We start from the raw sequence: 111,443 nt of genomic DNA on the forward strand, positions 1-111,443 counted from the left end.
CCAGGCTATAGAACTTGGGAAGTGAGGCCACCGCAACATCCTGGAGACACCTCAAGGATTGTTCCAGAAGGATCCAAGTGATTTGTCCTACTGCATTCTACAGATGCCTTTTAATGTTTGAATATTGCTTTTTTAAGGATTGTTGCCCTTGGGGGAGGAAGCAAAGGCTGAAAGTAACATATTTAAAGTGGGCTTTGTCTCATCTAAACCCAATCAGATTGAGCACAAAGTGAAACCTGAGTTATGTGCCTGTGGATCAATTGAGGACCTACTTTATTGTGTTTACATGTTGGCTGATTCGATCAGTTTCACAAGCAGCAAATATACTTGGGGGAAGGCAGAGAACAGTGCTGCCTGCAGAAATAATCAGAGATGGAGCTGAGTTACGAATTATTTTCTGGGACAACTGTCTGCTCTCCTGCTGCAGTCCCAGCTTCCTTCAAAAGGCATTTCTCTGTATTTGTTAAGCAAGAAGTCATCCCAGTATCCAGCTTTCCTACTTGTCTGGAACAAGTAGTCTACCAGAAGGGAGAAGCTATGACTCACTGGCAGAGTAACAGAAGTTCAATCCCCAGAATCCCCTGTTAAAAATAATTGGGTAAGAGGTGACATGAAATTCTTTTAGGAGACTCTAGATACAACTAGGGGAAGGCACTGGCAAACCACCCCGTATTGAGTCTGCCATGAAAACGCTAGAGGGCGTCACCCCAAGGGTCAGACATGACTCGGTGCTTGCACAGGGGATACCTTTACCTTTAGATACAACTGGTCTTCAACTGAAGACTTGGCAACCCTCGTTCCACCTACCCAAAGAAGTGAGTGGTGACTGAAAAAAAGAACATATTGAAATAAATGTCACGAGCCCTTAAGGAGCCACTGCCTTTTTGTATTGCAACAAACTCTGGCTCATTTTAATGTTGTATTGATTTAAACTGTTGTATACCGCCAAGAGCTGGCCGAGCCAAAAGCGGTAGCATATAACTGCAAGAAATAAAACAAAAAATAAAGCAGCAAGTTGGGGTGGGTGGGGGGGGGGTCGGAGTGAGGAAGTCTCCAAATCTTCTCAAGCTTTAATCCTTGGGAACTCCCCGCATGGGGAAGCGGATTCTCTACATGCAGTTCCCCTCCACATCGCTAGAGGAAGGGTCACTCAAACCTAGAGACCATACAAGGCGCCTCTATGGTCCCGCGCGCGATGGAGGAGCGCATGCGCGGCCCCTCGCCCCACCTCTCCGCTCCTCATTCTCTTTCTCTCTCTCTCTCTCCGGCCTTTTCAACTCCCCCTCCCTTTTCCCGCCCGCTTCGCTCTCCTCGCGGGCGGCCTCCCGGCTGGCGATGGCGACCTTGCAGGGCGAGCTGGCCGAGGCTGTGGCCGCCGCGCGGCTGTTGGTGGTGGGCGCCGGAGGCATCGGCTGCGAGCTCCTCAAGGACCTCGTCCTCACCGGCTTCGTCAACATCGACGTGGTGAGGCGCGCGCGGGGCTGCGCCGAGGGGGGGCTCGCTCGCTCGCTCTCCCTCCCCCCTCCCCGGCGGGGTGGGCGGGGCCTGTGACGTCGCCGCGGGAAAAAGGCGCGAAGTCTCGGGCGGCCGCGCGGAGCCTCCACGTGCAGGGGCAGTCCACCCGGGAGGTCAGGCTGGCCGCAGAAGGCTGCCTTCTGCTCTTAGGCGCTTACGCAGGCTGACCGCTGATGGGTGTCGCCGGGCAAGGCTTACTTTTTTGATTGATTGGATTTCTATACCGCCTTTCCCTCGTGGGCGCAGGGCGGTTTATAACATGCATATTAAAATCACAGTCACAATCATAAAGCAGTTGGTGGGAATTATTAAAGTTATAGCCATAAAAATGTATAATATCATAATTTGCATTCCTCGCGATAGATTCAAGTGGGTAGCCGTGTTGGTCTGAAGTAGCACAACAGAAATTGAGTCCAATAGCGCCTTTAAAACTTCGTTGGTTTTGTTTCTTTGTTTGGATTTTTATACCGCCCAATCTTTACGGCTCTGGGCAGTTTAAAGGTGCTATTGGACTCCCATTTTTGTTATTCCTGGCAATGGTTCATAATCCCTTAGGAGCTTACTTGCGATATGAAATGGAACCTCTGTGTGCAAGGAGCAGTCCATCTGGAGGCTAGGCTTGCTGCTGGGTTCGGCCGTTCCCCTTCTGGTTGTCTGCCGGCAGGGGCAGGGTAGTGGCCAGGTGGATGCTTGTGCACCATTGTCTCTTTCTAGTGTTGTCTTATGTCAATGGTCATTTCTTTTTTTGATGATGTGTATTATACTTGTTTTTATTTTGGGAGCTTGCCTTTGGAAAGGCGGTGTGCAAGCTCTCAACATAAATCAGGTAATTAGCCATATTTTTACAAGTGATGTGAAACTCAGCTTCTGGATGCAGGAAAATGTTGATAAGCAGAAGCTTGTTCTGAGCCTGAAGGGCAGCCCCTGTCAAGCACTGCATTCATGATGATGGGCACACTTGTTCAGAGTGGAACCTGCATGAGCAGATTGTTTTGAAGCAGTAACTCAGACACTGTAGTCATAGTTGGGGGCCCAGGTTCAAATACCTACTCCGCCATGGAAGGTTGCTGGATGTCCTTGTGACACACTCTGCCTAACCTACACTTGTAGGGTTGTTGCAAGCATGGGTAGTCAACCTGTGGTCCTTCAGATGTTCATGGACTACAATTCCCATGAGCCCCCACCAGCGTTTGTAGTCCATGAACATCTGGAGGACCACAGGTTGACTACCCCTGCTTGCAAGGACTAAATAGAGGAAATGATAACTGTTTTGAGTCCCTGTTAGAAAGTTGGCACAAAAAGGAAGTAAATAAATAGTCATTTGGAATATCTGGTGTTGATTACATTCTTCAGAAGATACACATCACTTTAACTATGAGATGATCAGAGGCAGCTACTCAGCTACACTTAAACACTAGACTGGGGAGCCTGATCCCGCAGGGTAATTTTTATGTATGTTTGGAGTCAAATGCCCATTCTTGGGATGCATCTCCTATTTAATCTTTTTTAACTGTTCAGCATCTTGGCCATTGCACTGCAAAAACTCAGGGTGGGTAACCAGATACTTAGAAACACAAAATCTTCTTGGGCTGCCTTCTTGGCCATCAAAATGGCAACAAACTGGTGGGGGGTGCATGTTATTTCTGGGAAAAGATCACAGCTGCGTTCCAGTGCCTGCAGAGGAAGGGAAAGTTATTTAGCAGCTGATGGGCAGTTCTATGTGTTGCCTTGGCTAAAACGACATCGAGTTTCAGCTGTAAACTTCAGTTGTTTCAGTGTTTGGAGGCCATAGTGGGATGTGGATGTCATCTCTCAGGTATGTCTGGTTGAGCAGTTCAGGGTTTGATACTGGAAATACAGCCAGTTGAAGAGCCTATGGGAGGTACTATGAAGTCAGTGTAGATTCTTAAACCCTAGTGATTTGAGTAACTGATGGCTGATCCGCATGAGCTGTATGTACCTTTTGAAGCTTCCAAGGCACCTTTTAGGATATCCCCATGTATAGACCTTCTAGTCCAGCCTTTCTCAACTTTTTAACCATTAAGAAACCCTGAAAGATTCCATAGGCTTCAAGAAACCTCAGAAGTGATGCAGTGGTGAAGAATATGGTTGGGAAGCATAGTTATGCACATGCCCACCCGGGGCCCTTCCTCACCCTCACCAGGCCCATTATTGGCCATTTTGGGAGGGGTGGTGTGGTTTAAAATATATACAAATTTAATTAACGCCTACTCACTCAGGAAACCCTTCCAGGGCTGTCAAGAAACCCCAGGGTTTAATGAAACCCTGGTTGAGAAAGCCTGATCTATCTAGTCTGTATATTATGAAAGGAGCTTCTTGTGGCGCAGAATGGTAAGCGGCAGAAATGCTGTCTGAAGCTGTCCGTCCATGAGGTTGGGAGTTCGATCCCAGCAGCCGGCTCAAGGTTGACTCAGCCTTCCATCCTCCCGAGGTCAATAAAATGAGTACCCAGCTTGCTGCTGGGGGGCAAAACGGTAATGACTGGGGAAGGCACTGGCAAGGCCACCCTGTATTGAGTCTGCCATGAAAACGCTAGAGGGCGTCACCCCAAGGGTCAGACATGACTCGGTGCTTGCACAGGGGATACCTTTACCTTTATATTATGAAAGCATGAATTGAGACAGGTAGTCAAAATGATAGGATGGCCGTTATTTCCATGAGTATATATGGGCATTGTGTGTGTGTGTGAAAGCATTTCTTGAGAGAAATCATAGAATCTGAAGTTCATAATTTTCTGATTGCTGTGCCTCTTTATTTTGCTGAAAATATTGCCAAGGGTGAAGAATTCTTTCTACAGTGGTTTCAGGCACACATGTTTCCGCAACAGGTGCAAAACATTTTCTTTTAACACTCAATTTTTTATTAGAATTCATCCAAACATGGCTCAGTAGACTGGGATGTACTAGTTCAGCACTGCCATCTACTTCAGATTATCATGTCTGTACATGACTAATTTATTTTTGTTATGCAAATAAAACCAGTCAGATTGCTCGCTACTTGTGAGATAAAAGGTCAGAAAAAAAATCATAGGCTAGCAGCTGTTGCATGAATACTAGATTTCTTTCTGTTTTTGAATTGTCACTGCTGTTATGTCCTGACTTCCTGTGTATATATCAGATAGTACTGAGACTGTTGGAATGGGAACTTTATGTTGGTAATCTGAAATTCTGGGTTATGCTTCAATATTCTTTATCCTGCAGAGACTTCTATAGGTACAGAAGCAGTTAATCTCAGCTTGATCTGAATGTGGTTCTGATACTATAGCATGCTTTTTTGGAGTAAATGTCTTAATTGTTTGGTTGACTCCTTAAGTCAGTTTAGACCAGGGTTTTGTGAAACCCTGGGATTTCTTGGTGGCTATGGAAGGGTTTCCCAAATGGGTGGGAGTTAATTTTTAGTAACTTTCCTTTAAATTTGTAAACATTTATCAGGTGATATGACCATATATGGTCATGTCGACCTACCTACCCCCTCCCAAAATGGCCAATGAGGGGCCTGGAGGGGGTGGGAAGGGGAGGGGCCCTGGGTGGACATGTACACTGCTATGCTTCGCAACCACATTCTGGACCATCACGTCACTTCTGGGGTTTCTCGAAGACTGAATAATTTTTCTGAGTTTTCTCAATGATAAAGTTGAAAAAGGCTGGCTTAGGCATACATCTGTAGGCTTGGCTGTTGTGGACACAGATGAAAGAGCATGCAAGACACTCTTTGAAATAGTATAACTGTTTGTTGCCATTTCCCATTTGAATGTTGTAGAGATAAAGAGAGGACTTTTCTAACCTAGGTTTGATTCAAAACATAACGGAAAGCATGCTGTACCGTTTCCAAATTCAAAAGGAGAATAATTTCAATGGTACTTCAGGTCAAAGCTCCCGCAGGTGGAAAGCTCACACATCAGCCCTCTTTTGTGAATTGTCCTTAGCTTTGCATATGCAAGGAATATTTTAACTGAAGCCGTATTCGAGCTGTCTATCCTTCTCTTGTATTCTTGACCAAGACAGTTCCAGGAGGACTTGGTATGAAATCTATTTCTGAATGGTTGGGGCAGCTGGTAACCAGAGTGGAGATGTGGGAAGCGTTTCCTCTCACGACACAGCCATGAAGGGTTGTCTTTGTGAATTAATTTGAACAAACCTGAAGTATTTGCAATTTATGTATTTCTAGATTGATCTGGATACCATTGATGTCAGTAATCTCAACAGGCAGTTCTTGTTTCAAAAGAAACATGTTGGCAGATCAAAAGCACAGGTGAGAGGAATTCAGACTTTCATCCTCATCTCATAAGTACTCAAGACAGTTGTCTAAGTGGTGTTGGAAAACAAACAAACCTGTTTGTTGGCTGGAAGAAAATTGGATGTAACAACTGCAAATAGTTCCACCTCTGTCTTCTATAGAACTACTGAAACATCCTAAATGTTGACTGATAGTCGTTTATAAATTCTTAAAACACCTGAGCCTTTTTTAGAGCACAGCTTGAAATTTAGCGGCATGTATTACTTGAATAGTTGGAAAGTTGGGCGTGTGTTCTGGCTGTTTTGCAGGTTGCCAAGGAAAGTGTTTTACGGTTCCGTCCAGAAGCAAATATTACAGCTTATCATGACAGCATTATGAAGTATGTCCCTTTCTTTCCTGAAACACTTGCAGATAAGTTCATAGGGGTGGCAAGCCCACAAGCATTTTCTCTTGTTTTGTGGGCCCATGATACCTTTGTTAATAATTGGTGGCACAATATGACTGTGTGCAGCAAGAAGAAACTGTTCCCAGTCACAAAAGCTCTACTGCTCGGGAGGGATTCCTTCTTAGGGAACTAAGCAAATGGCTGTTGTTACTCAGTTATTTTTTTTATTTTAAGAATGGCTGTTAATCAAGAAGGGTACATTTGCTTAGTCTGTAATTATGTCCTGCTTTTGTGTGAAATTATATACTTTGAATGTGCAGGAATTGTAAGAAGGTTTTTGTAAGGTCATACTATATGGGTTAATTTGAATGCAAGTTCCTGTGCCACGCTGCATGCTGTATATAGTAGATGCTTGAGGATTTTGAAACTAGTGTATACCATCAACTATATGTATTCAAAACAAAAAAAATCTTGCAAGACCTTCTGCCTGGAAATGTAGCAAGCAGTTCAGATCTGAAAACAACAAGCCATTGGGGGAAATTACACTGGATTCACATTTGCTTAGTTATTGGACCAAAACGTAGTCCTTCTATTTTGGCCTGAGCTTTTTAACTGTATAAGGAATTGGGGGCATACCAAATGAATGTTTTAAAATGAACTGATTCTGTCATTTGTCCTATTCTTTGCTGTCAGGTGTAAACCAGTGGACCTACAAAGCATTCAATGTATGTATGTGCTCTTTTTCTGCAGCCCTGACTATAATGTGGAATTTTTCCGGCAGTTTACACTGGTCATGAATGCCTTGGATAACAGAGGTGAGATTTTTGCATTCCAGTATGAGACAGATGAGCTCCAAAGCCTTGAAATGGGAAGTATTGAATTCTGCCTTCTTCTGGCCTGGGCACACTTGCAACCACTTGCAATTTTTTTTCACTCTCTAGCAGCCTTTCCATTTAAAAAATCATCTAGGACTTCGGGAGTGCATGTTAAGAAAGGCTGTTAATTCTCTTGCACGTCTGAGTTGCTTGGGGATTTACTGCTTTAAAAAGAAGGGAAGAGTCAAAATGGACTGACGGGCTAGTTTGGGCCAAGAGACAACATTTGGAAAGTCAGTGACTGTTCTCTCATTCTTCTGCATCCAGCTGCCCGGAATCATGTGAACCGGATGTGCCTGGCTGCCGATATCCCCCTTATAGAGAGTGGAACTGCTGGCTACCTTGGACAAGTGACAGTTATCAAAAAGGTGGGACCATTGTCGTTCTCTTTGTCTGTTGCTGTGGCATTATGGTCTCAGGTTACTGTTTCCCACTAACTTCATGGGGGAAAACCATGTTTCTTTTAGGGAGTGACAGAGTGTTATGAATGCCATCCTAAACCAACCCAGAAAACTTTTCCAGGCTGTACAATCCGCAACACTCCTTCTGAACCCATCCATTGTATTGTGTGGGCAAAGTATTTATTCAAGTAAGCTTTTCTTTCTTTAAAAAAAATGCCATCTCCAAGCATGTTCTTTCCAACTTTCTGCCTAAAAGCATTGCCATCCTGTGCATGTGTCAGTCCTGCTTTTCGTGCTTCCGGGACCTGGGCCCTTATCTGGATTGAGCTGCAGGTTATTGGCTTTCATCTTATCCACTATCACCTGCAGGCACCACTTCAGGGCATCTGTTGTCTTGCCTGTCCAGCTGAAAAGGAGACACCTTGTCGCGTATCATCCACTTATCAATGATTCCTTAGTTCAGTTCCCTAGATGATTCTCCCAACAGTTTCCTGGGCATGTTAAATAACATGAGGGGGATGACACAACAGAGCCCTGCAGGATTGGCGTTTTAAAGTTCAGAGTGTTGAACAGGTTTTTTCCAGCGGCTCTTTTGGCTTTCAGTCCACCATGTAGAAGAAAAAGCAGAAGAGAAGAGTTGGTTTTTATACCCTGCCTTTTCACTACCTGAAGGAGTCTCAAGGCGACTTAACATCACCTTCCCCTTTCCTCTCCCCACAACAGACACCCTGTGAGGTGGGTGAGGCTGAGAGAGCTCTGATATCACTTCTTGGTCAGAACAGCTTTATCAGTGCTGTGATGAGCCCAAGGTCACCCAGCTGGCTGCATGTGAAGGAGCAGAGTATCAGACTCAGCTTGCCAGATTAGAAACCACCACTCTTAACCACAACACCATGCTGGCTCTCCACGCATGGCACCCATAATGCCTTCCTCAGCTAACTGAGCCAGAAGGATGCTATGGTGAATTATAGTAAAACCTCTGAGAGGTCCGTGAAAATCAGCAGGGTCACAGTCCCCCATCTTATTTCCTAGCAGTGATCATCAGAAAAGGCAAGCATTATGGCTTGTGTCTCAGAACCGAGGCTGAAACAAGACTAAAATGAGTCCAGTAATCCTTTTTCATTCAAGAATGTCTGGAACTGTATGGCCACTGTTTGTTGCAGCTTCTTTCCCATGCAGTGACTATTTTTCCTGGCTGACAGTCCAGGGTATAAGGAAAGGGGGTATGATAACTATCTTTTTTGAGGCAGCTGGAGTGACTCCCTCTGCTAAAAAACCACTCCAGCTAGATAATATGGCCAAAAGTGGGCAAGGATCAAGCTAGAAGTGTGGCTCGGTTAGAACACCCACTTTTCGCATAAAAGGTTCCAGGTTCAGTTCTCAGCATCTCCAGTTTTAAATGATTAGGTAGTAAATGAAGTGGAATATCTGTGCCTGAGACCCTGAACAACTGCTGCCAGTGTAGACCTTAATAGACCAAGGCTCTGAATGGAAACAGCTTCCTGTGATCTAGTCTGTAGAGCTGAAGACTTGTGTTAGGCTTGTGTGCAGAATTTTGGATAAAAGGCAGTTTAAATTAGGCTTCTGTTCTGTCTCTTTGCATGTCTCACCTTTGCCTATTTCTAGAAAAGTTCACTTCTCTTTTCTGCTTTACTTGGAGGAAGTGTTCAGGCATGCACAAGTCAGGCCTGTCCAGTATAAGAAGGCAGAGCACAGATTTCAAAGCTAGCAAAATGAGGCATTGATATCCCACCCCCAAATAAAAAACCTAAAGCTGCTTCGTAGGGTTCCCAGAGGAACTCCCATTAAGGTACTGATTAGACCAGTACTAACTTCAGCAGATTTACTGTATCATGTGCTTGCATATCATTCTTTAGGAATATTTTCTCTTGCAAACAGATCACTAAGTACATCAATCTCTTGCTTTTAACAATATCTCAGTAAAAATTCTTCAGTCTCCAGACTAGAAAGGATTTATACATATATGCCTTGTTGTTCTTTTAACTATACAGTCAGTTATTTGGAGAAGAAGATGCTGATCAAGAAGTATCCCCCGACAGAGCTGATCCCGAAGCTGCTTGTAAGTGTAAAATTGTCTGTTTGTCGCCATTTGTGGAGCCATCTCACACATCTGATGGAGGGTTCTAGTCCTCAGAAGCTTGAATAAAAATGTGTTGGCCTTTAAGACGCCAAAAGATGCTTGCTTTTTTATTCCAAACTTGCATCGGAGTCTCTCTAAGGAACTCCTTCTGGAGTCTGTGTTCAGCTACTTGCTTTTCCATTTGGGGAGAACTTCCTTTCCTAGAAGATTGGCTGCCACTCAGAAATGTTTTCCTTTGTCTCTACTTCCAAACTATACATTTCTGGAAGCTCCTCTGAACCTTTATCCTTCCCTCTTTGAATTTTAAGTTCCCCACTTCAGACACCAAAATGGAATACTTTAAATACTGCGCCAAGCATTCTGATTTTTTAGAAGAAGAGTTTGTTCTTATATGCCGCTTTTCTCTACCTGAAGGAGTCTCAAAGCGGCTTAGTCACCTTCCCTTTCCTCTCCCCACAACAGACACCCTGTGGGGTGGGTGAGGTTGAGAGAGCCCTGATATTACTGCTCGGTCAGAACAGCTTTCTCAGTGCTGTGGCGAGCCCAAAGTCACCCAGCTGGCTGCATGTGGAGGAGGAGCAGGGAATTGACCCTGGCTTGCCAGATTAGAAGTCCGCACTCCTAACCACTACATCAAACTGGCAGTATTTACAGTGCCAGAGACCCTGTACATATTCCTAAGGCAGTATGCCAGTATGGTGTGATGTAGATAAAATGAGTGACCTTAATAATAAATAAAGCTGTTGTTTGGCAGGGGAGCCAGCAGAAGCGGAGGCCAGGGCAAGAGCTTCTAATGAAGATGGTGGCATTAAACGCGTCTCTACCAAGGAATGGGCAAAATCAACAGGATATGATCCAGTTAAACTCTTCACGAAGGTACTGGGTCCTGTGAAAAGCTATTGGCTTCCACGTATGTTGAGGAAACGTTCTAGTGAAATAGGGGCTGCAGAGTGGCAAGAGGCAAGGGAATGATATCATGTGGTTCTAGATTCAAAATCTGGTTCTCTACCCAACTTGGCCCCTGGGGACATATTGAGATACTTTACTGGTTGACAGATATCATTTATGGTGTTTCTAGAAGAGGTTAGCAACAGAGGCTAAGTGACAAATTCAGATGGCCGTAGCCTGGTGCTACATTTTCATGTGCTGCTTCCATCACTCAATGGGTCTCATTGTGGAAGCGCACTAAGCTTGGGACTCTCATCGCCTAGCACAGGGGTAGTCAAACTGCGGCCCTCCAGATGTCCATGGACTACAATTCCCATGAGCCCCTGCCAGCGAATGCTGGCAGGGGCTCATGGGAATTGTAGTCCATGGACATCTGGAGGGCCGCAGTTTGACTACCCCTGGCCTAGCGGAATGTGAACTGGCAAAGAAATACTCAGAGAGTAACAGGAACTCCCAGTGCATTGTATCCTATTAGACTTGCTTTCCAAATCTTGTCTTTAAGCTTTTCAAAGATGACATCCGGTATCTACTAACGATGGATAAACTCTGGAGGAAACGGAAACCCCCAATGCCTCTGGACTGGAACGAAATACAAAAACAGGGTAGGCATTTCTTGTCCTATGGTGACTGTAAAAACAAAAGGCTGCCTTTTTAGGAAGGGATTAGCCCTGTAGGTTTTGCCAAGGTGTCCCCTCCAAGGAGCTTTTCCTCTGTTCTCAGCAACCCTGGAACAGTCCAAGGCCTTCTCTGTTACCTCTGTTCTAGATTACAGGTAGTCAACCTGTGGTCCTCCTGATGTCCATGGACTACAATTCCCATGAGCCCCTGCCAGCAAATGCTGGCAGGAGCTCATGGGAATTGTAGTCCATGGACATCTGGAGCAGTGGTCCCCAACCCCCGGTCCAGGGACTGGTACCGGTCCGTGGATCAGTCAGTACTGGGCCACGGCTCCTCCTCTTCCTCCTCCCCGGCTGCTGCCTCGGGGATTGCCCTGCCACTCTGCCGCTGGCTCACCTTTGGTGCTCTCCAGCCGCCGCCATGGCAGGGGCTCCCCCTCGGCATGGCACTGCGCAGCTGTTGCTGGCAGCGCCCCCCAGAGGGCAGCGGGAATTCAGGGGTGCTGACGGGAAAGCAAGTGGAGCAGGGGCTCAGGCAGCAGCGATGTCCCTCGGCAAAAGTAAAATTGGCCTCAGTAAAATTGTCAAGCGTTGACCGGTCCTCGGTGATAAAAAGGTTGGGGACCACTGATCTGGAGGACCACGGACTACCCCTGTTCTAGATGTGCGTCAAATATCTGTGAGCCCCTTGAGACATAATTGGGCTTTTCTAATGGAGTTGGGTCACCCCCTCCTCCAGGAATCAAGTGTCGAGAGATCCTGTAATGTTCATGTTTGTGTGATCTAGCCCATTGCTGCATATAATTCAGGATTCTGTTTTTGTTTTGTGAACAAAAAAAATTGTATTTGCACATGGTGTTTAGGACTCATTTTCAGGCATGACACATAGCAATTCAGTTAGAAAAGATTAATTTGGAGGATGCAGCAATGGCTTTTAAAACTCAAGTTTGCCCATCATCTGCTAACTTAACCTGCTTTTCCCCCTTTGAAGCGAACAATACATCTGACCAACAGAATGAGCCGTCTTTGGGCCTTAAAGATCAACAGGTTCTGGATGTCAAGAGCTATGCACGTCTCTTTTCTAAAAGCGTAGAGACTCTGAGGGCTCAGCTGACAGAAAAGGGTGACGGAGCTGAACTTACATGGGATAAGGTTAGTAGGCAAACACTTTCTGGCCTGTTGCATGTGGAACAGAACTGCTGACTGGGCTGCACATTTGGGCTTGAGCTTTTCACATACCAAAACGATAAATACCAGCCGGTGTTGCAGGCTGCTGTAAGTATGAGTGTCTTTAAGAGAATTATTTTAAACACATTTAATGTTGTACTTAAACTGAATTGTGCCTCTCTTTTTTTAATTCTGTGAAATGGGTAAACTGGTTGACAGGATGATCCTCCTGCGCTGGACTTTGTCACGGCTGCTGCAAACCTCAGGATGCATATTTTTAGTATGAATATGAAGAGCCGGTTTGATATCAAATGTAAGAATAAAATGTTTCACTTGACTTTTCCCAGTATTTGCGCTCTCTCTCTCTCTCTCTCTGTTTGTGTGTGTGTGTTTGTGTGTTTGTGTATGTCTGCCTCTCTGTCTCTCTTTGTGTCTCTGTGTCTCTCTTACATGGCCTCTGTTTCTGCTTGTTCTGCAGCCATGGCAGGAAACATCATCCCTGCTGTCGCTACCACTAATGCTATCATTGCCGGGCTGATAGTACTGGAGGGCTTAAAGATTCTCTCGGGAAAAATAGAGCAGTGCAGAGCAGTAAGTCTAGTTATTTTTTTTCCTTTCCTTTTTTGCTGCTTGTACATGCTGGATATTTACTGCTCCTTTTCTGTTCTTGAAGATATTCCTTAATAAACAACCAAACCCAAGAAAAAAGCTGCTTGTCCCTTGCGCTTTGGATCCCCCAAATCCCAACTGCTACGTGTGCGCGAGCAAGCCAGAAGTGACTGTGAAACTGAACGTCCACAAAGTGACTGTGTTGACGCTGCAGGATAAAGTAAGCAAGCTTCTTTCTCCACTTACAGCGGTGTTCATGAATTTCTCAGCTACAGAATCTGTACCTACTACAGGCACCGGTGTTTTCTGCAGGCTGCGGTTTCTATGCAAGCCTTCAAGGGCAGCCCACGTAGAACACACTGCAGTCATCTAACCCGGAAGCCATCAAGGCTTTGATGATGGCAGAGGTCTTATAGCAAGGCACACACGTTTTATAGCTGAGAGTTTGGAAGCTTTGTTTTTAAAATCAAGGTTTAAGATGCAATTTGCTTCCAGTTGTATCTTTCTGTCTAGTAAAGCAAGCTTGTGTGAGTATTCTCTCAGTTTTTGTCGTGTGGTTTGGGAAGATGTAGTGAGCCTTTCTTTGGTGGTTAATTTTTTTTCCTGGTTAACATTTTTGCCCTTCCAGATAGTGAAAGAAAAATTTAATATGGTGGCGCCAGATGTTCAGATAGAAGATGGGAAAGGAACTATTCTCATCTCTTCAGAAGAAGGAGAAACTGAAGGTAAGTAATTAATACTTAATCTACAATGAAGGGAGTATCCGCAGCCAGCCTAACCTTAAAGAAACTTTCGCCTTTGGTGCACGTATTGCCTAGGCACTGGAGATTCTAACAACAACCATGCAGATGTTAACTGTCACAAGCCATGTTTGTACATCAGAGAATCCCTGTCCTCATACACAAGTATTGTCCAAGCTGCAAGGGGTGGAGGCGGGATCTCTCCGTGGTACCTGCTTGGCCAGGGAAGGAGGGTTGAAATTTATGCATTATTGATCCTGGGGAAAACATAGAGGGTGCATTACTCGGATCCCACCAACTATTTGTGGCTATGGAGGACCTTGCATTCTAGGCCTTCTGTATTTGATTGGTTTAATCAGGCTCATGTTCCCCTTTGGCAAATACCTGCTCTTCTTTGACATGGGCAGGTGTAAGCCTCCTCTTGTCTAGTTAGGCATCATGTTACTTCCACTGCTCTAAGAACATAAGCAGAGTCCTGCTGGGTCAGTTCAGTGGCTCATCTAGTCCAGCCTTCTGTTTCACATGCAGCCAGCCAGTTATCATGAAGGACTGACAACAGGGCATGATGTTGTCTCCTGGCCACTAGTATTTGGAGGTTTACTGCCTCTGAATGTGAAGGTTTCCCTCAGTCCCCTCAGACACTTAAAGACATGTCCTCCATGATTCTTTTAGTTCCTTTTTAAAAGGAAAGAGAGGTCCAAAAGTATGGCTCAAATTAATAAACCTATTTAAAGTTGAAGCATCAAGTCTGTTTTTCTATTTGTAGAAATTCAGTCAAATCAAAACGAGGCTCCGGGTTACACACTCGTTTTCACTGTTCATAACACCTTCATCAGTGGTAAACCTCATAGAACGTGAAATAATAGTAATATCTTCTGATAGTTATTTCTGCTAGTCAATGCATGCTTCTAGTATCAGTGTGGCTACCAGCTCTCAAAATGTTATGGAGACCCTTCTGTCCATTAGCAAATCTGCTTTATTAATTGTAGCCATACTTTTAGACCTCTCTTTCCTTTTTGACTTGGTCAGCCCAATTGGAATTCTGTTTTAGTTCCCTTTTGCTTGCGGTCATACAATAGTTAGCATAACTGGGTTGTCCGAGCCTCGGGAGTTGACCACTGCAAACTAGGGGTCTTTGGTTTTTCCTAGCAAATAACCATCGGAAGCTGTCGGACTTTGGGATCAGAAATGGCACTCGGCTGCAAGCGGATGACTTCCTTCAGGACTACACCCTGCTGATCAATCTCCTCCACAAGTGAGGCCTCTGTAGTGCTTTGGTGGTACCAGTCAGTGAGGGAAGAGCCTCCAGTGGAAGGGGGTACCTTTCTAATCAGGACGCCAGCTCTGCATTCATCAGAAACACAGGATGAAACTGAGAAATAGTATTTCTCTTTCTTTGCGGAGAGAGAATTTCTCAGGTCAGCTGCTGGAGCTGTGTTCATGGGCCGTGGTGCGCAGCTTGGGTAGGTGCTGAGGAGAAGTCATGTCCAAAGCATGCAGCAGGATTGGAATCTCTGAGCTGGATTCCTCGCCCCTGCCCTGCCACTTCATTGCGCAGAGCTGATTTATTTATTCAATAACACATTTCTATTGGGGCTCAAGTCTGGAGTCTTCCTCCAGTCTGAGCCTTCCTCCAACAAGAAGTAGCTCATCCGTCTGTCGGAGGCTGGCTTCCGAGGGGACGGTAGAGCCCTCCCCTCTCCCCTGTTGTCTGTGCCCTCAAGCGTTGTTCTTGTTTTTAAATTAGTGAAGAGCTTCCGAAAGATGTGGAGTTCGAGGTGGTGGGAGATGACGTGGTCGGTCCCAAGCCATCCGAGCAGCCTGCTAAGAACATCACCAACGGGAGTGACGATGGGGTGCAGCCGTCAACATCCACAGGTAAGGAATGACCATGGTTGTGGTGGCTGGAGGCGGCCTGATACATTCCCAGAGAGAGTGGCAGCCTTGGCACTGGGTGACAGGTGAGAAGATGTGCTACGGTCAGTAGTGCAAATTTCCAGCTGTTCTCTTGAGCTTGGGTTTTTCGTGGTTTTCTCCTTAGGTGTAGAGAATAGTTGCGTTGGGTTACAGTGGAACAAGTAGATTCAAGTCCAGTGGCATCGTAGAGATCATCAAGGTTTTGGGAGTATACACCTCCAAGAGTCAAAACTCCCTTGAAAGCTTACACCGGGCTTTCTCAACCAGGGTTTTATGAAACCCTGGGGTTTCTTGATGACCCTAGAAGGGTCTCTCAAATGGATGGGTGTTACATTTTTAATCTGTTTTTTTAAATTTGTTAAACATTTATCGGGTGACACGATCGTATACGGTCATGTTGATCCGACCTGCCTCAAATAGTCACCGAAGGGTCTGGAGGGATGGGAAGGAGAGGAGCCCTGGTGGGTGGCATGTCCACGGCTATGCTTCTCCCAACCATATTCTGCATGATCGCACCGCTTCTGGGGTCTCTTACGGCCTGAAGGATGTTTCAGGGGTTTCTTGATGGTGAAAAACATTGAGAAAGGCTGGCTTATACCCTGAAAACGTTGTTGATTCCGGACTTGGATCCAGCTGTTTTCTGCTGCTTTGGATTGCTTAAACTTTAGACACATGTTCCTAACAGCTACTAGTTAAAAAAAAACAACAACAACCATACTGCAGATGACTGTTGCGAAATGGCCATGTATTTCCTGAACAATTCAGCACCAGTCACTTTGCAGAGTAGTTGTGCAGTTATTGAAGTGGCTAGTCCTGGCATGTAAGCACACAGTGCATTATCCCACATCTTTAGATGGAACTTGGACCTCCTCGGGAGAAGAAATTCAGGCTGCTCTCTCTAACGAGCCTGTCTTTTGCAGCTCAAGATGAAGAGGATGATGTCCTGATTATCGAAACCGAGGAAGGTCCTTCCAGCAACGCTGACAGTGTGGAGAATAAAAACCGGAAGAGGAAGCTGGATGACAAGGAGCAAGCTGGCACCAAGAGGATGCGCTCAGAGACGCCGGCAGAAGAGCAGGATGACGTGATTGCCATAGACTGAGTGCTGGACGATTCCAGCCGGTGGGATGTGCCAAGAAGACAGATGACGGGGTGTGGGAAATGTCCAGAACTAGAGGCTGCCAAGGGCTTTTGCTCCAAAAGCTTTTGCTCCACCAGCAGTGCTCCTGGCTTGCAGAATCTGTACCCGTTCCCATTCAGTAGCATTTAGAACTCCTCCAGTATGATATACTAAATATAGTAGACCTTTTTAGTTTCTTTGTTTAAAAAAAAAAATCCCTTGAACGGTCATGAAAACAAAGCATGTTTTTGTGTATATAATGTTTTGAAGGTTCAAACAGGATCAGCAAATCAAGGGGAATTCTGGTTTAGTGGCTTTATCACAGCAGAAGTTCTGAAAGGTTTTCATCCTGGCTGGGGGGGGGGGGGGGAACCCTAGCTCTAGCCATTTTTCACACCCTCAAAGCAAAAAACAAAAAAATCTTGGAAGGTAAACAAAAGTCATGTTTCAAAGGTTCAGCCGGCACAAATGTACATTACTGTAAAACGATTAATTTGCTCTTTCAGCTCATACTGCCGGATGTTCGACGTCAGGAGCAGACTTTGGTGTACTGTTACAGTTTCGGGTTATTTATATGGGATGTTTTGTAAAATTCAAATTCTGCTACTTTACCAGTCATCTGATGGACCAAATAAACACCTGAGCGACTTGCTATATATCTGTCTGAGCAGCCCACCTCTGTGCTGATCTGAGGATTGGTAATATGTCTTCGGGCTTAATACTTAAACTGGTTTGCTTTAATCACCCTGCAGGTATAAGACAGGACATCCTTTTGAATTGAAAAAGGAAGTGATTTTTTTAAAATAAAAACTTTGTTGCTGATTTGGTTCGATCTTTCTTGATCAGTCATGTGCTGTAACAATGGTTGCCAACCTGAAAATCTCCCCCTGTTACAGTTGATCTCCGGGTGACTGAGACAAATTCCCATGGAGAAAACAGATTTGTTGGAGGACAGATTTAATGGCATCATGCCCTACTTGAGCTCCTTCCCCTCCCCAAGTATCCAGGAACCTAGAGCTGCCAACTCTGGGTTACATGCTTCTAGTAAGCCCTTGAATACGTTTCATTGCTTTACAGCCACACGGGTAGATCAGGGGTGCCGGAAGTCTACCAGGAGTTTACACACTGTTGAATTGTTTGCCAGTGGCTTTGCGTGTGTGGACCAAGCATTCCTCTTGTGAAAGATTGCTACCTTAATAATGTGCAGAGGCCACGATGGGGTTAGCTGCCCTGTACCTTGCGAGGGAGAAGTCCCTAGTCTCATCTCTGGGGCCTTCCTGACTCGTCCGGCCTGCTGCTTTGCTCAATCCTAGGATAGTACCAGCATTGCCTACAGCTCTGTGCTGGAGGAACCATGTACACTTCACTGCTTCCTGGTGTGGTGGTGTCATTGCATACTTTATGTTTGAGGATTTTTCCGGGCTGGCACCCCAGTAGGTTGAGGTGGCATGAGAACCGCTTCCCTTGCAGACCCTAAAGATTCTCTTGCGGATCTCTCCTAGCAGCCAGAGTAGGTTAGACAGTGCTGGGGGTTTGGAGATGCTCCAGGGTTCTGTAATCCCTCTTGCACTATGCAGCACACCTACACCCAAGTAGAGCAAACCTTAATTGCCTTGAGCTTAAGAATTTGCAGTGCAAGAAATGGGCAGTGTGCTTGGTTTGGAGATAAAGGAAAGCCAGCAGAAGAGCTTTACCCTATCATGCCAGTGAGGGTAGTGGCTCAGTGTCGGAATAAGGACTGGAAAATCCAGGTTCAGTTTCCCATGGTGTCATCGAAGCTCGCTGGGTAAACTTGGGTGGGCTAATCGCACATTCTCATCCTAAACTACCTCATGGGGTTGTGAGGAGACATTAACCGTGTCAGCTCCTTCAGGATATATATGATATACTCTAGTACCACTCTAAATATAGTAAATAAGTACCAAGAGGCTGTGACAGCCTGAGGGAGATGCTGAAAAACACAAGATGCTCTGCAGCTCTCAACCGTCCAGCAAGTGAACTAGAGCCTTGATGAATGGGGGGAGAGGGTTGGTGGGGGTTGTTACTTGCCTTGATGAATGGGGGGTGGGGGTTGGTGCTTGCCTGTTCTCAGGGCAGCACATTTATGACTGACTGGGAGTAGGCAGCCCTCCCCCCATTTTGTATCCCATCCAGTTAGTCCTGAGAAGGACATCTGGCTCCGGATGTTTATAAGGCGAAAAAAGTGTTTGCTGTCCATGCTTTGAAGGGACATTACTCTGCTCGCCTCCTTTAAAATGGAATCTATGATGTGGCCTTTGGAACTTGCAAAGTCAGTCCAGGAAATAATTGCGCCGAGCAAGTTTTAGCACCACTGAAGTGAGCAGGAATTCTTTGTGGCTATGCGAGAGCTGTGTGTAATATGGAAAGCCCCTGGTTCAAACCCTGGCTAAAGTGGCCACCCCTCAGCTACAACCTGCCTTGCATGGGTGAGCGAGGACGAGACGCAGCTGCTTGGCCAACCCTTGGTCAGTGAAGAAAAAGGGGGACTGCGCCAAGGCAAGACGGAGAAACAAATTGGAACCGAGGGAAATGAATCGGGAATAATTATGCAGCCTCTATACACTTCACGTACAGCTTCCTTGGGGAATCTTAAGATTATTTTCAGTTCTGTTCCTATACATATAGAGCAGTGGTTCCCAATCTTCCTAATGCCCGCGACCTTTTAATACAGTCCTTCATGTTGTGGTGACCCCCAACCATAACATTATGCAAGTGATCTTTCACAGAAATTAAACCGAAACTGACCAATGGCTTTGTTCATTGTATATAAATTGTTTTTCCCCAGGGTTTCTCACTTCAGTTCCGCCTCTTGTCCCATCATGCTGATCTTGCTCTTTTCCACTGCTCCAAACAGAGGAACGCTCTATATCAATCTACCCTGCAAGGTTGTTGTGTAGATTAGTGATCCCCAACCTGTGGGCCGCGGACCACATGTGGTCCGTCGACTAATTGGAGGTGGGCCGCGAAGGACGCCTCCCCCCCCCCCGGCCCTTTACAACACACTTTGGGTCTTCATTGCAGAGAAACAAGCTCAGGGTTCCCATTGATTTGTCATTGTCATGAGTTAAAATGTCCATGAAAATAAAATGTTCCTTATGTTCATTGTTGTGGTGTGTCTATATCTTATTTTGAAGGGATGTCTAAACATTACCATAGCGACCAGAGTCAGAGAGCGTTAGGGCAGTGGTTGAGAGTAGAGGAGTAAACTACCCCCCCCCACCGGGCCTCAGTAAAATTGTCAAGTGTTGAGTGGTCTCTGGTGATAAAAAGGTTGGGGACCACTGGTGTAGATAGTGCCCCCCCCCGGCCAAGCTGCTTGCCCTGCCACGACCCATGAAAGGGTCATTCAACCTCCAAAGGGGTCCCGACTCCCAGGTTGAGAACCACTGCACTAGAGGAAAGTGACTTGGGCAGGACAGTGGAAGACAGCCTCCAAGGAGTTAGGATTTGGTCTATTTAAAATGCTTCCTGGTGAGAGGAAAATCCAGTCTCTGTCTTTGCATTGTCTAATCACTGTGCTCAGTCAAGCTCTCATGTGACCCAGAAGACGGATGGGATGAAAGGTGGGCCTGCTCCATACATTTAGGGTGGACTTCTTCATGGTGGCTCTGCACAGCTGGTCTTTGGGGGGTGACCATGTTGAGCTCTAGAGATTAAGTCAAGCCCCCCACGCTTTTTGTTTTGGGAGATTGTGGATTGTAGACTCTACGCTAATTTGACATTTTACGGCTCGTCCTTTGTGGCTTTTGAGTCTTAGCGTCCGATGTGAATTTCATTTCATAGGTTTCCTTTCTTACTGTTGCCAAGCTGAGAGTGGAATCTTTTCTACCCGTAAATTCCAAACTGGTGGCACAGTTTTCGAAAGGAGCTCTGCTTCAAAACCGGCTCCCATCTGCAGGCCGCCAGATGCCCAACTCAAGCAGTCGGGAGGGATTTTCGTTTAGGATCCTGGAATGCGGAGCTGCACTTCTGTATTTGCTTTCCTACAAAAATGGCTCGGAAAGCCCTCGATCCCCGGGGAAGCTTTTGTCTATGTATCTAATCTGAGGAATTTATGGAGCGTCAATCTTGGCTGTATCATTTACCAATTTGCGGGGCTGAGTGCTTTGGCATATCGTTGTTCAAATACCGAAAGCATCGTAGGAATTTAAATTGTACCCATGGCCGGTGGGGAATGGAAAACACAGGGATGCGACTTTATCGCCGTGGGCTCCATCGAAAAAATGCTTGTAATGTTTTTGGGATCTATGGCGGTTTCAGATCTGTCTCGAGGATGGGAAGCTTGGGGTCATGCTAAAGGGCCTTTGGGTTGGCACAGAGGCTACAAGGTGTCCAGTCTGGTGTTTCACTTAGCGTATGGTATGTGGGTAATATAGCCTGATTGTCTAGCTGCAAAGGGAGAGACTTCCAGAGGGGGTTTGCCATTGCCTGTCCCCACATCTTTGGAGGAATACCAGGTGCTAGCCAGGACTGACCCTGCTTACCTTCTGAGATCAGATGGGATGGGGCTTGTCTGGGCGATCCAGGCTGGGGTACCAACTGGGAGAGGCTGTGCCGGCAGAAGTCCCTGTCCCTAGACCGGATGGTCTCAGGGGGTCATTACCTGCTTGCCAGACTGCATTTTTCATAGTAAACTAGGAAGAGAGATCTTACAGGCTTCAGGAGTCCCTGTCCAATAGACCGAGTGCACACAGGTATCTTTCCTGTGCTTCTGAAACAGCTTTCCAAATCTACCTTTCCAATCTAGGCTTCCCTCTGTCCTGCCAAGCGGATAGTTTAGGGGATGTCATGTACGCAGCCTTCCAGGAGAGGGCGCTCTAGCATGTACCCAGTAATGAAGATTTATACCAATAGCAGTACAAAGCAATTTAGATTTCCAGCCTTTTAAATATTTTCCCCTTCCAAGGCACAGAATAAAAACATGTAGTGCTGGCGACCCTTGAATTCCTACTCATTCCTTGCTCTAACTGTGGGACTAACGTTGACCCCCGAGGTGGCAAGTCAATATCTTATCCTCCCTCAGCCGAATCCCACTCCCCACCCCCACCCCCCTGTTCCAAGGAGCTGAGCACATAGTGACTTTGTCCTGGGGTCCACCCAGGATAAATTCCTTGCATTTCCACCTGGAGGACTGCAGACTGGGCTTTGAGGTGGTGCATGGGGGGAGGGGGGAGTTACCTGTTGAGTTCCGAGCACAGCAGGGTTAGCCACTGTCTGTAACTTCATTTACTGTCTTCCTCGGTTGCTTGTGGGAAATGATGGGAAATTATTTCTTTAAGCATGTTGGGCAGGTCATTCGTAGAGAACTGTTTTGAGCACAGCGATGGCCCAGCCCCCAGCCCCGGTTCCACAAATTTAGGCTTCAGAGAATTCAGGCTGCAGGTTTCCTCCGAACGTCAGGACCCCTTCTCTTTCTGACATTGCTCCTCGTTATTCCATCATTTTGCTAAACATGCAAGAAAGGAAATGTAATAGGCATATTTAGGACACTTTGGAAGAGGGGTGGTCAAACTGCGGCCCTCCAGATGTCATGGACTACAATTCCCATGAGCCCAGCTGGCAGGGGGTCATGGGAATTGTAGTCCATGGACATCTAGAGGACCGTAGTTTGACTACCCCTGCTTTGGAACATCCCTTCTATTGCTGTTCCCCACTGTCGAATCTTCCACATTAGCCTCAATAGGGCATTATCCTCAATGAACATTCGAAACAAGGTTCATTTTTCCTTCCCTGGGGTGAGCTCAACTTTGCCTCACCTTTGCAGTGCCAGTTGCGTTGTTCCTGGTGATTCTGCTACTAATTTTACAGGCCATCATAGGTCTCTTCCAGGTGGCAAATGGTGAGTGAACCTTAATTGTTTTAGATACCCCCAGGAGATTCAAGCATTCAAATCTTCAACTAAAAACAAGGAATCCCTTTTAAGTGGTGCACAGCTGCTCAGGTGGGGGGGGGGAGGGATTTTGGTGATGTTACAGGCACTGGCCAGTCAGTACTATGCCCAAGGAGCTTCACGTGCAGAACACCAGAACTATTTTTCACTGATTGTGACCCCGGAGAGAGTTAGCTATGCCTGATGAGAAAACGGGGCCTTCCAGATGCTCCTAGAATCCTATTTTCCTTACAGGCATGTTCTGTTTTTCAGCAAGTTAAACCAGTAGAATTAGGCTAAATTCCCCTTTCTCTTTTAAGCATTTCTCGCCTTGTCTTCCTCTACATTTTCTAGGCAATTGAACTCCAGTGGGAACTGGTTCCAAGAGGAGGTGCTTAGATCTGAGATGCTAGTCTGCACAAGTACAGTGATCATAACATTAGCTAAAGAGTTACTAATTCCAAGTTACAAGCTTGTCTTCACTTTTCTATAATTTGTCTTGGAGATCAAATGGCAGAAAGGCAGAACATTAATCTTTCCAATTAATAAAATACCTTTGTTCTCAAATGTTGCTGTTGTCGATCCAGACTTTGTTCTTTACATTTTTGCTACTTGGAGGTGACAAGCAGTGAGATCCATGAGAATTTTTATCCTTTATCTCCTTGGTCACCCTCCACTCACTAGCTGGATGGTCTGAAGTGCAGTAACCTCTATTAGCCTGGCTCAGGCAGTGGTGGTCTTCACTCCTCACTCCTTCCCCCAAGAGTGCTGCCACAGGGACCCATGAGAAACTCCTGGGAGATGTGGAACCACCAACCCCACCACTTCACCTTCCCTCCCTGCACCTTTATGTTGAATCTGCAAACGTGGACAATGTTCTTCTGCTTGGAAGAGACAGTGTGGTGCAGTGGTTAAGGACAGTGGACTCTAATCTGGAGAACCTGGTTTGATTCCTTGCTCCTCCACATGCAGCCAGCTGAGTGATCTTGGGCTAGTCACAGTTCTTAGGGTTTGTTCTCACAGAGCAGTTGTCAGAGCTCTCTCAGCCCCACCTGCATCACAGGGTGTCTGCTGTGGGGAGAGGAAGGGACAGGTGTTTGTAAGCCACTTTGGAACTCCTCCAGTGGGGTATATAAATAATCCATTCTTCTTTTAAAGTCATTTTTAAAACTTTTAAAATATTTGCCTGCAAACGCAGGGGGGCGGGTTATCTGTAGAAAAACGCTTTCTAGCAGTACATTACTTATTTATTTATATCCACCTTCACCCGTGGAGATTCTAGAGATGACATAGTGTAAGGCAGATGACACAAGCAGATGACATTACAAAGCATTGTAATGAAACTGTGATAGCACATGGCCCCAGTCCCTTGGTTTAAGGGTCCACAACTGGAGCCTTGTTGAGAATTAGATCTAATAAAATAACAAGGTCTGGATATTTGACTTTTGCAGAGTTCTTCACTTCTCTTCTTAATGTTATAACAATACTCCTCAAGGCTGCTGGTTTCAGCCTGGAAACCAAATAATAGTGTGGCTAATCTGAAGATAAGCACCAATTATTGTCAACATATATATGCACAGGTAAGCCAGGAAGGAAGACCTCTGGTTTGTAGGCCTTGGAGAGGAAGCCCTGGCCCCTGTTCAGACTGAAGCAGCAAAATCCATTGTGAATCCTGCAATCAGACGGATCTTTTGTTTGTAAAATGGTTAGGGCTGCCCCCTCCCCCTTCAAAGGAAGCTACACCTGTAGGGGGCTGTTCTCAGGAGCAAGCATAGCAGGCCGGGCCCTAGTACAATGCCAGGAACATGTTATTATACTTAATTAAACATTGAAGGCTGTTGCGCTTTTGAAGTATGCAGGGTTCCCTCCTCCCCCTGGAACATGGACAAATGTCAAAAGCCTGGTTCAGAAGGATCCTTCCTTCCATTGACCTAGGCAGCAGAAAAGTTCCCAAAGAGTAAAAAAAAATAAGGTTCAAGGCTATGGGCCAAGCAGAATGGTCTGAGAAATAATAACAATAACAATAACAACAATAACAACAACAATAATAATAGTTGGTTCTTATATGCCACTTTTCTCTACGAGAAGGAATCTCAAAGTGGCTTACATTCGCCTTTCCTCTCCCCACAACAGACACCCTGTGAAAGAGGTGAGGCTGAGAGAGCCCGGATATTGTGGCTTGGTCAGAACAGCTTTATCAGTGCTGTGGTCAACCCAAGGTCACCCAGGTGGCTGCATGTGGGGGAGTGGGGAATCGCCAGATTAGAAGTTCGCACTCCTAACCACTACACCAAGTTGGCTCCATAAGCAATGGATCTTTCTTTCTCTCTTTCTCTCTTTCTCTCTCTCATTGGGACCCCACATGGCTTATATAATTATCCTTTCCTTCATTTTACCACCACCACAACAATCCTGTGAGGTAGGTTAGGCTGAGATGGTTTGACCGGCCCAAGATCACGCAGGAAGCTTCCATGGAAATGGAGAAGAAAGCTGGGTGCTGAAAGGGGCTTAGGAAGAAGAAGAAGAAGAAGAAACAGTTGGCTGTTCTTAATGGAGAGTGGTATATTGTGGTGGGGAGAGATAAAAGCTCTCCACTTTAAAATCCGATTGAAAGCAACACCTTCAGATCTCCAAACTTGGGCCGATTCACAGGTTGCAAAGGGCCTCCATATTCAGAAGCACTAATCTGCTGAGTCCCTCTGCCCTGTTGTGGGCCCTCCAGAAGAACTGTTGGCCACTGTGTGAGACAGGATGGGGGACTAGATGGACCATTGGCCTGATCCGGCAGGGTCTTCTGAAAGTTCTTGTGGGCACCACAAAGACATTCTGAGACCAGCACTGGGAGTTTGGGGCTTGCAGCTGAGCTCCTGGGCACACGAGGTCTTGATTGAGGTTAGGACTGTGACACATGGGCAGCCCTGTACCACCTCCCAGATCTGAAACAGTTCCAGGCAGCCATTATTTGCCCTATTGAGGTAACTGCTGTGTGGCCAGGCATGCAAATTTCTGCAACAGGCAGAGAGTGTTTGCCTGAGGCTGAAATCATTAACACGGCACAGATAGGGTGGCTCAGGCTCCTTCTCCTTGTGCCCTTGATCTGAATTGGGCCTGGCCACGCCTGGAAATTGAGTTCCCAGCAACACGACTGTTGGAAGATCCGCATCGGGGATACATGGATTTCAATGAGTCCTCCAACAGATCCCAGGCCAGGGAAGGAGATGGTTAATGCAGAACAATGCTAGAAAGGTGCCCCCCCCCCCTTTGTGGTTCCATCAGAGCTAGAAAAGCATGGAGCAATTCCTCTGCAGCTGCACACACTGGAGACCCTAGGGCAGGGGTAGTCAAACTGCGGCCCTCCAGATGTCCATGGACTACAATTCCCAGGAGCTCCTGCCAGCATTCATGGACATCTGGAGGGCCGCAGTTTGACTACCCCCGCCCTAGGGGGATGCCTTGGTTTCTATGCCCTGCGGTTGGCCGCTGTGTGGGTCTGGATGCTGGACTAGATGGACCATTGGCCTGACCCAACAGGGCTTTTGTGAGCACCACAAAGATATTAAGACCTCTAAAAGTTTTCCAGGTATGACCATAGATACCTAGTAGGCCTTGTAGCCTCTCCCTCAAAGGATATTTCTTCTTCTTTGTCCCTGCAGGAACAACTTTCTTTGCCCCTGAAGGAGCCAGAGATCAATCCTCGTCCATCCTGACGGGCAATCAAGCAACTCTGATCTTTACAATATTTTCTAACAAGATAGATTTAAGCGGGCAGCCGGGTTGGTCTGAAGCAGCAGAACGAATTTAGAGTCCCGGGGCACCTTTAAGGCCAACCAAGGTTTATTCAAGATATGTGTTTTCATGCACACCTCCAAGGCCATAACTGTGCCTGAATGTACACAGTGCACCTTCAGGACAAGCAATTAAACAGTGCAATTCACTGCCAGAGAATGTAGTGACGGACACAAGCATTTAAAAGGGAACCACAGAATCACAGAGTTGGAAGGGTCCTCCAGGGTCAGTTAGTCCAGTGGTAGTCAACCTGTGGTCCTCCAGAGGTCCATGGACTACAATTCCCATGAGCCCCTGCCATCAAACGCTGGCAGGGGCTCATGGGAATTGTAGTCCATGAACATCTGGAGGACCACAGGTTGACTACCCCTGATCTAGTCCAACCTCTCTGGACAATGCAGGAACACACAACTACCTGCCCACCCACAGTGACCCCAATTTCACTAGACAGATTAATGAAGGAGAGTCTAACAGTGGCAGCTAGCCATAGTGACTAAAGGAAATCTCAATCTCGGAGGCAGGTAACCTCAGGTTATTCCAGTGCCAGGAGGCAACCTCAGGGGAAGGCCTCGGCCTCTATGCCCCGTTGTTGGCTGTTTAGAGAGGAACTGGTTGGATGCTGGACTGGGGAGACCACTGGTCTGGTCCAGCAGGGCTCTTCCCAGGTGTTTATGTTCTCTGTAATAGGCTGTGTGTGTTTTCCCATGGCAGGTGCTGAGGAGGGGCGGGATGCCACAGAGGGTCGTGTGGCACCCAAAAGGAACCCACACTTCTCGTGCCAGATGCTCTGCTCTCCTGCCCCAGGGCCACTTCTGCCCAGGCAGCCAGGGCAAGGTGAAAAACACCCTCAGTACAGGGCATCACCTTGGCTCACCCCCTGCAGCCCTCTGAGGGAGCGCATCATCCCGGGCAGGACAATGGCTCGCACTCCCTTCTGGACCACGTCGGGGGGGGGGGGGATCAGAGAGAGGAAGACAGCTGGAGCCAGGATCCGCTCTCCGCGCTTCTTGCCTGCGCGTGGAGCACAAAGGGACCCCACCTCTCCTCGCCCGCGCCTTTCAAGTGACCCCTCCCCTCCCCTCCCCTCCCCAGAGGAACAGAAGCAAAGTCACATGAAGGGAATGCAAAGCGGCGGCGGCGGCAGCAGCAGGGGGGGGGCAGTTGCGAGCGGCAGCTCCCGAGCGGCTCCTTCTCCCCCCCCCCCCCCCCGGGCTTGGTTAAAGTCATTGTTTGGCTTCAGTATTAACCACATTCCAGAGGGACGCAGCGCCCCGTCTCCTTCCTCCTCGCATTCCTGCCCCACACAAAGAAGTCCCTCCCCGGCCGGCGTCGCTCCCTGCCCGCACAAAGGCCTCTCGCACAGGCCGGAGCGGCGCCGGACGCCTCGCCCCCGCCCCCCGGGCCGCCCCGTCCCCTCCTTTCCCGCCCTCCGGAGCCAGCCCGCGGATCGGTCCCTTCGCAGCGGCCCTCGGTGCCAAACCTGGGGGGGGGGGAGTGGAAGGAAGGCGGGAGAAGTAAGGGGGGGGGGAAGAAGGCTGGAAAAGCTCGAAGTGCAAATTCCTCCGCGCAGCGCGCCATTGACTGGCCGACCAACTCCGGGGAGGCTGGCTGGCGAGACGGGGGGAGCTCTCCCCAGAGCAGCCCGCGCTCCTTCCGCCCGCTCGCCCCGCCCCACCTCGCCCGGGATGCCTCGGGGGTGAGCGAGCGCCCCGTCCGGGAGGCACCTGGGCGCCAAGCGAGGCGGCGGCGGAGGGCGAGCGTGCGCCGGGAAGCCGGGACTGCTGCTGCTGCTGCTGCAAAGTTCGCCGGCTGGAAGGCAGGCAGGCGCGGGCCGGCATGGAGAGGTACGAGGAGAGCGTCCTGAAAGCCAGCAAGCTGATGGCCGAGCTGTCCCTCTACGAAGAAGGGCTCGGGCGGCGGCGGCGGGAGCAGGCGCCGTCGGGGGAGCCGGACGCGCGGGCCAAGAGGCAGCTGAACGGCGGCGCGGCCGCCCTGGGTCCCCCGCCGCCTTACCCGGCGCTCCCGTCGGCGGAGGCGGCTCCGACGGCGTGCCTGCTCCCGCTGCGCTCGCTCAACGGCGGCGGCGGCGACGACGGCCCGTGCCCGCGCTCCGAGGTGGCGCTGCCTTGCTACAAGCGCTACTCGGCCGAGGGCTACCCGCGCGGCAAAGGCGGCGGCGGCGGCGGCGGCGGCAGCGGGGCGAGCCCGCGAGGCTCGACGTGCTGCGGCGCGGAGACGGGCGGCCGCTTCCCCGGCCCTGTGGCCAGCCCGCGAGGCAGCTTGGTGGCGCCGGGCGGCGTCGAGGCGGCGCTCAGCCCGCGCTCCAGCTACGCCAGCACGGCGAGCGACACCAGCAAGCACTCCAGCCCCCGCGCCAGCCTGACCAGCTCGTCCGACGGCGGCGGCGGCAGCAAGCCCTGCAGCAACCGCACGAGCGGCATCAGCATGGGCTACGACCAGCGCCACATCAGCCCGCGCTCCTCGTCGTCCGGCACCGCCGAGCTGGAGGCGGCCGCCTCGCGGCACGGGCCCGCCGCCTCGGCGTCGTCGGGGGGCTGCGGCGGCGCGTCCCTGGCCAGCCCCCGCTCCAGCATCTCCAGCCACAGCTCGCGCAGCTCGCGAAGCTCCCGGGGCTCGACGGGCGCCTACCCGGAGCTCCAGCTGCCCTCGCCGCGGACGTCGATGCTGCCCGAGGAGGGCCTGATGCTGCTCTTGCCGCCCCCCGAGCAAGCGACCCCGGACGCTTACCCGCGGCTGCACGCTCAGTCGCCGGCGGCCCTCGGCCCCGAGCCCGCCGCCGTCTCCTACGCCTCCAAGGGGGCTGCCGCCAAATTCCGGATCCCTTACCAGGTCACGCCGTCGAGGGAGAGCGGGCCCAGCCCGGCGGAGAGGCGCCTGGAGGCGCTCACTTTGGAGCTGGAGAAAGAACTGGAGATGCACATCAAGAAGGAATACTTCGGTGAGTGAGTGCAGGAGGGGGAGGACTGGGGGGCTGCCCGGGGCAGGGAGACCCCATTTGCACTTAGGACGGTATCCAGGATTTAGCTTCTGGCTAGGGAAGGCGGCAGCCAGGGAAGAACTTGACCCGGGGGTTATTGGACTGTCACCTTCCAAGGTCCAAGCGTGGGGACAAATTGTGGGTAGTCCTGTTGGTCTGAAGCAGCAGAACAAAATGTGAGTCCAAAGGCACCTTTAAGACCAACATAGTTTTGTTCAAGGTGAGAGCTTTTGTGTACAGACACAGATTGTCTGAGGAAGTATGTGTGCACCCTAAAGCTCACATCTTGAATAGAACTTGGTTGGTCTTAAAGATGCCATTTTTTGGTTCCTGAATATCCCACTGAGATCAAGAGATTTCTCCCAGGTCTGTTGAAAGTACCAAGAAGGACAAGAAGGCCCTTTTTTTTTTGACTCAGGTGGAGAGGTTAGGGCTGGGATATCACATTGGTCTCGGATCCTTAAAAAAGACCCCTCTGCTTAAAACTTTTCACAACAATATAGCCGTACAAAAGAGACAAAAGCACCTGATTAAGGACTTCAAGTGGTCAGTAGGGAGGCATTCTGCATAACTTTGAAGATTTAAAAGGTTACTATGTTTGTGTACACACCTGCCCACATTATGGGTAGGTGGCCTTCTGCCTTCCATGGCGTATACCAGATTTCTTATTCAAAGTGTCACTTTTCATATAAAGTGACTTTCTTTGAATAAGAGTCACTTTATTCATGCAGGGTCTTTTCACGCAAGGATGTCAAAGAAGCGACACTTCACTCATGCAAGGACTTTTGCGGGGCCTCAACTCTTGCACCTTGCTTTTGTCAGCTGTTACAAATGTCCCATCATGTATCGCTCCTGGGTATTTATGAAAGGTGTAAACTTGCTTTCCCAAAGTTTTGCAAGTTGCATTCTGCCTGCTAAAAGTGGGGATCTTGTGAATCCCTTGCAGGGCTTTTGGAAGACAGGCGGGAGGACTTTTGGAGAGTCACAGGTGGTGTGCACTCAGGCCGGCCCTATAGGTAAAAAAAGTCACCAGTCTTTTTTCCCCATCGCGCCCGGTGCCTCTACTCACCTGCTTAGGCAGGGAAGGCTCTGCTGAAGCACTGAGGCAGATTTTGGGCCTTGAGAAGGAAAGCAAAGTGGGACCCAGGCTGCCTTCCCTGAGGCACAGTGGCTTTGTCTGTGTTGCATCAGAGTGCTGTGATCCTAAGTGCTTTTCATCCTTTCATCCTGTGATCCTAAGTGCTTTTCATCCTACGTGCTTTTTCTACCTGAGTTGGGGGTACTTGGTGATGTGGCGGGTCTCGGCACTGCCTGGGACTGTTTCACCTGTAGACTCCCTCCTCTCTTGGAGAGGTGTGAGGTGCCTTTCCTGCATTTTCTGCAGCTCTCAGGTTAGACTCCTTTGCTCACGGCTTGCTTTCCCCCAAATGCCAAAAGGACTTAATGTCTAGACAGAGAGGACAGCTTCATCCAAGAGAGGAGCAACTGAGACAAGGTGCAGTCCACCTCCATTGCAGGGAACGGAGGACTCCCACTGATGCTCTTTGGGTCAAGCCACCACACTCTTTTGATTTGTGCAACATGAAAAGTCATCTTGTGAGGCTTTTGGGGCAGACATAAATGCATATCGGGGCCCATATTCTTCTGTTGCAGCAGAAGAACTTGTGGTCAGATGGCCTGGCCTTGGAGGTTCAAATGTTGGCAGCTTCCATATCCAAGAGCAGTATACCTGATTCCCAGTTCCTGGGACTGCCTTGGTTGTGCTCTACTTGGAAGCATGTTGCCTATTAGCTGGAGGCTGAACTAGACAGGCCTCTTGGCCTGATCCTGCAGGCCAGTTTTGTTGCTGGTGTGTAGATTTTGCAATAGTGAGCATGGTGCAGGATACTTGAGAAATGCTGTGTTTTCAGAACTGAAGGGCCTTGCAGTTGCTGCCTTTGGAAGCCTCGTGCCTCTGCGGCTTACAGAATAAGACCTACAGCAAGAAGCGCGGTATTCTGAGCAAGGAAACTCTGGTGGAAGAAGTGGCTTGAGAGAACTTTTTCTTCTTCTCCCATAATATTAGAACAATGGGGCACCCGGTGAGATTGATGGGGTTGGTGAGTAGAGAGTGAAAAAAGCAGAGGCTGCTATGGGAAGACAGTTCCATGGAAAATACATCTACCTATGATAGTTAAGGAAGTTGTAACCTCCACAAACAGGGGCAGTCAGTCTTGGAGATCCAGTGCTAGGAGGCAGCATCACGGGAGAATCCTGGCCCTGCGCTCTGTTTGTTGGCCCTCCAGGGCAGTTGGCTGACCACTAGATTAAACAGGATGCTGGGCTACTGGTTTGATGCAGCAAAGCTCTTCAGCAGCTGCAGTCAGTAGCTGACTACACTGTAATGGTACAGGCCTGTTCTCTGTGTATTTGACTATGTGCATTTGAATAGGGGAAGGAACATGACAGATGTTTGCAAAACTGAATGTGGTGGATGGAAGCTTTTCTGCCCCTCTCATAATTGGGCTACCCTGTGAAGCTGGTTGGCAGGAGGTCTCTAAGACTGAGAAAAAGAACTTCACGCAACACATCAAAGGATTGTTTTTAGCCCTGGCCTTCTTTTAGACAGGCGCCCAAACAGTTCTCAGAATTAAAGCAATTTGTCATAGTTTATCACACAAGTCATATCAATGAGGAGCTCCCAAAGCAGCACACAGGAGCCATAAAATATTTAAAATATTAGAAAGCTGCAAAAATAGTCAACAGCTGAGAATAATTTTTTTTTAAACCGCTGCTATAAAAAAGCTCCCCCCGTCCTTTTTGAACATAAATCTAGCTAGTCCCTTTATCAAAGATGGTGGGGTAGGTAGAAAGTAGCAGTGCAAAATCTTTAAAAAATATTTAGCAACTGAGTTCAGTTTCTATTAAAAGCCCTCCAGAGCCCGTATCTAAAACTGGACTAGATCCGCTGCAGTGGGAAGGCTGGTGCTACCTGGAGAAGCGAGCACCTCTGATCCTTTCCTTGCCTGTTTCTCAAGCCAGGAGAGTTGTGTTCTCTAGCAGATCCAGAGGGAGCCCCATAGGGATTGTACTCATGATCCTGGATTGGCTCTGCTTCTGACCAACGTCTGGATTAGAAGGAGACGAGTTGGTTTTCGTACCCCATGTTAAATCCATGGGTTCAAGGAAGCCAGGACCATTAGGAGTTCAACCAGCTGTTTAATGAGATCTGAGCATGGTGTAAGAAGAGGCAAAACTGAACAGAGAACCCCCTGAAAAAACCCAATTTATATACAGTTGCAAATAATGCTGATGGTCAGTTTCAGTTTAAACTGACTGGATCCAGCAGCTGGGATCTAGCTGCACACTGGTCAATTACATTGCCTGCTTCCATCCTGCCTTGGACCTCAAGCTCAGTCCTCGGCAGAACCACAAACACAACACCCCACTTACTGGATTTATCTGCAGCCCTTGATACAATAGATCATGCCATCTTGTTGAGGCTTTATACCCCACTTTTCTCTCTCTCCTAAAGACTCTCAAAGCGGTTTTCCATGATCTTCCCTTCCTCTCCCCCACTACAGGCACCTTGTGAGAGGCTGAGAGAGTTCTGAGAGGACAGCAACTGGCCCAAGGTCACCCAGCAGGCTTCATGTGGAGGAGTGGAGAGTCAAACCCAGTTCTCCAGATTTGAGTCTGTTGCTCTTAACCCCTACGCCATGCTGTCTCTGGGTTAAACATTATTGTTTCTCCCGTCTGCATCCATCCGGCCCCTAAACACTGCTTAAGCTGGGGTAGTCAAACCGCGGCCCTCCAGATGTCCATGGACTACAATTCCCATGATCCCAGCTGGCAGGGGCTCATGGGAATTGTAGTCCATGGACATCTGGAGGGCCGCAGTTTGACTACCCCTGGCTTAAGGCATTCAACTGCTCTCTGTCTTCTGATAATGGTGGTTTCATGTAGATTGGTTGAGAGCCATTGTGGAGTAGTAAGGGTCAACCTGAGATCAGGGCTACCTGGCTCCAGGTGTCCTATGTCGGCCATGAAGCACACTGCTTGACCTTGGGCTTGTAATGCATTTTCAACATAATCTCCAAGGACTATTCTGAGGATAGAGAGAACCAGGACTCTGCCCTTGGAAGTAGGGCAAAATAAAAGTATCCTGAGTAGAAAGATGTCTTAAAGCCTGGAACTGTGTGGTACCCTGTAAAACAGAGGCTATAGGTGGGAACAGTAATCTCCTAGCGTCCCCTTCTGGGGCTGTCTGCCAGGGAAGAAGAGCAACTGAACTGTGGTGGAAAATGCCCTCCAGTCACAGCTGATTATAGTGACCCAGTAGAGATTTCAGGGCAAGAGACTAACAGAGATGGTTTTACCATTGCCTGGTTCTGAGTAGCAACTCCGGGTTTCCTTGGTGGTTTCCTATCCAAGTCCTTGCTTGGGCCAGCTTCCTTAGGGTTTTTAGGAAGTTATGCCGTGTGTTTTATTGTGTAGCATGTTGTTTGGATGTGTCAGCTCAGACACCACGGACCTCTCAGCATCAACCAAGAGAGAGGCTAGTACCCAAATGTATTCATTAACATCTTTCTTGCCGAGATTCAGCCAAAATCAATGCAGTGAGGTACAATATATGTGTATATGTGTGTATGCCACTTCTGCCTTATGGTGATTGCATTAGTTATTTACCTCCAGAGGGTCCTAACATTACGAGCCTTGCTCAGGTCTTGCAAACTGAAGGCCGTGATTTTCTTGATGGAGTCAATCCATCTCATACTGGCCCTTCCTTTTTTCATAACTACCTTCGATTTTCTCATTGTGATTTTCTCAACACAACACGCTGTTGTGTTTCTGGCAAGTCTGCTACCTTGGCTAAGCTGTTTTCCCCTGGTTAAATTTCTTTTCCACTCGATTAAATGATGAGGTGATTACCTAGAGATGACCTGACCAGAAAGCAGCTTTGGACTTGAAGGAAGAGCCCCAAAATGTGTTTTTGTTCCTGCTCCTCCCATGATTTTAGAAGTGATGGGATAAGGCTTGAAGAACCCAGAAGTCACCAATGCTCATGAGCTCTGCTTTGTGTACCCAAGAGACATAGCGATGGCGGAAGCGCCAGCCATCTCAGGCTTCTGCCGTTCTCTTTAGACTTTACGAACCAGCCTCGGAATGCCTCATGCATTGGGAATGGTTGGATGCGCCCTCTGTAATTTGGCAGGAATGAGGGTGAGAGCACAGGATGTGGTATTGGGTGCCAAGCCCAGCTTCCTTTGGAATCTCTGCATTTGGTTAAAAATAGCCAGTTGCCAGCCCTTTCGGCTGCAAAGGTATCATTTGGAAGTGTATGGGTGGACGCCTGATGCTGTGCCTCCCCAGGACTAAAGCCAAGATAAATTATGCAGAACAGGAGGCCATGTGGATTTGTTCTGTTTGCATAATTTATACAAGGTGCAGAATCCGGATTCCCTGCATGCATTCTTATTCTTTTTGCACACGCATGTGTTGAGGGCGCCAGACGGCAGCTCTTCTAACGGAGGCTTGAGGACCATGATGTGCAGAGAGCTGAAAAGGGGAGTGCTTTGATGCTGGGCAGCGATGCCCAAAACACGCTCTCTGGTTTTGAGACTTGCAGTGCCAGAGAGCCAGTTTGGTGTAGTGGTTAGGAGTGCGGACTTCTAATCTGGCATGCCGGGTTCGATTCTGCGCTCCCCCACATGCAACCAGCTGGGTGACCTTGGGCTCACCACGGCACTGATAAAACTGTTCTGACCGAGCAGTGATATCAGGGCTCTCTCAGCCTCACCCACCTCACAGGGTGTCTGTTGTTGGGAGAGGAAAGGGAAGGAGACTGTAAGCCGCTTTGAGCCTCCTTCGGGTAGGGAAAAGCGGCCTATAAGAACCAACTCTTCTTCTTCAGTAATATCAGGGCTCTCTCAGCCTCACCTCCCTCACAGGGTGTCTGTTGTGGGGAGAGGAAAGGGAAGGAGACTGTAAGCCGCTTTGAGCCTCCTTCGGGTAGGGAAAAGCAGCATATAAGATCCAACTCTTCTTCTTCAGTAATATCAGGGCTCTCTCAGCCTCACCTCCCTCACAGGGTGTCTGTTGTGGGGAGAGGAAAGGGAAGGAGACTGTAAGCCGCTTTGAGCTTCCTTCGGGTAGGGAAAAGCGGCATATAAGAACCAACTCTTCTTCTTCTTCTTCTAAGCAGAATTACACCCTTCAAAGTCTGTTGAAGCCAATGGCTTTAGAGAGGGGTTTCTCTGATCAGGACTGCACCGTTGGACACTGAAATCCCCATAACGTAAGATCTCGTCTTCTGTATTGCACCCTGCATACCATACCTCAAGCTGCTTGTTGACAGGCTGAATTCAAAGGAGAGCTGCAAAGCCGATAGCACCCACCCCCTTAAAAAACAACAACAAACCCAAAGACTTCTGGCACACTTAAAATTCTCAGCAGATTTGTCTGTTACTTGGGAGCTCCCCGTGGAATGTGCACTCCACACCTTCCAAGAGGAGCCTTTCATGTTGTTCTTTTCCCCTCCCCTTTTCTCTTCATAGTCCTGTGTATTCATTAGATTTTGCTCTGTTTGTTTCCAGGCATGCCCTGGCAATTTAAGAGAGAGCTATCAAAGGCTGTTTGATCGATGCTGGATTTCCCCCCTTTTTTGCTCCTGTCCAGAGTTAAGACAGCACTTTGTTCCCAACCCTCAGCTTGGCTTAGGTTGCTTTACGGGAGACAGAAGTGATCAGACTCAACCCAGCCCATCCGAGGGCCCGGCCTCTGCTTGCAGCAGGATTAAAGAGTTGGCCTGGGGTCTGGGGAGACCCAGGTTTGGATCCCCTTTTTGCTGCAGAACCTTGCCAGGTAACCTGGGGCCAGACACGCACTCTTAGTCAATCCTACCCCAAAGAGTTTTTGTGAGGATAAAATGGAGATGGGGACCATGTCATAAGCCACTTTGGGTCCCTACAGGGAATCAATCAATCTATCTCTTTGGGGCATTTCTTTGCTGCATGCACCCAAGCATTACACTACCCCAGTCCTCTGTGCCTCCCATCTCTACGTCTTGCTTCCCCCTCATTCAAGGAGTTTGAATTTGTTTCCTGCATGAGCATAGGCTGGAGGGTTAGACAGAAGAGGTGTGCAGAGCCCCCCCCTCCCCGATCCCCTGTGGAGGAAGAGGGAAAATAGGTTCTGCTATGCCCTGTGGGGAAGAAGATATGCCTGCAGTGAATGGGCTGATTTAGGGATGCTAAATATTTACAGCTCATCTCCAGGTGACAAAGATCAGTTCCCCTGGAGAAAAGGGCTGCTTTAGAGGGTGGACTCTATAGCATTATGCTCCACTGAAGTCCCTCCCCACCCCAAATGCTGCCCACTACCAGCTCCACCCCCAAAGTCTCCAGGTATTTCCCACCCCAGAGCTGGCAACCCTAGGCTGAATCCCATTGTGTGAATCCCATGCTGCTGCTTGTCCTGCTAAAACCATGTTAATTCCTGTATGAAATGTTGTGAGCCAAAGATTATTTCTTAAGGTAATCTGGGAGAAGGGAACCCATTTACCTTAGTTTCTCAGAAAACAACAGAAAAGAGAGAGGGAAAGAAGGAGCTGAGCAGAGCGTGGCCTGGTATAACTAACCAGGTGACATTCTTTATATGGGAACAAGCAGGGAGGAACTGGCGAATCCTAAAAGGAGCCATTATAACTCAGCAGAGGGCATTTAATGGGGGTCAGGGTAGACACACCCTCTTCCCCTGGGGATCTTGTGGTTTCAGTCAGCAGATGGCTCAAAGCTGCTGGGTTTTCTTTGTGAGCAGCGTAAGGTGGATTTATTAAGCCTGTGGATGTTCTGAAGCTAAACAGGCATCTCTCCGTGGGACCTGTTGTTTATTTTTCTTTTAAGAATAGTTTGCTTTTTTTGACTGGGACCCAGAAATATTTCCGTCCCCTGGGAACAGTGAGAAACGGAGCAAAGACGTGGCATTTCTTCCGGTGGGAACTTTATTTCAGGAAACGGGGCAGCTGCCAAAGAGGAGTTTTAGAAGGGCAAAATTTGTGTGGGAGCTGAGGCCCAATCAGACAGGTAGAGTTGAACCTAGAATTGAAGCTGCGAACTGGGGAATGGAGTCAGGGTTTCTGTGTGGAGTTCCTTGAGGATGCCGTTATTCCAGATCGCTAAAGTTGTCAAGTCTGGGTTACGAAATACCGGGAGATTTTGAGGGCTGAATCTGGGGAAAGGGTGACTTGTGGGACGGAAGGGTCTTCACCAGGATGTAATGCTATATAATCCGTTCAGTTTGGTGTTGTGGTTAGGTGGACTTCTAATCTGGTGAGCTGGGTTCAATTCTGCACTCCACCATATGCAGCCATCTGGGTGACAGCACTGAGAAAGCTGTTCTGACCGAGCAGTGATATCAGGGCTCTCTCAGCCTCACCCACCTCACAAGGTGTCTGTTGCGGGGAGAGGAAAGGGAGGGCGAATGTAAGCCGCTTTGAGACTCCTTCGGGTACAGAAAAGCGGCATATAAGAACTAACTCTTCTTCTTCATTACAATTTCACATTAAAACAGAATTTTCAAGCTGTCTGTTAGCCAATACCCAATCTTGGTCGTTTGGAAATCAAGACTGTGACTAACCCAAGGTCACCCAGCTGACTGCATGGGGAGGAGTGCGGAATTGAATCCGGCTCTCCATATTAGAGGTTGCCACTCTTAACCACTGCACCACGCTGGCTCTCTGGTGAAGGACGGGCTGGCACCCATGGTAAAGATTCCTATATTGATGACATGGGGGGGGGTGGAAACTAGAAATGAGGGTCATACGGACAGAAGACTTTATAGTTGATTGAGGAATGCCAAAGGGAAGTCCATTTTATTGGGTTACTGCATCACGTATCACCTGATGGGCTGGATCCAGATTAAACTGACCATTTCCACCAGCTCCTCCTTCCAGCTGCCAACCCCTCCGCCCCCCCGCCCTTGGTTCCCCCCTCCCCTGCAGATCAGCATTTTGTCGAACTCAGCAGGCTGCAGTGGGAGTGGGAGAGAGAGGCAAGTTCCATTCTGCTCACAGAGAATTTAATCTGGATCCAACCCAGTGTTTACAACCTGCTGTCTAGCAGTTGCGCTAATGGCTTTTGAAACAGATTGGGTAAGTTATAAACGCCCTCAAGTGGCTCTTAACTATGAGGGTTGAATGCAACCTCCATTGGCAATCTTTCTTTGTATGTTCCTGCTGGAGCAAACGGAACGGCAGCTGGCCATTTTGCAAGCTTCTGATTGGCTGCTGTCGGAAGCGCAACGCTGGAAAGGTAGGGTTGCCAACATCCAGGTGGGGCCTGGAGTTCTCCTGGAATTACCAGTGGTCGCCAGACTAGAGCCCCCTGGAGGAAATGGCGCCTCTGGAAAGTAGAATCTTTGGCATCGCACCCTGGGCTCCGCCCCCAAATCTCCAGGAATTTTTCAACCTGGAGTTGGCAACCCCTTGAATGAGACTAGTTTTTATCTGATCTAACTGGACAGCCCTTGATGTTCCATTGGTGGCTGATCCCAATCAGCATACGGGAGCCAAAGATGAAACGGAGTGGTTTCCGCTTGCTCCATCCGTCTGTTTTCTTGTTTTAAAATGCAGCTTGCAGCCTCTCTAGTTTTCTCTTCTCTCTGTGTGTGGGTAAGTGTCTTTTCAGAAAAGCCTCTGTGCTCTTGGTCTCCCAACCAAAACAGCACCAGTTCAGTGCAGGGAAACAATGACTCGCTATGTGCGCTGCACAAATGTTATCCAGAAAGCATGAACGCCGCACATCATCTGCTCTCCACACAGCTGGCAGACAGAGCAGGAGGGTGTTCTCCCGTTGACTCAGCAAATGCTCTTTCTGTGGCAAGGAGGCCTCCGTGTGCTCTGCTGAGCTTCCAGATTTAGCGCTCCAAAGTTAAGGCCGCTTTCTCCAACAGTTATGCTTCCCCCCAAACCTGGCTTTCTTCGCCCATGAAATCTGGCAGCGTGTTTTGGCTCAGCGCTCCCGCCAGCCTGCCAGGATTGAGTCTTAAGGCCTGGTTGTGGTCTGGCCCTTTAGTGCTGAACGGTGGTTCTCAACCTTCCTAATGCTGCCACCCTTTAATACAGTTCCTCATGTTGTGGTGACCCCCAGCCATTAAATTATGCCAGTGTTCTTTCACAGAAATTGAACCGAAACTGACCAATGGCGTGAAGATCCATGGTTCATGATTGTATATAAATTGTTTTTTTTCCTTGGGTTTCTCAGTTCAGTTCTGCCTCTTGTCCTACCATGCCGATCTTGCTGTTTTCCGCTGTTCCAGTCAGACGAACGCTCTCTCGCTCTACCCCACAAGGCTGTTGTGTGGATGGCTCCCCTCCTCCCCTGGCCAAGGTGCTTGCCCTGCCGTGATCCCTGTGAAAGGGTTGTTCGACTCCCAAAGGGGTCCCGACCTCCAGGTTGAGAACCACTGCTGTTTAATGAAGGCTGTGGAGATGAGGCAATTTCGGGACCAGGATCTCTTTGTGCCCCCTTTGGTGGTCCTTGCTGGGTCTTAAAGGCTTGCTATGGGGATTGGTGTCTGCTCACAGGAACTTGGAGCATCTTCACAGCTTCAGATTTTAATCTGTTGAAAATGTTTGGATGCTCAGAGCAGATGGGAACAAATTTAAGGAAATACTGCTTCTGCACAAGGCCCTGGAAAGGCAGTGCTTGCCCATGAAACTGTCCCGAGAATTTTAGACAACCTACGGATCCCAAATGCCCCTTGAGAAAGCGTGACTTTGCAGCCCGGTCTGAATGTTCAAAGGGAAGAAGGAGTCCCAGGAGCTCGTGGGAATTGTAGTCCATGGGCATCTGGAGAGCCACAGTTTGCCCTCCCCCGCCTCCCAGGACTTTCAGGGTTTCAAAATAAAGCCACGACATGACTTGTCAGTGACGGGGGTCTCATCCTGCCAATTTCACAAGGCTGGTGTCATCGGCTGGTTCTCTTTTAGGCACAGCTCAAAATGCCATCCGTCCCATCCAGCCCCTGAACAGTCTGGGTGGAGGCATTTATTTATTTTACTTATTTATTTTTCAATTTATTTCCCGCCACTCCCTAAGCGGCTCATGGCGGGTCACAATGTCTTAAAACCCCATTAAAACTCCCATTAAAAGACTTAAGATCCATCACAACATGGCGGAACAGAAAATCCCCTTCCTACCCCCATTGCTGGGGCAGCAGTAGATGTACCTCGCCAACCCCAGCCTCAACCATGGACCTGGTGGAAGAACTCTCGTCTTTGAAGAGCTCTCATGAACCCACCTAAGGTCAAGCTCAGGAGTCCTGCCCTGGGTGCCTTTGCTATCAGAAGGGAGGTGCCAGAGCCTAGGGACAGGGCTCCCTTTGTTGCCACGCCAAGACTTTGGAGCTCTCTCCCTGCAGAAGTTCTCCTGGCACCCACTTGGTTGTCTTGCTGGCATTCAGGGAAAAGAATGTTTTTTATTTTCTCAAGGCTTTTGTGAAGTGATTCCCTCTCTTCTGGCATTTCCGTCTCTGCTGCTCCTTCTCTCATTGGAGATTGCGGCACTGAATCTTGGGGGGTTTGCTCCCTTTTTCATTGTCGCTGGTCTGGAAATCGGCTTATATGTCTGCTTCGGTTTATTTTATTTCCCTTTTTTCACTGCTCCACCCCCGACTGCCTCTTTTCTTACTTTTTAATTAACGATCTCTTTGCTGGGTTTACTGGTTTTTATCCTGTAACTGTTTCATTGTGTTTTGTGCCATCTGCTCTCTCTTGAGAACATTTTGGACTGAGTGCTGGGTATAGCAACTATTTTAAATAATTGTAAGGCAGCTTCATGGCAATAGGAAGGGGGGGGGGGAGAAAAATGGGAGCCATGAGACCCAGTTTGGCCCATTGGAGCCATAGCAGGACTCAGCAGGACACAGAGAACTCAGCAGTCTGAACCTGGAATCTCCAATTCTGGGGGTGAAAAGATGCACCATCAGCCTCTACGGTTGGCAGTCTCTAAAATTATTGTCACTTTCTGCCACCAGGCAAGGCAGCCACTAAGGTAGCTGTGGATTGGTTAGGCATGGGATAAAAATGCTAGGGCAAGGGTGGCCAGACTGTGCCTCTCCAGATGCCCATGGACTACAATTCCCATGAGCCCCTGCAATAGCAGGGGCTCATGGGAATTGTAGTCCATGGGCATCTGGAGAGGCACAGTCTGGCCATCCCTGTACTAGGGGGAATAATCTTTTGCGCCTGACTCATCCAGAAAGCAAATGCCACTGTGCAGGTGTTGTCTGCTCCAGCTACTGAACAGAGCTGGAGAAGTCTAGATTCAAGTCGGTCTGGCTCAAACACATTCCTTGTCTTTTTATCTGTCCTGTAAACTGGCGGGCTTGAAGGCACTCAGCTTATGCAACCTCTGTCTTGCATTAAATGTTACTCCTTCGCTTTGTTTGCACTCTTGCCTTTCTCCGCCAGACCCAGAACAGCTTGCATCCGTTCTCCTCGCTTAGGTTTTAGCCTCACAATGACCCTGTCGAGATGCCGGCAACTAAGAGTCTGTGAGGTTGGCCCCAGGTCAGTCAGCGAGCTCCCATGGCAGAGTGGAGATTCGAACCGGGATCTCCCAAATCCTGATCCGGCACTCTACGCACTGTGCGACTCTAAATCTAGAGTGGACGATTGACACGCATATCCAGCTAGTTCCAGGCTGCAGATGGGGCATTAACTCTATTTCGGGAGTGTGCTGTTTTATACTTTATAACCAGAGTTGTGTCTTTCTGTCTCTGGATTTTATGTACCTCCTGGGGAGGACTTTTTTATGTGGGCAGGGGGGGGGGAAGGCAAACCAGGGTCACTTCTAGGAGAAGGCTCTCTGTTTAATCCACAATCTGTTTAAAATATTTCAGGCTGGGCAGCTGCCACAGCTCACCCTTTCCCCGTCATACGTTAAAATGTTGACTTGGCTATGAAATGAGGAAGGAATGCAACGTGGTGCCCAGCCAAGGTGCAGAAGGAGAACGCTGCGTTTGTCTGTTGGTGCTTTAATGCAAGGGATATTTGGGAGCTTGCGAATGAATGCCTGACTCTGTTCGCCTGGAGCTTTTGCTTTGGAAAAATTTCTGATGGTTCAGGAGGAGGGGGAACGAGTTAAAGAAGCCGTTTCGTTTCCCTGAGCGCCTCGGAGAGTTTGCGCCCCCTTCCACCAAGTGGATTGTTGATATGGGCTTGGGGCCAGTGACATGTCCATGGAGAGTGTGGGGAATTTTCCTGTCCTCGCAGTCCCTTCTGGCCCACAGAAAGCTTATTCCTGGGGCTTGTGGAACCTTTGTGGAAAAAAACGTCAGGCTGGGGCAGTAGAAAGGGGAAAGGGGTGAAATTGCTCCCCTCCTCCTTTTTTGTGTTGGTGAGGTTGGTGGATGGAATTGAGAGGAGGGGCAGTCTCACCACCTCCAGCTCATACGCCCCCAGGTGCTGTGAAAGCCTCCAGGAGTGGAGAAAAGCATGGGAAAAACCAGCATTCCCTTGATGCTTTTGGGGATTCTCGCAAGCAGATCCACGTTTGTATCTTGATTTCAGCATCTCATCTGCCAGGTGAAGGAAAGTGTGTGAGAAATGGAACAAGCAGACCGGCTTGGGCCGAGGCATTCACAGCAGGCAGTTGTAGAAATGAGAGGAAAAGTTTGGAGCCTATGAATCGGCCGGCTGATTTGGTAACTAGATGAGTAACTCTTATCCTGTCAGTTAAAATACTTACTATTCTCTTGGAAAGACCGAATTAAACGTTAACCATTCCCCTTAAAGGGCCCAATTTCTGACTTTCCATTTTCTCATAGCAGTAGATTCCAACTACTCTTTTACAGGTGAGCGTATGGAGAATGGTGGGGTAATGGTGGGGGTTGAGAGGGGACATGATGGCTGTCTTTTAAGCATTTGACAGGTTGTCATTTGGAGGGGAGCAGGGAGCAGTTGCTGTTGGCAGCAAAGGATAGGACCTGCAGGAATGGGTTTTAACTACATGTAGAAGGATACCAGCTAGATATCGGTGTGTGTGTTCGTGTGGGAATTGCACAGTCAGAATAGTCCAGCAGTGGAATTGGCTGCCTAAGGAGGTGGCGGGCTCCCCCACATTGGTGGTCTTTAAGCAGTAGCTGGACAGATACTTATTCTGGATGCTTTAGGCCAATCCTGCATTGAGGAGGGGGGAGGACTAGATGGCCTGCATGTCCCCTTCCAACTCTAGGATTCTGTGAGTCTAGTTCAGCAGTGGAATGGGTTGCCTAAAGAGGTGGTGAGCTCCCCCTCACTAGTGGTCTTCAAGCAGAGGCTGGACAGATCCTTATCCTGGATGCTTCAGGCTGATCCCGTATGGCCCTTTGCAACTCTATGATTTTCCGGCCTGGGGAGACTGGAGGCTCAGCTCCCTTGTGACTCTCAAGCCTTTGTTCCCTGCAGGTCACCTGGGATGTGTGTTCCTTCCTCTAGTCACTTACTCCTATTGCCTTGCCTGAGAGGCAGTGGCTTAAATAGCCTCATCTTCTCTTTGCTGCTATGTTGCCCCTACAATAGATGGACCAGCCAGCTATCTCCTCCGGCAAAGGGTGAGATTTTGGGCAGGAAAAGGAAGTGTGATCCTGGGCTTTTGGATAGGCCATGGTAACACTCCCATGTCCTCTGATGCTCCACTACCTTGACAGCAATCTGAAAACGTCCAACAGGTAACCAAGGCAGATCCCAGATCAGCTTAGGGCATTGGCAGGTATCCCCACACTGTTTCCAGAAAAGGAAGACTTGTGGGCATCCTATGGGGGCAGGCTGTGGAAATGGGCATTTCTGGAAGGAGGAGGAGGAGCTGGTTCTTATACCCTGCTTTTCATTACCCAAAGGAGTCTCAAAGGCCCATTCCACACAGGCGTCACCGTGCAAGGCTGGTGCCAGGTGTTTCGGCCAGGGCAAGTTGCCCCACCTCTTCCCGGGTCTGGATGGGGGAGCATTTTCCCCGCCGGACGCAGTCTGCCCCGAATCTGTGCCTCCAGTCAAAGCATCCTGGATGGCAAGGTTCCACCATGCTTGCTGCCTGTGGCATTTTATATACCTTTCAAGATGCCATAGTTGGGAGAGGAGCCGGGCCTGGATGGTCTGATTTTTCTGCAGCCTCATAGGCCTGCCTCAACATAGGCCCCATTGCTGCCCAGGACAAAAATTGGACAATGGAGGGCCTGATGCAGGCCAGCCCCGAGCCCCGCAACTGGACGAGCACTGGCCCCGGCTGAATTCCTCATGTGGAATGGGTCAAAGTGGCTTACAATCTCCATCCCTTCCTTTCCCCACAACAGACCCCCTGTGAGGCAGATGAGGCTGAGAGAGCTCTGAGAGAACTGACTGGCCCAAGGTCACCCTGCAGGCTCTTGTGTCTCAAAGGGGCTTACAGTCACCTTTCCTTCCTCTCCCCAGAACAGCCATCTGGTGAGGTTGAGAGTTCTGAGAGAACTTTGGCTCAAGGTCACCCAGCTGGCTGCATGTTGAGGAGTGGGGAATCAAACCCGGTTCTCCCAATTAGAGACCACCACTCTTCACTGCTGCTGGCACCCCTGGGGCTGGGGTCTGCATCTGATAATGCTGTTGGGGCTGCCTGCCTGCCTGGGTTTGCTGACTTGAATCATTGCTGAGTGTGAAGCTCGCTCAGAGCAAAATGACAGGGAATGTGTTGGGAATCTTTCAGCATGGCCGTTCTGCATTTAAGGCAGTGTGGAACCCGGCCAGACTAGCATCCAGCCTGGAAGAGCAAATTCAGCTGCAAGGTTTGGTCCAAATGGAAACATGGGGTGTCCAGTGAAGCAAACAAGTGTCAAGCTTCAGTTTTGACCCTTATTGTTTGACTCTCTTGTAAGACTGACAGAAAACCCTTTCCGTTTCCAACATGCAATCAGCAGAAGTGCTGGCGTCTCACCTTTTCCCCCAGCTGCCTTTCCTCATCTGAACATGCTTTAATCTTTCCCAGGCAGCTTGTTCTTGGCATGGACAAAACCATCCGGGCTCCAGCAGGGGCTTCTGCTTAAAGATCAACAGATAATGCAGCTTCGGATTTTATTTGTATATGTTCTCAGCCTTTTTGCTTTGCCTGCTTTCCCTGCAGTCGTCCTTGGTGGGGTTTTTTGGACATTATTTTATACACCCTTATGACATGCAAGTGAGAAACTGGCTAGATTTTAATGGGAATGGAAAATATGCACTAAGAAATGGAAAACAAGCATGGCACTTAAAGAATCGGGTTAAGTGAAAAAGAAACAAGGATTTTCTAGTAGGAGCAGTATGACGATGAGCTTTAATAAGAATAGCAAAATGTGCTTTTTAGATTCCCACGTTGTCTGTGTGCTTTGCTTGCGTTTTGTTCCCTGGCTTCTGTGACCACAAATGATGCATTCTGACATTAGGGGCGGGGGGTGGGGTGGGCAGAGGGAGACTTTCCTAGATTTGCATTGCAGCCTCTTGTAGGCTTAATGAAGTTGTGGGATTGTGTTGTGGTGGTGGACAGAGAGATGCTTTGGAGCCCCAATGAGCAGGAAGGAGAGTGTAAATGAGTAGTAGTAGTAGTAGTAGTAGAAGAAGAAGAAGAGTTAGTTCTTATATGCCGCTTTTGTCTACCCAAAGGAATCTCAAAGCGGCTTACAATCACCTTCCCTTTCCTCTCCTTACAAGATACACCCTGTGAGGGAGGAGAGGCAGAGAGAGCCCAGATATTGTGGAAGAGGAAGAAGAAGAAGAAGACTTGGTTCTTATATGTGGCTTTTTTCTACCCGAAGGAGGCTCAAAGGGGCTTACTGTCGCCTTCCCTTTCCTCTCCCCACAACAGACACTCTGTGAAGAGGGTGAGGCTGAGAGAGCCCTGATATTACTGCTTGGTCAGAACAGCTTTATCAGTGCTGTAAGTAGGGTCATGTAGGGTTGAAAAGTGTAGTGGCCAAGTTTGCTGATGACACAAAATTACTCAGGATGCTGAATGCCAAGGATGGCTGTGAAGAGCTCTGAGAGGACTGCCACAAACTGGGAGAGGGTGACGATGTGGCAGAATGCTGGTAAGTGTAAGGTGATGCAGATTGGGACAAAAAAAAAAAAGTCCCAGCTTCACTAATGGCTAATGGGGTCTGAATTTGCTGAGACTGAGAGGGGAAAAGATCTTGGGGTCTCAGGGTACAGCTCATTGGCAGTGTCAGCCCAGTGTCTGCACTGATGAAAAAAGCAAATTCTGTATTAGGGATTTTTAGGAAATGGAAGAAGAGTTGGTTCTTATATGCTGCTTTTCTCTACCAGTAGGAGTCTCAATTGCCTTCCCTTTCCTCTCCTCACAACAGACACCCTGTGAGGTAGGTGAGGCTGAGAGAGCCCTGATATTACTGCAAACAAGAAGGTTAGAGGTTGGAGCACCTTCCCTAGGAGGGAAGACTGCATGAAGATTCTGGGACTTCTCAGTCTCGAAAAGTGATGAATAACCAAGGACATTATAAGAGGCTAATAAAATTATGCTCTGGGTGGAGAGAGTTGGCAAAGAGGAATAGTTCTCCCTCTCCCAAAATACTAGATTTCTAGGGCATCCAGTGATTCTGATGGTCAGCAGATTCAGGATGGACGAAAGGAAATACTTCTTCACACAGAGAGTGATTAAAATGTGGAATTTATTGCCAGAGGATGTCATGATGACCACAGGAATAAACAGCTTTAAAAGGGGATTACATAGATTCCTGAAGGATGTCTAACGATGGCTACTAGCCATGTTGGCTGAGGGAAACGTCCGTGTTCCGAGGCATGGATCTTGTGACCCCCAGAGCCAGGAGGCAACATTGGGGGAAGGCTTTGGCCTCTGTGCCCTCTTATTGGCTATCTAGAGAGGAAAAAGAAAAAGACTCCTGCCGAAAGGAGTTTCAAAGCAGCTTACAGTCACTTTCCCCACAACAGGCACCCTGTGAGGCAGGTGAGGCTGAGAAAGCTTCTGACAGGACTGCTCTGTGAGAACAGCCCTATCAGGGCTGTGATGAGCCCAAGGTCACCCAGCGGGCTGCATGTGGAGGAGCGGGGAATCAAACCCAGCTTGCCAGATTAGAAGCCGCTGTTCTTGACCACGACGCCAAGCTGGCTGGTTGGCTGCTGTGTGAGACAGGATGCTGGGCTAGATGGACTATTGGTCTGATCCTGCAGGACTCTTCTTATGCTCTTAAATATCAATTTACATAAAGAAAAAAGATGGCCCCTTTGCTCTTTCTAAATCTGTGCTTCTCCCTTGGAAGGACTAGGGGGCCCAGATGTGCTGGGAACTCCTTTCTTGTTTTGGAGGGGAGGAGGTCCCTCATCTGCCCTTCAGTCTTCTCTTCCTGCCTATGGAGAGAGCCAAGTGCTTTCATTTGGAAAGCTCTCTTTGAATTCCAGCATCTTGATTTAGAGCAGGGATAGTCAACCTGTGGTCCTCCAGATGTCCATGGACTGCATTTCCCATGAGCCCCTGCCAGCAAATGCTGGCAGGGGCTCATGGGAATTGTAGTCCATAGACACCTGGAGGACCACAGGTTGACTACCCCTGATTTAGAGCATTTGTCCTTTTCTTCAATGATCTCTCTTGCGGAGCCATTTGACTCAGAAAAACCCAGGGGATTTGCAGCGTTAGAGTGCTGTGGATCATGCTCCAGGAGGTATTACGTGCCCAGCAGAGCTCCCAGGACCCTATATCAGGACATGGAGCCTTATATGAGTTCATGGAGCTCTTCCCAAATCATTCCCTCTCTTCCTCTGTGTGTGAGCGGGTAAGAGACTAGATGGTGGTGAATGCCAGAGGATGGGCATACTTTCCTCCTGTCAGAATATGACCATGTCTTTGTCCCTTGAACTAGGGTTGAACAAGGTGGCAGGGGTCCTGGAGCAGGAGTACTCTGACACACTCCCCGTACCCCAGAGATGCCAGGGGGCTTTGAACTGCCCTTGTATACAACAGTCTATGGGCGGAAGGGATCACAGCAGCTAGGGGGCACAGAATAGATAAACTCAAACCAGGGTGACTTAGGTCTGTACTCAATCTGTTCCGTGGTTCTGAAGAGAAATGAGAAATTCTGGGCCCCTGCTTCTAAATCAGTTTCTGAAGTTCCTTCCGTTCTGGATGGGAACTCTTTAACCCACAGTAGAAATTCTGAATGGACGTTTCTTTCGGAAATGTCCCGTGGGAGGACCCTGGCCCATCGCACATGCATGCAATGAGCAAAAGTTTGTTTTTAATCATGCATGTCTAAGATGTTCTTGGAATCCTTGTCATACTGTCTAATATTGATTGATATTTAAGTCTTTGCTACAGACGTTCTTCATTCCCTCCACCTGTGTCATTGAGAGCGAACGTCTGCATTCCCGAGTCTTTTCCTAGTTGATCAGTTTTTGCCATGTCAGCAGTAGGAATGCGACTCTGATCCTCTGGCCTAGGATGAAAGATTCTGCTGTCATTACTTATGCAGTGAAGTTGTTTCCATTTATTGTGCGGGCGCTAGAGTTTATTCCTCGGGGTATACTCAAAACTCGACTTTTATACACTAGTAATAAAACAATTATTTATGTGGTGTTATTCGTCACTAGCGTCTTACAGAATAACATGGATAACAGACAATTTGAGGCTGCAAGAAGCTTACTGTTAAAATGGGGGAGATAGCAAAATGCATGGGGTGGGGGGCAGAATGCAACCTGGTTCCTGCAAAGGTTGGAAAAGCAAAGCAGGTAAGGCAATTCTTTTTACTGCGCCCGTCAGGAGGAGCTCCATTACAAATTTCTCCCCTTTAGAACACTGCGGGAATCGGGCCAATCACAAAATGATTACTGCAGAGGGGGCAAGATTGACTTTGCTTTGGGGGAGAGATGTGGTTTGGTTTGGGGGAGGATTTTCTTTCTGCATGGCCACTGGTCAAGGCTCTCTCTCGATGCTCAGTCATCTGAATGATTTGGTTTGTAAACTGTCTGCGATTGGTGATGTGCACAGTCGAATGCTCGCGTATGTTCTCAGCAGTGAGTCCAAAAAACCCTGGTTGCACACAAGCTTTCTCATACTCCTTTTCTTCGGCTTCTCCCTTCCCTGTCTACCATTGGCTACATTCTTTTGTGTCGTAGGCTGATCAAGCATTTACAGTTCTCATAGAGCAACTGACAGATGTGAAGTTTCCCCTGTCCTGTGTGGCTGCCGAACCTGATGGCCATAATAGGAAAACCAGGCAAACTGGAATAATTGGGGCATTCTAGCAAGGTTTTGCCTCGGTTTCCCCTTCCTCAGAGCTATTTTCTGCCCAATGCCAGTTGACAAAAATGGGTTGTCTTCCCCTTAGGGATGAGCTCTCCACCTGCAGAATTCCATTGGCTAAGAAAACCTTCATCAAGGTCGAATGATAAGTGTGGTTTTTGCAAAATTCTTGGCATCCCTGATTGCCTAGGCCAGAGATGTAAAGTCCCTGCCTCTGACCAAGCCGGTAGTATCTGCCTGAGGTGATTTCATTGCTTCGCTCAGCTGCTATGGAGTGACCTGTAACTCTCTGGTTTTCCTGTTCTGTTCAAGAACCTTTTCTCTGTATCCTGTATTTCTCTGTATCCTGTGTTCAAGAAGCAAGGCCACCCCTGGGACACATTGGCAGGCACCATGTTAAACTGGGATGGGTGGTTGGGAGTTTGCTATTGTAAAGGTTTTTGAATTTACAGATGACAGATTAAGCCTCCTAATTAGATCAAAACCATCCAGATGGTTTTCCAAACAGGTACCTCCCTCACCTTGTCAGCCCAGGCAAGGCTGATCCCGTCAGATCTTGGAAGCTAAGCAGGGTTGACCCTGGCAAGTATTTGGATGGGACACCTCCAAAGATCACTAGAAGTCCTGGCATGGAGGCAGGCGATGGCAAACAATCTCTAAGCATCTCTTGTCTGGCTGCCAGCCAGTCCTAAGATCTCATGGCTACACTGCATACATGCCATATATGATAAATAACACAGGTTTGTATACATTCCCCATTGTTTCAGTGGCTGTTGACACAGTGCAACAGTAAAGAGGGCTTCCCCATGGCTGGTTTCCCTATAGCAGGGGTGGCCCAGCTGTGGCTCTCCAGATGTCCATGGACTATAATTCTCATGAGCCCCTGCCAGCTGGGAATTGTAGTCCATGGACATCTGGACAGCCACAGTTGGGCCACCCCTGCCCTATAGTTTTCCTACTCCAGTGTCCTGGCAGTGGCCAAGCCTTCCCTGGCCTCAAAGCCTTTTTCCATTTCTTAAAATTAGCAATTGAATATCATTACATCATTATAACAATCTACATACCATTTTCTGTGAAATGCCAGCTTTTATTTTTTTAAATTAAGTCTCTGACCATTTTTCTTACAGTGCTATAAGGGGAAAGGCATGTCTCTTCAAAGAAAACGGTACAAGATTGTTGATGGAATATGATACTTGTTTGCCAATTTAAAAAGACCAGAAAAGTGCCCAGGCGGCAGGGGGAGAAATGGCCATCATTGTGATGGCACAGGGACAACGGGATGTCAATGTGTTCTTTTTGGGGGGTTCACCTTAAAAACACAGCTGGAAACATCATCTCCCTGCATCTTCATTTTGCAACATGCATCCTGATGAAGAGTTCTGCTGAGCTCCAAAGCTTGCATGCATGCCACTTTGTCTCATTTGGGTTGGCCATAGGGATGCCAGTTTCCAGGTAGGACCTGGGGATAACCTGGAATTATAACCAGACTGAAGAGCTCAGTAGCCCTGGAGGAAATGGCTGCTTTGGAGGGTTGACTCCACACTCCCCTGAGTTCCCTCCCGCCCCAAACCCTGCCCACTGCCAGCTCCACCCCCAAAGTCTCCATCCCAGAACTGGCAACCCTAGTTGGCCATATTACATTAAAAGCTTGTGCTTTTGGGTTTTGATCCTGGACCAGCTCGCAACAACCGTCTGCTTTGGGGATGGACTACCTCGCAAATGTGTTATTGTCGGTCTAACCCAGCACTGAGAAAACAGCAGCAGTCCAATAACTCATGCCGCTGGGTCTCCCAGGAGAGCCCGCTGCAGGAGAGGCAGCATCGAGCTGTGCTTGCGAATGAGATCTCAAAAGATGGGACATTTCATTAGGAAATGGACTTTTGCCATCCTTGGAATGGAAACGGGGCAAGTGAAAGAGGCTGCTCCTGCTGGCTCCGAGTATCAGTGGCAGCTAGCCAGGCTCCGATTCACTTGGCTTCTGGGAGGAGGCAGATGGTGGCTGGGAGAGGGGGGGGGGTTGCCAGAAGACTCTGAAAGAACTGCTTGCAGTTCCCAAAATAAACTTGGTGAGTGGGGCAAAAACTTCAGTCGGGGCAGGGCTGAGCAGAGCAGGTCTCTGGGGCCAAGGTGCGGCGATGTTTCTTTGGCCATTTTTGCAGAGGGAAGGCACCTGTGGGGGAGCGATGGGACTGTGGCCGCTGTCCTAAGGTTGCATTCTTAGGACTAAACGCCGTTGTATAAAATGGGACTTGCTTCTAAGGAGACCTGCTTAGGGTTGCTCCTGCCTGCTTGGGTGGTGAAGTTTAAGAAGGCTGCTTTCTTAGGGGCAATCTTTGAAATCACCCACCTTCTCTCCTCCACTTTCTCCTTGTGGTGCCTACCCTAACCTCATCCCCAGCACAAATCCCACCTCACTTATTTCCCACAGAGGCCCTGTCTATAACCAATTCTGCTCAAGTGCCCACAAGTGTGTCCTTTCTGGGCTCTGTCTCTCACTGCCCTCTTTCTGCTTGGGTCTTCCTCTTAGTACATGTAACTCCAACGTTAGGGGAGGGGCTGTGGCTTAGTGGTAGCGCATCTTCTTCACATGCAGAAATCCCCAAGTTCAGTCCCCAACATCTCCAGCTAAAGCGACCTCCTTTTCGGAGTATGTACGGGAGGCTGCATTTGCTTTGTGAAGGCTTATCCTCAGAATGATGTGGCAAAACCCTTACCCATGGCACATGTATCAAAAGCAAGTTTAAGGGATATGGCTTATGTTGCTTGTGCATGTTGCTTGTGCAGGTAAACCTTCAGAGGGGGAGCTGGGTCTGGACAGCCTCAACTAGCAAAATGCTCCGGTTGAAGTTCTCAGCAGGCTCTTAGCCTATGCTCAGCACCAGAGACAAAGACACATTTCCTTATTGGTTAATAGCTTTTAGCCCAAGACTGGTTGAACAGGGTTGGGAAGGGGCTTGGGAAGATTTTTGGAGGTGCACTTAGGAATAAAAGAAGACCAGCTTCTTTTGCACTGGGAAATAGGGTGGAAAACAATTCAGTTCTGGTTGCTGCAATCAAATCGCTCAGGGCCAAGCATCTCCAGTTTGCTGAAGGACACCAAGGGGGACCTATCTTGACATAACAAAGTTTGAATCCAGCGGCACCTTTAATTTTGTTTATTTATTTACAGTTGGGTCTATATAGCACCCCTCTCTGGCCTCGCAGTTTACAATACAATTAAAACAGCAATAACAGCATCCATAAAAACATCAATAAAACTCTCACCAATATTGATAGCTATTCTACCGCCCACCCCCAACCATCCCCATTCACTGTCAGGCTGTTCATTCACTGGCGAAATTACCTAGTTGGGGGAAAGAGCAGAAGATGGGGGAAAACAGAGAGAGGGGAGAATGAAAGGGGAAAAGAAAAGAGGCTTTGGGGTACATGCCCTTCTTCAGATCTGTTTGGTATCTGATGACGTGCACGTGCACACGAAAACGTATACCTGGAATAAAACTTTGCTGGCCTTAAAGATGCCACCGGACTTTGGACTTTGTTCTGCTGCTTCAGACCAACACGGTGGACCCACATGAATCTATCCCAGCATAGTCATCCTCAAGCAAAGTTTCAAGTAGGTAGCTACATTGCTCTGTAGTAGAAGAGCCAAGCGAAAGTCCAGTAGCTCCTTAAAGACCAAGAAGATTTTCCAGGATATAAGCCTTAGTGAGTCAAAGCTCCCTTTGTCGGAGGCTCCAAAATCTTAACCCCTGGAAAATCTTGTGGCTGTTTCAGATTCTGCTGGACACCAATCTTGCCCTTTTGTCGCCAACCAGCATGGCTGCCCACCCAAAACTTTAGTCATCATAGATATTTCTGGCCCAATCTGTGTGTTTTCTGGCAGCTGCTCCAAAGAGAACTGGAAGCGAGGTGACTGCAGGCAGTCGTGGTGGCTAATGTGATCTCCCAGCCTTCAAAATATGGAAAGGCAGAGGAGGAAGAGTCTCTGCACCCCGTTCTTGGAAAACTAAGCAGCCTCTGGCTCTGTTTTCACATGGGTTGGGGAGGTACAAGAAGGTCCCAAAGGACTCATGCAGAATGCAGTTTGGGACACCCCACTGCAGCTTAAGCCTTACATTTTGAGTTGTTATATGAGCCTCTTGTGGCGCTGGGTGGTAAGGCAGCCAGCATGCTGTATGAAACTCTGACCATGAGGCTGGGAGTTCGATCCCAGCAGCCGGCTCAAGGTTGACTCAGCCTTCCATCCTTCCGAGGTTGGTAAAATGAGTACCCAGCTTGCGGGGGGGTAAACGGTAATGACTGGGGAAGGCACTGGCAAACCACCCCGTATTGAGTCTGCCATGAAAAACGCTAGAGGGCGTCACCCCAAGGGTCAGACATGACTCGGTGCTTGTACAGGGGATACCTTTACCTTTATAGAAGCAATGCCTGCTGAAGTGAGAACTGAGTTATTGGCCACTGTGTGTGCCTGCAGGTTAGGGTCTTGACAGCTGCTTGTTGAAACCTTGGCGGGCTCTAACGTTCCTTCTCTCCCTTCTTCATAGGCATTTGTATCAAGTGTGGAAAGGGGGTCTATGGGGCCAGCCAAGCTTGCCAAGCAATGGGGAACCTTTATCACACCAACTGCTTTACATGCTGCTCTTGCGGTAAGTTGCAAGCCACGACAGACCTATCTTCTGTGGGGTGGGGAGCTGCCGTTTTGGAAGAACCTGCTCCATAGAGAACAAGGGTTGTGTAGTTTATTGTATGCTCCTTGTTGCATGCATGCTGAACGCTGAAGCTGGACAGCAAGGTGTGTGTGTGGGGGGGGGGGGGGGAGAGTGGATCCACGCAGCAGCCCTTGGATTGAAGGCCACTGTTCTGAGACATCTTGGAAAATGAAGCTCCAAAACGTCACAAACCCTGCATATTCTATCTCAGCAACCCATTGTGGCGCTGCAAGATTGCATCTCTGCCTTTTGGCATGGTGAAGTAGTAAAATGTTTTGGGCCATGTTGGAAAAGGACAAGAAAGTACCGCAATGGGCTGCCTAATTTTGCATGTCAGAACTCCCAGATTTCACCCCACTTGAAGGGCTGCAGGTGCCAGGGCTGGGAAGATGACCATAATAAGGGTGGCTTTGGGCTTCTGTATGTTATCCTTTCCTGGTTAAATGTCACAAGGGAAGAGAGCACTGCAGACTTTGGACAGAATGCTAAGGGGAATCTTTCCATCAGACTAGGTGGCCCTGCTGTTAAGGGCAGCAGAGAAGGAGAGGGACATAACATGACTTCAGAGCACCCTCTCCAGTTTGGTGTAGTGGTTAGGAGCGCAGACTTCTAATCTGGCAAGCCAGTTTTGATTCCCCACTCCCCCACATGCAGCCAGCTGGGTGACCTTGGGCTCGCCACGGCACTGATAAAGCTGTTCTGAGCAGGAATATCAGGGCTCTTTCAGCCTCCCCTACCTCACAGGGTGTCTGTTGTGGGAAGAGGAAAGGGAAGGCAATAGTAAGCCTCTGAGACTCCTTCTGGTAGAGAAAAGCGGCATATAAGAACCAACTCTTCTTCTTCTCCTCCTGTGACCTGAAATGAACAACAGTGTATGTAATTAGCTCTCATTTGTTTTACTAAGAGATGTGCAGGAGAGCTGCCATGTCCATGAGGATGGGTGGAGGCATCATTTTGGATCTTGGGCATTTGGTACCAAACGTGTCTTGGGCCAGTCCTGGCTTCTAAGTTACAACAGATCTTATTTTCACCACTAGGGTTACTTTCTACGCTTAGGAAATTCCTGGCGTTTTTTTTTTGGGGGGGGGGGGGGGGCAATGCCAGGGGAAGGCAGAGGTTTCTTTTTTGGGATGTGACGCCACAGAGTTCACCCTTCTGAAGTTGCCATTTCCTCCTGGTGTTGCCTGGAGATCCAGGTGTAATAGTGAGATATCTCCAGCCACCAGCTGGAGATTGGCACCCCAGTGGTCAGGAGCACAGTCTCAGTCTGTGGTGGGGAATGACCTTGCTGGCATGCCTCCTCCACCAGACCCAGGATCTTTTACCACAGTGTCTGCACAATCTTTCCTTGTTTCTTCAAAAAATATGTGTTAAGGGAGCTCTTATCACAAGTCCAGGCTGTGAGTCAGAGAGATAAGCTCACCAACCTGTTCTTTGTCTGATATGGTCCGGAGAGCTTCCTCAAAAGCTTGTATTTATGAAACAACCCCCTGGGGTTTGAGTAGAATGCAATAGGGACCTGGGGGTGGGGATGAGTTATTATGCAAGTTTCTTGGCAGGCATCTGCAACTGCTTGGTTCCCTCCACTGTGTTGTAAACCAGGGGTAGTCAAACTGCGGCCCTCCAGATGTCCATGGACTACAATTCCCAGGAGCCCCTGCCAGCATTCGCTGGCAGGGGCTCCTGGGAATTGTAGTCCATGGACATCTGGAGGGCCGCAGTTTGACTATCCCTGTTGTAAACTATCCCTTCTGAGAAGACCCACATCCTTTATGGGTTGGGGCAGGGGACAGATTTTGCATTGCTCCTTCCCCGGGTACCATGGCAGTTCACACATGCTGGCTGTCGGCACTTGAGCTCAGCAAAGGCGGGGCGGCCAGGGCCGGGCCGAGCTGAGCAGATAGAACGCCGGATGCCATCGTGGGACATTTTGACAATGGATCAGAACGCGGGACATTTTGCTCAAAGTCGTGACCGTCCCGTGAGAATCGGGACACATGGTCACCTTATGATAGCATCCCAGTCCAAACCTCCTTATCAGCTGGGCAAGAGGGTGCATAAAGATGGGAATGGAGAGAGAACTGTTCCTTGCGGCACCCCACAGTGGAGCTGCCAGAAATATGAGTAGAAAAGGAAGAAGAGTTGGTTCTTATCTGCCACTTTTCTCTACCCGAAGGAGTCTCAAAGCGGCTTACAGTCGCCTTCCCGTTCCTCTCCCCACAACAGACACCCTGTGAGGTGGGTGAGGCTGAGAGAGCCCTGATATTCCTGCTTGGTCAGAATAGCTTGGTCAGTGCTGTGGCGAGCCCAAGGTCACCCAGCTGGCTGCATGTGGGGGAGCATGGAATCAAACCCGGCTCACCAGATTAGAAGTCCGCGCTTCTAACTACACCAAGCTGGCTCTCAAGGATCCTCTAGGGTAGCGATCCCCAACCTGTGCGGACCACATGTGGTCCCTCGACTAATTGGAGGTGGGCCCCGAAGGACGCCTTCTCCCCCCCCCCCGGCCCTTTACTTCATCCCCCCCAGCCCTTTACAACACACTTCATTGTTGTGGTGTGTCTGTATCTTATTTTGAAGGGATGTTTAAACATTACCATAGCCAGTTTGGTGTAGTGGTTAGGAGTGCGGACTTGTAATCTGGCATGCCAGGTTCGATTCTGCACTCCCCCACATGCAACCAGCTGGGTGACCTTGGGCTCGCCACGGCACTGATAAAACTGTTCTGACCAGGCAGTGATATCAGTGCTCTCTCAGCCTCACCCACCCCACAGGGTGTCTGTTGTGGAAAGAGGAATGGGAAGGCGACTGTAAGCCGCTTTGAGCCTCCTTCGGGTAGGGAAAAGCGGCATATAAGAACCAACTCCTTCTTCTTCTTCATAGCAATCAGAGTGCTAGGGCAGTGGTTGAGAGTAGAGGAGTAAACTACCCCCCCCCCCCACCGGGCCTCAGTAAAAGGCGTTGAGTGGTCCCCGGTGATAAAAAGGTTGGGGACTACTGCTCTAGGGCTACTAGCCATGGTGATGAGGAGGAACTTCCCTAGTCCAAGGATTATAGACCTCTGAATACCAAATGCTGGGAAGCAGTATGGATTCCTTGGCCTCTGTGCCAAGTTTGTTGGCCTTCCAGGGCAAACTGTGTGAAACAGGATGCTTCCAGTGCTCTGATTCAGAATGGCTGCTTTTCTGTTCAGCTTCCAAGCACGGTAACAGAACTACGTGTGAGTTACAGAGCTAGGTTTTTCACTTTGCAGATCAACTGGATAAAGAATTTGCCTCCCACCACAGCTTTCCAGTTTCTGTAGCATACATCCTGGGAGGGGATTTCATATATATATATATATAATTTATAATAACTTGATTCATATACTGCCCCTCTCTGCAAGCAGGCCCAGGGCAAGTTACAACAATTAAAAAAAATCATCAAAACAGTTTAAAACAGAGTTCAACTAATCCATCCCCCCCCCTCCCCGCCAATCTTATATTAACTACAAAGGAATGTTCTGTGTACTGGAATTATGTGAGGACACAAATGCAGCATTCATTGTGTGTGTGTGGGGGGGGGGGGTAAGAGTGTCTAGCTTGGTGTGAATCCTTTTTAAATCGGGTATCTTTCTTTGTAAACAAAAAGGAGAGTGGGTCAGTTAGCTGCCAAGGCTTCTCCTTGGGGGCCTGTGAATAACCCCCAGTGCACAGCGTGAGTTGTCGGCCATCTTGATTTTTGTATATTCTTACCACTACCGAGTCTTCTTGGGAGCCAGCTTGGTGTACTGGTTAAGGGCAGTGGCTTCTAATCTGGTCAGCCAGGTTTGATTCCCCTCTCCTTCACATGCAGCCTGCTGGCTGACCTTGGACTAGTCACAATCCTGTGAGAGCTGTTCTCACGGAACAATTTCTCTCAGAGCTCTCCCTGCCTCACCTTACCCCACAGAGTGTCTGTTGTGGGGAGAGGAAGGGAAGGTGATTGTAAGCTGCTTTGAGACTCCTTCGGGTAGAGGAAAACGGGGTATAAAAACCAACTCTTCTTCTTGTTCTAGAACAAATGATTGTTGGACAAGCTTTCCAAACATAGCAGACCCTACTGCCCATGGAATTGCGGCTTGAGTGTGTCGTCTCTCTTCTGTGGTCTTTTTTCTGGTCAACTGCTTATTTCTTCTGCCAGTATCCTGCTAGGGCCTCTCTTCAGTGGGACAATAAAATGGCACGTTGCATTGTGGGCTCCTTTCTCTGCCTGCTTCCCGGGTGGTCATGCCAAAGGGGTCACTGACTCTCTTTTTCCAGGCCATGGTGGTGAGGCTCCATGTGTGCCTTCCCAGTGTCCCATGTTTCATTCTTCAGCATGCTTCCTGAGCTTGAATTTGACCGAGGCACGTTGTTACTTGGATCCCTGATTCAGCCACCCACTATGGCCTTGGAGATTCAGTAGGCTTTGATTGCTTGCCCAGTTCAGAGATTGTCTTCACATCTGCAAGGACTTGGAAGTGTGGAACCTCTCCAGAAGCTCTTCTCTGTGCCCAATATCAGGGGTAGTCAACCTGTGGTCCTCCAGATGTTCATGGACCACAATTCCCATGAGCCCCTGCCAGCAAACGCTGGCAGGGGTTCATGGGAATTGTAGTCCATGAACATCTGGAGGACCACAGGTTGACTACCCCTGCCCAATATAACAGACAGAATATGGCATGCGCAAATTCTGTGTAGTAGTTTTGGCGAAATCGCTCAAGTCCCCCCAAAGCGGCATCGTTCGAGTCCACTTGGACCACAAATTGCTCAGTAGGACTGGCATGGAAGCCAAGGTCCTCATTCAAAACAAAGCTTTAATATATAGTTCAAATAGTATTTGAAATATTCAAGATGCACAGATGTGATGTGCATTGCCCATGGATTTTAATTTGGAAACCTTATTTTTCTTTATCTGCCACACGCCGGGGCATCTTTTTACAAGTGCTGTGAGCCATGATAATTTTCACGACCTGTTTATGACCAAATTCTGCCTACTATCTTCCTAGTAATAGTACTAAAACGGCAGCAACAGGGTTTCAAAATAGGGTTTAAATTTCAAATAAAAATCCCCGGCATTCTTTGGTGTGTGCTGTGATGGGAGGGGGGGGGGCTGCTCTCTCCCCCTCCCCCTTAAATGGTCAAATCCCAGACTGGGGGTGAAACAGAATAGAAGCAAGTCAGTGACCTCAGCTCCGAAGAATGCTGCTTATTTACGGAGAGCTCCAGCTATTTTAGCAGCAAGCCTTTTATTCGGCAGGGACAATGTCTGCCGGTTTTTGTGTATGTTGGCCAAGTAGAGGCTTGTACATTTTGAGATTTGCATCCTAATAGTTCCAGTAACAAAGTACATGCAGCCGCCTCCAAAAGGAAAAAAAAAGAAGCACTGGGAGATTTTTTGTTTTGACTTGGCTAACTTTGTGTGCCTCTTAATTTTAAAAAGGCCTGCTGCAAATATTGGCATATAATCTTTCCCCGCAGGAACTTTGGGGAAGTTGTGTGTATTTCTTTCATGCCATGCCTTTTCGTTTGTGGGCCTTCTGCGGGGAAATTTTTAAAGACCCCAAACCGTTGGTAGATGGTGCCCAACGATTGTAAAATTATTCCTGGGATTCAGCTGCTTGGAGTGCTGTTTTTTGTCTTGGGTTTTAAACAGACCCTTTTGCCTTCAGCTCAGTCTTCACTGGGCTTCTGAAATACTCTCGCGCCTTTTGATGCGCTGAGCGACTGGAATGTGGACAATTTTAGCCCAGAAAATGCGAGCGTGTTTGTATAACTTATACACCAGAAGTTCTTGCCCTCTGTAACAAAAGACCTTTTCAGACTCTCTGGCCTATCAGATGAGGCTGCAGCTGGGGCGGGGAGGGGGTTATGTTTTTAAATAGCGTGTGCGCGCTCTCACTGGAGTGCAACCGCGGGAGACTTTACAGAAAGCAAAGTGCATGTTTTGGGTCCAATCCTGCATTCCTGCATGTTGGGGGTGTGGGGGGGGGGGAGTCCAGCTGTGGGAGGAATGCAGCATTCTGGGTCCTGCAGTTGGGCATAGAACTTTTTCGGAAGGGAGAGCCCCACATGTCCACGGTAGCCAGCCTGCAATGATTTTCAGATTTCAAGTGACCGCTGCGGCTTGCAAATATGCATCTCCTGCCAAGATGCAGGATCTTATTTTCAGAGGAATTTTGGCACCAAATTTCCCACTCTTTCTTTCCCTCTCTCTCTACCTCCCCCTCCCTTCTGAAACTGTCCCTCTCTTCTGAATGCCCAAACCGCCAACCTTTGTCTCTGTGGAAGGAGATTAGCAGAAGGGTTGGCAAATGGGCAGTGCAGGGGGGGGGGCAGTTTTCTGCAGATGCCTCATTTTGTGGGGGCAGCTCCACTCTGTGGCTTTTCTTCCAGAGGAAAGCAGTGGACATCCCCAACACACACACACACACACACACTTTCTGACCTCTTCCATGCAAAGGGTTCTGGGTCCTGTTAAAAGATATTCCTCTTGGGAGTGGCCTCAAGGCTGTACATATTCTACAGTTCTGCCGGATTGTAGCAAACCACCCAGTGTGATATTAGGTGCAGAATTCAGCTGCCACTTTCAGAAAGTTTCTAGATTCCCAAGTTTCTAGATTCCCCCCCCCCCCCCAGTGGTTGCAAAGATGGGCATGAAGGGATTCCAGCCAAAAATCTCAAAAGGAAGAAGGCTAGCTTGAGAAAGTTTTCCAGTGGCTGGGGTCAGAATTATGGCATAGCTCTTTACCCTGCTACTAGCAAAATCAGAATAATGTGTGTGCACCAAAACCATTCAAATCTGCCTATTTGCATAATTTATGCAGATAGCAACATTTCACTGTGCTTGGCACCAAGTTTAGACCGTCTGGGCTCAGAAGCTCCCCCTCCCCTCCTCCTTCAAGCACACTCCATTGTTGACTTGTGTGAATTCAGCGCACACCCAGAAGGCACCCAACCCTACAGCCGTGAATGGCAAGCAGAGACGCATCAGTGAGAGACAAGTCATCTTTTGCGGAAACTTCTCTGCCGCTGTGGATTTTCTCATGGAGAAACAGCCTAGGGAAACCCGGGCTTTGCTAATATCCAGTTTGCAAAGCGACAAATAGAACGGCAAATGCTACTCTGTGCCTTTTCTTTACGGAAATATCTGGATCTGTCTAATCTCCTTCCCTTCCAAATCTAATGGCTCACAGCCATGGATTCCCCCTCCCCCCCAAAATTAGTCTCCAGGCTCTAAATCTCAGGCTTAATCCAGGCTTAAATAGCTAGTCTCAAAGACTAAGAACTGAGTGAGCTGGAAAGCTGTTTGTTCCAACTTCACATCTGCCACAGGGTGGACAGAATCAGAGCCTCTTGTTGCTGTAGTTGGCACATTGGTACCGCCTTAAGTCGCGTCAACCTCTGATGAAAAGCTCTTGGGGAGGGTAGTGCTGGCATGCACCTTCACAGTATGCATAGATGCTTTCCCAAATGATGTTTGGGGGAGGGGCACAAACAAACAGCAAATGATTGCGGTAGTGGGGAGAAGCAGCAGAATGGCACAAAACTGGAGCAGAATCTTACGTGCGCAAGCGGCCCCTGAGCATGTATTGTTGACCTATCTATTCAGGATGGTCCTTCAGATAACTGGGATTTTGCCACTATGAAGCACAATGGGCTCTTCTAGGTGTTGTGTAAGGGCGGCATTGCACTAGGAAATGGTGTTGGTGGAAAATGCCATCAAGTCACAGCCGACTTTTGGTGACCCCCGTAGAACCCTCATTCCCGCAGGAATCGTAACACAAGAAACCCAGATAGTATGGACCTTCAGATCCTCAGTTGAAACTTTGCACAATTTATAACAAACCTTTAATATATGTGTTTTAAAAAAACAAATAACTTTCTGGACACCCATCCTGTCTCCCTTCCCCGGACTCCAGGTGGGATTGGTTTGGTTTTAATTAATACCCCTCCCCAGACACACACATATAGAACTGACTAGTTTTAGCAAGCCTGCAAGGCAAATCTTGCTTTAATTCGCTCTGCTTGCTCATCTTATAAAGTCTGTTTCCTGTATGAGCTCACCCTGGAGGATCAGACACCACAAGAGAATCTGCTGAAATTTTTCCCACAGGCCAAAAGTGTAGGGGAGGGGGGGAGGTTACTGCTGAGGTTGAAGACTGTGATCTGGGAATAGTCGTCTTTTTACAAGCCATTTCTTAAATGCCCCAAATTCTGCTGACATTCTGAAAGGCTGGCTCCAGGGCCGCTGGCTGAGGTCTTAAAATAAATGATACGTTAAATGTATGTGGGTGAGTATGCCTGGGATGGCCAAACTGTGGCTTTCCAGATGTTCATGGACTACAATGACCATGAGTCCCTGCCAGTCTGTGGACATCTGGAGAGCCCCAGGTTGGCCACTCCTAGTGTACACACGCACACACACACACAGAGTATTGGAAGGAGACCAAAATTTGCTTCCTTCCCTCTCCAACTATAATTTATAAAAATCAAAAATTCTAAATATCACAGAACACAACTAACCTTTAAAGAAAACATCTCCCTAGGAACTTGAGAGAGGTCATATGTGATGTTTAAGCTTAGTTCTCACAGGCTTCAGGTGAGATGAGGCCAACCTATGTAGCGTAGTAGTTGCTGTAGTGCTGAGCTAGGACCTGTGAGATCCAGGTTCTAATCCCCACTCTGCAGGTGGAGGTTTGCATGACAACATCATCTTCTCATACGGAAAAGAGCCCTATGTTCATGGAAAGTTAGCCTGTCAGGGAACAATGGCTCTGGTCTACCCTTTGTCCCTGAAGCACTAGTTTGCTCGATAGGGGGAAATGTTTCCAGTGAGAGAGCATGTCACCTCATGAGCCCCCATCCAATAACCTGTTTGTTCTTTCATCTCCTCTTCCTTGATGCCCTTCAATTTCATCAGACCAGCTTCTCTCCACATCTGCCTGCCCGCCCACTGGCCAGAGCTGACCTTTGTTTGAGGTGCCCTGGATCCATCCAGCAGCCCTACAGCAGGACCTCAGACCTTTGTGAGTGCAGGTGCAGGGGCAAGTGGCTGAGCCCATCCCAGGAGAAGCAGTAACCTTAGTCTCCGAGTGTAATGGTCACCACCTTTCGCCCATTGCTAAGGAGCCGTGGGCAGCAGGCACTTGAAGTATTGGCGAGATAATGGGGAGGAATTTGAGCCTTCCTTAATTGCCCTGGAAGGATACCTCTCTTTGTGTGCACTCTGCAAGGAAATTCTCTAGTCTGGCCTTGCAAAGGGAGCTATTGTTCTTCAGATATCTGGGCAGGTGTGAAACGGAGAGCCACATCCTGTGAGCTTCTGAAAACTAGTCTGACAAGATTGTCGTGCCAGGGGTTGCAAAGCTATAGAAGGAAGGAAGCCTGGCATTTGGGAAGCATGCCCGGGGGGAGGGAATGCAGAGCCCAGGAGCAATGAAGAATTGAGCAAGAGGAATACTGTGAAGTCCTTCAGCAGAAGGCTACGCTGGGTTTTGTGTGTGTTCCATTGATCAGTGGACAATATCTGGCAAGAAATCAAGGTCTAGCCTTTTTTTTACTATTGAGAAACCCCTGAAATATTCTTCAGACTTTGAGAAATCACAGAAGTGGTGCGATAGAGCAAGTTATGGTTGGGAAGCATAACTGTGTACTTCCCACCCCCTTCAGGCCCATCATTGGCCATTTTGGGATGTGGGGCAGGTCAACATGAACCTGTATGGCCATATCACCTGATAAATGTTTTTTATCAGGGCCATCAAGAAACCCCGGGCTTTCATAGTTGAGAAAGCCTGCTCTACACAATTTCCCCTAATATTATACATCTTTTGGTAGCTATAGTATTTGTTTTGGGGGAGGGTCAGTTTACTTTGATGCAAGATTTGGAATTCTATGGAATTTCTTCTTGAGGACAAAGAAAAGTACTGGATCATAGTGAATTGTGAGGAGGGTATTTCTACTTTAGAAGGCTGCCACATCTTGAGAATGGGTGGGCAGAGTATAGCTGTGCTAAGGGAAATTCTTTCATCTTTGGCCACAAGAATCCTTACCCAGTCCTTCCCTGTTTTTCTCTTGAGGCTTTTTTTTTTTTTGCAAAAACCACTAGATAAATTTTCAGATTTCTCAGCGAAACCATATGGTCTTGAAACTTGCATTATAAGACAGAAAAGTGAAAACTTTGAATTCAGTCAGACCTGGCGTGCCAGGTTTGATTCTGGGCTCCCTCACATGCAACCAGCTGGGTGACCTTGGGCTCGCCACAGCACTGATAAAGCTGTTCTGACTGAGCAGTAATATCCTGGAATCAGAGATATCCGGGCTCTCTCAGCCTCACCTCCCTCACTGGGTGTCTGTCGTGAGGAGAGGAAAGGGAAGGTGACTGTAAGCTGCTTTGAGACTCCTTCGGAGAGAGAAAAGCGGCATATAAGAACTAACTCTTCTTTGTCTTCTACTTTACAGCCATGGCCCCAAAAGCTTGCAAATCCTTGAATCATGGCCCTTCACCCCCTTTAGTTTCAGACACATAGGTAGCCTCAAGCCTACCTGTGATATCATGATATATATATATTTATATATTGTTAAAAATGACAAAAACTGTTACAAATTAATGTACAGTGACTGGGGCTGTGTGTCTTTGGCCCTGGTTCAGAAATTTTGAAAGCTGCACTGTGCTGGATGCAGTGCTTGTTCCGTCTTGTTTATTGGAGAACTGCCTGTCTTCTGGGGAGTGTGGCCTTTATTCGCAGGCCAAAAGATTGTTCGGGACCAGCACACATAGTCCGTCAGTTTCCCTGTGTTTGGCTTCATTATTTTCTGGGTCAAGCTTTCTATTCATGGGAAAATGTTCTACTCATCCCCTCCCTGAATGTGAGAGAGAGCAGCATGGTTTGTCTTTACTTTTTGGGTAGACTCTTGACATCATAGCAAGGAGGGACCCAGGGACTCCCCTGATCTATCCCTGGATATCCTATATCTCCAGTGTACCTGAGAAAAGGTAGTCTAGCCCCTCCAGCTGGTATAGTGTCATAGTTAAGATCTGAGGAACCAGGTTTGTTAAGGATAGGATATTTTAGCAGTAATTAATCCATAGGATTGGCATAAATCAGGAAGGAGATTGATGGCACATTCACGCAAACATATATCTTACCTTGTTTGTAATTGTGCTGGATGCAGGACTTGTTCCGTACACACTGTAGTGTAGTGGTTAAAGGGCGGTGGACTCTAGTCTGGAGAACTGGGTTTGATCCCCTACTCCTCGGCATGCAGCCAGCTGGCTGACCTTGGTCTAGTCACAGAGCGAGAAGAGCTGATTTACAGATAAAACTGAGTCACAGAGCGAGAAGAGCTGATTTACTGTGGGCCAGTAGATCCCCTGGAGCAGTTTGTGTGGGTTCGGAGTGAGGGTCTATTGTGTTTGAGGGGAATTGGTAGAAATTGCCCTGCCTGCTTCAGCCAGTGGAAATTGAATTTGGTTGTCCGAACTGTTCAGGTGACAGAACAGGAACTTAGAGTCCAAGCCCGTAACGGCTTTTTGAACGATTTCTTGAATACAGAACCTGGCAGAGGTGTGTGAGTTTTAAATTACTCCTGCCCCGTGTGAGGGGGTGTTCTTGTCTGCGTCATACGAAGGGGAATCACTCTCCTCAACTGCAAGTTAGGTCTTGCTTCATGCCGGCAGTCTCCTGGGTGTAGATGCTCAACAAGTTAGAGCAGGCCATGTGTAAGTTTTGGGGCACAGCAAAGCCTGGGAAAAGAGAATGTTTGAAAGTTACCTGGAGGGATGGCTAAGTCTGCGTTCTCTCTCGGTCCCGTTCTCCCCCCCTCCCCACAAAACCGTGTTTGTGACCTGGATTCCAGTGGCCCTCAGAGGCAAAAATTGGGGCTTCTGTGTCATCAAAGGGGAAGACAGTCTCTCCTCTCTTGCCTGAAATGGTTCTTTTACTTGTGGGACCATCACAATCTGATAGCTTCCGAAGCCTTACTGGAGTACTGAGTGGTGGAAGGGGGACAACTGCACAAGTGGCTGGCAGTTTTAGAGGGGAGGGATAGATGGGACGGGGGACGGGCTGCCAACCTCCAGGTGGGTCCTGTGGATCTACCAGAATGACAGTTCATGTCCAGACTAGAGAGATCAGTACTCCTGGAGAAAACAGATCATTTTGAAGATAGATGCTATGACATTGTACCCTACTGAGGTCCCTGTTGTCCCCAGACTTCACCCTCAGACCCCTTAGGAGTTTCTCAACCCTCCCAATCCAGTGGCCAGGGGATCTGACCTCCCAGGTGTGTGCCATTTTGTCTTTGGAATGTAGATCGATGAACTCCTTGGGATTGAAGATCAGTTCTTGCCCACCAAAGTGGTCCACTGGTTTAATTTTGCTGTGGCAGTAGCCTGAAAGATGGTAATGTGTGTGCATGTGTGGGGAGATTACCAAAAGACAAGTAAAAATAGGATGTGTGACGTCTGTAGAATATATTTCCCATTGCATCGTTGAAAGCTTTTTTCATTACTACAACAAAGGGAAGTATTAATAGATGGTACAATATTTTTGACAGGGAGAAGATTACGAGGGAAGGCCTTCTACAATGTCAATGGAAAGGTCTACTGTGAAGAAGACTTCCTAGTAAGTAAGATTTTAGGGCTTTCTGTGTCTTCGGGGGGGATTTTTGTGTGTGCTGTGAGAATACCTTTATGTTTAAAGGCACGACCGGATTGTGACTTGCCGGCAAATGGCAAGAACAATTTTTGATCTTTTTGCATTCTCTTAAGATTTGGGGCATCTTCACAGAGGAAAGGGGAGATGTCTTCAGCCTCTTTGTTTGTATAGTTCTCTGAGCTGCAGTTAGACATGATGGGCACAAACTGGGAAGAAGATAAGAGCCAGGGTGGAGCAGACCAAAGGCCCATCTAGTTCAGCATCCTGTTCACCTGGTGGCCAGCCAGCTGACTTTAGGGAACCCACAAGCAAGATGAATGCAATGGCCTCATCATGCCAGTGCTCCTCACCTCCTGATTTAAAGAGGCACAGCACCTCAGCTACTGAAGGAAAGAGATATCATATACATACATACAAAACCTTTATTGGTGTAACAAAAAGAGTCAGGCAAAAATAAATTCAGTCGCAGTGCAAAACCAAGTTTGCCAAACAGAACGATTACAAAAAATCATGGGCAGTTACGGACAGCCATACGCATTCATCCGTTGTGAGCTAACAACTAAAATCCGGATTTAAATCAGTGCAATCGCACGGATCTTAACAGGATCCTTCTGATTCAATACTATCCCAATGCAGCATTTCCCATCCAGATGGGTTATATTCGCCTTGCTAAGGGAAGGAAGAGAGATCTATCATGACTAGTAATCACTGATAGCCTTTGAGTAGAAAACATTTCCAGTGCCAATATTCTGTTGCAATTATCTGCTCTTGCGTATGTGACTTGAATTATGTAAACTTACACACGTACACAGTGGTAGAATGTGCCCTCAAGTCACAGCGGACTTACAACAACCCCATAGGGTTTCCAAGATGCTTTGTGTAGTGGTTAGGAGTGCGGACTTCTAATCTGGCATGCCGGTTTCGATTCTGCATTCCTCACATGCAGCCAGCCGGATGGCCTTGGGCTCGCCACGGCACTGATAAAACTGTTCTGACCGAGCAGTGATATCAGGGCTCTCTCAGCCTCACCCACCTCACAGGGTGTCTGTTGTGGGGAGAGGAAAGGGAAAGGTAACTGTAAGCCGCTTTGAGCCTCCTTCAGGTAGAGAAAAGTGGCATATAAGAACCAACTCTTCTTCTTATTCTTCTTCTTAAAACCCACTAGCCCAATAGCATATTTAGGCAGCCATGTTTGCCCATTGCAAAATTCCGAACCGAAAGTCGCATCATACCTTTTATTGAAGCCAAGCAAATTGATACAGCACAGTGTGCAAGCATCTGAGTTATCTAGGATCAGGCTGGCTGTTAAGAAAACAAAAACAAAAGAGTCCAGGCAGAAAGGACAAAACCATGTATTTCAGGACTTTATAGGATATTTGTTTTAAAGGGAAAAAAAGTATGGAATTTCAGCACACCCAAAGGTAGTGGGGTTGACCCAACCACTGTTCAAGTAGCTGTCCTCCAGCTTAAGAATTCCTCCTCTGACTAAGATTGGAGAAGAGATTCAAACTTGAGCCAAGGAAAGGTAGAGTGTATTTTTTAATAAAGAAATAAATGCATTTTGCTCAGCAGATGGGTAAGATCTATCCCAATAATCTCATGCCAAACGTATGTCGTTGCTACTCTCCACTATAGATAGGAATTTAAGATCATCTTCACTTTCATTGTCCCTAAAGACACAAATTATACTACTTAACTCTTTCCTGTTCAGATTGGGGCATCAGAACTGCTGTGGCTACATCGTAGTTCTCTAGAAGAAGGGTCTCTGGACAATTAGTCATGCTTCATCCTCTGTTCCGGTTGTGCTGTTGGATGATTCTATGGCAACAGCTAGAGATTTGAACTGGAACTCATTCTGCACACATTGGATAATGCCCTTTCAACGGCTTTTCAAAGTAGAGGTTCCTGTTTCGCACAGGGAAATCCAGCTGCAAAAAACACATTAACGGTGCATTATCCAACATGTGTGCAATGATAGCTTAGTCCTTTCATTTGTGAGTGTGTCCCTCTTCTTTTGTTGTTGTTGTCATCTTGATTGAGCAAAAAGCCTTCCAGTTCCTTCCACAAGAAGTGGCCGGAGTGCCTGAAATTTTCGGGGTGGGGATCTGAGATTAATACCTGGAGGTTTTATCCACAGTGTTGAGGACCCACTAGGCTTGTCGCCGTGCGTGAGCCTACCTCAGGGCTCACAGTAAACGTTTGCTTTCCTACTCTTTGCTTTTAAAAACATAAAGACAACAGCAAAAAGCTCCATTTTGTTAAATTCAAGTTTTTAAAAATGACCTCTGACATATTTGAGATGTGTAGCTTTTTTTTGGTAGCCGGTGAAACTGATCATAACAAATTAAATGCTCCCTGAGCAAAACTCTAAAATTGCAGCATAGTAAAAAAATCTGCTTGTCTGGGATATGGCGTTGGCTGCTGAAGCATGCTGTAACCAGCTCTTTGCACGTGGGAACCTCTCTAAACCTTTGCAGTTGAGCCCCATCTGGGTTCTGCCGGCAGTGAACCTCTGCCTGCCTTCCCTTGTTCCTCTCCATAATGTCTTCTACAGCGGCTGATTAGCTGCGTGATGATAGTTGGAGGCTTTTGTAACCAGTTTGCAGTCTTGGTGATAATAGCTTTCATTGTACTCACTTATGGCTTTTTCAGAAAACTGAACCCTTAGAGCAGGGGTAGTCAAACTGCGGCCCTCCAGATGTCCATGGACTACAATTCCCAGAAGCCCCTGCCAGCATTTGCTGGCAGGGGCTTCTGGGAATTGTAGTCCATGGACATCTGGAGGGCCGCAGTTTGACTACCCCTGCCTTAGTGTAAGAACTGCCAAATGATGCTAAGAGGAGATCCTTTGCCTTTAATGGTCACTGCATAGTTTTAATGCTATTCTTAACATTCCTTCCCCTTCTTAAACATTGGTCGCGGTTTCCCGGTGCAGCATGTGCTCTTGTAATCCATCCTACCTCAGTGAACTGGTTTGTTTCCTAATCTTAACCCAGGTTAAGATCCTGAATGTTTAGAGAAACTAGTGAAGTCTTGCAGAGCCCCTCTTCCCCAATAGATCTGGCTGGGTGTGTGGTTAGAGAGCCAATTTGGTGTAGTGGTTAGGAGCGTCAACTTCTGATCTGGCGAGCCGAGTTTGAGTCCGCGCTCCCCCACATGCAGCCAGCTGGATGACCTTGGCCTCGCCACAGCACTGAGAAAGCTGTTCTGACTGAGCAGTGATATCAGAGCTCTCTCAGCCTCACCCACCTCACAGGGGGTCTGTTGTGGGGAGAGGAAGAGAAGGTGACTGTAAGCCTCTTTGAGACTCCTTCAGGTAGAGAAAAGTGGCATATAAGAACCAACTCTTCTTCTTCAGTAAAATCAGGGCACTCTCAGCCTCACTTCCCTCACAGAGTGTCTGTTGTGGGGAGAGGGAAGGAAAGGCGAACGTAAGCCACTTTGAGACTTCTTCGGCTATAGAAAAGCTGCATCTAAGAACCAATTCTTCTTAACCAGTGTATGTTAAATACTTTAAACTGGTGTTTTAATGTTTTTGATTTGTTTACCCCTGCTTAGTAACTTAAAATAACAGTGGTTATTTATTTATTTATTCAATTTCCATGCTACCCTCCTAGCAAGCTGCCTCACAGTGGTGCACATCATATTAAAAGTACCATAATAAACATAATTAAATACTTTAAATACTTTGTAAAGCATTTATCTGGTGATATGACCTTATATCTTGTCCTTGCCCCCCCCCCATGGCCAATGATGGGCCTGGAGGAGATTGGGAGGGGCCCCAAGTGGGCCTGTTCACAGCTATGCTTCCCAACCATATTCTGCTCAATCATACCACTTTGGGGGGTTCTCGAGCCTGTAGAATGTTTCCGGGGTTTCTCAACAGTAAAAAATATATATACACCCTGCCCTTGGACAGTTTGTACAGAGGCCCAGTTCTTGCAAGTATATACCATGGTTAGCTTAGAAGCAGCAATGGCTCTGAAACCTGGTAAAGCAGAAACAACCACACCCATCTCTTGGATAGCGCAGGGCTTCACCAGTACTTTTCTCAAATGATGCAGCTTCTCCTGACCCTCAGAACTATGACATCTCTTCACAATCCCTGTTCCACTCATCCAGTTTCTTGCCTCAGTTCCCCTCTCCAGGGCTTTTTCACGCCTAAGCCATCTAGCCCCTATCCCTCTTTTAAGGTTCCTCAATCTCATCTAGGTTCCATGTTCCATTTCCTACTGGGCAGCTGTCCTTCATCCTCTTTCTCTGGGCACTCTTCCTTTCAGCTCCTCTACATTCTGGCACTTCCTCCCTCAACGTGCCCCCACTTGAAGGCCAGCCAAGCTGACAATTCTTCCTTCCCTCACAAAAGCTGAATTGCAAGGACGTTCGTCCCCTGAACATTCTGTGCCACCATCTCAGCTCATCCAGAAGGCCAGAAGTTTCACTACTATAATCATGATGTAGTAGAGAGGGTGCAAGAGCCTCTTGTGGCGCAGAGTGGTAAGGCAGCTGTCTGAAAGCTTTGCCCATAAGGCTGAGAGTTCAATCCCAGCAGCCAGCTCAAGGTTGACTCAGCCTTCCATCCTTCCGAGGTCGGTAAAATGAGTACCCAGCTTGCTGCTGGGGGGGGGGGGGTAAACGGTAATGACTGGGGAAGGCACTGGCAAACCACCCCGTATTGAGTCTGCCATGAAAACGCTAGAGGGCGTCACCCCAGGGGTCAGACATGACCCAGTGCTTGCACAGGGGATACCTTTACCTTTACCTTTAGAGAGGGTGCAGAGACATTGCCCTCTCCTGTGTAGCTGCAGTACCATGTGTATGGGGTCACCAGTCCCATGGGTTCTTAGTACTCTTTCCTACTTCACCAGAGTGGAATGAGTTGGAACCACAAGGATGTGGCAGTCTGGGAATCTGCCGTAGCTCATCACCGCACCTCCTTACTTAGGGTCTCTTTACGCAAGTCAGTTAACATGAACTGACTGGAATCCTTGAACTCATTTTCACCTTTTGATTTGTTAAAAGTGTTTACGGCATGAATCACAGGCTGAAGTATAGCAATGGCATCTTTTGGAACAATTAGGGGCTTTGGACTCTCCTTTCCTTCATTCCAGGGTTAAGTTAAATGTTAGCAGGATTGCTGTCCGTGTTAAGTGTCTGTGACCGTGGACTGCACCTGAGGATTCCGGAGCCTAATGTGTTAAGGTGACCAGATTGTCCCATCTGGGGGCACCTGGCAAATTGTACTTATGTTGCAAGTAAAAATACCGTATTTGCCGGCGTATAAGACGACCCCCCAACATTTCCACTCAAAATATAGAGTTTGTTACATTACATGACAGTACTATGGGCCACTATGGGCAGCTATGTCTATCCCAACTGAAGTGCACCCGGCGTATAAGACGACCCCCCCACTTGGAGGCATGTTTTTCAGGGGGGGAAAGTAGTCTTATACGCCAGCAAATACTGTAAATATATTACAATACTATTTTTGCATTCTATGCGTTCTATGAACATTTTTGTTGCTCCATATAGACCAAATTTTTAATGAAGAACCCCTCCCCTGGTCAATGGTGTCCCGCTTTATCAGTGTTAAAATCTGGTCACCATATTCAATATGGAAGCAAATATGGGATGAAATCCTACAATGGACAGCAATGATGCTAATGGAACTTTGTTTTGAGGGGGGGGAACCACCGGGCTTTCTTAGAGATGCTTTCCAGACGTAGGAAGTGATAGAGGCAAACCGTTGCCAAGAATCCAAGTGTTGTGAACCATGCACAGATTTATGCCATTTAATCATGCAAGGTGACCCCTTTATCAAATGAACAAAACCTTGTGTTCACTTGACCAATTTATACGCACACAATGCTACAGGTAAAAGGAAGACATGGTAGTGGTGGGGAATGTAACTTTTGGGGAGGTTTATTCTGGTTTGATTCTGTGTGCATGTGTCTTCGATGAGGTGTAGCCACATATTCTTCCTTAACTTTAATCTCCTAAGCAGGAAACATTTCCAAATATGAGAGCGACGAGGATGATCTGGGGCCAAGGGACCAAGCCCTATGAAGATAGGTTGAGGGACTTGGGAATGTTCAGCCTGGAGAAAAGGAGGTTGAGAGGGGACATGATAGCCCTCTTTAAGTATTTGAAAGGTTGTCATTCGGAGGAGGGCAGGATGCTGTTCCCATTGGTTGCAGAGGAAAGGATGCACAGTAATGGGTTTAAACTACAAGTACAACGATATAGGCTAGATATAAGGGAAGCAGTGGAATAGGCTGCCTAAGGAGGTGGTGAGCTCCCCCTCACTGGCAGTCTTCAAGCAAAGGTTGGATACACACTTTTCTTGGATGCTTTAGGATGCTTAGGGCTGATCCTGCGTTGAGCAGGGGGTTGGACTAGATGGCCTGTATGGCCCCTTCCAACTCTATGGTTCTAATTCTATGTCCTCTTCCTGTTGTAGTCAGTCAGTAACCTTTTATTGGCATAAACTCTTCCTGTTGTAATGGTGAATGTTTATCTAAAAGAGTGCAAGATGGGTCTGCAGAGTGAGCTACAGGGTTGGTGGGGGAGAAGCTCAGCCCTTGTTTCCTTTTGCTCCTCATTCATGGGATCTGCAGACTGTAGCTGCAGAGCCAAATGTAGCTCCCTACTGAGTCCAATGCTTCTCTTTAAAACAAAACCTTTTAAGTTATGGAGGGATGGGGAGGGTTTCCTGGGATAACTAGTTTGTGAAGGCAACGGCAGGCAAATATTTCAGATACTTACAGTTGTCAGGCATCCATGTGCAAACCTTTTGCAGGTTTATGCCAGTGCATTAAAACAATCCTGCATATATTTGCAACAACATGTTAATATTTGTCAACATGTCAGTTATGTGAAGCTGTGTGGTTTTGGTTATGCAAATAGACTTATGCAAATGGACTTTCTTAACACTGGCCATTTATTGATATCCTACTCTGAGTTTTGAGCGAGTTTGGGTCTTTAACCATAAAGGGCTACGTTCCACTGCTCAGAGGGAAGGGAAGTCTTGTTCATTTGAAATATTCAAAGCAGTGGTTACATCGAATATGGTAGAATGAGCTTGGAAGTTCAAGGTTGACAGGCAAGGTCAGATGCTGGTCACGTAAGCAGCTAGGTAGAGAATTACCTCCTCGGAATTCACTGGTGTGAAGTCTCTGTAGGGTTTTCTGCAAGAGTCATGCCTCGTGTGACATAGTGGTTAGAGTCCTGGGCTGGGACCTTGGACTGCAGGATTCAAATCCCATGGAAACTTGCCAGGTGATCCTGGGCCCACAATGATCATGTAGTCAAACCTACCTCACAAGGTTATTGGCATGAGGTTAAGGTGGTGGAAGGGAAAGCAATTATGAAAAGCCATTTTGGGTCCCAGTCAGGAGGAAAAGCAGAATAGAAATAAAAATTAAGCATCACCTTCCCGAATATTGAGTCTGCACAGTTTGGGGGATTTCTCATGGAGCCCCTGGGAAGTTCTAGATAGCAAAGGGTTTTAAAGCATACAGAAATTTAAATGGACACCTTGCATTGTCTTCACCTCTGCTTCTCTTAACTTCAAGCTTATACCAAGTCTTCTGTGTGGAATCATTACCTTTGGGGTGTTGGTACACCCATTCAAATAAATGCTGATTGTGCCGTGTTACAGTTAACAGAAGGATGTCTGGTTTGTGCTGCACACTCTAGTTCACAATTTGCTGGCTTGGGAAACCAGCAGAGGTTTGCATTCTTCTACAAGCCTTTCTATATTTAAAGCCAGAGCAGCTGCTGTTGTGTATTGAGGAATGGCTAGTTTCACATTTGAAAAAGGGGAACGGTGAGTAAACTAGAACAGAAAAGATGGTTCAGGTTTGTGTCTGGAATCGATCTCCTTGTTGAGGGCAGAGCCTCAAGGGATACTTAAGAGAGAGCCTGTGATGATGACACAAGAGTTAGTTTGGAACAATTTCTGGGGTGAACGGATAAATTAACCTGCACCCTATATTTAAAAGCAGCGGTGTTGTGTTCTCTTGTGTTATGCATGAGCAATTTCTGCTGTAATTTGATTTATTTTCTTTGAAGAACAGTTGATGAGAGAATGAAGAGGAAGGGTTGTAAAGAGATGAAAAGCAGGGCTTTCGTTTTTTCCCCCTTTGATTTTGAGAGCTCTCTCTCATGCTCCCATGCTGGGCTGCCGCCAGGTGTTTCATCCGGTCCAGTTGCCCCAGCTCATCCTGGGTCCAGACACAGGAGCATTTTCCCTGCTCGACCCAATTGTACCCGGATTTGTGCCTCCAGACGTGGCAGCCAGGACGCAAAGTTTTTGCCACGCATGCAATGGCAGGGACCTTTTTCCTTATTGTTTAGAAACGAGGTAGCAAAACAACAACAACAAGATGCTCTGGCAGTTCCATGGTGCTGCTGCGCACCGCCACAGGGCTGCCTAGAGCATTTTGTGTCACTTCCAGGACACTGTAGTCAGCTCAGGGAAGGGAAAGAGCTGGGCCTGGACATCCCAACTCTACCCTGCCAGATGGGCTTGGTGCAACATAGGTCCCGATGGCACCCGCAGCAAGGAAAGGAACTTGCCGCGGGGGAAACGAAGGCATTAGTCCCGCAATCAGATGAATGCCGGCTTGGGCCTTATTCCCTGTGCGGAAAAGGCCTCTGTCTGTCTCTGTATCTGCAGAGACGACCCGTCATTTAAAAGAAAGTTACCTTCATGGACCTTTGATATTAATAGACCCAAGTTATATGGCTTAAAATATAGGGTATAAAAATAAGGTAGTGTGTTGAAAACTTTGTTAGTATCCTTGAAAAAAACCAATTAAGAAATAAGTTCACTAATGAAGTAAAATACGAAAATGAGGTTTTATACCTAGGAACTCATTCTATTGTTTGAATAAAGTTTTTGCAATCACCAGCTTGAAAATGTCTTTCTTCTCTCTCTGTATCTGGGATCTTGGTATCCCTCAGTGACTTCTCCATATTGGGTGAAAAATTTTAATGATAATTTTCCATTTGGATTTTCTGCCATGTAACTTTGACTCTTTTTAGATGTTTTCAATTAACTAAATATATATGTAAAATAAATCCAGCGGATGAAGTTATCTCTGAAGTACCAGTGTTTGGTGGCAATGGTTTTTAGTCTTCAAACCACTGCTGGACTTTATTTTGGTTATAGCAATTGACTATGGCCACCTCTGTGTTGTTGTTGTTTTTTAAGTTTCAAACCCTAGTATTTATTCCTGATTTTCTGATATGTGACTGGAAAAGGGGGAGGGCACTTATTTATTTATTTTTATTTTTGTAAAACACATCCAAAGTAAAAACTGTGTGAATGCTGTTTTAGTGAAGGGAAGGGCTGGGAACATTAAGAAGTATAACTGTACTCATATCATTCAAAGTTATACCCAAACAACCATTTTTTAAAAGAAAAAGGACATGAAAAAGTCTCTCCAGATGAATACAGGATCTGGAAGGAGCATAGATACCACAAGCAGGCTGTGGGGAGTGTATATATGTCACTTTGCATAGCCTGTGAAATATTTCACTTCTGTTGTTGAACAATTGCAGGTTCTGCAGCATTTTTTTAAAACTAGGAAATCCAGCTGTCTGCTTCTTAAAAACACAATTCTATTTAAAAACAAAATATGGGTTTAGTTTAATTGATTGCATAGAAAAAAAGATATTCTGTGTCAACCTGTCTCTTCTACCCAATAAATAGCATTCTTTCCAGCCATCCCTAGAGCCATAAATTACTCAAACCTGCCCATGAGGCCATTCACCTCTTCAGGAGTCCTGTCCCGTTAATCAATAAATGGCCCTTTGCTTTTCTTATCAAATGACAGCCAGATGGTTCAATTAAATTCATTGCAGCAGTGGTAGAGAATTAGCTGAGTTTATGCTTCTGGTAATCCTTTGCCGTCTGTTCTGCCAGGACTTTCCCACCTGTTGCCGCCCCAGTCCCTGAGGTCATGACCTTCTGAAATGCTGGCCAGATGGTCACTGAAGCCATTTTTTTCCCCAGATGGAATCAGTTTTAGCCTTCCTTCCTTCCTTCCTTCCTTCCTTCCTTCCTTCCTTCCTTCCTTCCTTCCTTCCTTCCTTCCTTCCTTCCTTCCTTCCTTCCTTCCTTCCTTCCTTCCTTCCTTCCTTCCTTCCTTCCACAGCTCCGAAAGGGCCCATATCTCTGTTGGCTGGAGTCAGAGCTGAAAAAACCCTGGCTCTGTGGCCGGGGACCATTAGCGGGTTGGCATTCACTGAGCAAAGAGCTCTTTGGGGGGACATACTTGGAAATGTGGACTCAGATACCTTCGAGAGGCTGAGCTCACTTTGTCAGAAATGTCTTTCCATATCCAACTAAAGAACTCTCAAAAGTTTACACCCTGAAAATCTTGTGGTCTCTAAGGTACTAACTGGGCTCCATTCTGGCTCTTCCAGAGCAGACCATCACAGTTATTCATCTGAAGTGATATCTCATGGTTAAAGCCTGCAGAGGAATAGCTTCATAGGAACACAAAGACCGATCCCTGTCCCCAGATCCCTTGGGCTTAGAACTTGCCCCAGCTGGCTCTCTCGAGACGCCATAATTACAACTGATCTCCAGACTGCAGAAATCAGCTTCCCTGGAGAAAATGGCTGCTTTGGACCATGAACTCTGTGCCATCTCACCCTGGCTTCCCAAGGCTCACCCACCAAATCTCCAGGCATTTCCCACCCCAGAACTGGCAACCTAAGATGGAGAGGATCCATAACTTAGTGATAGACAAAAAAATACACCTTGGAATGAGTGAGCAATTTATTAAATTACGAAGACTTGCAAGCTTCATCAAAATAAACTCCATGTTAACTGACTTCCAAATTTAGGGCATTCCTTTAGCCTAAAAGAAAATGGGCTCAGAGATAAATTCTTAGCTTGGAAGATCCCCCACCCCACACATTACGTTTTCAGGGTGGGCTTAGTCCAACGGTAAGAGCCAAACTTAAATACTTTGGCCACCTCTTGAGAAGGAAGGACTCCCCGGAGAAGAGCCTAATGCTGGGAGCGATTGAGGGCAAAAGAAGAAGGGGATGACAGAGAATGAGGTGGCTGGATGGAGTCACTGAAGCAGTCGGTGCAAACTTAAATGGACTCCTGGGAGTGGTGGAGGACAGGAAGGCCTGGAAGATCATTCCATGGGGTTGCGATGGGTCGGACACGACTTCGCACCTAACAACAACAACAAGAGCCAAACTCTTCCCTCTTGTGCTTCGTCACAAGTCTCCTACAGATGCCCTCTTTGAAAATTTCTTATCTGTGCAATAGCCCAAATTGTTCAAACTCTCAAGGCCATCCCCTATCGGCAGCTGAGCGTGCCTCCAGCAGGGCAGGAGAGGGGCAGGCGTGTGGCACCCTATTGATATTGGACTGAAACAAGGTGAGGTAAAGTCCAGCTTACAACAAATAAACGTTTAAACATTAGCCGGCTGGACTACTGCAAAGGTAGCGGCTCGAGGCATCTCCGTGTCAGGCTGCGTACAAATGTCTGCCTGTCTCAGGAGGATGGCAGATAGCACGGCCTGAGAGAAACACAAGCGGTATCTTTAGCTGGCTTCAGATTTAGCCAGGTGATACCGACTTGTTGGCCAGCAGAGCCAGAGTATCACAAAGGAAGCCCTTTCTGTCGCAGCCGGAAAAGGGACGGTCGTTCTGGCTTCTTTCTCACTTTTTGATAGGCGATACAAGTGCTGTTTTATATTACGCAGTTCACAGGTCAAGTCTGGGGGTCTGTGCCCTTTGTCACAGGCAGACATATGTTGGGGGGTTTTCTTCAGTTCCCAGGGAGAGAACGTCCGGGGAAGAGGGAGCCTTTATGCACAATCTGGGGGCTTGCCAGAGGCCTCTAAGTGGCCATGGCTGGAAACAGAATACTGGGTTCTTTCTCAAAGCCATGCTGGCTGCATAACATTAAAGGTAGTGACATCAGAGGTGGCAGGCGGGGTCTTCAATGGAAGTGAATTCCTTTGAGAGACCTCACTGCATGCAGGATCGGGGAAGCCCAGGTTCTAATCTCCTCGCTGCCGTTTGAAGCAGACTGGGTGCTCTTGGGCTGGCCAAGTCTTCCTCACCTTAACTTACAGGTCTGTTGTGAATATAAATGGGTTGGGGGGAGGGAGAACGTTGTAACCTGCTGTAAGTTCCCCGAAAGGGGGATATAAATAGCTGAATCATTTATTATATCCTGCCTTTCTCCCCCATGGGGGACCCAAAGCAGCTTACCTCATTCTTCTCTCCCAGATCCTAGTTCAGCATTTTAACTTTTACACCACGCTGGCTAAATATGAAGAGGGAAGCAGCATTCGTGTGCCAACACACAACTCTGAAGAGATCGCAAGCGATAAGGGTCTGTGACTAACCTCCCCCATTTTTGTCTTCCTGAACAGTATTCGGGTTTCCAACAAACGGCAGACAAGTGCTTCATTTGTGGACACCTCATAATGGAAATGGTAAGACAAAGGGGCTCCTAAGGGGTAGGACAGGGGTAGTCAACCTGTGGTCCTCCAGATGTTCATGGACTACAATTCCCATGAGCCCCTGCCAGCAAATGCTCATGGCAACTGTAGTCCACGAACATCTGGAGGACCACAGGTTGACTACCCCTGGTGTAGGGTATATGTGGGCTGTATTCTGCCGAGCCTGCTGACTTGCATAACATTGCTCTCTATTGGGGTGCATTCCCTTCCACCTTCTCATTTCCTCCCTGAAATCCCAGTTCTTTCAGAAGCAATAGAAAAGGGCTTTTTGGGTTGGACTGCCATTGATTTGGAAGGTGCTTAAGAGCAGGGGTAGTCAACCTGTGGTCCTCCAGATGTTCATGGACTACAATTCCCATGAGCCCCTGACAGCATTCGCTGGTGGGGGCTCATGGGAATTGTAGTCCATGAACATCTGGAGGACCACAGGTTGACTACCCCTGCTTAAGAGTGTCTCCTGAGGCACACTGGATTGATTTTGTCAAGTTGAGGCTCTCTCTTTACAGCCACACAAAGTGGTCCTGGGGAGGGTTTTCTTTGACCGGCTTCACAGCTTTCTCTTCTGAAAGGGGCTGCTCTTTGGTGCCAACAAGGATGTAGAAAAGTTTTCACGACAGTCAAACCAACATCAGAGAGGAGGGTGTGGGTGGACAGGCTTAACGGTGCTGATGATCCTAAGCAGGGTTACACCTTTATAGCCCGTTGACTTCTGTAGACGCAACCCTGTTTAGGTTGGCACTGTGAGCCTGCTTCTGTCTGGATTTTGAATCTATTTTAAGCTGGCTTTCCCACAGGATGGAAGGCAGCACAGACACTTATGAGACTTAAGAGAAATTGCCCCCCCCCACCCACTGTTCTCCCAGCCAGGGTCATTCTATTCTTCCCCCATTTTTCCTTATTAATTGAAAAAGATCGTGGGAGGATTCTGTATACTGATCGCACTCAAAAGGCAGATATAGCAGGGGCCTGAGAGACTCAATGTCAAGTCTTCCTCCTTTCCCAGCTGACTCAGTTTCTCTGGAGCTTCCAGCCCAACGGTGAGGGGGTTGCAGTGTAGTTTTCGCTCTCTACCCGCAGTCCCTACCCCTCCTTCTGGTGCTTTACAAGACCTCATGAGCGGGGGGGGGGGGGCGGAAACGTCCCTTGGATTGTCTGGCTCTGTTTTCAGATCCTGCAGGCTCTAGGGAAGTCGTACCATCCTGGCTGTTTCCGCTGCGTGGTGTGCAACGAATGTCTGGATGGCGTTCCTTTCACTGTAGACGTGGAGAATAACATTTACTGTGTCAAAGACTATCACACGTGAGTATGAGGAGCGTTTTTGTCTTGCGTTTGGAGAGTAAAGGCTGCCTGGGGCTGCTCTGAGTTCCTGGATCATTTCTCAGGGGTGTCTTTGAGCAGAACATGACTGATGTTACCCTGTCCTAAGGAAGCCTGAAGCCAGTTGAAAAGGCTTATCAAGCTTCTGATTAGGTATTCTTAATAATGATAAATGATAAATGATAAATGATAAATGATAAATAAATAATAAATAATAAATAATAAATAATAAATAATAAATAATAAATAATAAATAATAAATAATAAATAATAAATAATAAATAATAAATAATAAATAATAAATAATAAATAATAAATAATAAATAATAAATAATAAATAATAAATAATTGTTATGTCTATTCCATCATCCCTAATTGCTCAGGGCGGGTAACAGCAGTAAAACAACATACATAATTAAAAGTTATAAACAGTTACAATTATTACAAATGCCCCCACGACAATAAGTTCAAGACGAGGGGGAGGGTTTCTTTGGCAAGGAGCCGATAATCTAGCTCTCCTCCTCCTCCCAATGGTGATACCAGCCTACTTTGGGTGGATGTTATTTTACGCCTCGACCATAAGCCTGCTGGGACAGCTCCATCTTACAGGCTCTGCAGAACTGGCTTAGGTCCCACACGGCCTTCATCTCTGCCAGGGGCGTACTCCAGCAGGCTGAGGCCAGGGCTGAAAAAGCCCTGGCCCTGGTCAAGGCCAGTTTCATCTCCTTCAGGCCAGGGACCCTGAGCAGATGTTGATCCGAAGATCTTAGCGCTTTGGGGGGATTGTAAGGAAAAAGGCAGTCCTGCAGGGATGCTGTTCCCAGACCATTTAGGGCTTTAAAGGTTAATACCAGCACCTTGAACTTGATTCCGTCTCCAATCTGGAACCACCAGTGTTGTATGTGCTTTCCATTGAGTCCCTGTCAGCAGCATTTTGAACCAGTTAGAGTTTCCGGAGCAGTCTCAATGGAAGCCCTACATAGAGTTAGTGGCAGAAGTCTAACCCAAGGGGACTGTCACATGGATCACTCCGAGAGATATAGTGCAAGCTTCCTCACCTGGCGGAGGTGAAAAAATGCCAGGCAGGCTGTCTTCATGATTTGGGCCTCCATTAATAAGGAGAGATCCAAAATCATGCCCAAGCTCTTGAGGGTAGACATTGAACCCTATCAAGTGCTGGGAGCTTTTTCTCCCGCCCCTCTACATACTGGCCCAGCCAGAGGACCTCCATCTTGGCTGGATTCAACTTCAGCCAGCTCCGCTTGACCCAATCATCCACAACCTCCAGACACCTGGCCAGATTATCGGGGTGGGGGGGTGTTGATGGATGGTCAACAGAAATAGCTGGGCGTCACCTGCATACTGAGGACCGCTCAACCCAATGAATGGCAGACAGTATTCAGTCTGATGTGTTATGGAGTTCGGGGAGGGTTGGGAGTGTGACTGAGTTGGGGCTGAAACTTCCAGGGGCAGCGTTTGATCTGGTGGGCCTTCAGTAATTTGTCATTTAGCCCCATCGCTAAAGGCTGAGAAATATTGCTTGTTTGTCTAGTCCTCGGGGAAACCTATGTTGGATTTATTCATAAGGGGAAGGGTGCCTTCTAAGCAATTGTATTGTAATGTTTTATTCTTGCGAACGGCCACGAGACCATTGGAGGAGTGGCGGTATACAAATTGAAAAATAAATAGATAAATAAATAAAAGATGTTGAGAGATGCCACACTGGCTACCTTCAAGCCACGTTATATTACAGGTAAATATTTTAGCTGTTATTAAAGTGCTGGCTTATGACAAAACTCTGTCTCAAAACTGTCTATTTCTCTGTCTCTCTCTTTTTTAATCCTAGGGTTTTTGCACCAAAGTGTGCTTCCTGTAACCAGCCAATATTACCAGCACAGGTAAGATGCTCCAAGGTCTTTGTTCAATGTATGCTTTGCTGCCCCATGTATGCCCCACATCTCCTGGGAGTTAGTTGGATGTGCGTGAAGGAGCCTGATTATGGCACAGCGTTCGTAATTCAGAGAAGATGCTCACAAATTCCTGAGACCTTATTCCAGAGTAACACACAAAGCACAGATACAGAAAATGAGAGAGTGAAAATTCTGTAGGTGTTGTTTCCGAACAACATAGGAGTGAGCAACAAGTTGCTTGCAGCCGAAACACATGCAAGGTTGCGATTCAACGTATGAATTACTAGGTTCATTGAGTTTGGCAGGTTGACTGTTTCTTCACAAGCATTATGAAGTACCAAAATTCTGTTGCCCAGATCCTGTGAAATCTGAATAAATCTGACACTGTTTGGGTATGTGTCAGTTTGGTCAGGCTTGAGTATTCCTCATCACCAGCAGGAGAGACACCAGGGCCTAGTCTGCACACAATAGATAATGCACTTTCAATGCACTTTAGAAGTAGATTTTCCTGTTCTGCACAGGAAAATCCAGCTGCCAAAGCACAATGAAAGTGCATTATCCTATGTGTGCAGACTAGGCCCAGGTTGTTTGAGGCAGTTCTCCTGTGCCATAAAGGGAAAGAAAGGAGGGGTTCACATGGCCATGACTGGGGAAGGTAGGGCTGCAAAGAAGGGGGGGGGAATCACTCAATTTCATTTTCTGTCTTCTAGTTTGATAGCAGCAGCCATGAGGACTAAATGGCTGCCATTTTAAAAAAAATGTATGGTAGGGTTTCAGAAACTCACTGCCCTGCGATTGGAAACATCAATGTAAAGTTTTGGATCCGTATGACGTGGTTCTTTTGGGACTGTTGCTTTGCACCTGCTTGCATGTAAAGAGTTGTATCACAGGCAGTAGGTTCATTGACTGCTGTGCGAAACGCCCACGTCTAATTTACAGATTCTCCATAAGTAAGTTGCACTGAGGACTGGTTTCCACTTTTTTACGCCAATATATTTTTTAATTTATTTATACCACTATATTTTTATAGCAGTCCGTTCTTTAGAGTCACTTTAGGACCTCTTTACCAATTAGTTGAGTAGGAATCTGGGGTCCCCTATCCTGCATCAACACTGAGACTTAATTGCATGTTCTCCTCTACTTAAGGTTTTTGAACGTGGCATTATCGAACCACTGGCCCGCAAGTAGGCATTAGCTACCTCCCTCTGTTACAACACCAAACTGTTTTCAACTAAGCAGAAAAATATATCTTCCAAATCCATGTATCCAAACTAAAACCGGGTTGCAAACCGTTATTCACTGCATGTTCATTTAAATGTGGCTGTGTGGACTAGAAGAATGAACTGGCTATTTTGGGTGGTTCTGTTGCCAAGTCATTCTCGCCAGAAGAGTTCAGTGGCCCAATGTTCCCTGGTCTCTTTGTAGTCTGACTCCCCTGTGATCAGGCTGCCCGTAACGGAGCCAGAAGGACAGGATGGGACAGGATCCATGGTGCAGCAGGAAAACAGGCTGTAGGTGCCAATGGCTTGCCATTGCAAACCAAGGATTCACCGGCAAATAACAAGGGCACTGCAGCACAAGGATAATGGTGCTTTCCTACATGCAGAATAATGCAGTTTCAATCCATTTCAGGGATCGTTTGCAGGTGGTTTCTGCCTTTCACACAGTAAAAGCACACTGAATATGTGTTATTTTGTGAATGAAAGTGCCCTTTGTGCGTGGATGCTGTCGCAGGGCATATGCTCAGCTGTTGGACCCAGTCTTCTGGAAAGGTCTCTGGCACAAGACCCAATGGGAAAACAAACTACACACAGCTGCCCACCCTCCCGTAGCACGTAGCTAGGTTTGCCAGCTCTGGGTTGGGAAATTCCTGTAGATTTGGGGGATTGGAGCCTGAGGAGGGCAAGGTTTGAGGAGAGGAGCTTCCTAAGTGGGATATGATGCCATACAGCAGGGGTGGCCAAACTGTGGCGTTCCAGATGTCCGTGGACTACAATTCCCATGAGCCACAGCTAGTATGTGCTGGCAGGGGCTCATGAGGATTGTAGCCCATGGACATCTGGACCGCCACAGCTCAGCCACTCCTCCCATAGGGCAAGTAAAGAGGCACTGGGATACCAATATGGCAAATCAAATATACAGAGTAGACTTTTATGGCGTCTCCAAACTTCCATTGTTCTTTATTCTTTTATATTCAACAAATCCCGATGCGTTTCACTCTTTGGCTTTTTCAAGGGAATTCAATTAAGATTGTTTTAACAATTGCTACTCGTAGCTAAAGCCGTTCCAGAACGCCTTTAGCTACGAGTAGCAATTGTTAAAACAATCTTAATTGTTGGGATTTGTTGAATATAAAAGAATAAAGAACAATGGAAGTTTGAAGACTCCATAAAAGTCTACTCTGTATCTTTGATTTGCCATATTGGTATCCCAGTGCCTCTTTCCTTGCCCTGTGTCTGGTCCTTCACTGGGTCCTACCCCTCTTATTGTCACTCCTGCCATAGAGCATGCCTTCCGAAGTTGCCACTTTCTCCAGTTGAACTGATTCGTTGTAATCCCAAGCATCACTTAAAGGATAGCAACCATACACAGAGCCCTGAGCACACAACCCCTCCACAGGTTCAGTCTATGCAAGGTCACAAATGCGCCAGTCTGACCTCAGTACAATCTTTGGTTCCTCGCACATTGTCAGCAGATGGAAAAAGTGCCTGTGTAGCTTCTCCCTCTGCGCCATCAGGGACGTTAGGAAAGCCAGGTCCCCGTTCATGGAGGAAAGGGGCATGTGCCTCATTCTCCACACCTAGACACAGTGCTGATGAGCTGGCAGCTGCGGAAGAGTTGGAATAGCACCAGGATGCTCATACCTGATCGCCCTCTCTGTGCATTGACTGAAAGTGTGGCAAGGTTGTGTGCTGTGCTCAAGGCCAGAGTGTGTCCCTCAAGTCTACAGAACAAGCTTTTTAAAGAAGTTGTTCTTCCTTTGTGCGCTGCTTCCTGCAAGTAAGGTTACTCACCCTTTTGGCAAAAGCATGGAATGAAAGAGGTGATGAGGCATACCCTGGAACCAGGCTCCAAGATCTACCAGAAGCAGAGATCATGCAGAAGATTGTGCAAAGCTGGCCTCCCATCCATTCAGGGGGAGGCGGGGGGGGGGAGGAAAGACATACCGTTGCAAACTCTTCCAACCTCATTTGCTGTCTACTCCAAACCAGGGTTCCGAGGAGACCATCCGGGTGGTGTCGATGGACAGAGATTACCACGTGGAATGTTATCACTGTGAGGTAAACCTCAGCGCTTCTTAGTGGCATTCCTAACCCAGGAAGTCACTGTCTTCTCCTGATGACCTTTCTCCAGGGTTGAGCCAAAGTCAGTGCTGTGGCCACACAACTGAGAGAGGATCTCAAGTATTTAAAAGGCTGCTATGTAGACGATGGAGCAGAGTTGTTCTCTCTTGCCCCGGAGGGATGGACCAGAATGAATGGGATTAAATTAATTCAAAAGAAATTCCATCTAAACATCCGGAAGAAGTGAGAGCGGTTTCTCAGTGGAACAGGCTTCCTCGGGAGGTGGTGGGTTGCATCTTTGGAAATTTTTAAACAGAAGCTGGATAGCCATCTGACGGAAAGGCTGATTCTGTGAAGGCTCAAGGGGGTGGCAGGTTACAGTGGATGAGCGATAGGGTTGTGAGTGTCCTGCATAGTGCAGGTGGTTGGACTAGATGCTCCAGGAGATTCATTCCTACTCTATTATTCTGTGACTCTATGAATCACACTCTTTGCTTTTAGAACGATATGCCACCTTTCTGCCACACTGGGGTATTCCAAGTGGCTCGTACTAGCTGCCCCTGCACTTTGGAGAGCCAGCTTGGTGCAGTGGTTAAGAGCAGCGGCCTCTACCCTGGAGCACCAGGTTTGATTTGATTCTCCTACTCCATGTGCAGCCAGCTGAGTGACCTTGGACCAGTTGCAGTTCTCTCAGGGCTCTCTGCCTCACCTATTTCACAAAGGGGTCTGTTGTGAGGAGAGGAAGTACAGACAATTGTAAGCCACTTTGAGGCTGCTTTGGGTGATAAAAAGCGGGGTACCAAAAACTCTTCTTCTGTTTTGTCCTCCCCTGCAAGGAATTCAGGCCACCAAGCCTGGCTTCTTCCCCTTCTACTAATCCTCGCAACAATCTTTTTTATTTTTATTTTATTTATTTAGATTTCTATACCGCCCATTTCTTTGCAGCTCTGGGCGGTTTACACAGAACATTATAACTTACATGAAACATTATGCAGACTATAACATCAAAACAACTTTCAAAAAACATCAAGAGATTACAAAACCACAATTATAATATAATAACAATTAACAGTAACTTTGGGAGAGTCATGGGCAGGCATCTGGGGGGACCAGCAGGTATTCTGAGTCGGTCGGCCTCAAGCAAATGTCTGGGGGAAGAGATCCCTCTTGCAGGCCCAGCGGAACAGTGGAAGTTCAGGCAGGGCTCTGATCTCCTCCGGAAGCTCTTGCAGTGTAGGTTAAAGCTAAGGAAGAGTGACTGTCCCACAGCAGGCAGTGTGGATTAGAATCCAGTCCCAGCTTAATGCCATAACCACCGTGATGCACTGTAACCCCCAGCTAAGGCCTGTGTGCTTGTGGGATCTTGTCTTTCGTAGGTCTGTGGTCTGCAGCTCAACGACGAAGAAGGCCGTCGATGCTATCCTTTGGAGGGACACCTGCTTTGCCATACCTGCCACATCAGGTGCCTCGGCCTGAAAGCACCGCCTCCTCCTGGGTACCCCATGCACATCACGGAACTCTGAGTCCTGCGCAGAAAGATGTTTCCATGGGGGAGGAGCGCAAGAGACACACAACTTTTTCTTCTTCCTTAAAAAAAAAAAAAAAGACAAAGCAGACAAATTATTTATTGCCTCGAAGACTGAGAAGAAGAAGAGGGGCCTCTCTGAGGGCCCTGCCGGCATGCAGGCCTGAAGATGTGTCTTATGTTCTATATATATTCCTAAATAATTCCTCTTCAGACTCTGGGTACTTGAAAAGTTAAAAAAAAAAGAAAAAAAAGATGCACCGCTCAGATGTGAATGTAAAACATTTTTGAATGCTGCGGTACAAAAAGGGCCACCCTTGAGCTTGAGACAGTGGTTATTCGTGTCCCCACAAAGCATCTTTACGCCTTCTAGCAGTGCTGCAGGTGAGACAAGACAGATGCGGGGCCAAGCGTTGTTTTGTGGCTTGCCCTGGGGAGGGGGTTTAAAAATCTATCTTTGCTGTTGGGGAGGCCCAGAAGACGAGTCGCTCTGCTCTCAATGGCTTTCTTTCAAAAGAAGTACGGTATTCCACACTATCTACCTACCTACATGGTTTCATTTCCCTGTGCTCCCACACCTTTCCAGGCAGGGAGATGCAGAATGCTTTTTGTGTAGGAAGCATGGTACGGAAAAGGCTCTGACATGTATCCTTTCAGGCTTACGTCAGAGGAATTCTAGGATGCACGGGACCACCATCCCCCAGGACAAGGGTAATCAACCTGTGGTCCTCCAGATGTCCATGGACTGCAATTCCCATGAGCCCCTGCCAGCAAATGCTGGCAGGGGCTCATGGGAATTGTAGTCCATGGACACCTGGAGGACCACAGGTTGACTACCCCTGCCCCAGGACACAAACAAAGGAAGTGAGCCAAAGTTCTGGAGTTGGGGGGTGGGGGTGGGGGTGGGGATGGCCAAGGCTACTAAGCCACGTAGATCAATGGTGGCTCACCAATGCTGTTAAATGGGCTGTCGTGATGGGTGTGGCTGCTCAGGACAGCACAGATTAAGGGCGAAGGAATCTTTCGATCCCTACCTGGGAACTGAGATGTTGCGGAGTGATGCTCCCTTGCAAATTGCAGCACCGGCGTTTAATAGGCAGCAAGGGAAGGGGGTCTTGAGGCAAGGTGGTCCATTGCAGCTTAGGCCTGGTGCTGTTGGAGTGCTGGTTATTCACCCTAGCCACGGCTAAGTCCTTCACAGCAGTAGGCGATTGGCCCATTTGTTCCCCAAGCCATCTTCATGGCCTGATGTTTTTGGCACTGTACTTAAGTAAAACAATATTCTCCAGGGCCTAGGCTTTTGTGAATCAAAGCTCTCTTTCTCAGAAGCAACGAGAATGAAGTTCCGGTAGCCCTTCTATCCAGGTCTGAAGTCAAGAGGGATGTTATAGAGCAGGGCCTGATGGAATCAGGATGCAGAGCAGTCTTTCTCAACTTTTTTTTACCAGGGGTGGGCAAACTGTGGCCCTCCAGAGGTCCATGGACTACAGTTCCCATGATCCCCTGCCAGCAAATGCTGGCAGGGGCTCATGGGAATTATAGTCCATGGACCTCTGGAGGGCCATAGTTTGCCCACCTCTGTTTTTTACTGTTGAGAAATTCCTGGAACATTCTTCAGGCTTTGAGAAACCACAGAAGTGGCACGATCGTGGAAAAGATGGTTGAGAAGCATCATTGTGGACACGCCCACCTGGGGCCCCTCCCCTTCCCACCCCCTCCAGGCCCATCATTGGCCATGGGGGGGGGGCTGTTTAACATGACCATATCTGTTCATATCACCGAATAAATGTTTAACAAATTTAAAATATATATTAAAATTAATTAACTACGGCTCATTCGGGAAACCCTTCCAGGGCTGTCAAGAAAGAGTTTCACGAAGCCCTGCTTGAATAAGCCTGATGTAGAGGTTCATTGCAAATCTTAATCAGCTTGATAAGTGTTGGGATATTTTACATAGAGGTGGGATATGCAGAATATTTGAGGGGAGGCCACTCAGGAAGCCTCTGCAGAAGACAATCCACCTCTGCTTCTCACTTGCCTTGAAAGCCCCATGCTGGGTCACTCTGTTGGCACGTACGGATGTAAAGATAAGAATCCCAAATCCCTATTCCACCATGCAGGGACAGGGGGGAGAGGTTTTTTGTCCCCAACTTGTTGGGGAGCTCTCCTTTGGCAATATTTTTCATTGTACCTCTGCATCTTGACTCCAGCTGTCCCTCATACTGTCTAACCTGGATGGAGAGGCTGGTCTATCTTCATTCCCATTTGTATCTGACTAAAGGAACTTGGACACACAAAAACCTACCCCATGGGAAATGTTGTTGATCTTTAAGGAGCGGCTGGACTTGAATTTTATTCTGCTGTCATTACAAACCGACAGGGATGCCCACCTGACAGGTGATTTCACCTTTTTCATCCCCTTTCAACCAATCACTTTAGAAGCCCTTCCGCATAGGTAAATCTCCCTTTCTTTTGCTGTCACACTAAGTTTGTAGGGTTGGATCCAGCCAGCTTTTCACTCACTGTCACTCAGTTCCCCTTCCTGTTTCAGCTCCACCCCCACCCATGTGACTTTTGTCCACTCAGCATTTTTGACTGGCCAAAGAGGACTCCTGTTTCCACCACGAAAAGCTGGTTGGATCCAACCCATGTTGTTTTATTCTTAAAGGGCAGGAGATTTATGTTGTGGCTCGAGTTGCAGGCATGAGTTTCCCCCTGAAGGTATTTTTGAGCTGTAGGGCAGGGGTAGTCAACCTGTGGTCCTCCAGATGTTCATGGACTACAATTCCCATGAGCCCCTGCCAGCATTTGCTGGCAGGGGCTCATGAGAATTGTAGTCCATGAACATCTGGAGGACCACAGGTTGACTACCCCTGCTGCAGGGGATCTTCATAGGCGCCCAAGCTCAGCCCCTGAGAAGCCCTTGGCTTGGGGCTGAACTAATAACACTGAACTTCACTACGCTTATTTGCGCAGCTGCTCTGATCCTGTGATTTCATAACATCAGGAAACGGAGTGACTCTTCACAAGCACACGGCCATTTCCCAGTGGACCTTTAGCCATTGCACCTTCTTCCTCCCCGCCCCCCCTTCCCTTGACGTAGCAGCTCAGGAAGAATAGAGATTAGTCCTGCCATGTTTAGCAAAAAGTGTGCATTTATTAAGACATTACGATGCTGTCTCTGGCCTCTTGCAAGAAAGTAGCTCATTTGTTACTATTTTATAACAGGACTGGGGGAGCCCTGTGAAGCAGAGTCAGACAGGTGGATGGTTAAAGTTGCTAAAAGAGTATCCCAACCCACAGTTTCAACAGCCTGGTGTGCCAATTATTTTTACCAAATTCAGCTTCCTAGTCTCTGCTCTTGGCCTACCCAATCTTGTAACTTGTGAACACACTGGTATGTTCCTTAGAAAATGTCCATAGAATTTTCCTGTTTTGCCTGATCTTTTACCAAAACCTCAGAACTCTGGATTCAATATGTGTCTTTTGTATAGGAGGTCAGGTCTGTCTTGGTTTCTCTCTGCTCTGAATATATCAAGTCATCTACTGTACGCTGGGAGGCACGGAGGAAGACGGCTCTTTCATCAACTCTCTCTGCCGTCTGCATAAGGATGAACCGATCCTGCATTGGGAGCTTCCACCAATAGACTCCAAATGGTGTTTCCTGCTGCTAGATATGTTGGGCCAGATTTCTCACCTGTATAAACTGATAGTTCGCACTCTCTTGGAATTGTATGGGGCGGGGGGAGCTAAGGAGCACTTCCTTATGGAAGAACAAAAGAGAGGGATTCCTTTTTTCCAGTTTGAAAGAGCTATAAAAGTGAGGAAGAATATACCCTGGCGTAAGGGGAATCCTGCAGTTTAGGGATAACTTCTGGGCATGCAGGACTCCTGGTGCTGCTTGGGTGCAGGGAGCCCAAGCTCTTTCTCAGCACCCGCTGTGCCTGTCATGCATCTTGCAACTAGTTGTAATGCGTGCCTCACCCTGTAGGAATTCCTTGTGCAGCGCAGGTTGTGCCTTTATTGTGGTGCGCACCAACTTTGGGCTGGCCCTCTGCATTGGGATCTAGCGCGTCGTAAACAGAAGGGGAATAAAATCTGTTCCCTGCACAAATAGCCTTGGGTGGGGGATCTAAAGGTGGGAACTGAAGATGATTTCATTTGCCCAACGTCTTGATTATTTTTAGTAGCAAACATGTCCATTCGGGTTCTTGCCTCAATTCTCCGCAAATAGCACTATAATCTAAATTATGTACATACACTACTGTTTTCAATGGTCATCTTTCAGACCAGAGTAATGTCTAATTTCATTTTTTTTGGTGGGGAGATTCAGGTTTTCCCCCCTACCTGTTCACTGTAGCTCCATATTTGTGTGTAAATGCTGAACATTTTATTTCTTGCAAGACCAGTCTGTCCCCACCAGAATGGAGCTCTTGTCACTCTGCTGTTTTTCCGCCGGCAGCAGAATTGGATTGTGTTGCTTGCTTCTCTTGTTTATCTTTTTTAAAAGAAAAAAGAAAAAGATAAGCGAGCAGGCTTGTTTGGACTGCTTTGATTTTGGCACAGAATCAGCAAAGCAAAAAGCTCCTCGTGACAAAGTCTGAAATGGTGTGCTGTAGGTAAAATTAACAGCAATTATGAATATTTCCCCCCCACCCCCTTTCTGAGAAGTAAGGAGAGAAATGCTTAACATGGTTTGTTGCAACAGAATTCCTCAACAGGAATGAAATACTTCTCACTTTTGTGCCATAACATAATTATTTATTGGAGATCTTTCCTTTTTCACTGTGCTGAGTTGATTTTATATTTGCTTTGATGGGGAAGAAAAAACAGATATTCCTTCATTTCTCACTTGTGGGGAACAAAAGATGAACATTTTTTTTGAAGAGCCACAGGGTCCCATTTAATAGAGTTCCAAAGGAAAGACCAAAGTAGGCAAGAATTTGAATAAAAATAAACCTTTCCAAACCCAGAAAGTAAATGTTTTCAAGTTCAGAATTTTGGAAAGTCTCAAGAACAAATGGGAGAAGCATTCTTGGACTAGAAATTCTAAAATCATTAAACCAGCTTGGTATAGCAGTAAAGAGCAGTGGCCTCTAATCTGGAGAGCCCGGTTTGATTCTCTGCTCCTCCACATGCAACCAGCTGGGTGACCTTGGGCTAGTCACAGTCCTGTTAGAGCTGTTCTCGCAGAGCAGATCTGTCAGAGCTCTCTCAGCCCCACCTACCTCACAGGGTGTCTGTTGTGGGGAGAGGAAGGGAAGGCGATTGTAAGCCACTTTGAGACTCCTTCGGGCAGTGAAAAGAGGGGTATAAATCCAACTCTTCTTCTTCTAAACCAAAGCTTTAAAAAGAGCACACCGGAGCAGCTTGCTTATGCGCCAAGGGAATTTTTACCATGCAACTAATGCCATAACTAGAGTATATAATTTGACTTAAATTAAGTTTGTTTTTCTTGCGAAATATTTTCATTTTCTTTAAAAGAATATAGTTTTCTTCCAAGAACTTGGACCAACGTTGATTTTTATTTTGTAGGAAATCTATAAATGCCCAGTTTGTATATTATGTGTCTAGTTTACATGCTGCGAATATGTTAGGTTCACTTGTTTGTATATATCCTACATCTTTTTTTTTAGTACTTAGATTGACTTGTGGGGTTTTTTGTCTTGTCCTCTGGTTTCCTTAATTTGTTGAAGGAAAAAAAAATTGGGAAATGTAGATTTATTTATCTAAAGAAGCCACTTGCCATTGTCCTAAGTTATTTAATATTAAAAGTCAGAATGTCATTTAACCTTAGATGTTATAATCTGCTTTTTCAATAAAGACGTTTTGTAGTGACCTTTGATTTTTATAGTGTGCTGCCTACAAATTGTAGCGAAGACAGCATGGGGACTGAGAGAGAGGACACAGGCACACACCTCACATAGGGCTTGTGTAGCCAGTCTCTTTGCAGTTGTGTGCTGCTGCCAAATTGGTATGTCTGGTAGAACTGTTTGGGCAAGAGAACCATATCTTTTGCTGTGGATTACCCGGAAAAGTTGGGGAAGATCTGGCTCTTCTGATTCTTCCCGTTTTGTCATGACCCAGTTAGTTTCCTTCTTCCTTTATGTTCACACTAGCAAGAAAGCCCATTGCAACCAGGAATGCAATGGGCGCTAGGACCCAGGGGACACCAGGAGGTGCTTTTTTTTCCTGCTGCGTGGAGCTGTGAAAGGCTCCTACAGGGTTTTTTTTTCTGCTGCGTGGAGCTGGGAAAGGCTCCTACAGGGTTTTTTTTTTCTGCTGCGTGGAGCTGGGAAAGGCTCCTACAGGGTTTTTCTTTTCTGCTGCGTGGAGCTGGGAAAGGCTCCTACAGGGTTTTTCTTTTCTGCTGCGTGGAGCTGGGAAAGGCTCCTACAGGGTTTTTCTTTTCTGCTGCGTGGAGCTGGGAAAGGCTCCTACAGGGTTTTTCTTTTCTGCTGCGTGGAGCTGGGAAAGGCTCCTACAGGGTTTTTCTTTTCTGCTGCGTGGAGCTGGGAAAGGCTCCTACAGGGTTTTTCTTTTCTGCTGCGTGGAGCTGGGAAAGGCTCCTACAGGGTTTTTCTTTTCTGCTGCGTGGAGCTGGGAAAGGGTCCTACAGGGTTTTTTTTTTCTGCTGCGTGGAGCTGGGAAAGGCTCCTAGAGGGGTTTTTTTTTCTGCTGCCTCTCGTGGGCGTGCCGGCTTGGAGCTCCTACAGGGGTTTTTTTTTCTGCTGCTTGGATCTGCGAAAGGCTCCTACAGAGTTAATTTTTTTCTGCTGCCTCTCGTCGGCGCGCCGGCTTGGAGCTCCTACAGGGGTTTTTTTTTCTGCTGCTTGGAGCTGGGAAAGGCTCCTTCAGGGTTTTTTTTCCTGCTGCTTGGATCTGCGAAAGGCTCCTACAGGGGTTTTTTTTTCTGCTGCCTCTCGTCGCGCTAGCGGCGAAAGGCTCCTCCGGGGGTGTTTCTTTTTTCTCTGCAGCTGCTCGGCGGCTGGAGTCTTGTGTTGTGTTTGCGGCGGGGGCTTCCTTGGGGCGGCAGAAGGCTTCCCTTCCCCCCCCACCCATCCCCCCCCCGAGGCTCTCTGGAGCCTTCTGCCGCCGGCCGCAGCGGGCTCACAGCGTCATAGACGCTGTGAGGCCGCTGCGGCCGGCGGCAGAAGGCTTCCCTTCCCCCCCCCACCCATCCACCCCCCCCCCCGAGGCTCTCTGGAGCCTTCTCTCGGCCGGCGGAGCGGGCTCGCAGCGTCCACAACGCTGCGAGGCCGCTCCGCCGGCCGAGAGAAGGCTTCCCGGCCCACCCCCCAGCCGAGGCTCTCACCAGGCGGGCCGCCATTTTCCGAGCGAGTGAAGCAGGCAATGGGGAGCCGCGCTTCGCGCGGCTCCCCATTGTCTGCTTGGGGCGGGATTGACACTCGGAGGGGCCAATCAGGAGCCGCTTCGCGGCTCCTGATTGGCCCCCCCCGAGTTTTTATCCCGGACTGGTCCCGCCCTAACTCCTCCCCACTACCCCTTACTCCTTTATACAGTCCGTGGCGCCCGTGGCGCCACGGGCTGTTTACAGATGACTACTATAAAGAAAGCACTGGCATGGAGTTAATGCGTGTTTCAGAATCCATTCATTTTGAATGGTGCGCAAGATACCTTAGTCCTGTACCTACTACAACTAATCCCTTCTCATGCCTTTTGAACCTCTAGATCAGGGGTTCTCAACCAGGGTGATGGGAACATTCCCCAGGGATGACACAGCCTATATGTTCAGGCAGCCCCTGATGTCCCGAGCCCACAGTCCTTACATTCTGCAACCAGTAATTTCATAAGTGCTGATTGGCTGGCGAAAAAAAGCCACTTGCGAATCCAGCGCCCTACCAAAAATGGACAAGAGGATAAAGGTAAAGGTATCCCCTGTGCAAAGAGCCTCTTGTGGCGCAGAGTGGTAAGGCAGCAGGCATGCAGTCTGAAAGCTCTGCCCATGAGGCTGGGAGTTCAATTCCAGCAGCTGGCTCAAGGTTGACTCAGCCTTCCATCCTTCTGAGGTCAGTAAAATGAGTACCCAGTTTACTGCTGGGGGGTAAACGGTAATGACTGGGGCGTCACCCCAAGGGTCAGACATGACCCAATGCTTGCACAGGGGATACCTTTACCTTTATCCCCTGTGCAAGCACCAAGATGTCTAACCCTTGGGGTGACACCATCTAGCATTTTCTTGGCAGACTCAATATAGGGTGGTTTGCCATTCCCTTCCCCAGTCATTACCTTTTTACCCCCCAGCAAGCTGGGTACTCATTTTACCGACCTCGGAAGGATGGAAGGCTGAGTCAACCGTGAGCCGGCTGCTGGGATTGAACTCCCAGCCTCACGGGCAGAGCTTCAGACAGCATGTTGGCTGCTTTACCACTCTGCGCCACAAGAGGATATCAGAGTTCATTTGCATAATGGCCAAGTGTGTGCTGTGGGTTGTGTTTATTGGAATCCATGGCCATAGAGGCAGACTGGAGTGCTCATGGGTAATGCAGTGAAGCACTGGCAATGGCGAGATCCACAAACTCAGGTCCTCTTCCTACCTGAGAGGTCTGACAACACTTTCAGGGGGGCAGTTCTACAGTCAGAAGGTTGAAAAAAGCTGCTCTTAATGGGGCCCAGTCTATGCCTGCTCAGTGCAGTTCAGCTAACAGGACCTTCCTAAGCAGCCTTGCACCATTCTGAGCCTGTTGACCTGAGAAGGCCAAATTGGCTGGGAATGGCTCGGTTCGTGAGTGCTGTCAGGAGCAGAGTAATCAGTTCAGGCTAAGAACACTTTACTGTGATCTAGGATTTGCTCACATGAAAGGAAAGGGCAGCATTCCTGGCTCATGGGTGGAATCGATGTGCATATAATTAGCACGTGAGGCAGGCTCCGATGTGTGATTAGTTGGCAGAAATTGACTCGTCCCTTCATATGCATGGGACGAGTCCCTCTCACTGTGTTTCCTGTACTTGGGGATGTCATTTGTACATGACTTGGCCATAGATTCCGGAAAGGCACATTTTGTGCTATATAAATTGCCATCCCATGCAGCCGATGGAGAATCTGTGTGGTTTAGGCTCTGGAATACCCGAGGTCAAGTCCCCCCTGCAGCCTGAGGTTCACACGGTATTCTTGGGCCTGTTGGACCCCTTTCTAACCCACGTCACAAGGGGATAAAAATGGATGAAGGGAAAGTCATGTATGCTAGCTTGAACTCCTTGGACTAAAATGTGGTGTTCATCCTGCATGTGTCCTGCATAGTGTGTGTCCTACATAGATGTGTCCTGCATAGTACAGGGGGTTGGACTAGATGACCCTTCCAACTCTTATGCTTCTATGATTCTATCCATTAAGTCAATCTTGTTGAGAAGCCGTAGCAGAAACAACCCCAAAGTAAACATACTGATCTTTCCCTCAGTGCGTAATAAATTACGAACCCTTCTGCTTTTGTCAAGCCAAACTGCTTTCAGAAAACCTGCACACTCCACTTCCCACAGATTTTACAGGCATCTGGCGTATAAATTCATAACTACATGGGGTGGGCAAAGTATACTTTATTCTTTTGTGCATGTGACAACATCCTAATCAGAAACAACGCCTCAAAAGTCTGACAGTCTTTCTGCCAACCAAAGACCACCATCCAAGTAAAACCTTCCTTTTGTTTACTACAGAGTTCGTTTTCTGCCTTCAACTTTTTTGCTCCTCCAGATGGCAAGATTTAAGATCTCGATGCTTTATAGCCCCCTAGAATGCAGCATTTTGCAACTCTTATTTATTTATTACATATTTCTATACCACCCTCCCATGACGCCCAGGGCTGTTTTACTCAGGTCTTACTCAAGTAAGAGTTGTCGTTTTTCACATAGGTAGCAAAGGTAAGTAGAATGACGAATGATGCATTTTGTGTTGCTAAATGGGTAGAAGGTTTAAATTTGAGAGGAAAGGGGATATTGCATACATTTTTTATCTCGTGGGTGTGTGTGATTAACATGGGAGGAGAAAGGAGAAATTGTGTTTTTTTCCTATGGCTCCAGAATTTCTGGACATTTCTCATCCTGACTTGGGATTCAGAACAACGTCTCAAACACTTTTTGTTGATGTCATTCGGGTGCCTTTATTTCTCCACACATCTTGGGAAATGGTGCCTGTGGTGATGATTTCCACTGACATAAATATTTTTGGAGTTGGAGTCCTACTAGAGTCCTACTGAAATGCTGTTTCTGAGGTACAGGACTTAATAGGAACAGCAGGAAGGAGAACTGGGGGTCTGCAGTGAGACCCCCCCCCCCAGAATCCCAAGACAGCCAGTGTGGTATAGTAGCTAAGAATAGAAGACTCTAATTGAAGCACAGGGTTTGATTCCCCACTCCTTCACATGAAGCCTGCCGGATGACCTTGGGCCACTCGTAGTTCTCTCAGAACTCTCTCATCCCCACCTGCCTCACAAGGTGTCTGTTGTTGGGGAGGGCAAGGGAAGGTGATCGTAAACCCCTTTGAGATGCAAGAGGTCTGCTGCATGACCTTGGGCCAGTCACAGTTCTCTCAGAACTCTTTCAGCCCCACCAAGAGTTATGTCAGAACTCTTTCAGCCCCACCAGCCCGTTGTAGGGAGAGGAAGGGAAGGTGATTGTAAGCCCCTTTGAGACTCCTTCAGGTAGAGAAAAGCAGGGAATAAAAAAACAATTATTTTGTCCACACAATACCAAATGTGGTTGTCATTCCTATCTTTGCTGGAAACAGGCTGTAGGCATTACGAAGAAAACTGATTTCTACCACCACAGATCCCCCGCCTTCGGTGACATTTTGCTACTGTTAGTTATGTTGGAATTTGACTTGGGTTAGAGAAATACATCCCAAACACATTCCCTCTGCCCCACATTTCTTTGAGAATGTTCTCAGTGCCCTGAAAATACATGGTTGGTTGGTTTCCCATCGAGAGCGGGGAGAATATCCCACCACAGGTCACTTCTGGTCATTTCCACTGGGTTCCCCGGGGAGCCATCGAGCCTGTACTTCTGAAGGAACAAGCTCCTTTCTCAAAGTCTGGCTTCTCAAAAAAGAAGCATGACTCTTCTGTCTCCCTACTCTTGAAGCATTCCATCTTCAAAGACTGACAGGAGAATTGGTCTCCTTTTTGGTTTGTTTAAATGAAAGAAAAACAGCCAAAAAGAGGGGGGAGGGAAGAGAAATCTGCCCTAGCATTTCTCTTTGCTCTGTTTGTCCACTTAAAATCCTCTACCGCAAGCTGTTTTCCCAGCCATGGGTGGGGTTCCCATCTTCTTTCAGGAAGAAACTCAGCAGTGGGTGAGAGACGAGAGAAGGAGATGGAACAGTAGGAGAAAGAGTTAACAGACCCAGTTGTGGGTCCGCCCCAGTTGTGACTGGAAACCAAGCTGGACACAAACATATACATCTGAAACAGCATAGCTATAGTCTGTGTCTTGTTCAAATATACAATCTTCCTCTAAGATCAAACTCACATAAAAGCCTGTTTTTTTTCTCCTTTTGGCATCCAAGCACTGAAAGCAGTGATGTCTTGAACCCACTTCTCCCTACCGTCCTCTCCAGAGCAGTTTTCCAGCTTAAAGAAAAAGACTGCATCTTTTAAAAAAGAGAGAGAGAAGTCTATTTAATTGAAAGGGCATGCAACTCTAAACCCCCCCTTTTTTTAGCCATTCCTGCAGCTTGGGGAAAGGGAGAGATAAGTTTACCAATCTCAGTTGTGGGCCTAGAAATCTCCTGGAGTTACATCTTATCTCCAGACTACAGCGATCAATTTCCCCCAGGAAATCGCAGCATTAGAGGGTGAACTCTCTGGTATACCACAGAATCCAGGAGACACAGAAATCCTAGAGTGACATCACCTCTGAGCTTCTCTTCCTCTTCATACTCAACTGTCACCAGGATCAGCCCCCAAAGCTCTAGGAATTTTCCAAACCAGCATTGGTGACCGGATGGGTCATGGACAAACAAGGCGGATGGCGAGATCTATGTTCAAATTACTGGTAGATACGTGAAATGCATTTCAAAGCGGCGAGAGGGAGGAGGCCCTGCAAAAGAATACCATGATCCTGTTTTTAACGCTCATTTATATAGCCACAAAACCTGAAATCTACTGTTCATCTTCAAGATAGGGCCATATCTGCTTTTTTTGCTCTCTTTCTGCGTCTTCATTTTTGTCTTCGTTTTATGGTCAGAATTTTTGTGGGATGACTACTTGAAGAGACCCAAAGTTAGTCGGGCTTGCCTTCTAAATTAGTCTGGCTTGCCTCCCCCCCCTCCCCCCACGCACACATCAAAGGCAAGCAGCAGGGCAGAGAACGCTGTGGGGAGGGGGGGGGAGAGGTCGGTAAGCACCTTTTCAATCAACTCCAAAGCTGCAGATTAGCCATAAATCCTCCTGGCTACCTTTATTCTGAAAGTGATGCTTCCCCATGTGTGGCAAGCGTGTGAGCCACCTCTGTGAAACATAGATGGGAAGGAGAGGAAATGAGATCACGGTTGGTTACTGGGGGTGGGAAGGAGAGGGTCAGAGAGGGCTACTTTCCTCGGCCTTTGGCAAGGACCCCCGTATCTGATTTCTGGGAGAGACAAGATTCTCTAGGTTGGCAGGTGATGTTAGGCTCCCCCCTCCCCCGTGATATCTTGTTGCCTCCCGCTAGGTTTTCCTGGCATTCAAGTCCCTAATCAATATTTGCTCTGTATTTGCTTTGGCTGCGCGTGAGTTTCTTTGTGTTTGAAAACAGAGCAATCGCTCAGAAGTTCTTAAAGGTAGTCAGGGCAGCATCAGAAGGAATGTGGAGCAGAAACCCCTTCCCCTCCCCTCCCCTCCCCACCGATGCCTTGAACAAGAAAAAGTCTCTCCCCCTCCAACCCCACCCCCCAAGCCCTAATTGGCTCCAACAGGCTTTTGCAAAAGCTTGGGAATAATGAAATGTCTTCTGGGCCATGTGATCAGGAACTGCCAAGAGTCCCCGAAATGGAGGAAATACATTTCAGATAAATTCAGATCCCTGAGGAGGAGAAGGCATCCTACGTGGGAAATGAAACCACGATGGAATATATTTCAGTACTTCAGGGGATGGTTCCTTGAGGCCACAAGACACATCCGAAAGAGCTGAGCAAGGTACTGTCGCATCAGTGTGGCTTTCACAGGACACTCGGCCATAATCTTGAAGCAAAACTGAGAAGGGATTTTCTAAAACTCTGCGTTTTTCACAGGGGTATTCCAAACCGGAGGACAACATGGAACCTAAAACACAATAGAAAAAGGCCATAACTTTGTATGTTGTTGTTAGGTGCGAAGTTGTGTCCGACCCATCGCGACCCCATGGACAATGATCCTCCAGGCCTTCCTGTCCTCTACCATTCCCTGGAGTCCATTTAAGCTTGCACCGACTGCTTCAGTGTCTCCATCCAGCCACCTCCTTCTCTGTCGTCCCCTTCTTCTTTTGCCCTCGATCGCTCCCAGCATTAGGCTCTTCTCCAGGGAGTCCTTCCTTCTCATGAGGTGGCCAGAGTATTTGAGTTTCATCTTCAGGATCTGACCTTCTAAGGAGCAGTCCAGACTGATCTCCTCAAGGACTGACTGGTTTGTTCGCCTTGCAGTCCAAGGGACTCACAAGAGTCTTCTCCAGCACCAGGGTTCAAAAGCCTCAGTTCTCCTCCCTCCCACCCAAAATATTTTGTTGGTCTGTAAGATGTTACTTCACTTGGATCAAGACAGGAAAAAGTTACTGCCAAGAGTATATATATTCCAAATCTAGGTCATCATGATTAGATTCGATCAATTACAGAATTGCACTTGGTGAGATTTAGATGAATATTGGTATATCATCCTTCCTTTGTTCCTCTGCTTGCTTGCAGAATTGGTTGACTGCCGCTTCAAGAGAACTTGTGGCTCAGTACAGAGTATCTGCTTTGCGCACAGAAGGTCCCAGGTTCAATCTCCGCCAACTCCAATTAGAATGACATAGTATCGGCGATTTGATATCCGCTTGAGACCCTGGAGAGCAGCAGCCAGAACTGCGTAAACAATCCTGACCTTAATGGACCAAGGGGCCATTAGTGCAAGGCAGGTTCACTTGTTCAGAATTTAATTGCACAGCACTATGCAGAGTTCCCTTTCTCAAAACCCCTTGATTTCAATAGGCTTAGCTTTAGAGCAGCATACAATAGCACCAAAGCGGAAAGTGGCTCACGAAAGAAGCAGAGACAGCTCTTGAGAGCTAGCGTGGTGTGTTGGTGAACAGTGGGGGCTTTTGATATGAAGAACCAGGTTCGATTCCCCACGTCTTCACATGCAGCCAGCAGGGTAAACTTGGTCTACTCACAGCTCTTTCAGAGCTCTCTCAGACTCACCTACCTTACAAGGTATCTGTTGTGGGGAGAGGAAGGGTAGGTGATTGTAGGCTGCTTTGAGACTCCTTCAGGTAGCAAAAGGTGGGTTACAAAAACTTGGCTCTTCTCCTTATAAGAAAAGGGGGTAGATGAGAAGCTAGAATAACTAGAGGAGCAGACAATATTGTTTATGGGGCTAAAAGGACTTTGGGAGGATGCATTACCAAAAGGGAAGTTGCCAGGAAGCCAAGGGTGAAAGATGCATAGATTTATGCGTGCGTACGAAGACAATTGTGCAGGGTGCTCCTGTGTACATTTCTCACTTCTTTCAGGACGTCACACACATCACCTCCTAACAAAGGGCTTGCATCAAACGGTGTTTGGGCTGTAGAAACTTTATGGATTCTTAATTGGCGTGTCAATTATCATTAACGTTAAGCTGTGTGTTTCCAGTCATTTAGATGGGCTTTCTCATGCTGACTCCTTGTTGACACGGTCTGCTCTCGAACTGGGAACGGGTTACAGCTCCCGCAATCGGTATTGTAGTGCTATTCTAGGAAAGGTAGGCAGAGTGGGTTCGCTGCACTGGCCAGAACTGGCTGTTGGTGAAGCATCTTGTTTGAGAGCTGTATTAAAACTTCTGGGAGGAAAAATGGGCGGGGGGGGGGATTCTCATCATTTGGCTGAGGTCATCAGATTCCGTCTGTGGCTCTGGCATCATTCATAATAGGATATTGTTCTGAAGACTGATTTGACAGCTACTGCTTTCACCGGAACGCCTGACTAACCTTGGAGGGAAACAGTGGGAGGCTAGGGCCAAGTTTCTTACTTCAGTGGGGCTTCCTCGGTCTCAGCTGCTGCCCCCATTGCAGTTCTCTGGAGCCTGCAGGGAGTTAACAAGGAATATGAACGTTAACTATTTATGTGGTCTGTAATGAAGGATGGGATCCATTCATCTGCATTTTAATATTCAGAGATTAGGCGCTATCTAAGGCAGGGGTGAGAATAATATCCTGTAGGGTGCAGGTCCATGAAACCATGAAACTTTGGCCACCTCATGAGAAGGAAGGACTCCCTAATGCTGGGAGCGATTGAGAGCAAAAGAAGAAGGGGACGACAGAGAATGGGGTGGCTGGATGGAGTCACTGAAGCAGTCGGTAGGAGCTTAAATGGACTCCGGGGAATGGTAGAGGACAGGAAGGCCTGGAGGATCATTGTCCATGGGGTCGCGATGGGTCGGACACGACTTCGCACCTAACAAAGGGTGCAGGTCCAGGGCAGAGACCTGCATAAATGTCATCTATTCAGCCAAGGGAGGGGTCCCCAACCTTTTTGAGCATGCTGAGAGGGAGTAGTGAGCTCCAGCTCAGAATGTCTGCTACAGGAGGTAAGTCCAAACACAAAAGGGCTGCCTCAAGAGGGAGGCAGACCCAAATGGAATAGCTCCCTTCTTTACACTTTCTGGGAAGAAGGAACTCCTGAAGGGGAAAGAGATGCACTCATTAAGGAAAGCCCAGATGCTTGCCAGTTCTTCTCAACCTTCAGTAGAAAACCCTTTAATTGGAATGAGAGCAGTCAATAACAATGCTGCTTTACAATGTCCCCACCCATTCTCTGGAAAGCTTCGTGAGCATCAAGGGAAGCACTGCTGGGCCCATAGGTGCCACACTGGGGACATGTGACCCAAGGTATACTGCTAAAGTTAAGAAAATGACCTTGCAGCTTGATTTCCTGACCAACCTCCCCTCATAGTGCTCCTCAATAAATTGCCAGCCCATAGTCCAACATAACTCCTTTCAAAACTCAAGTCTCTCTAGCAATTTTACAGCTGGCTTCACACTCTGTTATGGATTCATTGCTGCTGTGAAGGCAGTTTTACAATACAGTCTCCAGCAATTTCTCAACAATATGGTGCATGCAATGCAGCACTCCCCCCCCCCATGCGCCCCTCCAAGCAACCCTAGGTTGCCAGGCATTGTTTGACAAATCTATCCCTGTCCTAAGTGGTTTTTGTGTATGCAGGTCCCAAGATCCCCGGCATAGCATTTTGGAGATGTCTGACAGGAACTCCCTTCCCCACCTTCTTCACCCATGGTAACACTGGACAGATCCAATCCTTAGATATACAATTTACCATAGTCCCTATTACAGCTACTATTGATTTTCGGTTTCCTCGCTTTACTTCAGAGGAAAAGCCGTGCTGATCTGCACTAGAATAGCTGGATTCCCCTTAAAGACCAATGAGATTTTGGGAGTATAAATTTTCAAGAGTCCAAGCTCCCTTCGTCTGCGTCTAACAAAGGGAGCTTTGACTGTCTAAAGCTTGTAGCCTTAAAATCTTGGTGGTCAGTAAAGAACTGTTGGACTTGGACCTCTCTTTTAGCCTATAACTCAAGTTCTTAACACCATTTTAAAATTCACTTCTGTAAGGGTTTCTCTGCTTCTGGCACTGGATCAGGTACAGTTTCTCATCCCTCTTTTGTGTGGCCAGCTGCCGTCTGGACTTGCCTGCTGTTGTTCCAAATTTGTGGTCCTCCCCCTGCCCCCCCCTTCCTGGGCATAATTTACATCGATAGACTCGGCTGTGAGTAGCCTGTAATAACCACATTCATCTTAGATCATGTTATTGTTCGCAATTATCTTAATTACACACTCTCTCTCTCTCTTTTTTTTTACTGTAATGGTTTGTTTTCCCCTTTAATGCCTTCCTCTTCAATCTCGGGGATGTCTTGAGAACAAGGGTTCCCATCTCCTTGGCTGCAGAGAAAAACGTGCCAGTTAAACCACGAGGCACTCGAAGACTCTCGGCAGAAGAAAAGATGATTAGTGGTTATGTTTACATTTAACTACAGATCTGGCTCATTCCATAAAATGCTCTCGTCACTCCGGATTTGTGCCTTTCTTCACAACACTCCCCCCCCCCCGCCCCTTTTCCAGCCAAAGGTATACTGGCTCCATCTGTCCTGTCAGAATCCTCATTCTTATCCCCCCCCCCCTTTTATCCTCTGCCCTTTTCCTCTAGAGGTCTCTCAGTTACCTCCATCCGTGGTTTTCCCAGTTCATTGGTACTTCTCTTCAACTAGAAGAAGAGTTGGTTCTTATATGCCACTTTTCTCTACCCAAAGGAGTCTCAAAGTGGCTTACTATCCCCTTCCCTTTCTTCCCCCCATAACAGATTGGGGGGGAAGGGCCTCAGAAGGCTATAATGCTGTAGAGCCTACCCTCCATTGATCTCTGTTATCTGAAGATCAGTTCTAATTCCAGGTCACCAGGTTCCCCCTGAAGGTGGGCCACCCCAGGGCTCTGCAAGCAGCTGTATGTACCATTCTCAGTGCTCCTTTCCAAGGTTAGGAAATTCCTGGATATTTGTGGGTGGTGCCTTAGGGAGTGCACAGTTTGGAGAGGAGGGGGGCTCACTTGGGACACAGTATCATCTCCTTAATGTCACATTATTTGATGTATGATTGCCAATCTCCAAGAGCCAGCTTGGTGGAGTGGTTAAGAGCAGCGGACTCTAATCTGGAGAATCACATTTGATTCCCCAATTTCTCCCCTTCCTGTGTTGACAATTCCTGGAGGTTTGGGGGTGGCTGGGGAGGTCAGCGTTAGTGGAAGGGCAGGAGCTAAGCAAGGATGTGATATCATTGATTCTGCCCTCTGGTGATGCTCTGGCTGCCCCTGGAGATGGGGGAGGTCGGAGTCATTGTTGGTGCAAAGCTCTAGCATTCACCCCAGACTTTCTGGGAGAACTGGCGAGTAGGAGATGTCAATCAGGACATCATTTGAGAGGAAAAGCTGAGTTAGTTCCTTGCAGCGAACAGAAACAGGAGTTTGTCTGGCCAGTTTAAATCAGGAATTTTGATTAATAAAAAAATTAATGCCAGGAAAAAAAACAGTATATTTTAGTCTTCCACAGAACAGAGAAGTGGTCTGATGAAGGCTCCTGGAATGCTATAGCTTGCTTTCTCCAGCAAAAATCATTCTTCATTTTCTTTTGTTGTTCTGTGTTTTAGGCTCGTTGTTATTAATTGTGTCCAGGCGACACCTTGTGGATAAGCCAGGGAGTTGTGGCCGCTCCACTGACACTTGGATGTGACCTCATGAGTTGTGGCCGTTGTGCAAACTCAGATATTGCTGGAGCACCTTTGACAAATGTGTGCATTTTAGGCATGAAATGTCTGTATTTTGCACAAGTCTGGCAACTTCTCTCATTCATGGAAAAGAAGTGGCCAGTGCAAAAACCCAGAAATGTTAAAGCCCCTGGGGGTAGGGAGGAAATCTATTTTACCTCCATTTGGTAAAAAAATTTAGATATATACTGTTTTCTTAAAACAGATCCATATTGACTGTGCTATGCTGAGGACAACGACTCAGCTTATCTAATTATTTGATGACATAGGTTTTAAAGCCAAATAATTATGCTTATAATTGGTCTTAGAGGTGGAGTTTCCTTGTCAAACTCGAACCCAGCTAAGTTTTTGTCTGGAAAACAGGGACACTTATGGGGTGGGAGAAGAAACCTATATGGTCTGGGACCAGCATAACTTAAGGACTGCTTCCTACCATACGAATCGATCTTTATACTCAGTCATTTTCAGAAGCCCTGCTTTGGTTGCCCCTCTCTTTGAAACTCAATGGATGGCATCCTGACAAATGGTAGAAGAAGTTGTGCCACCAAAACTATGAAATTACTTCTCCAGGAAGATTCATTTGTCTCCCTCTATTGGTGTCTTTTGCCAGCAGGTGAAGACTTTTTTGTTTTATCTAGCATACAAACAATAGCAATTACTGGCCCTTCTAGTGTTGTTTATATGTTTTTGATTGCTTGAATGTTTTAATGTTTTTTTAAATGTTTGTCATCTTATGGACCTTGATAGGTTGGAAAAGCAGCATTATAAGATTATAATAACCACAACATTTCAGCATGCCATAACAGACAAACAGAAAGTAAAGGTAAAGGTATCCCCTGTGCAAGCACCAAGTCATGTCTGACCCTTGGGGTGACACCCTCCAGCGTTTTCATGGCAGACTCAATACGGGGTGGTTTGCCAGTGCCTTCCCCAGTCATTACCGTTTACCCCCCAGCAAGCTGGGTACTCATTTTACCGACCTCAGAAGGATGGAAGGCTGAGTCAACCTTGAGCCGGCTGCTGGGATTGAACTCCCAGCCTCATGGGCAGAGCTTTCAGACTGCATGTCTGCTGCCTTACCACTCTGCGCCACAAGAGGCTCTAAACAGAACTACTCTCTTAATAGCAGCTTAGATTGTATTTACTAAAAAATGGACAAAATCCCAGAATCCATGCAGCAAAGCAGGTGACTGATGAACTAGGACATATCGTACAAATGCCTATGCTGACTGAGATGGTTCCTGAAAGCCAACTAAACAATTCCAGTATTTGTGAAACGGTGTCATTCACTTACTAAGCATCAGAAGTCAACATCTAACTGCTGTGGATATTTGCTATCACTCTTTGATTCTGCAATGGGTTTTTCAAAGTTTAGCAAAACAGAATTCCCCCCTCTCTTTTCAGTTTTAAGAATATAAAGATTTAAAATGAATGCTGCAGTGAACAAAAACACTTTTATTATCGAGGCTAAGGAACTGTATGCTGTATCATGCAGAAACTTGTGTTTCTAAAGTTCACATTCAGTCTAGATTATGCTGTCAGTTAATCTTTATGAGATCATTCAAGGGTTCAATATTACTTCACGCTCTGTTGCCACTGTGCATGGCTCTGCATTTGCAGAGGCCATGCGCACACATCAGTGAATCATCACCACATGGACATGACCTCAAAGGTGTGCAAATGGGTGAATCATCTGTACCAGCATTATTTTTTTAAAAACAGGCATTTTAAAGAAGTTTCACTTGTCATTCTGGAAAAAAATATTTCATAAGCTTTAATTTCTTCCTTCTATTTGTCCTGATTTATCTACTTGGACCCTCCGGAATAAAAAGTCACCCCCCCCAAGTATCTAGAACTCAGCAACCCTCATGCACCCCAAGACCTCGCATCTCTGGTATAAGAACAAACAAAATCTCTTCAGGAGTAGTAGAAGAAGAGTTGGTTCTTATATGCTGCTTTTGTCTACCCAAAGGAGTCTCAAAGCGGCTTACAGTCGCCTTCCCTTTCCTCTCCCCACAACAGACACCCTGTGAGGGAGGTGAGGCTGAGAGAGCCCTGATATTACTGCTCGGTCGGAACAGAAAAAGAGCTGGTTCGACTGCTAAGGAGGTGGCAAGCTCCCTGTCACGGGCAGTCTTCAAGCAGCGGCTGGACAGATACTGGCCCTGGATGCTTTAGGTTGATACTATATTAAGCAGGGGGTTGGGTTGATGGCCTGTCAGACCCTTTTCAGCTCTATGGTTCTATGATTCTGTGTCTGTTGTTAGAGCAGGGGTTCTCAACCTTCCTAATGCCGCGACCCTTTAATACAGTTCCTCATGTTGTGGTGATGCCCAGTCATAAAATTATGCAAGTGTTCTTTCATAGAAATTAAACCGAAAATGACAAATGGCGTGAAGATCCATTGTTCGTGATTGTATATAAATTGTGTCCCCCCCCAGGTTTCTCAGTTCAGTTCTGCCTCTTGTCCCACCATGTCGATCTCACTCTTTTATGCTGCTCCAGACAAACGCTCTACCTCGATCTACCCCGCAAGGCTGTTGTGTGGATAGTGCCCTCCCCAGCCAAGCTGCTTGCCCTGCTGCGACCCCTGTGAAAGGGTCATTCGACCCCCAGTTTGAGAACTTGAAACAGGACATTGAGGATCAACACATCAAGGCAACGGCTTTAAAGTCTCCTAGGAAGGTTTTTAACATGAGGGTCACAGCTTCTATACAGCTGACCTATGGAAGGCCCTGCTATACATCTGCAGTGGGTCAACAGAGGAAGCATGTGTACAGCTACTGATTTTGCCCATTGGCAGGTTGACACCTGCTGACATGAGTGACGCTGATATGGTAGGACACAGGTGGAGAGGCAGTCCTGCAGGTACCTTTTAATCATGGAGAAGTCCATGAAGTGAGAAGCATCCATACTGGATGGGTGATGCACTTTTGAGCAGTGTGTGTGAGTGAGATCTTAGGGTACTTGTGGACTGTAAGCTAAATATGAGCAGACTGTGTGATGCGGTGGTAAAAATGGTGAATGCAGACTTGGGCTGTATCAACAGGCATCACATCAAAATCACGAGATGGCCTAGTCCTGCTGTATATCGCATTGGTCAGACCACCCGAAGCATATTGAGTGCTGTTCTGAAGGTCTAACTTTGAAAACAATGTGGACACAACTGAGAGAGTGCAGAAAAGAGCATCAAGGATGATCTGGGACCAGTCCCTATAGGGAAAGGGGGAATGTTCAGCTTGGAGAAGCGAAGGTTGAGGGGGGCCATGATTGCTCTTTAAGTATCTAAAAGGTTGGCAGCAGAGGATAGGACCTGCAGAAATGGCTTTAAACTATATATAGCACAGTACCAGATATATACCAGAATTTTTTTTTCAGAGTAGTTCAGCAGTGGACTCTGTTGCCTAAGGTGGTGTTCAGCTCCCCCTCACTGGTGGTCTTCAAGCGGTGGCTGGACAGATACTTATCCTGGATGCTTGAGGCTGATCCTGCATTGAGCAGCGGGCTGGATGACATGGTCTGCATGGCCCCTTCCCACGCTAGGATTCTATAACTGGACAATTTCAGTCTGCGCAGAGGCTTAGCCCTGGACCCTGTTGAAGTTATCTGTTTGCCTTTCTTCCCATCACATGACTCAGTTTCATGCTTGCTTGCTTGCTGCTCTTAGGGTCACCAACCTCCACATGGGGATAGAGATTTCCTGGAATAAGAAGCCATCTCCAGATGGCAGAGATCTGTTCCCTGGGGGAAATGGCTGCTCTGGAGTGTGTACTGCTGTCTCCTAAATTCTGCCTTCCCCTATCTCTACTCTCCCCCCCCCCCCCCCACCAAGGATTCAGGAATTTTCCATCCTGGAACTGGCAAACAAGAGTTGCTCAGCTGGACTCCTGGATCAGGAAAGGCTGACAATCACCAGTGTGGAAAATTACTGTACAAAGCCATGCACCACATGGGGCAATGCTAGAGATCACGAGAGTGCAACAGAACCACCTGACTCTCTGAAAGCTTCTTAATTAACTCATCTTCAGCCTTCCCCTTTCATTTGTTTACCGCTTGAATCTTGGTTATAGCTAGACGTGGTTGCTCTGATGGCAAACTGTGGTGTGGTTTTGAAACACAAGGCCACCTACTCCCATCGGAGGACTCAAAAAAGGCTTTTTGGTCCTTGTTTCCAGATTGTTTTCCCCTTAGGTACCCAGGAACTGGATGGGCAAAGCAGCACAGGCCGGCTGGGAAAGAACAAAACAGCAAGGAGAGCAGGGATGCGACAAAGGGCTGAGAAATTCCTAGAGACCTGGGGCACGGGGACCTCAGTGGTGTAAAGGGTAAAGGTATCCCCTGTGCAAGCACCGGGTCATGTCTGACCATTGGGGTGACACCCTCTAGTGCTTTCATGGCAGACTCAATACGGGGTGGCCTTGCCAGTGCCTTCCCCAGTCATTACCATTTCACCCCCCAGCATGCTGGGTACTCATTTTACCGACCTCGGAAGGATGAGTCAACCTTGAGCCGGCTGCTGGGATCGAACTCCCAACCTCATGGGCAGACGGCTTCAGACAGCATGTCACTGCCTTACCACTCTGTGCCACAAGAGGCTCCTTCAGTGGTGTACAGAGCCCTAAAAGCCGCCTCCAAAGCAGCCATTCTGTCTGGGGGAACTGATCTCTGCAATCAACTGTAATGCTGGGGAGTCTCCAGGCCCCACCTGGAGGTCGACAACCCCGGTCCAAAACATTGTAGGAATGTTGCTCTGGAGCCACCACCACTGCTTGCAGGAAAGCAGCCATCTGCCACTCACAAAGAGGTTTGGCACAGCTTTCGGTTGTCTCCAAGCTGTTTTTGACAAGAGGCAATGCTGGGCCCTGGCTGGCCAAGCCCCTGAAGTCTGAAAACCATCACCCGGTGGGCACAAAGGCTGGTTTTATTCAGAATTAAAGGAGCTGCTTGATAGAGGCACTCCTCTGCTTTCACGTGTGCTTTTGCTAAGCCCGATTTCTTTGCATTTTATAGAGAGGGTCAGACCAGAAATAGCAAATGTGTGCAGACACTTTGGGAAGAAAGGCCTTTGGGAAGAAACGCTATAGGAACACTTAGGGCTGGATGTTCTGCCGCTGTCACAACTCACATTGCAAGCATATAAAAAGCTAATTGGATGTGGCACCTCCACACACACAAACACATCGGAGAGTCGTCTTTAAAAAAACACAGCAGCTTGGTTTGGACTTGGGCCATTGCAGCATAGGATCCCCGAGAGAGATGCTGGTCACCTGCTCTGCCTTTGCAAGTCAGCTGAGCCCAGCCAGGGTATTAACTCTCACTCTGTCACTGCTAGCAGCTCTTGGGGTAGCTTGCTGGAGAACTTTCTTTATTGAATACACTGACTCCCCCGTGGGGACCTGAAGCAGTTTATAGCAGTCTCTTTTCTTCCGTTTTTATCTGCCCAGCAACCCTGTAAGGTAGGTTAGGCTGGAAATGTGCAGCTGGCCCAAGGTCCCCCTGTGAGCT

General features: G+C 47.6%; 2 protein-coding genes across 5 annotated transcripts; both read left to right on the forward strand.

The window, feature by feature from the left end:
- Nucleotides 1-1,193: 1,193 nt before the first annotated feature.
- UBA2 (ubiquitin like modifier activating enzyme 2) lies at nt 1,194-17,474 on the forward strand. The gene is made up of 17 exons (XM_077309637.1): nt 1,194-1,464; nt 5,704-5,787; nt 6,081-6,151; nt 6,908-6,972; nt 7,300-7,400; nt 7,500-7,621; nt 9,446-9,513; nt 10,289-10,410; nt 10,985-11,084; nt 12,091-12,251; nt 12,486-12,579; nt 12,745-12,857; nt 12,940-13,095; nt 13,504-13,600; nt 14,765-14,870; nt 15,363-15,493; nt 16,453-17,474. The coding sequence occupies exons 1-17, from the start codon at nt 1,336-1,338 to the stop codon at nt 16,632-16,634; spliced, it is 1,902 nt and encodes a 633-aa protein (XP_077165752.1). The 5' UTR covers nt 1,194-1,335; the 3' UTR covers nt 16,635-17,474.
- Nucleotides 17,475-27,839: 10,365 nt separating this feature from the next.
- WTIP (WT1 interacting protein) lies at nt 27,840-93,305 on the forward strand. Of its 4 annotated transcripts, XR_013226472.1 has the most exons (9): nt 27,842-29,287; nt 54,102-54,203; nt 66,824-66,891; nt 79,342-79,404; nt 80,600-80,730; nt 82,595-82,646; nt 85,871-85,939; nt 87,319-87,851; nt 90,962-93,305. XR_013226472.1 is itself a non-coding variant. In XM_077309666.1 (8 exons), the coding sequence occupies exons 1-8, from the start codon at nt 28,165-28,167 to the stop codon at nt 87,463-87,465; spliced, it is 1,755 nt and encodes a 584-aa protein (XP_077165781.1). In that variant the 5' UTR covers nt 27,842-28,164; the 3' UTR covers nt 87,466-93,305. The 4 variants fall into 4 exon arrangements, 2 of the variants coding, with proteins under 2 accessions (XP_077165782.1, XP_077165781.1); XR_013226473.1 differs by lacking the exon at nt 90,962-93,305 and having other exon boundaries at nt 27,840-29,287; nt 66,824-66,895; nt 87,319-87,439; XM_077309666.1 differs by having other exon boundaries at nt 87,319-93,305.
- Nucleotides 93,306-111,443: the final 18,138 nt, after the last annotated feature.

This window comes from Paroedura picta, chromosome 14 (genome assembly GCF_049243985.1).
Source record: "Paroedura picta isolate Pp20150507F chromosome 14, Ppicta_v3.0, whole genome shotgun sequence".
NCBI classification, from domain to species: Eukaryota; Metazoa; Chordata; class Lepidosauria; order Squamata; family Gekkonidae; genus Paroedura; species Paroedura picta.

Bases quoted from the DNA above. Each gene is read 5' to 3' on its own strand.
- UBA2 (XM_077309637.1), top strand. From the start codon at position 1,336: ATGGCGACCTTGCAGGGCGAGCTGGCCGAGGCTGTGGCCGCCGCGCGG. The intron at 6,152-6,907 runs GTATGTCCCTTT...CTTTTTCTGCAG, and splicing joins TATCATGACAGCATTATGAA to CCCTGACTATAATGTGGAAT. The intron at 6,973-7,299 runs GTGAGATTTTTG...TTCTGCATCCAG, and splicing joins GAATGCCTTGGATAACAGAG to CTGCCCGGAATCATGTGAAC.
- WTIP (XM_077309666.1), top strand. From the start codon at position 28,165: ATGGAGAGGTACGAGGAGAGCGTCCTGAAAGCCAGCAAGCTGATGGCC. The intron at 54,204-66,823 runs GTAAGTTGCAAG...TATTTTTGACAG, and splicing joins CTTTACATGCTGCTCTTGCG to GGAGAAGATTACGAGGGAAG. The intron at 80,731-82,594 runs GTGAGTATGAGG...TTTTAATCCTAG, and splicing joins TGTGTCAAAGACTATCACAC to GGTTTTTGCACCAAAGTGTG.